This window comes from Vanellus vanellus (genome assembly GCF_965231255.1).
Source record: "Vanellus vanellus genome assembly, chromosome: 15".
Lineage (NCBI taxonomy): Eukaryota > Metazoa > Chordata > Aves > Charadriiformes > Charadriidae > Vanellus > Vanellus vanellus.
The window spans coordinates 9,514,824-9,659,002 of NC_138920.1; the positions used below are offsets into that span (position 1 = coordinate 9,514,824).

The following is a 144,179-nucleotide window of genomic DNA, read 5'->3' on the forward strand; positions in this document are numbered from 1 at the left end:
GCAGCCAGCTAGGCTTTGCGGGGCAAAAAAGCACCATCCACCCCCCTGTGCGCAGCAGTTTGCCCCGAGCTGTACCAGGGTCACTGCCCAGGACTCCCATGGCCACCCCTGCTCAGCCAGATTTTGTAGAAGTAGGGGGACACAGGTGGACACGGCCACCAGCACGCGGCCCTGGGGACACGTCAGGGCGAGGGAAGGCTGCCTTACCGGGGGGCAGGACGAGCATAGCATCGCACTGAAAAGAAAGTCAACCCCGCCCTTTCCCTTAATAAGCCTCCTTACAGCTCAAAGCAAATATTTTTATAAAAGTGGGATTTCACTTCCCATTTGTATTTCTGACCTTTGGTGGAAGCTGACAGTGAACATGGGCAAAGAGAAATGCTCTTTCCCAAACCTGTGGACTTTTCGCAGCCCCGCCGTGGCCCTGGGGAAGCCTGTCCATGTGCCTCCTGCCACCCAGGGCTGCCCGCGGGTGGGGGGATGCCCGCTGCCCCCCCGGCCTCCCAGCTCCTGCTCGGGATAATTATTGGTCATAGAGGGGGTGGATTTTCCTGAGTCACAGGCACACCCGAAGGCCCTGCTCTTCTCCCGGAGGACTTCAAAGGCTTTGCAAACATAAATAGGTGCAGCCCCAGAGTTAAGTCAATAGAGCCTCTTCTGCCGGAGGGACGTGGGGGGCGAGGGTCCCAGCCACCTCAAAAGCACCCAGGGTTGCTGGTGTCTGCCACGCGTGGCCAAGCGATTAAACACAGGCACTTTTCTTCTCCCACATCCAAATCCTGTGCTATTTCTCCCCCTTGGATGCTCTCGCCGCTCCCCCTGCCCCCTCGTCCCTGGGCTGCCAATATTGTCCGGAGAAGCCCCAGCCGGCACTGGGAGCAGGAGGGAAGGGGGAAGCGGCAGGGATTATTCCTGAGCAGGAGGCATTTTGAGGGTGGCTGAGCAGATGCGAGCGTGTTTCCCAGCGGTGACTGGCCGGGGAAGTTCACAGCGTGACTCATGCGCTTTCCCAAGTCCCTGAATCACAGCATTGTGCTGAGAAATCAGAAACGTGCCGTCACCCTCCCGGCACGGCAACATCCCTCCATGGTGCCCGCGCCACGATAGCCTCTTCGGAGCCTCGTAGTTCAGGCCTGAGAGGAGCAATCTGGGGAGAAAAGAAGCAGCTTCTCCTGAAGCAAATGCCTCCTCCGAGGGCCGGGCTCGGTGCTGAGCCACCGCTATGCTTTGGCAGATCAGAGGCCCCAGAGCTCTCAACCAGCTACTTCAAAATGCCTCTCTTTTCCTTGGTATCCTGGGAAGCAAACAACTTGCACAGGAGGGCATGCATACGTGTGCTCCCTCAGCAAACAAGTCAGGAAAAAAAAAAAAAAGAAAACCAAGAGGAGCTTTTTCCCGGCGCCCCTCCGCCAGCACCACACCTCTCCCCGCACGCCGAGTACACAGTTTATTTTCCTTCCCATTAAAGTCTCCCCACCAGCCTGGCTCTGGGAAACTCAATTTATGCTCAGAGCTCTGGGTATATTATTCCTAGCGGGAACAGAGAAGGGCAGTCAGTGCGGAGGCGGCTCAGGCAGCCGAACAAGCCGCTCTTTGGTTTCGCGCCGGCAGCGCCGTGCGGGGACGGGAAGTCCCCGTGCAGACAGAAAGTCTGCAGCACCGCCACGGCGGCCGCCCCGTGCCACCGCGGGGCCGGCCAGGGCTGGGGACGGGGCGACAGCGATGGGAGGGTTGGGAGGGCTGCAGCAGTGCTGGGGCAGAGGGAGGGAAGGGGGTTGCTCCGGAGCTGGAGTCCCGGGTCAGCACGTGGCCCTGGCTGGAGCGATGGGCACCTCCCGCACATCCTGGGGTAACGGCCCCGATGGGTCTTCCATGCCATGGGACAGGCACGCTCACTCCATGGCATGGAGCCGCCTTCTGCCAACCGGGCACAGCGTGCCACAGCTATAAAATTGGGAAGCACAAATGGTGAAGGGAGGAGGGAAAGGCTGTTGGTTTTGTCCCCAAGAGCCAGCTCCAGCCCCTGCCACCCTCAGAGATGCTCCACAGGCTCTGAGCAACCCTGTCCCACGGCCCAGCAAACACCTCGGGGGCACGGAAGATGAGGTTGAACAGGGCAGATCCGCACACGGGGCATTCCCAGTGCTGTGCCAGGTGTTTTCCAGCCGTTTCGCTGTACCTGAGTTGGCTGCACATTGTACCTCCCCCCAGCAGGGCTGGTGCAATGGAGAGAAAAGCCGTGCCTGTGCCTCTGCCGCAGCTTCCCACCGTGTCTCCACCACCTCCTTCTACCAACTCCTCTTCTAGACCCATTTTATGTGACCTCAGACAAGTTGACCCCCCAAATGTCTGGCGTGAGCAGGAGGTGACCTGCCGTCCCCACAGCTGGTTTTTCCCCTGCTTTGCAAGGTTACAATAGCTCCTTGTTCCTCCATACGCCCCGCTCCTCTCCTGTATCACATCCTACACGACTGCTTTGCAGTGACCTCATCTTGCTTTTTTTCCATGCCTCCTGCTGAAACCAAGGCCACGCTGCTGCGTCCCAGCCTCTGCCCCACACCGTCTCCTGGGGGTGCCCGAGGGGATGGGCGTCCCCGAGAGCCGGCCAGCCCCCCTCGCCCCAGCACCCACAGTGTAGCACTGGTGTCCAGGGACCCCCATAACTGGAGCGTGCAACCTGTGAAGGTTTGCAGTCCTGGATAAAGGGCCATCTGTGAAATCCATTTGCGGCTTTTTCCTGGATTTTTAACCCCTTTATCCCCACCTAGCCTCGGTCTGTCCCGTGATGCTGAGTGCTCCCCCCTGGTCCTGCCTTTCCTCTGGGGCATGTGGTGACTCCGTAGGGTGCAGCCCCATGAGGGACGTCCCCAGGCGTGTGTTTGGTATCAGACACCTCTTCTGTTTCACACCCCATAAACGCCTTGGAAAGCCATGCACCGAGGCAGCTCAGCAGCCCTGCACACAGGGCATCTCCTGCTGCGGTGGTTTAGGACAACCTGGCATCTCTGGCTGGGCAGCATTATTTTGGCTTGGCAGCATGGCCCATTTCCAGGATGCAAAGTTTTTTGCTTCTTGGGACCTTTCCTGCGCCCTCCACCCCTCCCAGCTCTTTCATGTGGTGTTCACAGGAGCCTGGCTTGCATGAAGCAGGAGGAAATCACCAAAGGCCTTCCTCCCCCAGGGGCCTGGGACCTTCACACGTGGCCGGGACTGTGGTTAGCCAGAAGAAAACATTTGTGATAGCCAAAGGACTGGTGAGAAACCAAGAGAGCCTTCCACTCCTTGTGGCCGCACTCATGCAGCCCAGGAAGATGGGGAAAGGCAGTGTCCGGAGCGCAGCAGGGCCGGGCTTCTCCTGCCTGATGCCCAAGTCCAGCCCACACACAGGGCTGAGCGCCAGGGACAGGGACAAGCCTCCCCTTGGGTGCCACCAGCCCAATTCCTGCGTGCCCAGAGGAGCCCCCCTCGGTGCCACACACCCCCTGGGGTGCCACACTGCCTGGGGCTGACAGTGCCTCCGGGGGGGCGGCGTTCCTTCAGGGGGAACGCATTACCCAGGGCAGTGGTGGAGTCCCCATCCCTGGAGGTATTTAAGGTTCATGTAGATACAGTGCTTAGGGACATGGTTTAGTGGTGGGCTTGTCAGTGTTAGGTTAATGATTGGACTAGATGATCTTACAGGTCTTTTCCAATCTAGGGGATTCTGTGATTCTGTTTAAGTGCTGCGACCCTTTAGCGGGAGCTCTGGGGCTTGATTGCTCACACCCTGGCACAGGAGCAGCTGAAAGCCATCTGCCTTTTAGCTTCCCACTGAAATAGGACCGTCCTCTGGCTCTGCCCTTGTCAGGCATCACCTGGGGAGGGAAGGTCTTGGCTGCTATAAGGGCAGGCAGGAGCATTACCCCAAGGATCGTACTCCATCTCTGTGGCATGGGCACCTGAAGACAGCAGGAGCTCCTCGGGAGATGCTGCATGAAACCCCCTCCCAACCCCTGTGCTGGTGAGTCACAAACTCTGTAGTGTTGCAGGACATGGGGCTGCCCCCGTGTCATCAGGGGATGCAAACACAGGGTCTCTCCTGCACCCCCCCTGGTTAGGGATGACCCACCAATATCTGCGTCTTCATGTGAACTACACAGATACACTTGAGTGAGCACAAAGGAGGAGCTGTGAGCCGTGGGGTCCACACAGGCACTGGGGGATTTGCCTGTGACCCACCTTTTGCTTTTCAGATGGTGCTTGCCTGGCGCCTGCTCGTGCAGAGGGGAACCGGGGGAGATGTTTTTCTGCGGGCGTAAGCCTTGGAGCGGGGCGGCACATGCCCATGAGAGTCAGCATGAGCTCACGTCTGCCGGCAGCAACGCAGCCTGAAGAACCTTAAGTAGGTGTTGAAAATTAGGAGTTTCTTTCAAGAAGCTCTCAGGGTGGGAGGCACCGTGTGGCTCAAGGGTGATTGATAGCGTGCGGTTAGCTCGCGGCTGGGCATCGCTGCTCCTGGCCATGAACACCCCAGCACATGGGGAGGATGGAGGCTCTGGGGGCCCAGCCAAGCCCTGCTCCCCCTTAACACGCACCGTGGACTGGGCATGTGGCCACCAAAATGCTCCTCTGGCCCTCGCCACCTGAACGTGGGGCTGGGGAGGAGAAGGGAGAGGTGACTTTACAGTGAACCGTGGCTGATGGGGACACACAACTGGCTTCTCCTTGCCGTGTGCCCTGTGGGAGGTGGGCATGCTGCTCAGCCCTGCTCCAGGTGCTCCAGAGCCTGAGAGCTGCCCTAAAACCACTGGATATTGGTCTTCCTCCAGTACCTGTGATGGTGTGTCCTCAGGAGGCTCTATAACAAGCGCTGCCTCTGCTGTTGTGGTTGTTTGGGGTTCGTAGGTGATGTTTAGAAACTAAACCCCTGCCTCATTTCGCAGCTGGTTCCCCAACATGGGGATCGTGTTTGGGGAGCGGGGCTGTGCTGGCTCTGTGCCGGGGGCGGGAGTGGGGCTCCCTGCCCCGACAGCCGGGGCAGCTCCTCCTGCCTTGAAAATAACCTCGGGTTTGCTCTCTTGTTTGATGTCTGCCTTTCCTGCAAATGGGATTGTTCTTGAATTCCTCCCAAGAGGGCCAGGTGAGATCACGGGTGGGCTGTACCTCGTTGTGGGTGCCCAGCTCTCCTGTGGGTGCTGTGAAGCTGTGTGTGCACATGCTGTGGCAGAGCTCAAGGGCCATTCCCGCAGTGTTATCCTGCAACCGCAGCAAACAATTGTTATTTACCCTGATAAAGTTGATAGCCGAGCAAGGGGAAGCATGCCAGCTGCTCTGCAGCCCCTCGGGCAGGCTTTGTGGGTCCCTGTGGCACTGGTGCAGCTGCTCCCCAAGGGTTCCCCCCAAAATATTTAATATGTGAAGCATGATGAGTCCCTGCCTAGGCAATGCTGCCTTGGCAAATGTCTGCCTGAAAGGACAGCCGGGTTTCCCTGCGAGGGGGAGGGTTCAGGTTGGACAGGGGTGTTGTGGTTAACGCCTTGCCTGGGAAGGTGGCAGGGAGCCCCGCCGGCCACGGACCCTCACCCGGGGCTTGAATTGCAGCCAGGTGGGGTGGAAAGCAAAGGGTGAGAAATGCACCATGCAGAGCCCATGTGAGATTTGGTGCCCAGCAGGATCAGACCTTCCCCTGGGTGTTTTCCCACATCCGGCTGCTCCAGGTGCAGCTCCTGCCATGCTGGCGGGGGCCGTGGCTTGCAGGGCGGTGGGATCCCCTGCCCTCGCGGGCTGCTGGGAAGGCGGCGGTGTGCTGGGGGGAGGATGCCAAGGGCGAGTCATTCCCTGCAGCAGGCCAAGCCTCGGGATTTCTGGGCTGTTTTCCATGCGTTGGAGCTGTTGGCTTGTAGCAGGCGAGTGTGGGCTGCTCCCCCAGCCTCGGCGCCTGGCTGCAGCCTGGAGCGCTCGGCAGCCAAGAGCAATCCCCGTCCCTCACTGCGCGCCACCACTAAGCCCCAAAATATGCCGATAACAGCCACTTGTGCAAGACGCCGCTTGCATTAGCCTGCCCAGAGATTAGGAAAGCCCATCCCGAGACCTTGGAGCAGGTGCTCCGGCAGAGCCCGTGGGCAGGACTCCCTGCTCCCCCCAGGCACGCCAGCCCAGGGCTGTGACTCTGAGCCCCTTCCCCTGAGCACAGCGTGTCCCGAGGGGTCCCTGGCTCGGATGGTGAGCGGTGGGGCTGCTCTCTGGTGCTTGACCTCAGAAGTAGCTCATCCCCCCGTTACACCTGTGTATCGGCTTTAAATGGGAGTCTCAAGTGTTACTGAGCATCTCCTTTTGTGTGGTGAGAGGTATGAAGCAAGCGCTGCTACTGGAGCCAGTTGAGAATGTTTTAAAGGAGTGTTGTTGACTGGAAACTAGTAATGAGCTGCAATCAATACAGTGGAACAGGGTTGATTCCAATTAATTTCTCTCCTTGAAAATATACCCCCACTGTTGCAGCTCTGTCAAAAATCTAACTTTTTCCAAGCTCAAATGGTTCCCCACCCCCTCCCCCCCTAAATATAAGCTAATTAAATGCACTTTAAAAGTTCTGTATGTTCAAAATGAAAACAACATATTTCAGAAGTGTCTGCAGGAGGATGGAAGAACTGACTGAAGCTGATCTAATTCAAGGCTTTCTGTTGGGAATGAGCCTTGAAAAATGTGTGGTGTGTGGTTTTTTTGTTTTGTTTTTTTGTTTTTTACCCCACCTTTCGGAGGGGAGACTTCCAAAACCTCGACTGCTCTTCTGTGTTGTCAACTGACCGGGGCACCACAGTGGGTGTTTGCTGTCACCTGTTCTGCTCTGGGGGTGCCGGGCTGTGCAGAGGGGATGCAGCCAGAGACCCATGGGAGACACAGTGGTGGGGGAATAGGGACTGATGCGTTGGACTCGTGTGGTGTCAGTGCCAAAATGTGGCACTTGAGGCCACTTCTGCAGCCCTGGGGTTGGGGCAGCGGCTGCCTGGGGGCAGTGGAGGAGTTGGGGGTGGGTGGTAGGGGGATGTTTGGGTGCCATGGGGCAGCTGGGATGTGCTGGTGCAGAACCCCTGGTCCCCACTGGTGCCGGCGAGGCAGCCCAGGGGCCAGGCCTGGCAGGGGACTTGCCTGGATCCCCTGTTGGGTACGTCCTGCTGACTCATGTGTTACCAGCAGAGATGCCCCGTTGGCGGATGTTGTGAAGGCAAGTCTGGATAAAAGATGATTGTAGGCACAGCCCAGGCTTGATGTTGTTTATTAACAGACTCATTGCAACATCTCCGGCCCTTTCCAGGCTGCTGTAGTACAGCAGAAAGCCCCATGAAACCGGCTCCATTGAACGCAGCAGTACCTGCCCTCCCTCCAGCGCTGGAGAAGCGGAGCTGCCCGGCAGCTCTTCTGCAGCGAGGGGATGTGGCGTGCAGCACCCAGGGACAGGGCTGACCCGGCTGTTCCTGGTGCCACTGCTGTGCCACAGCACAACCAACACTGTATGGCAAAGCTCCTTCCTGCAACTTCGGATTTGTGGTGAACTGAAGCAAAGCCTCCTGTGCCCTGGTGCAGAGCCTGTCCCCCCCCAGCACCCTTTCATGTGGTGACAGCCCCACTGGGGAGCTGGGTGCTCCTGTGCTGACCCCAGCCAGGCTATAGTGCCTGCAGGGACTCCAGTCCCCAGACCAGATGGGTGATACCTGCTTCAACATATGCTTCAGCAGGTCAAAATAAAGCAAACTAGGGGCTTTTCAGGCCTTTCCTGCCCCCCCTTCCCAAATGCATGTATCCGCTAGGTCAGAAGGAAGGCATGGGAACCCAATGCTGTTCCAGGCTGTGCTGAAAGCACAGGTCAAAATGAGCTAATTCCTGTGGGGAAGGGATGGATCTGACCTATGAGGACCCTCCCATCATCGCGAGTCTAGATAAACATCCCAATAAACATGGGCTGATGCAATTAGCACATGCAGGGGGACACCAGCCTGTCTCCCTCCTGCCTGGGGCTGGGGGTGGCAGTGGCGGGGGAGGACGGTGGGGTGCGGGGAGGGCTGGGGGCCTTGGGGACCTCCAGATCACCCTCCCCGCTGGCCTGTTAATATCCAAAGTGGCTGTGATAAGAAGCAGTTGCTGGGGCCGCAGGTGGGAAGGTGTCAAGTCGTACGCACGGAGCTATAAACAGTGCGTGCCCATAAACCAGATCAAAGCAGAAAGAGTTTATTTTCAGAAGGTCTGCTTCCTCCGCAGAGCCCGGAGACAAAGAGCTTTTGGGGGAAGGGGGAGAAGGAGAGGGAAGAAAAAAGTGGGAGAGCTAGAGGAGGGGAAAGGATCTCATCGGCCGTTGCTGACTTTCTGCTGGGTGGATCGCAAACTCCCCAGCGCTGTAAGCAGCTGCCCCGAGGATGCTGAGCGGCCCTTTGCTAGAGCCAACCACAGCAGGGCCAGCGTGCGCAAGCAGCTGGTGCCGAGGGGGACAGTGGTGGCTCCCCGAGCCCTTCCCCCCCCCCCAGCATCCCCGGTGCAGCTGTGCCCCGAGGGGGATGCAGAGCTCTAAACCCCCCCCCGGGGCAGCGCGAGTGGGGTTCCTGCGGGCAGCCAGGACAGGGCTGCTCCCTGCCTGCCCGGAGCACCTGAGCGTGAGCCTGTAAGTCACAAGCCCTTAAGCAAACTATTGTGAAACCCGTGTTGGTTTGCAGAGTCTGTCCCCACCCTCCAGCCCCCAAATCACAGGGCTCAGCTACCGGAGTGCTGCGGGGGGGAAGTGGGCGCCCATGGCTCCCACCTGCCCCTCGGCTGGAGAGCTCATGGTTGCCACAGGCAGGAGGAGGAGGAGGAGGAAATCCAAGAGGGGGGAGGCAGCCGTGGCAGGTTTGTTGGCAGCCAGAGCTCAAGAGGTCAGAGAGCAGATGTTGGGGTTGTAATGAGTGCGTGTTAGCTCAGAGACGCCTGCATCCTGTGCTGCCCGCGCTCCCCTTGCCCACTTATTTAGATAGAAAATTCCCACTCCTTTCCCACTGCCTGTCTGTGAAATGAGCCAGATGAAGCTGTTTGAGATCTCAAACTTGTTCAATTTTAATTCTAGTTGAAGATACCCCTCTGAATCTACCCACGCACTGCCGGAAACGGGTGCCACAGCTGCAGGATCCCACTGTAGCCTGTTTTGGGGAAGAAGGAGCAGCATTGCACAGTGTGATTTTTTTTTTTTTTTTTCTTTTTTTTTTTTTCCCTCTTATTCCTTCTCCTTCCTCATATTGACCCTCTGAGCCTACCAGTGTCAAATCCTGACCACCGTTCTCCAAGGGGAGAGAGCAGGAGCTTCTGGATCTGCCCCAACCCCACCAGCACAACCTTTCCAGTGACACCTTGGTTGCAGAGGGCACCAAACCCCGGCCCCCTCCCAGCAGGCAGGGGTACATCTGCAGGGGAACAGCCCACACCAGGAAATAGGTAACATCTGGCCCCAAATCTCCGGCACCTGCTTCCGTGTGCGCAGCCTGCTGCCGGCCGGCCCCGGTGTGCTGCCACCATGTCCACTCGCTCGCGCCGTGCCTGTGTGGGGCTGTGCCTGCGGCGCTGCAGGGCGACGTGGCCCTCGGTGCTTTTTCTTAACCAGACTTGCAAAGGGGAGGCACAACTCTCTAGAAACGTCACGCTGGGACTGTAACAGCTTTTGCTCTGTTGCAGCACCGCGGGGTCTAATGCACTGGTCCCGCAGCCCCATGGCTCTCCTGCGGTGGGGTCGTGCTGGCCCCTACCCTTCAGGGCTCCCATGGGCCTTAGGTTTGAGCCACAGAAATTAAATGCCTAGTTTTTTTTTTTTTTCAGGGTCGCTTTTCCTGCAGCCTCCAGCAGCTTTTCAAGCTTGTCCTCTTGCTGAAGTAAGAGTACCGGGCTCACTTTCCCCAGGAAGGCGGCAGCACTGGTCCCACACCACCCTGGCAGCACCTGCCGCTGTGTCGGCCGTTACCTTCCCATTCATAACCACGGCGAGGGAAACACATTGCACGGCCTTCAAGGGAAATTTCACTCCGGTTTGCACAAATATTTATCCCACCTGTTTCCTGCCTGGGCCAGCTCCGGGCCCGGAGGACGCGGTGGGTCACAGGCAGCAGGGCAGAGGAAGCAGCGGGGAACCGGCTTCTTCTCACACAAAGACCTTTGGTCTGCAGCGCTGCACCGTTTGCAGCGGCCCCTGTTTCTCTCTGATGCTTTTTCATGAGCATTTGGCTATGGATGTAATATCTGGTGTGGTGTCCCAGCATTTATAGGGGAAGGGCAGGGTGTGGGTGAGGGCATGGAGGGCTGCATTGCTCAGCTGGAGAAGTAGAAGCCACTTACAACTTGTCTTTAGCTTGCTTTCCTTTCATCCATGCTGAAGCGTCTCTGGAGGGAAGCGAACCGGCTAGGAAACCAGCACACGTTCCTGCCAGGGTGTTTCTGATGGCTGTCACCAACCTGGTTTTAAACATCACTGTTCTTTCACCCCTAAGGGACCCTTCTCCAAGCTGGGATGGTCCCACAGCAGCTTGGGCTGGCTCCTCTTCCCCGTCATGCTCCCTGGCTATTGCTGGCATTGCCACCTGAAACACCAGCGGCTCGTCACCACCAGCTCTTCCTTTTGGATGGGACAGAAGGAGAAGCAATTCCCTGGCACCCAGCTGCCCGGGGCGGCACGGGCACCAGCAGCCGGCCGGTGCGCAGCCGCGGTGCCGCATCCACCGCCAGCCGTGGGGGCACCGCCCTGTGCAGGAAATCCCTGGCCCACGGGGCCGGGGTGTCGGGAAGGACGGCCATGCTATTCTTACCCGCGCCCCTCGCCTCCTTCCCGGCTGGCCGCAGGAGACAGGATACGGGCTGGGTGGCTCCGACTCGGCACACGCCGCTACCCATGGCAGCGAAGGCGTGAAGAGCTTGGCCATGGGGTGTCATCTCTATCCCACCCCTAAAATTAGCCCTAACCATCCTGCAGGCAGCCATTCCCAGTGCAGGTGCGGCCCCAGCTCCCTCTGGGGGGCTGCTGCAGCCCCCCCCAGCCTTCCCCCAACATCACTGCGTTTCTCCCCTGTTCCCAGCCAGCCCGTGATTCATGCGCGCAGCTCATCGGGGCCTCCCTGGAAAGCCCCCGAGGAGGAGCTGCAGCTCACAGACACATCCGTGCGGGCGGCACAATCGCCAGCGGCACGCTGGGCCGGCCAGCACCTGCGCTGGGGGCCACCGGCCGCATTGTTCTGCGCCTTCCGGTGCCCACCCCATTGCGCCTCTTCCACCCGCCGAGAAAAGACTCGTTTGCAAAGCGGCCGTGCCAGCCGGAGGCACTGCGCCGGGCGAAACGCTGGCAGGAAGGGTTTGACTCATGCTGGAGTTAATGAAAACAAAACTCTGCAAATAAATAACATTTGCACTGTTTCCTCACCAGAATCGGCTCCTGTTTCCTATGCGGGGTGTCTTCTGCTGTGTGTGCGCCGGTGCTCCTCGTGGTATTTCACCTATGGGGACTGATGCTGCTGCCAGCAAACTGCCTCCGCTTCCCGTTGCCATCTACGGCAGCAGAGCTGCACTAACCAAATCCCTTCCCAAGTTTATCTTTAGCTGAAGGCAAGCGGAGGCAGCAGCAGTGCAGTCCCTGTGCTCAGTTGTTGTGAGCAGCCCCCAGACCCGCAGGTTTCATCCCAAACCTGAACCTCAGCTCGGCTGGAACTTCTGGCGACCTCCAGCCACTCTCAGTGGAAACCTGGATCCTATTTTGGACTCACCTGGGCTGAGTTTTGAGCGAGCACAGGCTGCTCCTTGAGCAAGCATTTTATTTTGTAGTTGGAGGGGAGCACACAGATTTTTACAGCGCGGTTCCCGTCCCTGCCCCACACTGGCCCCAAAGCTGGGGCTGAGCTTTGCTCCGCAGTGGTCAAGCCCAGGCTCTCCCCCTGCCCACGTTGGGCTCTGCCAGCTGAGCCGGGCTCTCTGTCCTTCTCGCAATCCTGTATTTCATTCCTACCGCTAGCTCAGGAGCAGGCAGGGGCTGGGGGCCGCAGAGCAGCCCCACAGGCTGCCCAGGTGCCTGCAGTGGGGCCATCAGCTCGGCTCCCTGAGGGGGATGCTGCTTTTCCCCAGAAATGCATCACAGTGTGGATGGAGAACAGAAACCAATATTAGATGTCAGCTTTTCCCATCCTTTGCCCCAATTTTCCAGATAACTTCCTCACCACTTGAAAAAGGCTAAATGTTAGTTACCGGGACTCGGAAGCCCAAAAACCCTGCTGTGGGATGTGAGAGCTAGGCTGACCCACATGGTGGGTTGCTCTGCACGGAGACTTGCTTTAGATCCCTTTTCTTTTACCCACGTGAGAAATCAAATGACTCAGTGTGTGGTTGCTGCAGCCGCTGCGGGTGATCCACGGTGCAGCAAAATCATCCCTCTCCTCCCAAGCCCCTGCAAAGGATGCCCTTGGCCAGGGCACCTCCAAACCTCTTCCCTGGACCCTGCAGGCTCCCGCAGCCATCGGGGGGAGCAGCAGCCCATCGGCCGGGAGAGCCCCAAGCGTTTCCTGCTGAGGCAGCACATTCCCAGAAGGAGGAAAGGTCGAGCACTGGGGCTGCCCTGGCTTCCTCTCCCTGCTCCCAGGGATGCTGTCGGCTGCCGCGGTTTCCTCCGGTTCCTGCACAGCCTTTGCAAGGTGCAAGCTAAAACGTGGCATCAACGGTGGTCCCACTCACCAGCTCCCCTCACTGGAGAGCTGCCCACCCACCCGTACCAAAGTGGCATCTATTTATTTAGCTCGTGGGTGTCTTGGTTTTATTTGCTTGGCAGAAACACGGTGCTGGGTCAGGCGCAGCTGGAAAGGGTGAGCGCATCGGTGCTGGCCGCTCACCGGCCTGGAGGCGGATGGCTTCCCGGCTTTCCCGGTGACACACAGCTCGGTGGTGACAGAGACGAGTCATTTCCCTTCTCCTCCTGGCTCTGTCCTTAATGAAGCACCACAACAACCATCTTTATTTGACTTTGGCCCCCGGGATGGGGGAAGCAGGGCTAGGGCTGGCCAGCAATGGGGACGGTGGAGGGGATGGTGAAGGGGATGGCAGAGGGGACAAGGTCTCCATTTGGAACCTCAGGGGTGCATCCTCATTCTTGGACTGCAATTCATATAAAATCGAACTTTGTACCATCCAAATGACCATGTCTGTGTATTATATTGCCTTCACAATGTATTTAGCACGCCATTTCATAGAAAATTTGAAGCATAAGTATCTAGCACAGTGCTTAATATAAAAATTGAAGCAAGATTAACCAAGGCAACCATGTGGAAATGAAACTTTGAAACTTATTTAAAAAGTCAGGCACAGACGCCATCGTACCAAAACCCCCTGTCAGCATGAGTCACTTCGCCTCTCTCCCAGGGAAAAAGCACCAAAATGCTTGTGTCCTGGTGAAGCGTTTCACTTCTGACTGCCCAGGCAGGTGGATCCCAGCACCCCAGAAATGCCCCCCAAACCCAGGTGATGCTGACTTAGTTCCAAGGGAGAATAAACCCAGGTCAGTCCCACCGCTTGGCCAAGGTGCATATTGTCCATGGCCAGTAATTGAATCAGCCACAGGTATTTTCCGTGTTTTCAAGTATTTAACTTCCCTGAAGCACAGTTTACTTCCATAATCTATTTGTGTAATAGGTTTCAATCATAATTTCATAAGAGGTTATAGTCTAGTAGGAGGTTGATAATTGCTTGCAGTACCTGCAGTCCGCAGAGGGAGTTGGCAGCGGCAGGGCAGTGCGTGCCGGGCTGCCGAGGGGCAGGGGAGGGGTTATCTATCTGAGGCGCTACCTGCTGTTATCCTCCCTCCTTTCACATGGGTTTATCAGCCAACGGCCCTTCCTTTTACAAACGGGGGGGGTGGGGGTAACTTAATAATCTCGGCAAGCGGAGGGGGCTGATGATGGCAGGGCTGGCGTGCTCCTGTGGCACACGTCCCCGGTGCAGATAAGTGATGGCAGCCTGGAGGCTCTGGGGTGGGGGGCTGGACACCCCTGGGATGAACCCATGGTGGAGGGTGCCATCCCCTCCCCTGGGTAGGGGAAACTGAGGCACACACAGCCACACACCCCAGGCGAGCCGCTCCAGAAACTGGTCTGGGACCAGTTGCCCCCCCTCCAGGGCTTCAGCTCCAGCTTCCCAGGGGAAGAAAAGGACTTATCTGAACTTCTTCAACACTCAGAATATGTTTGCTTTGGCTCTGGGTTAATATGTATCGGTTTACTCATCTGATAGAGAGATCAATGAGCAGAGCTGGCCCCGGACAAAAGACGTGACAGGTCTATTTTTTGCCCGTTTCAAAGCCTTTGGCCCCTGCAGCACTATGGGGCTCCTCTTCGTTATTAGCAGCCAATTAAAGCATCTGAAATTCAGGCTGAAAATTTTTACATGCTTTTGCATCAAAAATCCTGCCCGCAGAAGGAGGGGGGCACAGGAGCTGTGCCTTTCCCGGCATCCCTGCCCAGGCGTGTTGGAGCAGGACGAGCATCGCTGCGGGGCGGGTCAGGGGAGGAGGGAAGGGAGCTGCCACCGTCACCGCCAGGTCCAGGCTGGACCTGGAAGGTGCAGGGAAGCCTTGCTCGAAGCATCCTGCCCAGCTGTGCCCAGTGGCTGTGGTGCCAAGTTCAAGCTCCTGGCTGTCCCTGGCCAGGCTCTCCGCAGCCCAGTCGGCCCCTCCTGCTGCCGTCCCTGTCCCCGTCATCCTCCCCTGATAACGCAGGGAACAATAGCGGCGGCGGCAAAATGAGGGGCAGAGCTTAGTGCGGCCGAGCAGGTAAACCAGAGGAGGAACAAAGACAAACACAGCAAAAAGGGCTCCTCCAGGCCCAAGGTCAGGGCCCTTTCAGGGATTAAGCCCCCTTGTGCAGAGGTGAAGCAAGCGTTTGACAAAGCTGTCGCTATAAATCCCAGCAACCCCATTTGCAAGAAAGGTTTGGGTTCACCCTATGTGTGCAGTGACCCAGCGTCCCCACCAGCTGGTGGCCATGGCTGCACTCACCACCGCTGCCCACCCAGCCGCTCACCCGCCGATGGGGAGCGAGGAGGCAGTGGGGAGCACCCGTCATGCTGGCCCGGCTCACGTGCCGAGGGGCCAAGCATCCCTTTTCCCCACACACCGACAAGTCAGCATCGCCCAGGCTCCGGGCTGCCCCACGCAGCATCACCTCCAGAGTGCTCTTCAGCCTCCCCCCGCCCCTCAGCCCCCACCCAGACACAGTCTGGCTTTTCTTTCTCCCTCTGCTTTCTCTTGGCAGATAGTTCGCTGACGTCTTGTAAACTAAAAGCAGGTTGATTTGAATTTTCCATGGACGGCTCGGAGTCACGGATAATTCATTATTCACACCTCTCTAATTAAACCGCTGCCCAGCAGGCGAGGCAAGGCTGAAACCGGCCAAATGTCCCCTCGCCGGTGCAGGTCAGCGAGGTCCAATGTGGCTTGAATTTTGGCCATGGTGTCACTTACCCTTTGCTACACGGAGGACACAGAGCTGCTTTGATAAGCTATGTCCTGGAGGTGGGAGGTTTGAGAGCAGTGCGGAGGGAAGGGCAGCCCTTTGGGGAGGGTTTTTCCAAATGTGGGGCCCCTCCAGAGCCTTTCTGCTCCTGAGGGAGGGTTGGACACGGCTCCGGTCCTGCAGGAGCAACTTGGAGCCGTGCAGTGCATTCATCTAACTATACGCCCACAGAAGGAGCTCACCGGAGCTCGCAGCCAGCTTGTGGGGGTTCGCACTCGCTGCCTTTGGCGCTGAGGCTCGCTTTCTAATTCCCGCTGAAATCAGACTAACTGATACTATTTCACTTTTTAATTCCAGTTAGCTATAAAAATAGAGGACCGCTGCAGACGGAGAGATTGATGCCTACGGCAGCCAGAGCTGGGGCAGGGAGGGACCAGTGGGCTGCCCCAGCCCAGGGGTGGGTGCCCATCACCCAGACTGGCATGTGGGCTCTGTAGGTGCCGTAGCATGAGCCAAATTGGCACGTTTTGCCACGGCAGCCCTCCCGGTCCCCAGAGCATCCCCCAGAGCCGCCTGTCCGTGAGTGGCTCCGGGCTGGGCGGCAGGGTGGGCAGGGTGGGCAGGGTGGGCAGGGTGCTGGGAGGAGGGCGTGCGTTCCCAGCCCCGCTGATGAGAACTCCAAATGCGGGCGGTGGGCTGCTCTCCGCAGGCAGCTCTCCGCCGCAAAGGCAGCCAGGGCCATTTTAATCATTTCCAGATTTGTGTGGGAGGTCAGGGCCCTGGGGTGCTGCTCCATGTCAGTTTTATAAACACGGCAGTTTTTCCAGATGGTCTCTGGCTCCAGCCTGGCTAGCAGGTTGATTGGGCCAGACCAAAATAACAACAGGTGGAGAACAGGCCATGACTGCCTGACGCTATCTCCTTTTTCCATCTATTCCCCAAATGATTTTTTTTTTTCTTTGCAGAAAACAATTAAGTTTTGCTGGAGCAGGGATGGGTGCAGCCACTGCGCTGTGAGCTGAGGCCCCACACCTTTGCTACATGCGTGAGAGCAGCATCTGCCAGGGCTTGCCAAACCAGGCCAGGGCTGTGGCCAGACTGGTCCCCCTGCTCGCTGCTGGCAGGGCCACCGCCGGGCTCCCAAGCGCTCAGCGTCTCCGTAGCCGGAGGATTTTCCTCCATCCTCTGGAGGGGAGGCTGAGTCAGCAGATCCATTGCACACCGGCAACCTCTTTCACCCACCTCCACTCCCTTTATTCTTCTGAGTTTTACAGCGAGATGCATTTTTTAATCTTTTTCAAGAAGTCCCAAGGACATTTAGTGCCAAACCAGCAGGGCGGCAGTATGCCACCTGTGCCTGCATTTCCAGGGCCAAAAGGGAGCCCAGCATCCCAGGCTGGCCAGGGTCCATGAGGGTCTGCCAGTGTCCAGCCGGAGCTGCTGGATCTGGTGCTTTCCCAACACAGAGCTGGTCCACCAGGACCCCTTAGATCCAGGCCAGCTCCATCCCCTCCAGCCATGGAACCTGGCAGCGCTCCCAGACGGATGCTCAGCGCTCCAGGGCTGAAAAGCCAAACAGCCCAGCTCCCAGCTTTGCCTTCGCACAAGGACACAGCCATGGCTCTGATGCATCCGCAATTCCCAAGGAGCGAACGGAGCGCCAGCGGGAGCACTACTCGGCGGCGCTGGTGTTGGTGCAGCGCTGTCGGTTTGCCCCGGCGGTGGCTGCCCAACCGCAGGCAGCGCTCGCTGCAGCCCGGGCAGAGCTCGCGGCGCGAAGACGTCTCCGAGCTGAACCCAGGAGGGATGGAAAAACCACAGTTGTGTACTGGAGATGAACTGAATTGCTCTCCACATAGAGGGCCCTTTCATATTTCCCACTCGCCTTTGAGTTAACGTCTCTCTGTGGGCCAAATCTTCCCATACAGGAGATGAAGTTTTGGGCAGAGATTATAAACTGATTGTGGGTGTAAATAAAAAAATTGCACATGTAGCACTGCTTCAAGCCAAGCCCAGCACATGCGCCTCCATGCATCTGCTCGTGCTCACTCGCGCAGCGCCGCAAGCGACTCGCCCTGCGCACACCGTCAGTGCTTGCGCATGGGGACCGAGCTGAGGACAAACAGAACAAGGGGGAGAAAGAGAGGGGGTTTCCGAGGCCCCTGCTCAGAGGAAGGTTTCCAAGGACCAAGGGGAGGTGGCCCGCGGTCCCCTCTGTCCCCACGATGCACCCCCCTCTCCCCACCTCCAACGTCCAAAATCCTCGGCGGCATCCCCTCCTTCCTCCGCAGCAGCAATCTGGCATCGTGCATCTTTATTTCCTAAACTCCGGCCAAAGCTTAATTAGCCCAGCCCCGGCACTGTTCGCAGAGCTAACACTGACACCTTTCTTCAGCCTGCCCTGATTCCTTCCATAGGAAACGGCCCACTTTGCTCCCGCACACCAACTCTCAGAGAACTGCACGTCCCCCGCTGCTAATTACACAATCCCAAAGTAAATCTATATAAATTGTTCACTGTGCTGCAATTTAGCATTCAAGTCTGATTTATTTATGTCAGTTAACGGAGAAGGGGCTTCTTCCCGTGACCAACAAAAGGCACTGCAGGCGAAGGGCCCCGGCACCAAACCCAGACGGGCGGCAAAAGCGCGTCTGCCAGGGGATGCGGCTTGTGCACGTGCCAGATTTTTGGCCAGTGTGACCATCACAACGGTGCTCGAGGGGATGGGGGGTCCTCACACCGAAACCAGCAGGCGGGTTCGTTAGCGTGCGCGGCAATGGATGTGCACCCAGAAGAGGTGCGGTGGGTGCAGCCAAACACTCCCAGCGCCCCCCCCCCCCCAGCCCACCTCGCCCGCTCCGGTAAGAAAGCGGGGGGTTAGAAATGCCTAACCCTGCTTCCACCGCCTCCTAAAATGGAAGTCGCGAGTGCTGGGTGGCGGGTCTGGACAGCTTTACTCCGCAGGCAGGTAGGCAGCGAATCTGGAAACCCTCTGCGGTGTGGGAACCAGCGGCAGTGGCGTGGGGGCTCGCCTCCCCCGGCCCTTTGTTTAGGAATCCCATCTCTGCCGTGTCTAAATATGCCCTAATCCTACAAACACTTCCCCTCCAGGAGAAGGAACAGGCCTTTCGCTGATTTTTCTCTGCAGCCCTTTGCGCACACCTGAAACCTCGCGGTAATACGCAATGACTTGGCTCCGGTACGGCGCCTTTTCCCCTTGAACCTTACCGCCCCTTCCATAGCTTGAGAGGGATATCGGCCCCGTTCGCAGGTGGAATAACTGGAGTTGTGGTGCAGCCACGGAGGAAATCTGGTTTCAGCGCTTCTTTCTGAAGCTGATCCGGTGCAAACCTGTTCTGCCCCAGCATATATATTCAAAATGCTTTGACAGGTCAATTTTGTCCGGCTGGCTTTTCTCCCGCTGACACCTCACCTGTCTGTGCCACGCGGGCTGCACGCCGCACCAGCTCTCGCCTGGCCCCCACCGCCCGCAGAACGCGACAAACCCCCCCGCAACAGCAGCAGGACCAGCCCAATACTGATCGCTGCAGCCCAAGAAAGCGTGAGCTATAGCACATGTGTAGGCTTGGTCCATACCTCTGCAGTGTACAGTGTTCACCCCAGATTTCAGGAGCCCGTACCAATTTCTCCTCCTATTGGCACTAACGACTTTCTGAATCCTGACACCCAGAAAGTGCAATGGCAAATACTGTATTTTCAGGCATAAGGGAATTGTTCGTATAACATTGTCAGGTTTCTTCAGAGGATTTGGGAGTTCAATAAATCAAGTAACCAGGCAGGCTACAGCCAACACTACAGGAGTTATATCGGAAGCAACACGCGGTACTCCAGAACAGAGTTGGGTGGAAATTGAATCACTTGGGAAAAAGAAATGGGAGCGGGGGGTGCATTTTTAATAGGGCCATTGGCTAGAAAATGGCCATTGGCTAGAAAATGGCCATGCCGAGCCAGGAGTGGCTCGGGCATCTTCAGCTGCAGCGCTGCTCCCAGTCGGCTGTGGGGACAGGGACTGAGCACCACCGAGTGCCGCAGCACTGCTGTGTCCTGACCCCGAATCGGGCCTGTGTGGTTCATTTTTACGCCTTCAGGAGCACTCACGCCTGTGCCCTGTGCTGTCAGGGACAGGTCATGCTCCAGAAGAGCAACGTCTTTAAGTCGGTAGTTTCTGGACAGTCTCTCACCCTGGCATCCACTTTTTATTATTGCCTACGAAGGCAGTATGTTTCTAAAATTAATGCAGTAAAACTGCACGCAAATGTACTGGGGGATGGAAATGGGCTTGAACACCAGCAGACGCATTTGGAAGTGCCAGGATGGAAAAATGTCTCCGAGCGCCACGTGACGGTCGTGCTGCAGGAGCGCTGGGAGTGCTCCTGCACCCTCGGCCGAGTCCGGAGGGCCTATTATTTCAGCTGCTGAAGAGAACATGTTCACGTACATGCACATGCATTAATGCACACACACACACACACACACGTATAACGTGCGTGTTACTCACCCGATTGCATTAACAACACACGCACGTGCCCACGCTTTTGTACGCGCCCCGACACAAAGAGCGCTGCGTTCGTGTACGTACACGCATGCAAATGTGCAGATGCATATGTGTGCATCTCCCGCGCTCGTTCAGCGCCGAGGGAAGGAAACAAAGGCTGGGATCCCCGCGGATGAAAGGGGAGGCAGAGGAAGGGCAGGAGCAGCCCACACACCGAGCCGCCCGTGGACTGCCCCACCGCCCCGCGTTCCCAGGCTGCTTCCAGAGGCGCGGGCGAGCGTCCCTTATTGCTTGCACCTGGCTGCTATTAAGTATTCAATCAAAAAGGGATCACAAGCCAGATATAACTAATTCGGAGGAACTTTTTTACACAACAAGCCCCTTTCAGTTTGCTTGTTTGGTTTTATATCTAAAGCTAACTCCGGCGGGTTTGAAAATGAGCAGGGCTCTTGGCTGCTGCAGATAGCGGGGGGGACACGCCACGTTTCCAGCAGACGGAGGTGGGAGTTCTCCTTTGGTGTTTTAAAAATAGCACTACAAAGAGAGGCGGGCTGGGATCCTGGCGGTGTTCGGAGGGGGGTGACGCAGCGGGGCCGTGCCTGGGGCTGATGCTGGGGACAGGCCAGGCCCCGCAGAGCCGCAGGGTGTCCCCCAGAGCTGGTCTTCAGGTCCTCTGCGCTTGTCTTCCACTGCGGTGAGGATCGGGGGCTGCCTGGGCCTCCCCAGGATGCCAGAGAAGAGACGTGCCATTGCACAGTGGTGGCCCCGGCAAGGCTTGCCTGTGACCTGCTCTTGGACCCTCCCCAAAATTGCATCCATGTAGAACAGACCATGACATGGGTCTTAGCACCGGGCGCTCACAGCAGAAGCTCTCCCAGCCCTGGGAAAGCAGCTGACGTGCAGGTCCTGTAGCATGCGGCTGGCTGGAAGTACGTGGGCATTGCAGGAGACCGCCAAGTGCTGCCTCGCTGAGCTGTCACAAAGCAGGAGGAATCTCAGAGGCCATCTGGGGACGAGGCTTTGACCCCCCAGCAGTCCTGTGCCAGCCCTGGGTCCCCAGCAAACAACGGCCAGGTTGGCAGAACTGGCCCCAAACGTTTCCCGCCCGATGGCTTTGACCATCTTTCAACAAGCTCAAAAAGTCATCAATCATACGGGACACCTCCTCTATGGCTAAAGAGTCCCATCTTCTTTTTTTTATTAACTATTAAAAAATCCACAATAAAACGTTCCTTTTCTTCCACCTTCACAGAAGCCCAGCAGCAAACGCCGCCGGCTCCTCCACAGCCTCTTCTAAATCCCCATCCTCAGGGCAGCTACTTTTCTGAAATGCAAAAAATGAAGGGAATGACAATAATAATCACATGTGTCCTGTAGCTGCTGCCTTCGAAGCCTCCAGAGGTGCAAGTGCCTTAACCCTTGCATGCCCACCCACCTCCAGCTCTGCTCAGTGCTGGGGACACATTAGGACTGGTGTGTCCCAGTCACCTATCCTGAGATCAGAGTGTGGTCACGCTGCTCTGGATGCAGCAGAGTCATTCCCTCAATTTCATACCATCTACATGCAGTAAATCACCAGTGTCCTCCTCGTTTCCCCCCTCCCAGAAGAGACCAGCATGAGAAACTCACCCAGCGTGTGGGTGTCCGGGGATTTACACAAGCAGCGGGCAGAAACCAAAGGCTTCTCGCAGCTTGGAGGCTTCCCATCCCGCCAGCCCCCAGGAATGCCGTCCAGCGGGCGCTTATAGGGACCATACGCAAGTCATTCCCGAAGGCGCCCCTCCGCACATGGGCATGCTCGGATGTCGGCTGGGATACGCTGGCTTTTAGGGGAAGGCTCCAAGGAGGTTTTAATTTAATGTTGGCGCTTACCCTGGGAAGAATTTCCCAAGTAGGTGGAAATTCACGATCTCCATCAGCACGGGGAGAAAGGAGGAGCGGGGAAGGCATCGCCCTTCCACGCTAACGTTCTTCCTTTTGGGGATGGTTTTGGGTATGTATTCTGCAGACACTGATATTCCTCTTCCCCGGGAATTCTAGCTGGTTTAAACATTTTGCCAGTGTTTGCATGTTATTTACACCGGCTTTTGGGTTCCCATGCTGCCCGGCTCCTGTTGGTAATGGGTCCCGAAGGATCGCAGGGGCTTTTCAGGCTCGGCTCAGGCTCGGGCTCAGCTGTGGGGCAGGAGGGAGCTCTCTGGCCAGCTGGTTTGCTTTCACTCGGGATCGCACTCGTTGCTTGTCTCAGAGGATCCCGACAGCTCATCCTCCCACAGCCGCAGCCTCCTCCGGGAGGGCACAGGCTGTGCCTTGGCTGGAGGCGCCCCCGGGAAGCTCAGCATCACTGTGCCCGGCAGCCGAGGGACCCCCCAGCCCCACCAGCACCCCTCGATCAGTGGCCCTGCGGGAGAACGGGGCTTCCCGGCTCCTCGGGATGATGCCGGCAGCATCCCTCTCGCTGGCCCCAGCCTCCGATGGAGGGAATTAAGGAGCGGATTTGGCTGGGAACAGCCCCCAGGTTGCTCTCACAGGGAAAGGGGGGAAGGCAGATGTCCTAGGAAGGACATTAAAGACCTTGCCCTGGAGAAGCACCACGGCGTTGGGTTATGGCCAACACGCCTAAGCCGCCTCTTCCTCTCTCCTCACCCCTCCGTCTGCGATGTCAGGACTTTTTAAAAGCACCTTTAGTTTAGCAATGCTTTTGCTCAGAACCCCATTACTCAGGCTGAGCTGGCCCCGTTTCCTCGAGGAGCGCTGCATCCCATGTCTGATAAGATAAGCTCCCCAAAGAAAGGTTTTGGGACCCTGACTCACTGGAGAAACTTTTTCTGTGAGGCATTTGTACAGCCTCTAAAACACTTAACTATTTGATGGGCTTATCACTGAAATTCAGACGTTCATCTGTGCTCACTGGAGGACAGCCCCTTATCCAGGAGCAAGGTCATCCCAATCAGGTGTTAAGCGTGGAGACTCGCCCTATCTGCACGCCTCCAGCCTCCGTACATATTCACAGCCCTTTCTCGGTCCTGTCCCCAAACCCCTCCTGCCCAGCCCTCCTGTGGGGACTCTCCCAGTGCCGCTGGAGCCTTGTTCAGCTCGGGCTCTGGATGGAGGGTTAAAGCCCCCCTGGCAGGAGCCCTGTGCCCGCTGCCAGCCCCCAGCCCTCCCCGGGCAGTGCTGGGGGTGTCCGTGCCCAGTGGCCGTGGGCTGCAGCCGGAGCAGCTCCAGGCTGCGATTCCAGATTTCTGGGCAGGATCTGGCCCCACATTATCACTCCTGTTGCTTCTGGCAGCCCGTGTCTGGCTTTGCCGCTGGGCAATAAATCCCCAAAGAGAAGCAGCTATAAGTCTCAATCCAACTGATCGTGGACCCTCCTCCCAGGAGACAGCAGCTCCAGACCCCAAATATTTGCTCTGGTCGGCTCCCCTGAGAAGGCACCAGTGGGTTTCTTTTCCAGGTCTGGTAAGCTCTCACCCCGAAGGATGCCAGCCCTGGGAGCTCTGATTGCATCAGCGGTGTTGCAGACACAGTTGATATGGGGTGTGGGGAGAAATCCTCTTTCATGGGCAATAAACCCACGACGGGTTCGGGAGCGGTTTCTGGGTGTGCTTGGCTCTCGGTGGCTCGATTCGCTGGGTACTGCTAAGACAGAAGGAGCTTCAAGGGCGCTTTCCACCAGCATCCAAAACCAACACCCTGGGCTTCCCCCGGGGGCTGGCCCCAAAGCACCCCCATCCCCGGGGGGGGCTGCCTCGGCACCGGCACCGGCCTCACTGGGGTGACGAGTGCGTAAGGGCTCTGCACACCCAGCTGCGCCTCTGCGGCAGCAGGACCCAGCAGGTTAACGGGCGGCTCTGGAAGCCCCCAACAACTGCAAATGATCAACCCCAGGGGGATTTTTTTCCTCCCCTCAGCTCTGGAGTCAATTGTCAGCCCTGCTTTTAAAGACACCCTTGTCGGCAGCCCGGCTATGCTTTTCTGCTTCGGAGGAATTCCTCTAAAACAATAATAGTGACATTGTTCCTCACTTTGCTGGCGGTTTTATAGGGCTCACGTTGGAGAAAGGTGACCATGGCTGCCTTTTGGCCACATGTGTTTACACAAGGAAATGCATGTGGGTTTTGGGGTGGCGCCTGGAGTCAGCAGCCGCTCTCTGTACTCCTGACCCTTACAGAGCTGCTTTCTTGCTTCTGGGTACGTTTACTGCACTCCAGATGTGAGCTGGCTCCAGCAAGGCTGCGGAGCGCCAGGGATCTGGCATCCCCAGACTCATCAGTCCGTGGGGTAGAATGCCATGGTGGTTGTTTTAAAAGCTGTAATGCGTCTTGGTAACACATCATGATTTATTCAGCCCTTGTTTGACAGGGCGCCTTTATCAAAAGCTGATGCGAAGCCCGGCTGCACCGCGCGCTCAGGCTCGGCGTGGCTGGCTGGCGAGGGGCGCTGGGAGCCGGTCCTTCCCCAGGGATGGGCTTCCCTGCAACGTGTCGGCGTGGGGCTCCCAGCGAGGTGGTTTCCCACTGTGCCACCCACCCCAAGGGGCTGCATTTGGGGACACCCGTGCTGCGGGTGCACCGCCGCGGTGGGGTCGATGGGAGATTTCTCGATTGAGAAAGTGACGGCCCTGTTGCCAGCACCAGGGAGCCACAGGGCTGCAGGACGATGGGGTGGCCTGGGGGGGGGTGACGATCCCACGTGCCGCTGTCTTGCGTGGCAGAACCTGGGCTCACTGCTGGCCTCGCTCTCCAGCACATGAGGCAGTTGCTGAAAGGAGGGGAAAGAAGTGAAAACGGAGTTTGGGGAAAACCAGGGGAAAACTGGCCCAGCGCGTGGGCAGTGGGGGACCCCCGGGGGCGGCAGAGCGGCGGCAAAGCTGGGGACTCCCTGCCCACCTGCGGTTCCCATCGCCCCACCAGCTGCCCTTTGCTAAAACCCACGCTTTGATTCATTTTTCTGCCCTTTAACCAAATAAACCACAAAACACGGTTACAGGGGAAAAGGGGAGGGAGGGGAACGCTTTGCAACCTGAAAGCGGCTTGCTGCTGGCCCCGGCAGGCAGCGGAGAGGAGCCCGAAGGGAGCAAACCCTGCCACGGGGCCGGGACGTGGCCAGGAGAGCGGCACGGTGGCTGGCGGGCACCCGGCAAGGTTTGGGGTGAGCAGCCCAGGACGGGGCAGCTGCCCCCGGCACGGCAGGGCTCCCCCAGCCCACATCCCTGCTCCAGCCCCAGCCTGCTCCCACCCTGCCTCCAAGGTGCCGTTCTCATGGGCACGGACGGACGCGGGACACTTTAGCCCCGGATTAGGAATGAGCCTTTGGTTTAGAGATATTTATTTGCTTTTTATCATAATGGAAAAAAAATGAAATGGCAGATAGAAGAGGAAGGAAAAAAAAAACCCCAATCTGGGTCAGGATCTCACACTGGCTAGTTCACTTCACAGTTTAAGTAAATAGTTCTCATCCCAAAACCCTTCGGGGTCATATAAATGTGCCTCTTCGCATGGAAGAGACTATTTTGATAGTAGCTGGGTGCCTGATGAATTTGCAACTTTCCCAAACTGTCGGTGTCTAGAATGTGACTTGGTTTTTCACAGCGAGATATAAAATCCTATCAATTAATCTAACTTTTATTGCACCTCTGGGGCATGAACGTGATGTTATTTAAACAAATGGTTCCCATTACCTTCAATTATTTTATAAATGTTTTTCAGTGATTTATAGGCTTCTATTAAATGGACAATATACTTCTGTGCTCCTCGAGGGGGTAAACAGTAATCTAAGGGCTCGAGATTGCTGATCTTTTTTTTCTTTTCCTCCTTCCTTTTCCACATGCGTAAGAGGCTGCCGTTTAATTAATGGGGAGGTGGGGAAGAGCCCGGCCAGACGCCCTGCTGACGGCTGCCTTCACCGAAGCCCCGTCCCCCCGCGGCGAGGCGGCAGCTCCCCGCACTGGCATCCCATTTGCAGCGCACCCCGAGGGTGCTGCCCCCCGCGGGTACCCGCCTGGGCCCCCATCCGCCTTCCCTGGGAAGTCTCCTGCCTTCCCCCTCCGAAAACCCTCGCGCTGTGACAGGCCTAAGCAGGGGGATGGTTATCCCTCGGGTTTTTTCCAGCGTCTTTGCCCACCAGCCGCGCTCGCGCTGACTGGAGCAGCGTGCGAAAGCGATGCAGCCGGCTCCCTCGGGGCTGGGCGTCTGCCCGGGGCTGCGGGGATTGTTCTGCAACGCAGGAGCAATGCAGCGCTGCTTCTGCTCAGGAAGGGACAGAGGGATTGATATTTTGCTCCTCTTATATATGATTGAAGGAATTTCTCCTGCCCGGGGTACGTCCCCATCCGATGGAGAAAGCTCCCGGGCAGCCGCTCTGCGATGCCTCACGCTTCGGGGACACAGGGCGCTGCCGTCAGCAGCCACGACACCCCTGTTCCCTTCCGCAGCCTGTGGGGAGCAGCAGCCCTGCGCCCCAACAAGGCCAACCCCCCTCTCCCTCCCCGGCGGGCACGGGGAAGGGACAACAGCTCCTTTTTTGCAAACCCAGGCCCTTCTCCCAGCGTTTTCATTTCAGGGGAGGCCAGGGAGGGTCAGAGCAGCAGGACGAGCCAGCGATGGGGACGGCGCAGAGACCGCTTATCTCGGTGGGGGTCACGCCAGGACGTGGTTTCTGGAGCAGTGACCCCGGCTGCCACCCCGGCGCAGGACCCCATCCATCTCCCTGCCACAGCGCTCCCCTGCTAACCCTCAGCGCCACACGCTGACAGACAGGACGGCAATTAAGTCCTCGCTGAACTAATTCACTTGAGCCTGTCTACATTTCAAACAGCTTTGGAGATAGGCTCTGTTTACAGAGCCTGCCGCCGTTTATTATTTTTCAGGGGGTGTTGCATGGAGTGGGGAGGGGAGATGTCATTTGGGGAAGATAAATAGGGCAGAAGACCCCGTAAAGACAAAGGGCTGAGCGTGGCCCCGCTTGGCCTTGGGACAGGGCGGCTCTCTGCAGAGGGAGCAAGGAGAAGATTTCCCGGCTCCCAGTTCCAGCTGAGGACATGCAAAACTCGGTGCATGCACCCAGGGGCTGCTCCCCGCCGTACCCCAGGCCGTTGCCTGGGACACCCCAGTGCCAGCGGAGGCAGGAACCGCTCCAGCGCTGGGGTACTTGGGTGGGCTCCGTTTCCAAGGCAGGGGACAGTGTGGTGTGACTGCAGCTCCGCTCTACGCGCACCCCCGGGGGGGACGCCAGGGAGGCGGGAGGGCAGAAGCAGGGAAAACCCCTACAGGACATCTGCCAAGTTCAGGGAAAGGGGCCTTTCCTGCAAGGGCAGGTTTGGGGAGCCCTGCAAGGGCACTGCTGAGGAGGTTTCACCCCCCGGCGTCTCTTTGCAGAGCAGTCACTGGGAGGAGGAGATCTGGGCAGGCCTGTGCCCTGCGGGTATGGGGACGGTGCAGCACCAGGAGTGGGCAAGGAAGCCCTGACTTGCCCCTTCATGGGCAGAGAAACCACGGCACGTGTCCTACAGACACGGGAGAGGGAGAAGGGACAAGCTGCTGGCGCTGCGGCCAGCGGGAGGTGCCCGCCCAACCCCCCCCAGTGCTCCCAGCATGACCCTCAGCCCCGAGACGCGGGTACCACACGTGTGGAGCCCCTCCACTGCCCCGCGCGCCCTGCTGCCCTCTGCCACCCCCGCAAAGCCCGGCCGGGGCTCCCACCGGCCACGGGGGGCTGCCCCCTCCCCAGGGGTTGCGTTACCATCCTCTGGTTCTCCAAAACCAAACTCTTGTTTTTCCCGAAAGGCAGATATGTGCCTCCGACCCAGGGTAGCATTTTTCCAGCAGCCGGCCCCGGATTTCTGCCTCGAACGCCAGGCGCGAGGAGCCTGCCTCTGCTGCCGGCAGACCCGCCGGATTATTGTTCTTGGCAAACGACGACTCCCTCGAAGTTGTTAAACCATTGAAAATAGCTAATAAGGTTTTACTTAATTAAGCGGCGTGAGGCCTCACAATGCCGATCGTCACTTTTTCCCTTCGCCTCGCACCGCTGCAGCATCCCAGATGGGAATTACCCGGCCCCTGCTTGGGACAGGGCGTGCGCCGAGGAGGGCTGCGCAGGCACAGATAAATAATAGTAATAAAAAAATATCTTTACCTACCCCCTTGTCTTTCCTTTGCTTAAATCAGGCCATGTCTGGAAGACAAAAACACTGCTTGGAAGTCAGGGTCTGGAGCGATACAAAGGGGAGTCTTGTCTAAAAAGACTGGCCGGGAGTCAAAGCGGTGAAGCGATCGCTGTCCGGGGCTGTTTGCACAGCAGCGACTCCGAAATCGTATTTCACTGCAGCAGCAGAGAGTCTTCATCGGGTTTCTCCAGATTTCGGCTCGGGTCTATTTCTTGCTGCAAGGTTATTAAAACCACTTGAACCTGAAACAGTCTCATTGTGTCCACACGTTTGCTATTTATTATTATAAACAAGGGTGTCAGGGCCATTAAAAATAAATCAAAACGGGTAAAAAATGAGCAAGAAATACAAGGAAATGGAATGATTGAAAACACCCATCCCAGCACCCAGGGCCGACAATTCCCGCTCGCAGGAATGCTTTCTGTGCTAGAGAGAGGGAACATAACTTCTCATTTTTCTTTTCAACCAAACTGCATCCTTTTCCCGGCCGGGGATGCCGAGCTGCAGGGAGTGGAAAGAGGAACGGATCCAACTCCCAGCCCCAGATCCGACTGCGCCTGGACTCCGACCGGGATTAGTGCCGGCACACCATCGCTCCCTCCAAGGGATGCGAGTATGGCGTCTCACAGGCACATCACCCGCTGCAAACCAGTTGGCCACCGAGCAAAAGCCAGCGCATTTTGTGTGCCCACGAGGGCCTTAGAAAACCCCGCCAGCTCACGAGAGCCGGGCGAGCGGTTTCTGCGGTGGGGGTTTGGCCGAGCAAGAAATGTTGGGTGAAAGCACCAGCAGAAGCCCACTGTCACCCTGCAAAGGGTTATTGGGAGAGCACCCCCACGCCCCCCTGGCAGAGCGGCCCCGGGAGCAGGTCCCGAGGCGCTGCTTTGCTTCTCCTGCCGGCGGGAGGCATGGCCGGGACGCACAGGGGGGTTGGCACAGGGTGCAGCATCACAGAGGATGCGCGGGGAGTGATGTTAAAGAACAAGGGCCCAAAAACTCGTGGTTACGAATGAACGGTGGGAGCGGCAGACGTGAACCGTGGTCTGCTGGGCGGCAGCAGGCACACCCGGGGGTTAAATGGTTGGGAACGGGCTGCTTCATTACACCACGCTGTTCAGAGCATCTCAGTTACTCGACATTCTTCAAAACCTTTAAAAAACAAACAGAATTGCATTCTGCTCTCCTTCACACCAGGAAACATAAAAAATATAGGCGCTATTGCACACAAATGCTAAAAAACTGTGCCTGTGGAATTCAAAGTTAGAATCGTTCCCAAAAGTGAGACCTCTCGGCTCCTACAGGGGAAGACGCAAAGTGCGAGTTACAGTGAAGCATCAGGTGAGTCCGGGCTCGCCTGCACACGGGGGAGGGCAACTTCTCCCCTGCTGCCAGACGGGGTGGGCTGCCCAGAGCACCCCTTCGCTCCGTTGCCCCGTGCCGCCCCTCGCACCCCCCCTCCCCTTGGTGTCCCCGCAGCAGAGCCTGTCTGGGGGCTGGAGGGGGGTCCCCCTCCACCTGCACTGCACCTTCTCTGAGCAGGAGCTCCCACGTGGCTAAAAAGCCGCCCGTCAGCCCATCGCCCGGCTCTTCCCGCTTGTCACGGCAAGTTATTGGCGAGAGCATCGAGGGGCTGGAGGGCAGAGGCACCACTCAGTGGGGTTAGGGACACCCCAAAGCAGAGTCCCCCCATTAGTAACGGCGGGGGCTGATGAGACGGGTCTCACTCCGGTGCTTTGCCCATGGTGGGACAGCCGAGACTGTCAGGCAAAAACCGGCACGAGCTGGGGCACATTATCTCAGCGCTGCTGCTTCTACCAGCTGATCTGATAATCTCATTAAAAACATCGCTTGACGAGTTCTCCCTTCCACACACCCAGGGCACATGCAACTGTCATAGTTGCACTGCATCAACCCAGTGGAGACGTGCAGCAAAGCAATCCCCCAAACCGTGCTCCGCAGGGGATGCAGTGAGGTGTGCGCCAGCGGCGGGGGCACCCCAGCCGGGCGCGGGGGCGAGCGGTGCCCAGGCGGCCCCCACGGCCCCGCTGCTGCACCGCAGCGCAGAGCGGCATCATGTCGTGAACGCCGAACAAACTCACAGACAGACAGAAGGACGCAGGCACACGGACATACACTCCTTGGCCAAGCGAGGCGGAGGCGTAGAACAACCTCCTTGGGCACAAATGCCCCCTGTCCCCTCTGCCCATCCCTCAGCTGAGTGTCCGCACCGTCCTCGTGCCTCCGGCCCCGCGATGCTGCCCGGCGCCGGGCTGCAGCGTCCCACGTCTAACACGCGGCACCGAGGGAGCCGGCTGGTGCGCAGGGCACCGGCACCGCGTGAACAGGGAGGGGGGAAAACCAACACAAAAAAGCCGCGGGTAGAGACAGCACTCTCTCTCGTCTTAGATTCTCACTTACGAGCAGCGCGATGGTGGATCGTACAATAAAAACCACACGTGGGGCTTATCAGAGTCACTCCAGCCCCAAACCTGAAAAATTGTAGGTTATAATAGCACATTTCTGCCTTACAAAATTTCGTTGGTTGTAAACAGAGATAACTGATCTAAACCACAGCATGCGAACTGATCAGACACCACCCTACTCTGGAGAAGCTCGTTTAAAAGTCTTATTTCCCAACTTTTTTACTATTATTATTACAGGTAATTATGCACCCCAGGTAGCAATGCCACGAGGCTGTCAGGTGGATGGGTTCAAGCTGCAGAGCCCACACAGGCTGTGCCAAAACCCCACAAGCTGGCAAGGAGAGGCAGGACCACGGCTCCCGGAGCAGCCGATGGGAACACCGCCCTCCCGAGGGGAACGCAATTCCTTAATTAAGAGCCCTTTTCCCCACTGCTCTGCAGCGACAGCAGCAGCAGAGGGAGGATTTTGACAAGCGAGAAGCAGAGGCTGCCCTGGCCTTTGCAGGGTCAGATTTTTTTGGCTTTCAACAGATTAAATTATGGCCCACAACTTCAGGAGCCCAATACAGCAAACATCTCCCATGGTGGTATTTTTGGATTTTTCTACCACAGCTATAAGCAAGCTGTGTTTTGGGGGTCCGTTATTTCTGCGAGCGTTTGGCCAGGCGGACTGTGCCCCGTGAAGCTGCCAGGTGCTGGGTGAAGGCGCCGTACGCGAACCCTTCCACCCTAAGCGCCAGCATTATTTCTGTTAAATCCCCCCTTTTCGCCCATGCCCTGAACACCCCTGGCCTTCAAACCTTGCGTAAGAAAAAGCCTCTCTACAAGAGGAGCTCCCCCATTGCCTCTCGCCCCGAGCAGCTCCGGCAGCGATCCCAGGTAACAGGCAATTGGGAGCAGGGTCTGTCAGGGGAACCGGAGTCCCCACGACACGGACCAGCACATCGCCCTCCCCACGCACACCCTCCTGGCGCCACTGCGGCAGCGGCTCACGCCGACAGGGAACACTGTCAGACCCGGGGCGTCTTCTCAGGCCGTGACAGAGAAGCTCCCAGGGCAGGAGAGGGAGGTCAGCTGCTGCGCTGGCTGCAGGCGCCAGCCCCGAGGTGCGAACTCATCCCCCGGGACGCAGCCCCCCGTACACTCACGTCTGTGGAACAGCATCCGCCTCTGAAAATGAAGATCCCTCACCTGCAGTGGGACCTAGCTGTGGCGTAAAACGCTAGTCCGTTTAGGGCTACAGCAGGCCAGGTCTTGGAGAACCGGAGCATTAAAACCCAATGAAAGTGATGGAGAGTGTTAGAGCGGCCTCGTTTCACGCCAGTGGGAGACCAGAGAGGGTCATTTCCCATCGCTCACGTTAGAACACCGAAGCTCACGGGTGGCATTAGGAATATTTCAGGAAAAGAACCACGCATTAAAAACTCATTCTGTTTTTTTTTAATACATGTAATAATTCAAAACATGGCTCTACATGCTGGATTTAATAAAATCCTCCACTTCTGGCAGGCCTGCACAAGCCAAAACCAAGCTTAAAATGAGTGGACAGTGACCCTTCAGAAGAAGGGACGCTGGAAGCGTTTCTGTTGTACTTGTGGGGCGAGGGAGGGGAAGGGACACAGGACCCGGGACTGTGTTTTGCTGGGAAGCATGACGACATGCAGGGAAGGAAGGGAACACTCGCAGCCTTCTGGCCTAAATTATCTGCTAACACAAATAATCAAATTCCAGGGACCACACTGCTCTGGCGCCACTAAAACAAGGGGGAGGCCCGGCCCCAGCGCTGCACGAGCAGGTGGCAGCCCGCGTCTGACCCGCTCAGGATATTCAAGTGCGATATACGAAATACTGATGCTCTCTAAGGAAGCCAGCATCGCTCGCAGTATCGTGGGAAGTTTTTAATGGCTCGCTCAAGGCAAGGCCTCTAAAATGTTTATATTAATACTTACATGTTGGATAGCCACTCACTTGGTCTCAGCTGGAAACCAGTCCAAGCAGCTGAGAAACATCTGGCCGCTAACCTTGGACAACATCTAATCTGGTAGCCCAGGGATTTAAGAGGTCTCTTCGGAGGGACAGAAGTTTGGCAGATACCTTACCGAGATCTCTGTTCTGCTGCGGTTGTTTCTGCAGCCCCGCTCACCGCTCCGGGATGACACACACAGCCGGTGTACATCCCGATCCCGTTTACACAGCATCCGAGTCTCAGTGATTACAAAACGCTGTAATTAAGTATTACTCCTAATTTCCAGGAATCCTCCTGAAGGCGGGTGACTGTGTGTGCTCCCCCTGCCCCGAGGGGAGAAAGCAGCTGTTTGCCAGCTCACAAACCCACTCCTCTCTCCGCTGCCCTGCCCCGCACTGCGTGCGCAGGATCAGTGCCGCCAGCCCTCCAGCCTCCTGCCGCCCCCTCTTCCCTCTGCCTGCACTTATTACCAACAAATAAGCACATACCTGCCCCACAAAGCCTCCACCACGAGGCAAACACAAATTCTGTTCTCTGTAGATCTGGAGACCATTATCAGGCCAATTACGAACACGTGGTTTTAAAGCAGCTCTATAAAAAGAGCGAGTAGAAGGGAAAACGGACTCATCCTTTCTGATGAAGACGGCTCAAAAGTTTGCTTCTCTTTTCTTTCCAAAACTCCTGCTTCTTTTTATTCCAAAAGAAACTTCAGCTTTGGCTATCCTGAAACATTCTTTGGTGAGTGGAGAGCTAATGAAATAATACAACATAAAAGAATAAATGTTGAGCAACGGAGAGGGGAAAGGGACTTTTAGCCAGACCATTTAACATTTATTCTCCCCTTCTATTACCCGTCAAGGTACCGCAGGGCTTTCTAGACGTGTTAGGGCACAGCCACCAACAACCTGGCTCGAGAGGCAGAAAATTAGGACAGGACCCACATTTCTGAAAACCCTTTGTAGGCTTTATTTAAAAGGAGATAAGGATGAAAAAGGCGACAAGATGCTTGACAGATATAAAACGATGAGAATCTAGCTTATCTCCTTATCTTCCACAGCGTCTTCTGCTCTTTGCTTTTTTGTTACAACAAACGTGGAAGACATCGGGGGAAAATGTAAAGGCACAAGCACCAAGGACGTAGCACCAAGAAGGGAGGGCTAGGATGCTCAAGATGCTCAAGAAAGGCTGGAAAAGTCTCTTTCCTAGCAGAGGCTGAGCGTGCTGGCTCTGGTCCAACAAAGCACTTAAGCATGCGCCTAACTTAAATTTGACTTCACTGAGCCTCTTCACAGGCTTAAAAGTTAAGCACATTCTCCAGCAATCTGCTACAGCAAGACCAGAGAAAACGAGAAGCTAGTAAGGGACCTGCATCTTAGTCAACAGCAAGGTTAGCATGCCTTTGGAAAGCCCCCTCGCCAAAGACTAATGCAATACGGCCATTTCCACCGACTTAGGAAAACTCAAAGCCATCAGAAAATGCTTCTTAAATATGAAATAATATGTAAAAAAAAATAAAATATTAAGAATATCACTATCAAATTCTCTTCACTTTCTTTCAGCTCAAGGTAGGTAGAGCTTGAAGCAGACACATATATACACAGGTCTGTGCAGAACTGGAAGCCCCTTGTTTCAGTGCAAGTCGGTGCCAGCTTGAAAAAAACATTGACTTTGCTGCGCTGTTTCTTGATGTAGGAAACACTGTCCTGTAGGTAAAGCACTGACCTCAAACGCCTAACGGCCAACTCCCACAAACAGCAAGGTAAGCCACAAACAGCTCCTGCAACTCCGGCAAGACACTAGAGAGGCTGTACCCGGCAAAGGAGCAAGAGCGTGGCCCGCTGCCTATCTCTGCTGGGTTTGCTTCCCTCGGTAAAACTGGCGTAACTTAACACTGCTCCTCTACATGGCATTGGCCTGGCAGTGCCGCAGGGCGCTCCAGCGCCCCGGCTCTGAAGCAGCGCTAACGTAACGCGTTCGGAGCGGCCCGTCCCTCGTCAGGCTGTTTGCCCGAGGCCGACGGGCACGGTCGCTCTCACCGGCTGCTGCTCCTGCTCCGCGTCCCCGTAGGGCCCTCGGGCGAACCACAGACAGCCCTGGTGCCTCACACAGCGGCTGATGACACTTGCTGGCTTAAGAATTATTACTCTAATGACAGTGGAAGAAATTTAAACTTTAAATCCAAAGCACTGCAAGAAGCTGAAAGAGTACAGAAAAGGCATATTTAAGCATATACTCCCTATATACACACACAGAGCTTAATTACAACAAAGCAAGAAGCAAACAGTTAGTCTTTATTAACAATTAAAATCTCGCTGCAGTGCTGGGTTTCTCCCTCGCAAGTTAATGCCTGTAGAGTGAGAAAGTCACGATAAACAGGCTTTTAAAATTGAAATCGATTCAGGATAAATATTAAAAGTGGTTCCCACAAGAGGACTCAACATTGACGCTGAGCAGCATCTGCACCTTACTCAGAGGCGCGCGTTGCAAAGCCTGCTAGCTCCATCTACCGTCTTCCTCCTGAGGGCCGAGTCAGCGGCTCGCTCCGCACGCCCTGAAACCAGCGGCAGGTGAGGGGTTTTACGGGAATTGTCCAGCCGGTTTGGTACAAGGATGGCCCGCAGACCCTCCGCAGGAACCAGCGAGGGGCGGCCCCACGGCGAGCTCCTGCTCAAACCAGCCGCCTCCCTGAGCGCTGCTTCAGCCACCGCCAGCAGCGCCCGCTCCAAGGAACAGCAATATGGCCAATACACTTCTTTTATTTATTATCCCTTCATATCTTTCTCTTTAGAGACACTGGTTCAGGTCGTAAACTGAAGGTCAGCAGGGATCCACTAAACACTTTGCCTTTACACTGCCAGAGGTAGGATAAATCAGGCAGGACAGTTTCGTTTCCCCACCTCACTTCTGAGGCATAAACAAGGAACCAGGCTGCGGCATGACTGGTCTCTTCCACTACGTGGTCTGTATGTCGCATCACCGACAAAGCTACAACACGCAGACTGAATGGCAGCTGACTCTTACGGCATTATTTTTCCGTACTGCTCCTACTTGGCCGCGAGTGGAACAGCAGCGCATTGGGGCCCTGACGTGTTCAAAGAGCGCAACTCCGCTGTGAGAAAATTTACAGTGAACCCTTTTATTTTTTTAAAGCACCACCCAACTTCATATGGCAAATGTTGTTAACACATGGCTCTTGCCAGCAGAGCTCCTGGCGCAGCACGGCCCGTGTCGGGGTGGAATGCTCTAACCTGTACAACTTGCAAAGCAAAACAGATAATTTCAAGGTTTTAAAACCGTAACTTGAAGGATGAAGCTTGGGGGAGGCCCCAAACATGCACCAACCATATCCTCCTGAACAGGGCAAGGGCACTCTTACAACAGCTCTAAAAATCAGAGATAATCAAGCAGCCCGCTATAATTATCAGGCATTGTTCTGATTCCCATTTAACATCTTTAGATACCAAACTATTTTAAATAGACACACACACACACGATGCTGACAAAGTATTAGTCGCATTGTCTTCACAGATACCCTCCGAGCTACCGAAGGATTGAGAAGTATTCCAGGCTAGAAGCCAGCAGCAAGTTTCACAATATTTCACAAAAGGTCATTCCCTTTTTCATTGCTAACCCAGGAAGAACCTTGTTTCACCACAACGCTGAAGTGAATGCACAACGGGTACCTTCCGGCAATCCTCTGGAGACACTTTACGCTTGGAAAAGGCCAAAATTTCACTGCCCCATTTTTATCCAGATTTGAAGAGAAGGTCAGCTTTTTACACTTCACTATTTGAGGGAAAACAGGTAAAATTTCACGTTGTGAAGTTCCCCTTGAACTTGACAGACAGTGTAACATGCAACTGCGCGGGGATTTGATTTCCTCAGGACTACAGCACATAAAGGTCACTGCCATGACAGAGCACCTTCAGACAGCACATGGATCTAGAAATTCATTTCCTTAGCATCACGTAACGTTACCAACTGCCAAGTCTATGTGAGTCTGAGGTTTAAACTAAACCTAAAGATTCTCCTTGGCACAGCAGCAGCAGCTGGATAAAGACAATTGCCTTTTGCCACCAGTTTACATACTGTTAGCTAAATGTGATCTGTAGGAAGATACTTCCAACAAATCAAGAATTCCATAAGGGATCAAAATTCTAAACATAAATACAATTAAAGCCTTCTAATATTAATGCACACTTTTTATTATATTAAAATCAGGCAATGGTCTGATACAATAAAAAGGCTGCTTATGGAATACTGTTATGTTAAACTTTAATTACAGAGGATGTTAAATCCTTACAACTAATATTTTCCTCCAAAGAGTTAATGGAAACATCAATTGTTCATTGACTTGACAGCTGCTGCTTTAAAATGTGTTTATTTTTACTTTTTTCTTTTTTTCTTTTTTTTTTTTCCTCTTTTTTTTTTTTACACAAACACTGAATTTGTCATAAAACTTAGGACACACTAGGTTGGTTGTACGTAAGCTTGCATCCACATTTCAGCAGTTAGTGGTCCAAAACAGTAAACCAGAAAAGGCAGTGATTTGCCAGGACGCAAAGCCAATTACGGTCCTTAATCTGCTGTATGCACCACTTCCCCAAAATCTTCACTGAAGGGATTTCTCTCCCAAGACTTACAGAATTCTAATAAAATCTACTACACCGATTTGATTTGTCTATAGTCATCACGTCTTACAAGGGCCAAACCTAAGTGCAACATTTCATTCGTTAACATTCTTGGGTCAATCCAAAGCACCAAAATACAACTATTAGAGCGGGAGTGTGTGTTCAGAATCTCTACATGCAGAGTTTCCCCATTAAAGTTTGGCAGCAGAAGATTTCGGCAATCCTGGTAAATTACTGCTCTTTTCACCATGTCAAAAGCCTATCTAATAACATCAGCCGTGGCCAGCTTGGCGGTGTGGCAGCAGTGCCGGAGGGACAGGGAAAATCCAAGTTTGCGAGCAGAATAGATACTCTTGTTTCTCAGGCTGGTGAAGACTAAATTTGTTGCAAACCCAAAATGATAAGCAGGAGGGAAAAAGTCAAGTTATTGCCCCAACACTTACCCCTGCTGGCCAGGGGTGAGAAGAGTCACAAAGAGGGGCAAAAAGAAAGCAGCACCCCCACTAAAAAGAGGGGAAGAGGAAAGAGATTAAAAGAACCCTGAATCCCTCACCCAAAGCCCATGCCACAGGTGAGGGGGACCAGGAAGAGAAATACAATCTATGCCTTGGCCAAAGGGAAGAAGGAAAGCTTGCCCCAGATTATCAGGGCATTTAAAAAAAATAATAAAAAACCAAAAACGACCACAGTCACATTCAGCCTTTACTAGAGATAGCACAAAGGGAGGGATGACCGAGGTTAGCACACATCCCCATTAGTAGTCCATAAAGCCCAGTGTAGTACTGGAAGCGAAAACCTTTGTGTCTACTCTAATAAATAGCCCTGAGCTTCGACTCTATTGCAAAAGACAGAAAAAGAAAAAAAAATAACAACCCAGGCCAGACACACAGCAAGGTGATTGTGGGATGTATGCTTTCACAGTTAAGTTAGATGTGCCACACTGGTCTTGACAGTAATAAATTTAAATAGACTTTTCCTGATACCAGAAGTTCAGCTATGTGGACAGTGGTTACACGACAGGATTATTTGTTATAGCACAACTTATATTTCAAATGAAAAAAAATTAGTATCATTTACAGTATCTCAAGAAAAACTTCCTTTGAATGGGAACTTCCTTTCCAGTATTTTGAGGTCTACAAGATGCATCTAGAAAATTTACTACTGTGGAAAATGAAGACAGCTTAAATTGAATAAGGGGGGGCATGGTTTTTTGTTTTTGTTTTTTTTTTTTTTTAATTAATTGCTGTAACATTGTCCTTCAGGTGGCTGAGGAAGTTTCATATTTTCTTTAGACATCATTAGACGCCGAAGCTCTTGCAGAACAACTTTGATACTATAAGAATTCTGCCATTTTGCTAGGACTGATATGGCTCTGGGGTCCACCTAAAATAGACAAAAACACCATTCCTGTCAGAATCGAGACATTTGATACACTTAACTCCCCCCCCCACACCCTCCAACTAAAGATCCTATAAGGAACCTGAGCGGGAGAAACCAAAGAAAGCAAAAGCAAGCAAGTGGTTTCCTAAAAGCATAATAAATCCCCACACGGTGCAACTATTTGCGAGTTGTGGAAGGGCAGGAAAAGTAAATTCCACATTTTGATTTCAGAACATACTTGGCTCGCATACTTCCCTTCTACCCCCTTTCCTTCTACTCAAGAAAAATGGCACCAGCCAGCAATAAGTAGTTAAGCAAGTTGCAAGTATAAACACAGCGTTAATTTGAAGCTGCACATGAAAACCACATTAAAATGAATAAAAACTAAAAACTTACCACTCCATTAGAACTATTTACTCCATTCATATTAATTTTTGTTACAAATCTTACAAATGGAGGTGCTTCTGGATACTTAGGCCCACATTCTATTTTAAGGCTGTATATTCTGTTTTCATAAATTGTCTGAGGGGAAAAGAAAAGGAGGAACAATTACACCAGGAAGTTCAGTAAACATTTCGTTAAAACAGTGGTTACTTTAGGGATGTGCAAACTACTAAACATAAGGGCAGCCACTTACATACTATGCTGGCTACATCTGTTTTGGGTTCATTTTATAATATGCAGAGTATCAAATGTTACCTCTTCAGGGTAATAAATTCTATTGGTCTTTTAAGCGTCACATTTTCATACAAGGAATGAAACGGGCATTGCTTCCCATTCACCAACTGAAAAGATTTTTTTGAATCATCATATAGCTCAGATACCTACTTTTCAACCAATCCTTATAAAGCAGCTTTGTTTTTATCAGTTTACTAATCAGACACACTACCTGGAAACTGAAGCCACAGCTTTAGCTTAGGCAACTATCTAAAGTCGGCCTGTCCTAGAACTGCACTTGAAAAATATTCTTCGGTCATAAACCAATGTGCCAGTTCTCAGAAAAGGGAACGCTCCAAGATTCAACACATTGTAAAGTACATTCTGATCCCAAACAGCATTATCACTTTGTCTCCACAGCAGTAACACTGTTGTACTTAACAGCTAATAGACAGAAATCCCGGATCATCGATTTTTAACTAACCACTCAACGCGTATAGAATAGAGACAAATGTAACAAGGCTTCTTCAATATTTAAAATTAATGAAAAGAAACAACAGTTAATGTTATTCTGCATCCTGAGAATAACTATTTTTGACGTGCTGATCTGGTGCAGCCTGGCACAGAGCTCTAGCTGAGCTGGGCAACGCAGGCAGCCAGCAGACGCATACAAGAGGGACAGGATCATCAGGGGGAAGTTCAGACAGGCAATCTCTCCAGATTTAGAGCTTCTGACACAATTTCCTGCACCTTCAACATTGCAATGAACATTAAACTCACAAGGCAGTGACTATGAGCAAAAATCCAGCAAACGTGTGAGCGCAGAAACACAGAAGCAGAAGGCAGCTCCCGCTCACCTGTGGCAGCAGAGCACCACGGCTCCAGCAGGATCTTCGGAACAGTTGCCCAACATACAAAAACTTCTCCATCTAGAACTCCACACAATCCCTTTCAAGGGCCTGTTATGCCCCTGAACATCTTAATATTTCTCTTAATATTACTGAGCGCTTTGATGCAAACAACTACCAAAAATATAAGAACTCGCTTCCGGATGCAGCGGCTTCTCATCTGTGCAAATGCAGCGGCTTTAAACCAGCCTGCAGCCACCCACAGCAGGACCAGCGCCCGGCCAGCACTGGCTGGCAGTGGTACCTCGCGATCACTCCTCCAGCACCTCGGCCAGGCAGCCTTTTGGATGTCCAGCCAGAGCGGTGACAAACTGAATGCTGTCACAAAGTTTGGGGAAGAAAAGTCATCTGCCAGCTCTGCTCGGACTGCCTGGGTCTCCTGACCGAGTCCCTGCGCATGCCTTGTGCACAGAACAATAACAGCTCACAGGTTTGTGCGGATTTTTAGGGTCTTTGCAAATAACCGCACCACATTAAGACTAGTGAATGGACAGCCTCGACCGTGCACATGTCTCTAGCCAATGTAACTTATGTGCAGATAAAGCTGACGTTTTGACAGTGCCACTGTTTTTAAATAGCTTGTATAAACAAGATGAATCACTGGCTGTGAAACCATCCGCACAAAGTCTGGGAAGGAGAAGCACACTTCCATGTATGGTAGCAGGGACATGCAGAGCAGCAGCACGCATCTAACTCTACGCCATGGTTCATTTTTCCCTCCGGGATACCCAATGAAAGGTTCTTCCACCTGCTACAAGCATGACTGCTTTCTACCCAGAAGGAAACAGGATTTTAATTTTTTTTTTTTTCCAGAGCCAGTACTCCCACATCCTATTAAGAAAAAAATGGTAATAAAATAACTGAGTATGAACAGTGCTAAAAGCAGGACAGCCACTTAGCAAACAAGAATGACAGAAAGTTCCCAAAATCTCTCTCAATACAGCCTGTTGCTTTCAAGCAATAAGCTCAAAAAAACTCAAGACACTTTTGGAAAAAATCTATATTCATAAGTGTGTCAGAAAGACAAAAGAGGCACAGCTGAATCACCTTCCGTGATGGCCCTCTAGGCTTGATTAGCAGAATGACATCAACTACAAATTTCTATCACTGCTGACAAGTCAGCATATGCCTGTTTGCACATTTCGGTTTCTATTTAATTTCCTAAATTAGATTTCAAGGTTGCTTAAATATTCCATAAAGCGTATGCACACAGTAAGCTTTCTTCACAGTCTTAATACAGGCTCATTAACGCTCTCCTAATGTTCTAAAATCAAATGCTGTTCTAGAAAATTATTTGGGCATACCATAAACAAATGAAATGATCACAAATGGGAGATCTTAACAATGGCAGACAAAAAGTAAACAACACTTCTGGATGAGACAGAAAATACTGCATGTGTAATGCCATTATAATATAAATTCTTGTACAACCTCATCCTGCGTCAGAAAAGGCAACTGACAGAACGGAAACACACAGGGCAGTGGCAAGATTAAAGGTCTGAAAAGGTTTCCATATAGTAGATGGAGAAACTGGAATTACTGAGAAGGAATTACTGAGGCCAGACACAGAAGATAACATCTACTAATGCAGGATGGGGAATCAGTTACTTGCACTTCATGGTAAGGATAATAAGGCAACAGAACAGTGATACACGGTGAAACCGGAGACAATGGACAAGTTTTGGTTTTGGAATTCATGCATACATACAATGTACAATGAAGTTCACTACCAGAGAGTAGAGACCCACAGTTTAGTAGGGTCTGGGGATGAGAGGGGGAAAGAGAGAACACAACGATACTACCACAAAGACTAGTAGCATCGGAAGAAGCAACTTTGGGAGAGAACATTCAGAAAAGAAACTGAACTCGTTAAAATTTGAGTTTCTTGAGTTAGCTGAAACTCTACAAGAGAAAGTCAGTACTGCTGCAATAAAAACAAACCCATAAACTCAACAAGAAACAGCAGAAAGACTAGCAGTACTGAACAAAACATCCACGTTTTACCTACATTAGCTCCATATGTAATCTCACTAGCCGAAGGATTTTAAACCTTGCTGTATTCAAGAGTACAGGATACTAGCATCCTGGAATCTCAAAAGTTATGTCTTAATGAATCTGTAAATATAAAGCAGACATTTAACAGAACTAACCAGATAAAGGCACTAAATTCCAAATCATAAGCAAACAGACATATAGATACATGAAATGCATTACTATATGGAACTTGAACCTTCAACATAAATCACTGGGCTGAAGTGTTTTTTCACTTGTTTTTGTTGTTTTCTACTTCATTGGTTAGATTAAGAGAAGAAAAGGGGGGTGAAAAAGAAATTAACAGTACTATTTTAATATTTAAGTGGTTACTTACTCTTGGAGGCCCAATAATCATTCCTGTCCATCTTGTAAGTGTCATATCTTCATCATCTTCAAGGCCCCAGCTAACTGTTCCATCACCTACTCCTTTCTGACCTTCTTCAAGTTCTTCCAACAGACGAAAATTACGAGGAACTTTTACTCCTGAAAATAATCAGAAAAATATTTTGAGTTGAGCAATCTAGTAAAGAAATAAAGCTAAATTTCACTGATACTTTTGGTCATTCTACAGAATATATTTTGGGTAAAAACCACAAAAATACCACTATTTTTTGAATTACAATATTTCAACGCTATGAAGAAGATATCCCCATATTTAGCTTAGATTTATGAAGCAAAACCAAGGTACTCACCATTAAACATGCTAGAAGGCTGACAGGCCAGATATCAGGGCGGGCAGTAAAATGAAAGGAAATCTCTGTCCATTCAGAGATACACAGGGTATTATGGAGCTCTAATTAGCACTTGTCTATATGATTTATAGTATAAAAATTTAGAAGCTTCTACAAAATGACACCATGAAAGGCTTGATATCACTCAACTTACTCAGAGCTTTTAAAAATACCATTCAAAGCATATAAAACTCTTTCATAACATTAGTAGGTTAATCTGAAGTTAATTTAAGTGGGCTTTGTCAGCAGCAATAGCATCCTTTGTACTTATGACCTCTACCACCAAGGAATTTCAGCACTTCTTAATTGCTGGCACATTTATCCTCAAAACACACAGCAAAATAGCAAAATTTTCTTAGCCCCATTACATTAATGGAAAACACCGGCATAGACAGCTTAAGTGACACATCCAAGGTCACACACTAAGTCCATGGTGAAGGTAGATCTTGAACCCAGGCCACAGGGGACTTAATTACTCATTCTTCTTCAAGGTATCCCTACCTCAGCCACCACAAAATGTAAATGCACTCTAGCTCACCGCCTCTCCTTCAAGGTACCTGTATGAAGCATGTCTCTCTCCCACAGCAACAAAATTATTGCCAGGATATATTTAGCAAAGTTATTTTCATCTGACATACAAAAAGGATGGATTTGCAGTTTGGAGGGGTTTTCCCCCCAGTAGTACAAAGTTAATTATCCACCAGCACGTAATAACAGAAAATCATAATTAATCCCCTTCTTCACTGTCACTTATTTATTATAGCAGAAAGGGAATGGGAAATCAGTCTTTCAGTGCATGAAGTGAACTTCTCGGTCAGAAGGCAGCGCTTCCGGAATGCCCGGGGCACCGCACATGGAGGACATCCGGAAGGGACTGAGTAGAGGCTTGGAAAACCATCTCTGTAGCTGCTTGAAAATGTGGAAAATAAAGAGGATCTAAGGCTTTGTGAAATGTAGCAGTGCTTAAAATTTATTAACTCCGGGTAACTCTACAATCCCTCTTAAATATATTAATCACCTAAAGAACCTAAACGTCAGTGATGATTTCGCTGAGGAATCAGTTGCCCAAATTCCATTCACTACAAAGCAAGCATAAAAGAAACCAAAAAAGCAAATTACTAAAGGAATTGGTTTGTTGGCCAGTTTGGTACACACTTAACATAATCACACTCAAGAATATTCTGGGGAAACAGGATTCAGGAACACAGCTGTAGCAGCAGCATGAAGAGAAACCCAGGATCAGAAAGGGGCATCAGAAGACGCCAGACCTGCGCTGGCTATACCAGACCACACGCACAGGGGCTGCTGCGCGCGACTCAACTGCAGCTCCATGGCAAATCTACATCTTTACCTCCCAGCGAGACTGCACTGTTACCATGGCTGCTGAGTAATACAAATCTTTGGCTGCGAAAGGAAATGAGTCAGTTGGGACTGGTGAAGCCATCACCATAAGATTAACCAAGCCCCAAACCCTCCGTGGTTAACAGGACCTCCTGGGGACCGCTGTCACTTCCCCTGCACAAAACACTCCAGTGTTTCCCCTCCTGGTAAGTCTTACAAGTAAGCGGTACGCATCTGGTGTACCTCGGGCATATGATGGTTCAAGTATGCAGTTCATACCTGAATCGCGACAGATTAACCACATCATTTTTAATTACATTCCCAGTGCTCTCCATGCTGTCAATTAGGGGAGGCAGAGAAGAGAGCAGTCTAGCTCCAACACAGGGCATAAGAGAGCTGGTGGACAAGAGAAACAGATGAAGTACAAGTTGAAGGACAAGGTGCCACCTTTACTTATACACACTACCAATTTCACAATTTTTGCTGCAGCGGATGCAGGGGAGAGCTGGTGATGGGGAATGACTCATGGCTGTGCGACGCCTGAAGCTGCCGTCTGGGCTTCAACCCTGCCTGCTGGCGCCCGGGGAAAGAAGCAACCAGGGAAGAAGGACAAACAAAAGACAAACAAAAGGTCCTTCTGGAGGGTGAACTCCACCCTTCGGTCTGACACAGCAGCTCTTTGACAACGCAGGTGACGCTGCAAAGGAAACCATCGGTGGCTATTATTAGAAACCCAACCTGAGCCTCTCCCTGCTCACAGAAGCAGCGGAAGATTTGCCTCGAACATGTCGTGTTGCCAAAAAATACCCTCTCTTCTGGACCACGACATCACTATGCTTAACAAGTATCATCTCAGTCTCTGTACTCTGGTACTTGATAATGCCACTTCATGTTTATCAGTGGTGTAAAGATAAGTTACTGGTATTTACTTAGACCAAAACAAGTAACGTAGGAGGAATCAGATTTATGGTAAGCAGACACAGGCCACACACTAAAGAAGGAAACCAGAAATATTGCCTGTCTACCCTTCCTCTGAGCATCATGCACCCTGTTCACCAAGTGAGGCAGGAATCCTGTGTGAAGAAAACTATGTGATCACATAATTAAAAATTACATCATCACATACATATTTGACCAAGGCTGAAAGGCAGCCTTAGCTCTGACATCTGCTAACCAGAGCTGGGCTTGGCTTTGCAACCTTACAGGAAGAGAGTATTTCTGAGCTCTCCTAAGATACAGCTGCTCTGATTCAGCATGAATCAGAGCCATAAGAGAATCACACAGGATTTTAGAGTTCTCTGACAAGTCTGAGATCTACAGAGAGCTAGTTACTCATATCGTGCACTGGCTCCTATCACATGGAAAAAGTTAACATAAAAGATTAATTCCATAGCATCCGCTCACTTATGAGGACTACAGGAGCATCAGTGGCAAAGGGAGGTGGGAAAAGTGAAGTACATATATTTGAGTTTTTACGCACTTCACAGAAAATAAAACAATTGTGGGAGATGGTGGTCACTTCACAACAGATCTCCCTGTCCAACACCATTGTTGCCTTCCAAAAATGTTTTATCCCTGTGCTAAAGCTCAGAGGTGTCAACACGGAAGACCAGCACCTCAGCCACTACCCAATACAAGTTCAGAGTCACATCAAAGATGGTAATTCAGCTCCCTCCCTGACACGATCTCAGGAGATTCAACAGGAAGAAAACCACACATATACATATACAAGACTATGGCCATATGATCATCGATGCTTTTAAATCATTTCTAAATAACCTGCCCTTAAGCAAAGCAGAACAAAAGACCAGATTCACCCTTCTGGTCAGCCTGGAAAGATGCACGAAGCCATTAAGCCAACCCTTTCTCCTCTTCATTTGCAATGGCCTGGAGCACTCATGGTCAGCTACCACATGCTGCTGGGACCCAACCTCAGAAACCACACGAGCTTTATCACTTGTGGTCATACGCAAGCATATCATCATCATGTTTTGCTGTCCACCAAGATTCCTAGAAAGTGATCTGGTCTGTTCTAGGCATACAAGCCATTTGCCAAGTAACTTCCATGGCTAAACCATGGCCGATTCAGAGCTGGGAGATGTCCTGTGCCAGCTGACATGACCGTGAGTCAACTGCATGTCATCCTCACAGCCCCCAATAAATACCTTGCATAATCTTTCTAGTGTAGACTTTCAAGGCAGTAACCAAACCAACCTGTTTTTCTAAGAGTCCTTCATTTAACACAAGAAAACCTAAATAAAGTATGAGGCAATTAAAAAGCAATCAGGTTGCTGAAAGTACTCGCAGTTATGCATTTTTATTTAGCCTTTGCTATGGCTCAGGAAGACTCCCAAACAGCAGCTTCGTTTGATAGAAAAATACAGTAATACCTACATAATTGTTCACTTGCAGCTTGCCTGACCGCACAGAAATACTCCCAGAAATGGAACTGAAAAAACATTTCAGAGCAGAAGGAGGTATTTACTACTAATCACAACAGCAAACCTATGAAAGGTAAATTATAGCTGTACTGACAAGGTAACATCTCCAATGACACAGGTTTGCACAGTTTTCAGTAAACATGCATTTGTGAAGTCTCAACCCTGGCCACTAGTTCACCAGTCACAAAAAGTTCATGAAATATTTTATGGCAAACTAGAGAACAAAACTAAACTACAGACTGAGTTTTCCAGAAAGTCAGGATGTATCCTTTACAGAGTTTAAAGTCACAGTTAAGAAGCTACTAGGTTTTGGTTGACATCCTCTTCAGCCTTCAAACAGAATCAGGACCTTCTGTTTTCCTTGTCAAAAATTCCACCTGACACCAGCGCTGCCAGGTGGACTGGTACTGATGAGCCTTCGCTACCACGGCACCTCACAACCCGGCTGTTTTCTAAGCGACGAGACTGGCAGACAGCAGGCTGAAAGGAAGACAAAGGGAGTTTGACAGTGTCTGGTCAGAATCTCGCTAAGGAAAGTTCTGCACTAGGAAAGAATTATTCCCGGAAGACAGTTAAATGCCAACTTGGGCTTTTAAAGACCTTAAAGCACTCTCAGATTTACTTCCTATAACAGCACCACAAAAGATAGACAAATACAGAACTGAATGTGTCTTATGACAGTTTTAAGAATGATCTTACCAATCTGAGACTTTTCGCATCTGAAATTTATGTTCATGTGAAGTATATAGTATTTTTTTTAACTTGTTAAAAACTTTCTGATAGACTATACTTTTTAATCTTTTAATTTTCCCCAGTTACATAGTGGGAACAATTCCAAATTCAGAAACCTTATCAAGCTGAAAACAGCACAGTGAAACCAGTGAAATAAGGTTACCAAGAGGTAACGGGCACAGACCTGAACATATGAAGTTCCATCTCAAGATGAGGAGGAACTTCTTTACTTTGAGGGTGGCAGAGCACTGGCACAGGCTGCCCAGACAGGTGGTGGAGTCTCCCACTCTGGAGACATTCAAAACCCGCCTGGGCGCCGTCCTGTGCAACTGCTGTAGGTGCCCCTGCTCTGGCGGGGGGGTGAGCTCCAGAGGTCCCTTCCAACCCTGACCATTCTGTGATTCTGTGACAATATCCCTTTGAGAGTAGATCCTCTTCTTGAATCTTTTTCATCAGTGTCAGTAGAACAAAATACATACCTCTCACAAAAACTTTAAGAATGGATTTCTCTTTCCTTTTTAAAGTGAAATCAAATTACAAGCATTTCTCTTCAGGATTAAAGCATAAACATACCACACAGGACACCTCAGCAAAGCACACAAAACACACTTCACTCGTTAGGGGCTCTAAAAAGAGGAACCATCTTTTTGCTGAAGGTTTCCTGACTTCTTCACCGATAACAGGCAACTTATCAAACTGGTCTTTCAGGCCAATTTTAACTCTGCTTTCTGCACTAGTTCCTGATTTACAGAAACTCAACTGAACTCTAACAGCTTTAAACACCCCTGTTGCTTAAATATGTTAAAGCCCCTTCTGTTGCTTGTTTTTGTGTATTTGATGTTTAGCCTTAATTACATCTTTTCCAATACATTTCTCATCTCTCTGCAGAGATTGCAACTATTGAAAATTTGATATCTTACCCTTGCAGCACTGCAACTGTAAAAAAAAAAAATAATCATCCTTTGTCACAATGGTTTCAGAAGTGATAGAATATTTAAAACTTAATAAAAGGCTTTCAGCAACTGTCACAAGAACTTTTAGGAGACGGGAACTTTAGATTTCTTTCATTGTCTTCATAGCGATGATTTCCACTCTGATAATGCAGACAGATACTGAGATATTTTGTAGATCCAAAATAACTTCCTGAGCACTTGAACCAACCTGAAGTGGTTTCTGTTGTGTGTAAGCTAGAGCGCTGGTTCTTTCAATACTTTAAGCACATTACTTGGAAAGAGATCACTTTAAAACATTTTTCTGAGGCAGACTGGCAGTATCATTGAGGTCTGAAGCCAAATAAAGCTTTCCAGCAGCAGAAGAGTTAAAATCGCAGCTGATAAAATAGCTTGTATAGCAGCTGCAAAGCAAAACATTACCAGCTCAGCTAGAAGTTACTCTTGAAAATAAGTCACCCAGAACTAGTGTCCTGGACAAAATCTTTACACTAAGTCTCACCAGGGAAAACCACACTGTTTCCTCTTTGCATTGTGAAAAGAAACAGTTGTTACTGACCGAGAGCTGAGCGCTCTCCTCCAGCTGCCTCTTCTACCCACAAAGTATCGCTAGGTTTTCTTAAATTCACACCACCCACCAAATGTGAATGCACAAGTAGGTTCACTGATTTTAAGATAAGGTTTGAAGAGCAAGACGCCACACTGACAGACTGAGGCAAAGTTACCTGTTCCGTACGGGACTGCAGTTTAAGACCAGAGCTGACAAGCAGAGGCGGGGAGCGGCAGAGGCAGGATGCACGCCGCCCCGGACTTTGCTTCTGGGCCAGGCCCAGGTCAGACTTCGGAGGAAACTGAACAAACTAATCAGTAGGTGGAAACAGAGTAGTTTCATCTTGACTTGCAATAGTTAAAAAACACCCTTATAAGCTGAAAATCCTAGCCTTCAAACACTTCACAAAATTTGTCAGTGTTACATCTTCTGTGATTCTTACCTACTTACAATATTTAATACCCTAATGAATCACTGTAAGTTCTCAGCCAGAATGGCATTTTTCAAATATATTATGTAATTTATATCATTATACATGAAAAGATTCAACTGAGTATCTTCTTGTAAGAGTTTTGAACTATTTACCTTTTTCTTTAATCTACTGCATCCTTCCATTAAAATACACAAAGCAGCTCAGCAATCTTTAAACACCTGCTATTTTGTGTGCTTTTATAGTCCACCTTATTTCAGAAGACATAATTTATCTTCCCAGTTTCTCTTCAATTACTTTTTCCCTACCCTTGAGTATTTTACTTACAGACTTAGAAAGTACTTGGTGGCTGGCATTATTTATTTTGAGATAACTATTGTATGCAGTGCACTCCAAAGGAGACATCACGGTCCATTTGCAAAGGCAGGGTACACCTTCTATACCCTTCAACACACAGTTTCCTCCGCGTTGTAATGTCTCATTTGCTTTTCACAGGCATAACTTTGAGTTTACCGTGATCTTATGGGTGCCACAACAATTACAAATATACGCTTCTAATATACTGTACTAAACCCGATCTATCCTATTCTCTCTGTTAGCAATATTAAGCCACATATATCAGTACTATCATGCCCATTCACCTAATGAATTGTCCTTCTGGAGTTCTTCACATTCCTCTGACTTTGAATAGCTTAAATCTGAGCAAATCATTTTACTGCTCAGTTCTTCAGGCTGTTGGTAAATGCAGTATCTACCACAGCCCTGCAACAGACCCCCTACACCTACGAGAGAAAAGCAGGTTAAATAAGGTTGTTAAACTTTTCCCAGGAAGAAAGTCAGAAAAACAGGATTCCATAGGCCAACATAGTCAGGTTTTGACCCATTATAATATTGGAATCTGCAGGACAGCGACATGGAGCAAGCTCCTGTAACCTAACTGCAACACAAACTCCACGCAGCCCAACTTTCCTGTGGGGCCATGGAGTACGTGAGCCTCTGAACAACCCTTGATGTCTCAGCTACATCACCTCTGGCACCTGAGCCAGCTGAGCGTACCTGTGTGACATTTCAGTCTGAAGGATGGACTGACATGCACTTACAGTTTGGGTGTTTGTAGTCTCCTATGAAGAGCCATATTAGAGTCACGCCTTTCATTTTATTCATACATTAATTGAGTGTGTGGGAAACCCACATTATCAGCAACATCAACTTCTCCTCTATGTAAGTGATACTGGTGGACCTTGCATCATAACATTTCTTCCAGGTAAGGGCCTCCCCCCCCGCCCGCCGTTATTTATTTCTACCTGTTCATTAGATACAAACATAAGGCTTACCTGTCTAAATCGCAGAATCAGCCCTATGACTTTTGTAAGTTACAGGGACACTTGCTACCATTTCCTCCACTGGGTCAGTAGCTGCTTTTAAACAAAGACCGAGTATTTTTCATCCTCAAGATCTGTTTAAGTGCCTTTGCTGAACAACTATAAACTTAAGATATCAAACATATTTGAGTGTTTTATAAACAAATATGAATAAATTGAGATTCCATGAACCAAGAATTAGCAAAACCTGTTTTACCTATGAGTAAAGATACTACTAAGTCCAAAGCAATCAGCACTGGAGAACAAGAAGGTGTCACTTCCGAGCTCCATCTGTACATGCTAGGCAATGCCTTCAGTGCAGTGTAAATGAAACACAAACTGCATTGCAGTGCCACCACCACTATCAGTAACTGGACACTATGTTGCTCTCTTTATCAGAAGAGGACAATCTCCATCCTTTACTAACGCAACAAGAAAACACAGACCACTGCTGGTAGGACAGCCTATGATTTACAGCTGGACAAAGCTCTAAGGCTCCCATCAATGTAAGTTACTGGTCTGTACCTGAAGGTTCTCCCAAACAGAATTCAGGGTTTACTGCAAAAGTTCAGTGTTACTGCAATACATGTTTATAAGCAACACACCGATTTTCTTTTTTTGTTTTCCCCAGAAGCAGTTAAGCATGCAGGATCTTGTAAGTAGCTGAAGTGCAGTGCTTGTCAGATGCCCACATTGTAGACACAAGAAACTGAAGCCCCTACTCGTATCTACCTGGCTGCATATCACTTCAAGCTTCCAGCGCTGAAGACACGAGACAGCTTTCAGAAATCCATGAAATAATAGGAAGCAATCCAACAGACACAATGTGGCTAGCAGATGATGGTTAACGACAGCTTATCACAAAGACTGTTCGCTACAAAAGGAAAGCTGTGCAGTAGGACTAGCTTTAGACTTTGTCACTGCAGTCCAAGTCCCTTTCCACACATACTCCTCCATGACCACCCAGACAATTAATTCATGAAGCTGCACTGGCTTAAAAAGAAAAATATTTGCCTTGTTCCTCCAGCCAAATACAAAATGGAAAGTCAGCAGCTTGAAAGGATTATTAAGAAAGTATGGTAGCCAGAATAATGTGACATAAGATGGGGAAGAAGGCTCCACTATGTTTTTTGTGTATTTTAATCAGGTGTTCCAACACCTCACAATCATGTATGTTCAAAGACAGATCTGCAAAACGTAATTCTCAGGACAGCATCCAGTGCATTTTAAATGTGGTCTTATAAACTCGATTATTATGAATTACCAGCATTGTGACGGTTAGTCTTAAAAGTTGAAAGTGGGCATCGATAACAGACCTATCCACAAAAAAAGAATTCAAAAATATTTTTGTTGTATTTTCAAGAGCAGTCTTCTGGTGATCTCATATTTAAACTTCAAAGGAAGCAATTTGAAAACAAATATTGCAGTCCCTACATAGACTTATGAAAACAGGAAAATGAAACTGGCTAAATAGAAGTGAAACTAATTTATTCAATCTGTCGAAGTTCATTACAGGATGTCAGCAGAAAAAAAACACCTTCAAAATCTAGCTGCAGTATTTTTGTTTAATGTATAATGACAAACGCAAAGCAGGCGAGGAGCAATTTTAAAGGAAAAAAATATACCAATTTCTTGAAGCATACACGTCCTGACAAGGAAGTTACATCCTTCTGATGTAACAGGAAGATGTGATTAGTGAAAAAGATTTTTAAAGCAGCTAATTTCACTCAAGTCGCTCTAGTCATGGCTCAGTGAATACGAAGACCAGAGAACCGAGGGTCAGCTCCAATCACACAGAACTCGCCAAAGAGGAGCACGTTAGGAAAAACGCCTGCACGGCGGCTCTGGGCCTCTCCAGCGGCTGCCAGCGGCCGGGCCGCCCTCGCCCCAGGCCCGTGCCTCACGACCGAGCAAAGGGCTGCGGGCCCGGCCGGGCCCAGACAGAGGGTCCCGGCCCCGGCAGCCCGGCCCAGCTCCACCTGGCCAGAGCCTCTCCCCGCCGCCCGCCCGCAGAGGGCCGCGGCAGGCCTCCTGCAGGGCCCGGCCGGGCCCCGCATCCCACTCCCGGCCCCGCACCGGACTCGCCCCGCCGGGGCCGCTCCCACCGCCAGGCCTCGGCAGCCCCCGGGGAGGCGCCGGCCGCGCCCGCCGGGGAACCGCAGCGAAGCGGCCGGGCCCCGGACCCCCCTCCGGGCCGCGCCCCTCGGGCCGGCCCTGCCGCCGCCGCCACCCCCTCCCCCGCCCTCGCCCCCTCCGCCCGGCGCCTCCCGGCCTAGCGCCCGCCGCCGCCGCCGCTCCGGCCCCGACACACCCAGCCGGGCCTCCCGGTCGCCGGCAGCCCGCCGTGCCGCCGCCCGCGGGGGCCGTGGGTGCCCCGCGGCGAGGAGCGGCCCCCCCCAGCCCGCGGCCCCGCCGGCCCGCCGCCCGCTCACCCGCACCCGTGGTGGCCGCCATCTTGCGCCGCTGCCGCTGGAGCCCCGCCCCCTCTCTCCACGTCACCGCAACGCGGGAAGTGCGGCTCTGAGGGCGCAGCGCGGGCGGGCGCGCTAAGGGGAAGCGGCAGGGAGAGCTCTGTGGTGCACGCAGGGCGCCTCCGGAGCTCCGTCGCGCGGGCGGGCGCACCGGGAGGGGCAGAGCCGCGGGGGCGGTCGGACGGGTCCCCCGGCGAGGGGACGAGCCCCTCGACCGAGACAGCCGCGGGTCCGCCCCTGCCCCGCTCCGGCAGGCAGCCCTGGGGAAAGCAACCCCAGCGAGCTCCCCGGGGGGCTCTGAAACACCAGCGTGCTCTCAAGCATTTAACAGCCCATAAAACTCAAATGCAATTAATATGAATAATCGGCGAAGTACGTTCATTACGGCCAGAACACGAGCAGCATTAGCTCTCCTACTGCTTTACAGTCACAGTCGCTTTCACCTGACGCCGGTTATGCCTTTGCATCCCCAAGGCCTCCTGCGATGCTCCAGCGGGGGCTAAGGGGGCTCAGGCCGGTGGGGTACAGAGGGGGACCGCACAGCAGCGGGACACAGACGGGGACACGGGCTGAGGGGTCGGGGACACCCCCGCTCTGCAGCAGAGGGCATGAAGCACTTCCACACATTGCTCCGTGTGTTTCAGGAGGTTGCTGCAGGCCCATACGCGGCAATGAAAAATATTTTCAGGCTTAAACCAGCTGATAGGAATCCAGAAAAGACATAGGAACATCAGGAACATCTACAATGCTGTGTTTTAATCAACAGCGCATCTTCCCTTATCTCTCTCCAGTTAATACAGTAATAAGAAAGAAAAAAAAAAAAAAAAAAAGGAGGGAAATGAATTCTGGTTTGTCTTGCAACACATATTCTAAAAACTGTGCCCCAAGACATCATATGAAAATTTACAGAAAGAATTACAAAGCAAAATGTTTTGGACACCCATTGCATTTTAAGCTCTTTACTCAGTTACGTCAGCTTTTAGCAGCAAACAGCACTAGTTCTATCTTCTATTCTTTGAAGCTACTTTAAAATAGCAATGTTGTTCTTAATGGTTGGCTTTTATTTCATTTAACTTTAACAGCGCGTTGCAGACAGGCTGAGCGCGGGGAGAGCTGAAGGCACCAGCGAAGCAGCTAGGTGGCACAAGAGCTCAGCAAACTGGCGCTGATGGCGATGCTGGGAGCGCACCGGGATAACCACGGTTGGCATCAAGCAGCCAGAGCCCCTCTCGCTCCACTCCCGCTTCACACTGGCAGGAGAACCAGTAGCTTTGGGGGGCAAGGTGGGTGACAAGCTTAACCCCCTACCGACCTTCCACTTTTCAGGCCTGCTGCTAGTTACGTTCCAGGAGGACGACAGACAGACAGACACTGCACCTGAGCCAAAATCTCCTCGTCTAGACCCATCTCAGAGGCAAGGCTGCGGGTGCTGGCCCTACTGCCCTGTGCAAACAGCTGTGGGCCAAACCAGCTTCTCAATTTTTCGTTTTTTTTTTTTTTTTTTTTTTTTTTTTTTTTTTGGTTGGTTTGGTTTTTTGGTTTGTTTTTCTTTTTTAAATAGTGCAGAACAAAAACGTGGCAGACAGACACACTTCTGTGGATGCACTTGAGGTCTGTAGGCTGGCTTAAGGAGTAAGCCCTTTCCTCATGCGGTGGGACCACCTCCCGTCTGTTGCAGCCACCGCACTCTGAGCGGGGTTCCTCCTTGTTTGCCCCCAGCAGAGGGGTCGAGGCTGCAGGCGAGCAGAGAGAACACAGATAACTCGATCCAGCAGCGAAACAAAACAAAATTGGAGAAGTTGAGAGACACAAAAGCTGAGCAGTTTGAAATGCGTCCATTGGAACTTCAAAGCAAACACCAAACTTAAGCCCATTAGGCTGTCCTGAGGACTGGTTTAAGAAAAGGCCAAGCAGGATTTTAAGGCACTTTGCAGTCATTTTCCACAGTCTACCACAGTGCAATGCTTCCCCTTGCAGACAAGTCCCCAACAGCTCTGCTCGTAGGACCTCTGCAATGCCACAGACACACGTAAAGAATTGGATCTGCCCCTGCGAGGCCCTCGCGCGACCACGAGTAGCCGGCTCGCTGGAGAGCAACTACACACTTGGCAGAAGTTGAAGGCCTGAAAGACCTTCTCCTGAAGGTCCAGGGAGCAGGAGACTGACCACATCTTTCTGTGGGGGTGAGAGACTGAAATCAAATAGCTTTTAAAAGCATTGAGTTAAAATCAAATGCAGGCCATCTCCGTGGAGTTTAAAAGGAGTACCTTATTCTGCTTTAGCTCTAATCTGTTCCTAATCAACTTAAGACAAATTTATCTTAAGCCAGATTTACATCTGTTAAGAAGGATCCATATAGCCTTTTGCTCCAGAATTGCCATATTGATTTTACGGAAGCATCTGCTTCCACATGGGTGGAACAGTTTCCAGTAACCAACCCAAGAACAAGCCAATTCATACAGGTATTCATTGACCCTCCTCCAGGGAGTAGGAAGCTTTATGATACACCTCAACTGACAACAGGGAGGGAAAGATGAAGGATTACAAACCCAACCCTTGCTCACAGGCTGTGCCCCTCCACATCACCTTATGAACAGTGACACGAACACGGGATGCCGGGAGATGCCAGCCGCGTTGGACACCTCGAGTCATTCTGAGCGAGAGCTGCCTCAGGAGTCCAGCACAACATCAGCATGTAAAACTGCATCCAGAGATTAACCGCTGTCCCAGATTCACGTAATTAATCAAGATTAACAGATAGATAGCCCCAGCAGCCACCGGTATTAGTAGCTCAGATTTGTTTCCATTAAGACTATAGATCAAGTGGCCAAGAAAGGTTTGCGCAACAGCAATTGCCTTTAACAGCACTCTTTAAGTACAAATTCTAATAATTTATGTGTTTCAAATCCATTTGTTACATACCCGACACCAGTGCTTCACTTGGCATTTAAATTTGCAGTAAGAGACGAGCTCTCAAGGATGTAGTGCTTAAGGCTGGTTTACACAGGAGTCCTGAGCATCCACCCAGTTCTGTACTGGGCTTTTGACGCTGGTTTACTTCACGCAGACTGGGATCCAAGGTGAGGGAAAGGGGAAGAAAGGGATGAAGGCAAGAAGGACAGATAACCAAGGACTACAAATATGTTGAAATATGGATTATGGGAGTCTCAAGGTAGAAGGAGGCGTGAATCTAAACTTTTCTCAAGATTACAGAAATAACTACTGCAGTTCTTCGTACTCACGGCAACAGACGTTGTTTCCTAAGCCTTCCTACACCTCAAACTGCAGCACGCTCACACTGGATGGGGACAAGAGGAAGGAGAAGCATTCTGTGCTCTGGACACATGGTAGTTTGCATCCTTACCAGCAGTCAGCATATATTCAGTTCAACACTCGTCACACCTGTCATGCCAAAGAAATGTAAAATAAGTTTCAGCTACAAATAGCAAATATTAACAGATCTAACTGCACTGATTCACAGCAATAATCACCATGTTGACTTCCACAATAGCAGAAATTACCTTTCTTCCCACCTAACTTTATAGTCACATCTATTTCTTAACATAAAGCTGACCAGTCAGTGCCTGGAAATTAAAACAAGTAGAGATAAAACTACTTCCAGGAACAACATCGAGCCAACAGGTTTGACCCAGAATCACTCCTCTTCAACACACAGATCTGGGACAAGCAGGCAATAATTAACAAAGAACCTGCCAGCTTGCAACAATCTTCCCTAACCAAGCCTGCAACCTCCTGGCTGCTTCCCCCAGTGCTCTGTGTAATTATACGTGGTGTGATCTTACTGCCTTCTTTGCCAAGGCTTTTGATGGCATGAGTGGGAGAAAAAGGGGCAAACCTGCTCTTTTCACCAAAAATAGTATGAAATCACACACCCATCTTCCACAATAACAGCATTAAATAAGTATTCCTCCCTCTTCCTCCAATTTCAACTAAATACATTTTGAGACTCCTACTATAGTGGAAGTATTCTTTACTGTCACAGCTACACAGAGACCTGACATTGACTGTGACAACTGGAATAGGCCATAGTTTCATGTAATAGTATAAAGTTCTCCAAGGGTCTGAAACATTTAAACACATTAAATATTTCATAACCAAGGTACCAACTGTGATTTTCATCTGCAGAACGCAGCTCAGACATCTCTGCATTCAGCAGTTTTCACCGGAGGAGAGCTGCCAAGTGCCAACTGTTTCAGAAGTTGTGGTCCATCATATCCAAAGAAGTTGAGAACAAGGTCAGTCTAAACCTATGACTCAAAACCACCTTACCATGGTCTTCAGGAGAAGACAGTTAGGATTCAACACAATTTACAAGTAGGGAAGGGAAAATAGTCTTAGATTTGACCATCAGTAAGCTTCCATTTAGGAAAGAATTAAACAAGATCCAAATCACATTGACTTGATAAAGTGCCTGTTGGATGTTCTTAGGGAAACTTCACTCCTCCCAGGCGAGCAGAGTTACTCCTTAGCATCCAAAGCAGAACTACTTGCACTTCTTGAAAGGTGTTGAAGTCTGGCATAATATAGCATCAAGCTGAAACTGTAACAATTGATCACTTCAACCTAAACAAAGGCTTAAGAGGCTGCAACGTGTTTCAGGTGGTTGGAATATCATGAATCATTTTGCAGCCAGTGATCAAGTTCTTGGACTAAGTGCTGATAATGCATGAAGGAAGAACAGCAACAAGACTTAACAAACGTGATTAGTATTATCCAACTGCTTTGTTATAAATATATTATATACATTCAAACATCACATTAAAATATTATTCCATTACACCAGAAGAGATTAAGGCTTTATATTATTTACAGAAACAAGCAAGCACCTTAAAAAAAAAAAAGAACAAAACACCAGTCATTGACATTTCCCTTCTAACATTACAAGTTTGATACCTTGAGCTCTTGAATACAGCTATTTGCAATGTGCCCAGTGCTAGAACTATTTTAAACATTTATTGTCAGGGTAGGAAACACTTAATAGAAGACTCATCAGTGAGCACTCCACATGAACAAACGCGAGCATGCGTTGTACTGGGTGCCCTCCCTCTCCTCAGAGCCTTGTTAAACTGAAGGCTTATGCAGAAACGGTTTGCTCAATTCCACATACAGAGTAGAACAATTTTATATTAAGGGAAGCTGAAGACACTTGAGGATTCATGGCCCACCGGTGGAGCGGGATTCTCGAAGTCTGTTCCATATTACATCAGTTAGATTTAACATGATAGCAAAGATAGATCTGTAAATTTATCAATCACTAGGTGCATTGAACAGTCATGATTTTATAGGTTTCCATTACTCTGACACACTGTTTTCATGCAGTGCATTTGCACTCAAACATGAAGTGACAAACTGTTGTCACCATTCTCCCTATAGGTCTTAGGCAACAAGCTATTTTTGAAGTGTTAAATAATGTTGATACAACACATGTTTACTACGCCACCATGTACCAATGGAGTGACTGTCCTGCCTTCTTGCTTGCCTGATAGCCTTCTGAGATACAGTGATGAAGTATTTTCTAAGATGTAAGCAGACATGGCTAAACAAAAAGGTGCTCAGTAAGAGTAATCATCTTCATTTCAAGTATTGTTTTAAGAATTAGTTCTTTTCATTACAGTCTGTGTTAGCACTTTTTAGTTTGTGCTTTAGAGTCTGTTATTTCTTTGCAGGTCTTGAATTTGGCTTATGGCTTTTTCTTTTTTTTTTTTTTTTTTTTTAAAAAAAAAAAAAACAACATTGGCAACAAGTTAAGGATTGCAGAAGGCTGGCAAAAGTTATTTAATTTTCTGAGCCCATTTCATGTCATCTGCTCTTGGCTTCTCTCCAGTGACTCCTTGGATTATGTTCTCCAAACACCTCCAGAATCTTATCTTCTCTAATGGATAGTTCAGCCAACCTAGGTGATTGCAAAGGAAAAAAATGATTAGTTTGTCATCCAAAGTTCAATGTCTTGCAATGTTTATTTAATAACATTCTTTAAATTAATCACAAGGTAAATACAAGGGGAATTCAGAGATGAACTACTCTATGGCCATCGCAAAGCTATCAGAAGAGGGACCATCATGTTGAATGACTTGTGTTCGAAGCAAGACGTGTCTTAGTAGCACCTCAGATTTAGTACTGAAATTTAAGCAAACAAACAAAACCACCAACCCAACAATTTCAGCTATTTTCCCCATCACAACAGCCAGCTTGGCTTTTCTTTGTGTTTCTCATTCATAGAATGGTTAGAGTTGGAAGAGACCTTAAAGATCATCTAGTTCCAACGCCTACCTAGTTCATTAGGTAGTACAGCAAGAAAGTAAATACACACAACATGGCTTCGAACTTCAAATACATTATCAACGCCACAATTTCTAGAAAAAAAAATAAAAAAAATAAAAATCAAGATTTCTATTTGGTACCTAAACACCGCTAACTAAGGTTTGGCAAGCTCAACAAAGTTTTTTCTTAAATAAAGCCTCAAGTTTACATAGTTCCAACACCAGTTTTCATTTGTAAGGTACTTAAATGTATTATGCTCTCCCTCGGCAAAATTAAAGTTTGCATACCTGATTGCTAATGAAGCCTGTGATGGGGAAATCTTGTACCAACTATGCTGCATTTAACAGTAGCTGACGTTGGACACTTCCTACATTAAAAGGGCAGCACCGCCAGCAGCACACTGCCAAAGCTGTGAAACTTGGCCAGCAGGGTACTTCTGCATCCAAGTAATCAGAAAGGCTGTAACAGGTTGATATGGGACAGGCTTTTACCATTTTATGTAAAAATGGCAGTAAGCGCCATCATGTTCTGCATGCAACAGGAGTTTAATGCATCTTTCCTAGCCTACAGATACAGGGTATTTCGAATGCCTTGCAGAATTGTTGCACTGTACATTGTTAGGCTGGAACTCATACAAGCTTAAGAGGCCTCACCCTGAATTCAGACGGACTTTGTGTCTCACTTTTAGGATATTAATTAGTACATTAACTTGATTTTCTGTTACTATATTTTGATGCCAAGCTAACTACATATAATTAACAGGAGAGTGCACGAAGGGGCCATTTCACAGGGTTTTATTACAATGTTTTATATAGTAACCTTAAGCTTCTGTCTTATTAAACATCGTAAAACTAAGAAAATCAAAAGAAATTAGCACCGGGAAACGTTATTTCCCTGCAGAAGTTTTCCTGTAACCAGGAAGAGATGGATGTACACAGAGTAATGTTAGTTATCCCACACTTACAGTACTGATCTGTAAGCACACATATTATATTTCACTCCATGTACCTTTCTGGAAAAGGGAAAAAAGCATAAGAAAAGAAAACCAAAGGAGAGGCAGGAATGAAGAAGTTGTTACCACAACAGGAACAGTGAGCTAGCAGCAGCGGTTCACGTTAGAGGAAAGAGCTAAAATGCAGAGTAGCACGAGCAAGACTGGAACAGGGGAAAGCTGCTGCAGAGCCAGCTCTGCCGGGTGCGAGTACCATCCCCACAGCCGTGACAGTCGGCAGAAGGAAAACAACTGTCCTTGCTGGTAATGTCTTAGACTACGGGTACAGCCATTATGGGACAGAAACACTAAAACGCAGAGAACGTTCAGGATATTCACTGCTGAAGAATATCATACTTCTGGAGAGCTAGAATGTTCCTAATCAGACACAACTACAGGTTTAACAATTTATTGAGACAGACGCTGTTTTCAGCCGCCTTCTGCAGTTGGCCATGACCTTTCCTAGCTCTCCTGCGATCCTGCAGTTCCACTCAACTCACCGTATACTGACACCCTTTAGGAAGTCAGCCCATGCAATTCTCATTAACACAGCCATCACCCCTCAAGGAATGGACGACCCCTTCCTGGTGTCTAAAAACAGCAGTCAGTGCAAAAGCTTTAATAGTGGGAGTGCCAGAAAGCTCTGTTATCCGATACCTTCCCTGGCAATGATACAGTGGCAGACCTTTACATACACAGGTCAGCTCTGAAACCAAGAGCTTTTTGGCATTGGCTATCTACTTTTAAGTCACTAACAAAGGCATTACAATAACTAATCCTATTCTACCCAGAAAAGGCCCCTTTTAAACAGTGCAATGATTGCATATTTCTGTCCTCCTCCTCACTTCTACCCTAGAAGAAAAAGAATTAGGGCTGCAGAAACACTTTGCTCCACTGGAAAATCCAAGTATACAATCTATCATGCTGTGTTATGTCAGACTAGTACGGTATGAACACTTACAGAAAGCATGGAGTGAACAGAAGCACACATTCTTTTTTTAACGAGAAAAAAAAAAAAAAGCAACTAGCCCAAGATTGCTAACAATGGTCGTGCTTAAACTTTCAGGACACAGTAGGACTGAAAAAAGCTCTTAGGGTGGCAAGATTTTTGCTCTCATCTGTCAAGTCAGGCTTATTAATTGTACTGTGTTTTTACATGGCATTCTGGTCATAAGAACTAGATTTGTGTCTTGGCAGAGATTTCAAAACCAATATAAACTGTCTGTCAGAGCCAATGACAGAATGAAGCAGCAGAGTGGTTTATTTCCAGCTGTCTAATTAACTTGATAACTTATTCAGGATTGTGCAACACTGATGATTGTGTATACCCACCTGTACAGTGGGCCTAAAATTGAATATAGATACAAGAGGAACCTAAAGCCAGTTTTCTGCAAGCCTGTCCACTCTCCTGCCCCAAAACAGAATGAATGTATGCTGAAAATCTAGAAGCCTTGCTTTAGAAATGAGCATTCAAGGTAAGTTGCACTTGCAGATTATATGCTCTTTTGAAGGAATAGCAGCTTTAAAACTTTAATGAAAAAAATCAATTACTAGCACAAGATTACCAGGAAATCATGCAATCGGATCTCAGTACCACTGACTACCCTGTCAGGCTGAAAGTTATCTTTTAATCAATGACAGATCTTCCCCCCACATTTTCTATGCAACAAAGTCAACTATAGTTTTGCCATGAACTTGTGCAGCTAAGAGCACAGTTAACTTCACTGTGACATTTTCTAGTTATTTAATAGGCTGTCACTAAATTACATCTTGCCAGGCGAATTGCACTAGACTACCAAAGAGAGCTTGCAGTATGAACCAGATGGCAGTACCAGTTGTAATGCAGAAGTACGTCTCGTGTGGAGACACATGATGGATCCTGTGATGCTTCCGTGGCAGGATAACATGCCAGTCCTGTAGAAATATGACCCAGCGTGGAAGACCAAAGTACGTGTGAGACCACTTGTGAATCTGGTTCGTCATGGTTATGAAGATGATAAGGGCAAAGACATAACACTCCCAAGGACATGTTTCGTATAATGCCTCTGCAAAACAAGATGTGTATCTTTAAATACCATTTAGGAAAAGGTAGATTTCTACTAGGAAAATGATGTCTTGCCCACAGAGCTGCCTGGTGCTGCGGGAACTAACGAAGGCCTCAACGAAGCTGCTTTGGCCAAAGTGTCATGAGAACCAGCAAGCCATAAGCAATTCCAGAACGTCACAAGACAGGCTGGTAAGTGCCAATGCCTGTCAACTCACCATAAACAGGAAGATAAACTCTGAGTTTATCATCCATAAAATTAATCCTTTAATTCTTGCACTTCTAGTTTGCAAATAAAGTACATCTACACAGATATGAAACATTTTATACACTTTAGAACAATGAGTTTCCCTATATGCACACAGTTTGATCCCTCTTATGAAAAGAGTATTTACTGTAACTTCTAATGCTTCCTTGCAAGACTCTTCAGTCACAGATTCTCTGTTGAGCTGGAGAATCTAGCTGTCCCACCTTCTGGTCGCCCCACCTTCAAGGAAAAAGAAGCTTCCCTCCCTCCTCCCAAGAGCATCACGCTTCCAACACCTATTACTTGTCATCTCGCATTCATTGATTTCTCCTAGCTTCACACAGACAGAGGTTCTTTAAATATGAACAAAAATGCTAAATCCACATAAGTCAGAAGTAACAGCTTACCCGGGGAAAAAGAAACAAATTTGTATGCCATGTTTGCCAACGGGACTAGCGTCATAAAGCAGTTGTCTCCATTGGTCTCTATAAAATCATGTCTGGTAATTGCTGTGGGGTCAATATGATGTTCTCTAAAAGGTCTGATGAAAGCCTGAAAAAAGAAATTGATAAGTATAATGGCTTAGTAACAATTTTGGAAAGAAAAACATAAAAACCCAAAAAACATTGCATGCATTCAAATTTGATGACTGAGTTTTAAGAAAGTTCCACAGTACAAAGCATGTAAGCAGGACTCAAGCTTTTGTGACAACACTTCAGATAATTTGATTTACATTTGCAAAGCAACTCAGTGCCCAAACTCAAATGCAGTTTTTGATTACTTTTCAATTTTTTTATTCTTAGTTTTCACTTAGGACCTTCAGTCTCTAGGTCCCAAAACCAAAGCATCAGCATCCTAACTTCACAGACAACACAAGCCTGTGGAAATCACAAATACAAGTCACTTGCTAAGCAGCATAAAAAAAAAAAAAAAAAGGAAAATTCAGCCTAATATTTTGCATTGACAGCATTAACAGACTAAACGCAAGTTAAATTACATAGACAAACCAATGTAAGTCAAACAGACTACACCAAAGTCTCCTCTAGGAGAAGAAATCACATTGGAATACACAATTCCAGAGGAGACAGAGGAAATCTGATAGGTAATATTGGGACAGTAAAACAAGAAAACTTATTTGCCTTTAACACATACATCACGTACAGCCTATGCAAAGGTGTTCTTATCAGTCTTGTTTATTTGGTGTGTAGTTTCCTGCAGTGCCTGCCCCCCCCTTTTTTTTTTTTTTAACTATGGTCCACAGATACAGGGTTTCAAGGACTACTAAGTTTATTCAAGGTGAACAAAAATAAGCCTAAACCCAAGTGTCTTAATTCTGCTGGTTTAGTTCATGTAATTCTGGATAATTACAAGGAATATCCAATATACTTTTCTTTTTTTTTAAATAGAGATCCTTCTAATATTGCACTGTGAAGAATAAGCAACAGTAGCTATGAAGAAGTTTATTTTAAAAACAGATTACCACTGATTATGGAAGTCAGTAAACCTTCCACTAAGCATCTGGCATTTGTAGCAACAGATTTATAATACATCTCAAATCTAAATCTTCAGTCATCACCATTCTAATACTACTACATTTACAACAGGGGCCAGTAGCACAGAGAACTGGAAAGATTTCTTAGTGCAGCCTCTTCATGTTTTACAACACAGCTTTTAGACAGCTTAGCTACAGGAACAATTCTCCACATCTGTGTATATTGGCTTTTTGGAAGATCTGCAAAAGTCTAGCCAGGTTTCTACGCTCGTCACAGGCCATTCCCACAGTACCTTGGGAAGGTCTGTGAACACCGGTATTGCAAAACAGCGTGCAAACCTTTAAAAAGTGATAAAATGGAACAGTGTCACCTTGCACATGACACCTAGGCCAAGTGTAAACATGGCACTTCACCAGCAATAATATACCGTGCCATTTAGCGGAGGAGGGTTCTGGGGGCGGGGGAGGTGGTTACATTGGCTGCAGGAAAGGTACAGCCTATATACACTGCCCAACACAGCTGGGAATACTGGAAGTGTTTCAGAAACTATTTCATAATTGTTTCAAGCTTAAGGATAAGAATCTCAAACCTTTCCAACTATGGGTAGCTCCACGGATCCCCAGGTGTCTGCTCCCCAGTGAAATAGTCCTGATAGAAAGTCAGCCGTAATAACTCCTGCAACTTGAACGAGGAGAGAGACAGTTAGATATACACAAGAATTTTTACTGACATTTTATACTTGTTTTGCAAGGTTACTTGTTTAACTACCTCTAACTTAGATATTTACAACCACATGAGATCTACCCAATCTGAATAAACAAAGCCAGGCAACTAGGAGTAAGGGGTTAACAAGACACCATTTAGATGGTTACAATCTTCATTAAATCTATGGATTTTGTGTTTAATCCATCTTCTACAGAAGAGCTTGACAAATCTTCACAATTGCTGGTATGGAAAATACTAAGAAGTTAGAACTGAGTCACTTAGATCTGCGTACTCTTTTCTTCAGTAGCGTTTAAGAGATTACTTGGCTATGAAATAGCTGTTAAAGCCATCCCAACAGATAATACTGTATCTGCAGACCCTTCCTCTTCTCCCTTGGTACCTTATGCCTGTAAACAAGCAGCACTGAACTCCAATGACTGCAGATAAGCACTAATTATTGTGCCCAGGAGTGGCTTGTTAATAATATTTACAAAATAAGATTGGAACATCAAACAACTTTAAGACTATGGCACCTGCAAAGCTATAGGCAAGGCCCCAGAAACCACCCTAATGATTCCCTGTAAGGGACGCTGTACACTTGTATTTGCATACAAAGTTAGATACACCCCTAACAGAGGTTCTTGTTGCAACAAGTGAAAAGATTTTTCTAGCTGCCAACCACAATAACTTTAAAACTGAGGCCAAGTAAAGGTGATTTTCAGTTCTTGCACGTAAAGTCCTATTTCTGCCATCATGTTCTGGATAATCTGCCTATCCAATTTCCTGGGTCATCCTGACACGTAAAAGTAAGGACACAAGAGATGCTATTTGATCAGAACAGCTGTATATTTTCCAGTTAGTCATAGATCTCTGAGCTGGTGTTTAACAGACATCTATCTTTCTTCTCCTGCAGAAGCTGTCCTGCTCCCAGGTTCCCAATGCCTTTAGCAATGAAGTCTCCAGCACAGTTGGAGATGCTCTCCTGCATGAGCTCTACTGCCAGGTTCTTCATGCTTTTGAGGAAGAAAATTCACAGAAGACTGCAGAAGTTCCCTTGTTTTTAAAGGGAAGCTGGGGGAATACAGCATAGCAACATGGATATAGCAACACAGCAAAGAATGAGACACTGACACGGGACGTCTACACTTGGGAGATTTAGGACAGTCAGATCCTGCCCTTTAAAGAACAGAAATCAAGAGGTACCAGTTTGAGCCCGCACATCTTGCTCTGAGCAGGTTTCAAGAGAGATTAACCAGGTCTGGATGGAGTCTAAATTTGCTGAAGGGTGAACCAGAATGAGAACTTTTTCACTGCTGTGCCATCCCTTCAGGTTAATATAAATATCAAAGATCTTTCTGTTCAGTGATTCTGAGACTGACCACCCGGTGAACGAGTACACAAGCGTGCTTGGTGATTCTCTGCAGAGCCAGCGTTCAAGCTCTGAAAGAGGAGGCAGCACACACTCCTTACCTGCAGGTCGGGTTAAAAGAATTCGGCAGAAGCACACGCAGATTTCAAAATCGCTACTGCATACTGGGCAAATACCATATACCCAGGAACTGAGTTTTATCTCAGTGCAAATCCCTCAATTATATACAAAGTTCATGCCAATTAAAGCACTATATACTGACCTCACAGTCTATCGTTAATGAGCCACAGCAACAGAAATACAAAGATTACATGTTCAAAATGTATGTTTCAAAGCAACTCACTTAGCAATTCCCCACTCTCATTTGGTGCTCAGAGTACAAGGCACAGTCACTTACTATTGGCATGTCTGGCAGCTCTCAGAGAAGGCTGTGAGTCCACAGAAACCACAGAAGTAGTCCCAGGGCCAGGTCAGAGTGGCCAGAACACAGTTCTTTAATTATCCCCACTGATATTTACAAAAACTGGGTTGTTTACGGAAGTCACTCATTGTAACACAGTCTTTGCACCAGAAACAGCAGAGAGTTGCAAAACCAGAGGTGATGGAGGAAATTTCTGGTTTGCCTTGCCTGCCTCGCCAGCTCTTCTTCAGGTGTCTGCGAAGCCAGGAGAATTCCTGGCTTTCTCCTCCACTAGCCAGCATTCGTTTCTCTATGTGTCTGAAGACTTTCTTCAGGCACAGCTTCTCATTTACAGTATCGAGGGGGTCTGTGACGGGCAGGTACCCCTCTGCCTGCTCAGATGTTAGGCAAGACAATTCCAACTCACTTGTAATCCAACCCAAAAGTTGAAATTGCCAGTATACTGGTTCATCTTGCTTTGACTCCAAGGCATCCTCTTACTCCTCCCTCTCTCACAGAAACTCAAAGCGATCCGAGATATGCCAGGAAACAAAACAATGGATGTGCATCTTTCCCTGCAAATCACGCAACTTTTATTTACCCTGGTCACGATCTGGACTTTGCCTGATTTGCTACTCCAATCAGGATGCTCAGGTCAGCTGCCTTGAGAGTCCAGTTTAATGAAGTTCTTGTAACATTAGCAGGATTGCTAAAGAGCAGCTATTTTTTAGAAGATGAAAGAGGACTGGGTTGTGCTGTTACTATTGATCAAATGCTCTTCAACTCCAGGGCACAGTGGTTACCTACAGCACATTTCAGATATACTGCTCCTCGTGGTTACCTTTTGCTTAGCTGATCCCTCACCTCTGCAGTCCTTCCCCTTGCCTTTCATTTTCAAAAAGGGAGAAGAAACAACATCATGATTACGGTGGCACCTACTACTCCAGAAGGCTTTCTTTTCGTATTATAAATCAATCCCCACTGCTGAATCTGTTACGTAGTTGGCCCAAACTCTGATATACAGCAGGAGATACTTTATCCTTTATGTATCACCTTATTGTACTGAAGACAGCCTATTTTTAATAAGCAGTAAATTCTGTACACTTGTTTTTGTTTCAGACCGCGCACATAAGCTACAGCGAGACAGGGTGGAGCACAATGGCTTTTAGATCTGCACCCAGCAGCTGAAAGAGCAAAACAGCCTTGATTCAGGAGGAAGATATCCAAACAACACTTCACTTTGCAACAACTAAAATACCATTCTTGCTGAGGTAATCACCCTATTAACCCACATCGCCTCTAGCACACCGCATTATCAGAGCTTGAAAGAACAGCGGGAAGAACAACAAAAATAGAGGCAAAACACTGACAGTTCAATAGATATTTCACATGTTACTTTGATGTCAGCTGGTGGAAAGCTAAGAGGAAAGAATGAAGGACGCCTGAAGCAGTGCATTATACTAAGGCAATCTGAAAAAAAACTAACCACCAGAAACTGTATTTCAGCCGTATTACAGAAGTGCTTACTCACTCTTCAGCAGTTGTGTATGATGAGTTGTAATAAGAGAACTGTACCAAGGGTTATATATGACCAGCATCGTAACGCTTGGTTTGCATCCTGTCTCCAGACTCAGAAGGCACAGACGGCAATGAACTGAGCTCTATAGTCTCATACACCCAGCACTGTCTTTAGTTAAAATGGAAAAACCAAGACCGCTGCTTCTCTAAGGTGGTATAAGATTTTGATGCTCTGTCATCAGGATTCACAGCCCTGAACATGAATTAAGAGTTAATCAAAGTCAGAAAAAGCAGGATACCCACAGCATAGATATATGTGAACTGCAAACAGTGAAGCATTAGAAGCAAGATCAGTAAAATGTTAGAGAAATACTGTTTTATACCCATTAGTTTTACTCCAGCCTGCTGAGCGGTGGGATGGAGGATCAGCCCGTCTATGGCTCATAACTGGGGAGGAAGTGAGTACTCGGAAAACACAGGAGGAGAGTAGGAAGCCACAGTAGTTAAGAAGTGAGCTGCAGAACTTGCTCAAAACACCAGAATTTCTTTGTTTTGGAAGCAGACTGCTGAACCAGGAGAAAAGAAAAAGGCCTAGCATACAGGGAGACCAAAGGTGAACTTTAACCAGTAGCAACTGTTTTAAAATAAGCGAGCACACGAGTGACACACACATTTGCTAGAATGGCTGGTCTTTTCCAGCCACCCCGTACTTGTGATCCTCTACACTGGCACGTCCACAGGCACAGCAGCACCCTGGGACACTGCTGAGGAAGCGAGTGCCTCTCGCCTGCATCAGGGGATGTGCCACAGCACAACTGCTGGCACTCAGACAGCCAAGTCACCCGCCGGGCAGTGGGTGGCAGGGCTGGAATCGCAACAGCCCCAAACATATAATCAACATAAGATGGCTTTGCTCCCTTCAGAAACCAGATAATATGTAAGGGTTTGTGTCGCAGGAAAGCCCCCACTCCCCCTCTTCCTTGTTTAAATATCAAATTGAGAGATTACAACTTGCAACCCTAACGAAGGGCTTCTCATCTGAGCAAGTCCTATACCACTTTGCGAGCCCTAGCTGCTGCCAGGTGCCAGTGGAAGGAGCTGAATGAGAGAGGGACATCTGAAGTTCAAGGTGTTCCAGAGATAAAACCATTTTGCTCATTTTTGCAAAAAAAAGTACTTCACTGAAATTCCACAGAGCCTGGCTTTGCATATATAGAAGTCTCAAATTATAACCCAGAAGCCTTACAGTAGAGTATAAAGTTTCATATTTACTGTAAAAATCCAGTTAGAGTCTCTGGAAAGGGAAAAAAACCAGCATAAGATGTTGTTAAATAACTTGATGCAATTGTGTAACAGCATTGAGAGGTACAGTCATTTTTAATCAGTGACTATGCGAGCTAGTTCAATGTTAAAGCACTAAAGAGTCGAGGGAGTGGCTAATTCCACAACAGAAAATTTTTTATTTTCTAAAAATCAATATGCCAAAGTAACAGTTGTTTGTTACTTAGATGCCTATAAAAATAAAATGCCTTCATCATCTGCATTCCACATTCGGTGGCTTTCAGTACAGAGAAGGTAGAGGTTTGATGCTGTGGCATATTATGAGGCTAAGAAAGTAATCCCTGAACATTTCAACAAGTACAAAGTGTAGCAGCTTAAAAGCTAAAAAGAAGAGTTTATCATTTTGGCTATTTAAAGCTGAGAAACATTCAGTCAGAACTGGACCTAACAGTGCAAGTAAGCAGAGAACACGGCTGAACTATGAAATAAAAGAAGGGCTGGGATATCATAGGTATTATTATTATAGATAATAGTTATATTGCATTGTAACTGGGTTTTCAAATAAGCCATGTCTATAACACATGCATTCCGTAGATGGGAAAAGTCTGTCCTAAGTCACACAAGCTTATTTTGCAAGACTGCCATGCTACTCATATAGCGGACCTCTCTTCTCCTTCCCTGTACACTCCAGTTACTCACCGTTATGGGAAAGCCGTATAATCCACCACCTCCCAGCAATGCCGCCCGAGAACATGGCACACACCTAACTGCTGCAGACCTGAGCACCAGCCCCAGGGCAGAAGCCCCAGGACAGCTTGCGACACTGCCAGAAGCTACCAGGAAAAGGAGATCCCCAGGAATCAGGGTACCCTCTCTCCTGGAGTTCAACAGCAGCAGATCTCGAAGCAAATATTCACCTACCAGAAGCATGACCTGGCTAAGAATCACAACCCAATAAACTTAACGATAGAAACACCCAAATTTTATTTTCATGTCTTTAATCTTAGTCTATTAGCACAAAGCAAGCTATGCCTATTATTTCACCAGCTGATAGAGTGCTCGCAAAGCACCCGCCACATTTAAATGACAAAATGCTGACAGCTTTACCTAGGTCTCTAGTTCTTAAACAAAAAGTACCATTGTGTACTTCTTTTCCCCGAAAATGCATTTACTAGAAAAAGCAATTAAGCCATCCCAGAAGAAAGAGATTAAAAGATCAGAGAACAATGGATAATAAATGAAGACCAAGTTTTCCCTCACTAAAAAAAATTAAAAATCCAATAATTTCATTTGTATGACTAACCAAACTAATTCTCCAGTTCCATCCATTTAAAACACCCCCAGGAATCCGGCAGGGTAAGCTCAGCTCCTGGGAGCGCCGGGCAGTTTTGTGCATGCAGGTGGGCACCCAGAGGAGCCCTAAAACCTGGCGCAGGACGTAAGCAGCCACAACGCTGGTTTTGTCCCAGGCCTGCACCCTCTGACCAAAGCACGTCACTGTCACCATTCACTACAACCCACTTCTTCATTAGGGCAACAGTAGGCGCGTTGGTGTTTTGATATGCACGAGGCACTATTCTGAGTGAATCCGGGCCACCGAGACCTCTGCTTCTGAAATCCTCCAGCCAAAGTCCCCTGCAGCTTTAAGAGAGAGCCCCTGAGCTTTCTTTACACACAGAGCTTTCTTTGTCCCAGTTGTCACTGCTGACTTAAAGAGCAATAGCACGTCCCCTGGGCACAGGAGCTGTTCGGGACCAGCTTCCCTCCTCACCATGCAGGCTCAGGCAGGGACGGTCACCTCTCCCCCATCTGGGTCCAGCCTCCATCCGCCTTGCCGGAGATGAGCTGCTGGCATGCTTGAGGAGTTCATCCCCTATCCAAGCTACGTGAAGAACAGATAACCAGCGTCAACACCCCCTGCCCGAGTGCAAACCAGCCATTGTACTCCATAATTCCGCTGTCAAGACCCACAGCCTCCAGGGTCCTTCGGCCCTGGGAAGGTCTGGCGCTCCCAAGTTAGCAAACATATCCCCCTACTGCAAAATGGTCGACAGAAGATGTAACACACATTGTGTTAGCGCAATGCAATTGTGTTTGTGCAATACAAAGTGCAACAAAGTATAGCATCAAAGTTCTGCCTATTTAATCACAACTTGTGGAGTCTCCATTTTTACAAGATGATACAGTTTCGGATGGAAAACACAAGGTTACCTACAGCTACGAAGTAACTGGTACTTACTTCAGGTGGGGTGAGATAGCAGGTGACAAAGATTTGGCTTATTTGGACCAACACTGAAGTAAAGGACAATTTTCCTTTGTTAACTGAGGTTTCCCTGGTGTAACTTCAAGGGCTTTTTAAATCAAAATTTCAAGCGGAAACTCATTTTCATTTTAATGTAATATAAAGTGAAGCGAGGCTGTTACAGTTCTGTCTCTTGCTGTAAAGCAGCAGGACTTTGAAGCGGCGCGTCCCCGTGCGCAGCAGTCCATTTCATAACGCGGTGATGGTCTCTGGAGTGGTTTTACTCCGACGTGTGCCAAAGCTTTCAGCCGTGTAACACACCCATCGCTCGGCTCTGCAGTGCGGCTAACCAAGCGCAGCTCTGCAGAGCTATTCAGGCTTGAAACAAAAAGGTTTCGGGTCTTGATCAGAACAAGTTTCTGTTCTGAAAGTAGGGTAAGCGATTTCTTTCTGCGTGCTCCCTCTGGCTAACCCACATCATCTGCAACAACGAAACACGTACCTCACAGGGGCTTAAAAAAATTAGTTCCCCATCTCTCAAGTCAGCAATGATTAATTGTATCTTGTGTTGTGTCACAAGATGTTTCTAAAGATATCTGTGTTACATGGGGCAGTTCTTATGAATATAAACAGGTTATACCACAAGCTTAACTACATTTTTAAAGACTGCAATAAACAGTATCTATTAAGAACAAACGTGGCTGCACAGAAAAGTCAAATGTCAGAAACACGTCAACCAATTTGGAAAAAAGGTTTTAAAACCCTACAAAAAGACAAAAGAAGAGAGGGAAAAATGAAAACCAGAATCCACGGTACCAAACTTTTTATGTAGATGCTATTAATATATGCTATATATACAGCTCATGTATATTGAATAATATGTTGGACACCACAAACTCACCTGAAGGCGTAAGATCAGGCTCAAAAGCTCTTACATGTTTTGGTGAGGCGTTTCTGCTTATCACACAAGCAATACCTGTGCCAGCCCTGTCCCTGCCACTACTGAGCTTCTGTTACAGCGGCGGAGGCTGTCCCGCTCCTGCCGCACTGCCAGGACAGCGTCCCGCTGCAGTGGGGCCGTTCAGCTCCAGCTGAAAAAGTGGGGGTATGAAACCTCCATCACCCCCAGCCTGCCTAACCAAGGCTGCCCCGAGTTAACCACGTGCATGCAAATAAAACACCAAATTCAAATCTACGTAATTGTCAGCTTGCACGAAAATTTTCATAACTCCTCAGCAGCTGAAGATATTCAGAATAGGGCATGACTGGATTTAACACAGAAACAACAAAATAAATCCACCCTCTGCCCACTCTCTTTTTTCCGTTTCTGTTAGTTTTGTGTTTGGTTTTAGGTTTTCTGTTTGGACGTAGGGGTTTTTTTTGGCCTGGAGGGGAACGTTGATTTTTTTTTTTTTTTTTGACAGTGGGGAGGGGAAAACAGCCTGGAAGACAAGAGACTCACATGCCTCTTCCTCTCCAGCAGGATCATTTCAGTCAGCAGAAAACCACCCAGTTCAAAAGCTATTCTAAACCAGCGCCATAAAGTTCTTGCCTCACAGTTCTGCCCTCACCCCACAGCGCGAGTGCCCACAGGTGATTCAGCGCAGCGAATGACAGTGTGCCACGTGAGCTCATTTCTGAGCAGACTGCCGGCTCACATCACACAAGGAAGTGCTTTCAGACTGCCAGTAAGAGGAGGATCAGACCTTTCTTGTCCTAAAAATTTCTAGATTAAGATATTTACAGTATTACCTATGTTACAATCATGTGTGCTGTTAAAAGGCATGAAAAATGAAGATATAACACAGCCTTTAACTATAGATCTAGGGTTTAGGCTAGGTGAAATGATGCAGAAAGTTCAAACTACTCCCTATTTCTTAAAAGAAAATATATATTTATAAAGAGTACACAGGGGGTCCCAACAAGGCATCTTAATGTACAGGTCTGTGCCACGGATCCAGCCCACCGGATCACTGATCACTTCCAGATTTCCAAAGACCTAATACAAACTCGATCTAGAGCTATGTCTTTATTAGCAGAATGTTTATTTTGTGACCTCAACTCAAAGGTCAATATTCCAATCTAAGCTTCAGGAAAGCTCTCAATGGGAACACATCTGACAGTGTGACTCAGTATTCCCTATCTTACCCATTGTATTGCATGCAGTATTTAGGAATCAGGACATTTATGGAAATGAGTTTCACAAAACTTAATAAAACCTAATCATCACTTTGAATTATAGACATCATTCACACTTAAGCTGGAGAAATAATGTATTGAAGGAAGAGAGCAAAACAAGATAGCATGCAGCACTTATTATTTTATTGCACTCATTTTTCTACACACTATCAGTTATTTCCACACTACTTTATTTACACAGAATCCAGATTTTGCTACTTTAATCATTCACTACTACTTAAATAATATTATCAGTGAATTGGCTGCTTTATCAGTTAGACTGGTAACCAGGATATCAGAGAACTCAAGCTTTTATCAATATTAACTTTGAGATGAAAGCCAGTTGCAAACAGATTGCTCTACAGGTTAACCATCATTACTGATTCTCTCGTCTACATCCATCCTCATCATTATGGAGCAGTTCTCATGCCATGTTCTTCCCTATCCCTCCCAACACCTCCACCTCACCAGCTGAGACTGAAGGCAAGACTTAATTAGGCCAAGTGAACTGGTATGATTCATGGTGGGAGGACACTGCTCTCCCTTAGCCCCAACACAAAGCCAATAACCTTTAAACAGACATCAGGAATTGCCGCTTCCCAGCTTTGGCAAGAATTCATAGCATCTATCATATACCACTGTTTGAATCTGCTGTTGTGGGGTTTGGGGTTTTTTGGAGGGGTTTTGTGGTTTTGGGTTTTTTTGTTTGTTTGTTTGTTTTTTAATCATTAGCAATACACAACAGTGATTATGAACAAGTACCATTCTGTTCTAAAACACACAATACCTCACACAGTTTACAGAAAAGTTACTTTTGTTATAAAGCACAGAAGCCAAACACCTGTAGCTAGCTTGTATGGTGTCCTAATGAATGACACCATTTGTTCTCCTTTCAGTTAACAAGGGAATTCATATAAAAATATGTAAATGTTTATATACACCCAACACGAGGAGTTAATATTGCATTCAATATGCATTGCAAGTACACTAGAAGACTAGTGAAATTCTTAGTTACTATTCTCTTCCCTCCCTTGTCTCATATTAGAAGTTTACCAGAAAGATATGAAAGGTACGCATTGCAGAGCTGACTCTTCTGATTTCTAAATGTAATTCTCTTTCCTTCTCCCACATGTACATGACCATACAGCCACCAGTAATCTTTGGCCCAGATAATGCCAACAGGCTGAGTCGGCCACAGATGACTCCCTGCTTCAGCTCAGCCTGATCCACTGCCCTCTCTTCTGCTTCTTCTCAAGGTTTCTGTGCAACAGCATTTCAGTACTGTTCTAATAACACTAAGCTCCTGTTAACGCTGGTACTTTTGCTCCAAGTGTTAAGCAACATGTTGTTGTACGTTAAGTTGTACACAGGTTTAGGCTTTGAATGATGTAATGAATGTTGAGGAATCTTTTCACACCCAGCTTCTCTTGAGACACGTTTTTCCGTTAGCTAATTCCATGCAATTCCTGATTCTATCAGTAAAGCTGTACAGCGTCAAACTAGAATCCTTTATTAGTTCTCCCTCTCCTTCACTGAAAAGGTGAAATCACGAACTCACACTGCATCTAGACCAGCTAGCTCTGTACTGCCAAGAACCAGCCAACTTAAACACCTCTACACATCTAAGGCAAAGATACGAGACTGAGCTTGTTTGCACAAGCTTCCAATCAAACCAAGTAATAAGAGAACAAGAGTTTATTACCACAAGAAAGCTACAACTCTTCTTATATTGCTGGAAAAAAGTCATCATTCAGGATAAAGGCCAAATTTCACAGCCTGACATAAAAGTATAATACTCCAAAATACTCATTTTTAGTTATCAGTCCCCAGAAATCTAGCTAGTTTGATGCCTGCAACACCTTTTCTAAGATTTTTCTTGGGCTTCTGCTTTCTGAAATGTTCTTGTAAATATTTTCATCAATCCACGTATTTTGTTTCCAACTCTGACAGTCCTGACAGATATTTTCCCCTCTTGATAGTCCTTACATTTGCAATGACTACATAAGAACACCGAACTTAAACAGCTGCATTAAAAACTTCACCTTTGAGATACTGAGAAGCCACTGAAATGAAAGACAGAAAGCAGTTACAATTTTTGCAGATGGTCTCAGTTTCAGAGGCACCACTGCACACGTGCAAATGTCCCTCTCCCTTTCCAAAAGTGAGTCAAGCCTAAAAGATCAGACATTTATTTCAGCATTACAACAGAGAGTCTTTCCTTGTTCATGCCAGTGAACAGTTCCTACTTACATATCCCAACAATAACAGAGGGCGTGTGTTCCAGTCGCAAGTAGAAGAGAAGATTGTAGAAATTGAAACAGATCAGAGAGAAGCATAAGATGACAGAGATCCATTCTTGTAGTCTCTTTCCTGTTGGAAAAAGAGGAAAAAAGCATGTTTTACTTTTATCTGAGAGGACATTTTGAAGTCTGAAATAATACAGACAGACTATTCTACTGCCTGGATGACTCACTCCATTTGTCTGACAGGGAACTGAAACAGAAACTTACTTATCCATGGGAGGTGTGCATATTTTGTTAAATGACATTCCTCTTCCCCGAGCCACTACAAACCCCTTCCCTCTGCCCTTGTCCAAATAACAGGGACAAATCAGACACTATCTCACATTGTCCTAGTTTCCTTTTCCCTGCGGTTGCTGGCATAACGCTCCTCTGCATCACATCTTTTTTCAAATTTGCATTTCATTCAATATTCAGCGTGGCTGAATCTGGGAACAAATTTCTGGCCTCAGATGCCCCATAGTTAAGTCATCTGTAATATTTAAAATCTCAGAGCTTGTACATAAAGCTGTTGTACTAACAGGAAAAAGCATCATCCTGTATTTTGGTGGCCCTAGAATTGCTCTCCTAACATTGCAAGCGTACTTGTTAAGCTTCCTTACTGAACTCTGCAGTCTTGTCTCTGCCTTCCCGCTCCCAGGGAGAAGGCTACGGCCTCTCAGCCATTCTGAGGAGATATGAGACAGAACAAGCAAAGAGAAAGAACTGTGCAAATTCTCTTTTGTACCTTGCCGTACTACTTCGTACCTCTACAGAAAACTCATCTATTGCCTATAAAAAGAGAACAGACAGATCAGAGTGTGGTAACACCTTGAATATTCAGATTAGCAGCAGAAAGTCTGCCCACTAATCACTGCGAGATCCTCACAAGGCACTGATGTTGAGAGCGAGGGAATGCTGAATGCAGGATCTGTATGGATTAAAGCATCAGGAACAGACCTCTAATGCCTAAATCAAAAAAGGAGATCTGAGCTGCCACCTTGGCCCAGAAGGGCCCTGGCTGTAGCCAGCTCTTAACATGCTCAGGACCAAACAGATCAGTCTCACCTATTTTAGGGGCCAGGCAGCACAGCTGGCTCTTGCCTGTGGCTTCCCAGGTCACACATTTCTTTCCAGCATGACAACACAGTCTTGCCTTGTTCACGCCAGTGAACAGTTCCTGCTTACACATCCCAACAATAACAGCAGGCGTGTGTTCCGGTCACAGTCCCTTCCCCACTCCCTTCTGCAGCCTCATACACTTCACACCACCCGAGTTTGAAGCAATGCAACGTGCAGGGGAACAATCAGTAACGACCGCACGCGAGGTGCACATCCTCCCACAGCAGCAGAGGCATACTCCCATGCCTGGCACGCGTTCAGGAGAAGAGCTTCTTTCCTACTAATCCTCTATGTTGACCTACCGTCTGGTCGAATTTCTCCTCCTAAATGCTCAACCAAGTCCTTCTCAACTATACCATTCAATGAAAAGGAAACTAGAAACATCAAAGGAGGATCAGTATTATCTCCAATGTGCCTACAACGCAATATTTTAAAGAAGTGTGAACAAAGACTTTTACAGTTCAAAGTTTTGTTCTAGAAATGCCATGAGTACATAAATTAACATCTTCTGCAGTAGCAGAGAAGAAAATCGTAAAATTAAATTAAGACACAAGAACAAGCATATTTCAAGACAGCATCAGGTCACAATGTGGGAGATTCTATAAAGAGATCCCTGGAGTAATGAAAGTAAGAGTTAATTAACACTCGCTTCCTGCATAAGAAAACCACACCCTGAATAGAGGGCCTAAGTGGGTAAATCCTCACGGAACAATTAGCAGACTGCGGGAAACACTAGGCTCCTTACTAGGAAGTCCCATGAGTTCAACCTATGCAACCAGCGCTGTACTCTGAACACTGATATCTCTGGACAGCCGTCTTGGAATCCCTGAGTCCAGAAATGCAGCCCCAGCTCTGGACAGACCAGGAAATCAATCGAAGTCAGCGGAGTCAGCACCAATAACTTGTGTTTAAAGAGCACTCAAACTTAAAAAGTATGTTCCACATGAAGGAAAAAAGTGCCAAAGCCCCACAGTATACTCTTAAAGAAACCATGGAAATACTCCAGGATCATATTCACTCTATGTAATTATATGTAATCCCTGTTCTTAAGAATTCAGTAGCTCAGTATCACATGCTTCCACCCTAACACATATTCTGACGTTGTTCACGTAAGTTTTTTATGTAATGACAGAAAAAAAATTGCATATCTAAATATATTATCACAGGTGACTGCTGATAAATATCACTATATCTATACTACTTTACAGACTTCCCAGGACCTTCTGTCTACAGCTAAAGATAAGGGTAGCACGTGATTTGTGAAGGAAAATCCTTTCCTTATGAGCAAGAGCACAGTGCAATAGTAAAGTTATTGACTGCTTTTCTGTAAAGCACAGGAATCAGTCACTGCCTGGATCAGAACCGCCTGTCTCAACCAGCTGAAAGGCATCGCACACCACCTTCTCTCAAGGCAAGGAAGAGGTGACCAATACAAGCTGAAACGGGCAGACTTGCCCTGAACAGTCCAGAAAACTGACAAATTAATGAATACCTTTGTTTTCGTATCATTACTTGGCTCTGTGCAAGCAAGAACACCTGCTTTACCAGTAATTGCCTTGAATGTGCAAGCTAAGCTGTTCAGCTGACCTGCTGGAAACCGCAAGATGCTGAAAACACATCTTCCCTTTCTTAACCCTTCACCTGCAAATGAATTCCTTGGGAATGGCAAGAATACCTAGCATTGCTCACACTGTGAGCCAAAAACAAACGACATGTTTTATTACAAGGAGTTTACAGTTATTTCCACAGCATAAACGAATAGCTGGTCACTTTATTGAGCTCTGACAAACAGCAGGCTTAAGGAAGACAAGACCAAAACAAAAATCCAAACATCCCTCTGCCACTTTCTGAGGTGCCAGGACTGGGCATCTCAGAGTAGCTCATTGAATAAATACTCTGAAGCAAGAGCTTCTGTTGTTACCTTGCTTAGAACCAAATTTGTACACCTGGATTTGGATGGGAAGGTTAACTTTTTGTGTGATTGTTATTAAAGGGAAGAGGATTCTGGGCAGGTTCCAGTTTGAAAACCTCCACCCCAGCAGCCATAGCATGGGCCCACAGTTGAGACACCAACTCCAGCCCCATACTGGCACTTTTTCATAAGCTGACCATGTAATCCTATAACGCCTCCCTTAACCTCTCAAAACTGTGCTTTAAAAGCAGTGTGCCACAGACACTCATCAAACCTCAGTTTTTTGTCGAGAAGCGCCAAACGCACAGCAGGACCGGAGCCCGGCACGGCTGGACGGCCGCACAGCGCACACAGCCAGCGGAAGCCATTGGCGTGACAAACCACCCCCGAGACACCGGGAGCCCGCACAAGGGCCCTCCACGGCAGCAGGAACGCAGCGACCCGCCCAAGCCACGGTCTCAGACCGGCTTTAACCAGCCACGTTCGGCCCTGCCCCGGCCGAGGCGAGGGCGGGCGGCAGACGGACGCGGGGCCGACAGCGTGCGGCACCCCCCCGCCGGCAGCCCCGGGGCCGCCTCGCCCGGCGCCCGGCAGGGCCCGGCCCCGACAGGGCCCGGCCCGGCGCCCTTCACTCCTCCGGAGCTCCCTGAAACCGCGCCGGGAGGGGCCGCGCTGCCTCAGGGCGGCCGCTGCGGGGGGGGGAGGGGGGAAGAGACGAGGGGAGCAGGGCCCTGAGGGGAGCCGGCCACCCCCTGAGGTGAATCACCCGCCCGCCTGACCCCGCCGCCCTCACCTGGAGAGTAGAGCTCTGCCAGCTCGCGGGCCCCGGCGTGCTGCGCGCCCCACCGCCGGCTGCCGCCCTCGGGCTCTTCCGCGGCCTCCGCCTGCGGCGCCACCGCCTCCGCCCGGCGCGGGACGTTCTCGGCGCCGCCGCTCGACATGGCCCGGCCCCGCGGCTCCTCCTCCTCGAGGCCGGCGGGCGGCGGCGAGAGGCGCCCAGGCCCCGGCGAGGCGCCCGGCGCCAGCGCTGCGGCCCGCGGCAGCATCGGGAAATGGGGCCGCGCCGCGGCGCTGCGGCGGTGGAGGGGGGGGGCGGAGGGGGGGGGGGCGGGCGCGACTGGCCACACCCCTGGCACCGCCTCTCGCCGCGCTGCCGCCGGGCCAATGAGCAGCGCCGCCCGGCGTGGCGCAGCCAATGGCATGGCGGCAGGGTCGGCGGCGCATCCGGAGGCGCCGAAGCGGGCGGCGGCGCTGGTAGGGCGCGGGGCGGGCGCGGCGCCCTCCGCTGCCGGTGCCGGTACCGGTACCGGTACCGCGGGGTGGGCGGGTCCCGACAGCGTGTCCCCACCCCCCACCCCGCACCGCCCCCTCCAGCCGTGCCTCGCGCGCCCCCTGGCGGCGGTGCCGCCGGCCCCGCTGCGTGTGCCGGGAGTGCGGGCAGCCGTCAGGCGAAAGGCGCTAACGGGGCTGTGGATCCCCCCGCGCTTACTGGGATCCGCCAGGCCCGTGCCCGTGGCCATAAAATCACCTTGGGTCCCTCTGTTCGGTGATCCGGCCCCTGTTCCTCAAGCGGCGGGGTTAAAGCCGCTCGCGAGGCGCTCGCTGGTCCCAAATACAGACATTTCTGCATGGAAAAAAAAGACAGGAAAAAAAAAAAAAAAAGCCCCTGGCAGTAACTAAGCACTACATCATGTCCATAAAAATAATTTCTGCAACAGATTTATTTGAATATAAAATAAAATAGCACTAAAATAAGAAGTGTTTCAAATAATTAAATAGATTCCACTTAACGGTAGAAACGGATCCATTTACAGAGGGTGACATACTAAAGCAGATGTCTGTTTAATCCGGAGGTTTTAGCGAATAAAATGCTTCTCCGTGTCCCCACAGGAAGGCCAAAGCGCCAGCACAGCCCAAGCCCTGGGCACCGCCTGGGCCCTGCCGCTGTACCCACCCCGATGGCCGCGCATCCCACCTACCCGGGGGGTAAATGCTGGCCCTGCTCCCACAGGATGCAACACAGGGACTGCCTTCCCCCAGAGAGCTGCAAGGGAAATCCCAGTTGTGCCAAACCACCCAGGAATTTCCCCAAACTTGACCAAGCTGACAGTCAAGGACTGCTCCTCAGTTGTCACTTCATGGTGCCCTGAAATCACTGCGTTTCTGAAGCAGGCGAAAAGGCACGTGTGCCTCCCAGAGGCTGCCCTGCTGTTTGGAGGATCACAAATTAATTAATAATTAGCTGGAATCATGTCTCAAATTAGTGGTTCTTAATGAAAAAATGGCTCAGGAATTCCATGAATCCTGGACTCAAGAGTTATGTGCGTATATATACGTGTATTTCAAAAGTTCTGGAAAATATAAATGATAATGATTTGCTGCTGACACAGAAGGTGGTATTTATCTGAGGGGAGATTTTTCTGTTTTCTGTGAACTGGGTAATGAGCCAATTAAAAGGCATTAGCTTGGGGTGCCTCAATTTGTTGGACCAGGCTGTGTTTAGGCTGAGTGATGGCATCAAGGGATGCCGTGTTCATCAGGCATCTGTGAAGTTAGGCTGCTCTGATGCCAAGGGTTTTGCTAAGGTCCCCTTAGGGTCACAGTGACCCCGATTATGCCAGTACAGCAGTGGTGTCCATGCGGATGAATCAATGTCTGTTGAGTAGGACATGGCACCTTCAAATGTGTTTCGAGATATGTGACCATATGTCCCCATTATGAATGTGTAGATATAAAGGGTCTTAATTGAGGTACCATTCTTAGGAGTGTTTCCCAAGGGACTGTCAACATCTGTTAGTCATCTTGTTTTGTCAAAGCAAAAGGGCTGTCAGCATGAAAAAAGCAGCAAATTGCTAACAAGGTTTGGCTTTGGACGGGTTATAAAATTCTCTTGTAAAATGGTTATTAGTTTTACCAAGGTATCAGCTGGAATAAAGCTGCATCTTTCTGTAATAACACCAGTGTAGCTGCCTAAGACAAAAAAGGAAAAAGGTGCTTTGAAGCCCCTTCTAATATCACCTCAGTGCAACGAGACAGAAGACCATCAAGGAGAGTGTTTGGTCCTTTGGTCCTTTCCTAGAGACAAACCAGTGCTTGGGACACATCTGAAGAGCGTTCCTTTTTCTATCATTATCTGGGGGAGGAGGGAGAAACCGTAAGTCAGTTCATAGACTCTGGTGAAACTCCAAGAGCTGATACAGCCACGGTACCACCGCATCCCAAGGGAGGGTGGGGCCGTGAGGATTTAGCATTGTGTGAGAGCGACGGCTTTGAGAAACACCACCTTGAAAGTGAAGTGATGCATCAGGCAACCTACTGGTGACCTGGTACGGACAAAGGTGGGACAAGGCTGCTGAGACTGACAGAATGATAATGCTGCCCACTAACTTTCCAGAAGTTTTCCATAGTTGTCTGACATTTCCTCGGTAATCGTAGTCCCCTACTTTGATGAATTTGTTGCAGATCACATAGCAATGTTTTTTTCTAGCATATCCAAGCTTTTGAAAGCTCCTTCAAGGGAATAGGAATCCTGTCCTTCCTGGATACCCTGCCAAGTGTCAGAAGTTCCCAGTAACAGAACTGGGATATTAAGAGGGTAATTCTGCAGGAAAATCTCAGTGCTATTTGGAGAAGATGAGGGCCACACTGTACTATGAGAGGCCCAATCACCCTAACGAGGCCTTTGAAAGAGCTACATCCCCGGCCAGTTTATTGAGGGGTAGCAGACAGCCAGGCCCCTGACGTGTTAGTGACAGGCCCCCGCTGTCCTCGGCCACCCCGGGCTGAGCCTCCCGCCCGGCCCCGCCGGCCCCGGGCAGGCAGCGGGACGGACGGCTCCCTCCGGCGCCGAGAGCTCCCGCGGCCGCCGCTGCACGGGAGGGGAGGGGGTCACCGCTCCCAGGTCGGGAACACAACGGCGCGACGCGCCTTCGCCGGGGGGGGGGGCCGGCCCCGCCGCAGCCCCACCGCGCGCCGCTAGGTGGCGCTCTAAGTCCGGTGACGGCGGCGCTGCCCCGTTGGGGCGGGGCCGGGGCGGGGCCGGGGCGGGGGCGGGGCGGGGCGGGGCTCCGCAGTCCCGCAGAGCGCGACGTGCCCGAATCCCCGAGCCTTCGGCCACTACCGAGCTTCGCCTCCGGCAGAGCCGGCTCGGGAACGGAGGACCGGGCACGGGGAAGCGGCACCCACGGGAAAACCTTCCAGGTTTCCAGCTGCCCCGCCCGCTCGCCGGTCAGTTCCTACAGCCACCACCCAAACGACCGGGCTTCGTACGGTCCCCGTGAAACTCATTACCTGACCCTTTACCAGCCCCCTGCTCCCAGCCGCTGCAGCCCCAGCGGAGTGTTCCAGAGCAGCGGGGACAGAAGGCAGCCCGGGCCTCCCCAGTGGCGTTAAATGGGGACAGTGATTTCAGCTGGCACAGCCCCGGCTACTGCTCCACCCCGCGAACTCACACCAGTCGGACACCGCCAGTTGTCTGCACGCTTCCCCTTACGCCCCTGCACCGGAGAGCTGCCCACCAGGGTTGGCTCACCAGCGCAGAGTGGCCTCCAGACTCATTTCTCTCGCCTGCTCCCCTCACTTACGCAATTCTGGTCTCTTCCCAAGCTACGAGGCACGAAGGGAGCAGAAACTGGCTGCAGCTCCCTTGCTGGACTCTCTCTGGCATGGGAAACTGTCAGTGGGTGGGAGAGCTGGAATAGCCACTCCTACGGCTCCCATCCAAAGCCATAAATGCAAAGATAGGGAGATGACAGGGACCAAGAAGCGAGGTATGCGGAGGACGGTACAGTGTGGCTATCCCCACCTGGTACCCAGTCCACCAAGGCCAGCTGCCAGATGACACAGACCAGCCCAGGGGCTGTTCTTAGGTGCCAGTACTTGCAACCAACAAGTCCTAACTGATTGCCTGGCAGCCCCACTTTCCCTGTGGTGCTCAACACAAGATGAGGGCAGATGAAAATAAAGTGTTTGTACAGTCTAGGACACAGACCTTTCATACTTTTAGTGAAGAAAAATCTTTTAATTCTTCACTTAAGCCCACTCTCCTGCCACCCTCTCTAAGGCTTCCCTCAGTTTATGTTGCCCCTGGCAATACGCACCATGGAATTCCAGATACCTGGCCTACAGCATCACAACTTGTGAATAGATCTCCCCTTTTAGACATTTCCTAAATGTCTAAATGAATTACCTAGTCCTGTTACCAGGGACTTACGACACTTGGCAGGGTATCCGGGAAGGATAGGATTCATGTTCCCTTGCTGGATCTTTCTAAAGCTTGGACACTCTAGAAAAAAAACATTAATATGTGATCTGTAAGAAATTCATCAAAGTAGGAGACTACGGTTACCGAGGAAATGCCAGACAACTATGGAGAACTTCTGGAAAGTTAGTGGACAGTAAGTTCTCTGACTTTTTTTTTTTTAATACAAGGAAACAGGCTACTCATAAAATAGAAAGTCCTCTTACTGTCCCTGATCAGAAAGGCAGCCCACCTCTGGCCAGACAAATGGCTTCTGCGTGGACTGTCTCTGCAACACAGGACCGGAGGCTGGACCTTCTGCTTTGTCACTGTTCCCTTCCACGGGCGTTTGTGTGCATTCTGGCTCTCCCTCCTTTTCTTTCTTTTGCTGAGCCCTGGAGTGGGTGCTCTGACCTCCAATTTGCTCTGGAAAATTTCAGTCTGGTAGGGAAAGGTATTTCGCTCATGTTGTCCCACCGGCTGGAGGTAGCAGTGCCAATCTCCAGGTGTCGTCTCTGCAGCACTCGGTAGGGCAAAGAGCAACATGGAGATAAAGCGGGGATTGAGCAACCCAGCACTGCAAAGGCCAAGCATGCTAGGTCAGAGGTGAGCAGAAAAATCAGCAGAAGACCAACAAATACCGAGCATCACCATGTCACATGGGAACAAGGGGTGAGGGAGCCCTTAGGGAGGGGGAGGACTCTGGTCTGTAACAAAAGAACCAAAGGAGGCCAGGAGACACGGCCTGCAACCGCCTGGGGAGCTCCCTGCCACTGGGGACTGCAAGGCAGAGCATCACAGCTGCGGTTTCAGAAGAGAGGGAAGCGTGTGGGAATCGTTTTTTATGTTAAAATGAGGCAAAGTCTCGAGCCTGGTCTATGAGCTGGGGGGAGACGGAAGGAGAGCCAACCTCTCTCCGAGTTGAGACACTGTCCCTGTCTGACATTTCATAAGTGCTGGGTTTTTTTAACAGAAGGAGGGCAAGTGCAAAGCAATAGATTGAAACCTGGCCTCTGCCAGGTACAACTTATGAGCTGTTGTTGGCGTAAGGTGTGCGGCTGTATAAAGAGGGACCTGGGGCTAGGAAGAAGAAAAAACAGAGCACACAACATGCTCAGAAATAAATTTAAATTTTACTTCTCTATTTTGCAGCCTTTATTGCAACATTGCTCCACTTAAGTCAATCTTTCAGGCAAGGTCCCCTCCTACCCCCCAGAGACCTTCCCACACCACCTCTGTGCACTCTCCCAGCCTGCCCGCTTGCATGGATACTGCTCTGCTCTGGAACCCCCTGAATTCTCCTCTTCAGCTCACCTCCAACATACTACCTCCAACAAGTACTTGCATCTTGTTCGTTGATGCAACTTCTTTCCTCTTCGCCCCTCTTCTGCCCCTCTATGTTGTTCTAGACTGCAGGTCTGTGGGTGAGCAGCTGTGTTCACACAGGGCTTAGCGCGATGCAGCTCTGATCTTACTGATCTGCCAAGAGCTACTGCAGAGCAAGTAATACATGAGACAAGTCAGCAGCAAGACACATCAGAAATTACAGACAGCCTTTTTCTAGAGTATGATCTTCAGTCCACAGACCTTCTTACATACACTTTAGTGTTTGAGCTGTCACCATTAAACTAACAGCATCTCCCCAAAGCTGGTGTCCTTCAAGGGACATCTGCTGTAGACCTGGAGCACATGAACTGGAGAGCTTGCAAGAAATCCTGGAAAATAAGACAATTTCTAGGAAGAAAATGCCTCTGCAATGCTTTATTGTAGGTCTGAGCCTGGAGCTGGAAAGTTGTGGCTTCTACAGTACAAAAGGGAAACTGGAGAGAATTTAATGACAGAAATGAGCAGTGAGGATGAGATTCTTCCCTCCACCCTTTCACAGATCTGGTACCGTTCTCTTACCCTCCCAGTATCTATACTGTTTCACACATGAATGTAGAGGAATCTGGATTCTATTGCCTGGGATTTTTTTTTTCTGCTCAAAAATGTTGATGTTCATACTAAGTAATTTGTGAGTTATGCTATCTCCTTCCTCGGCTAACTAGTTCTGAAAAAAAAAGAAATAAAATCACTAGAAACCAGGTACTTTTCACAGAAGTGCTGCCTTTCTGCTGAAAATTGCTTTGTCGGGAGACGTGCTGCGGAAGGGCTGCTGCCCTCAGGTTTTTCAGAGTGAGACGAGTGCCCAGATCCCTTCACCAGGAATGTCTGCATCTCTTTTCCTATCTAAAGCATCTCTCTGAGGAGGTTTTCCAGGACGATTATTAGCAGCCTCTGCACATCTGTCCGGGCCAAGCCATAGCACTTGCAAGCACAGAGCTTGTGCCCAGACCTCTACCCAGTCCTCTGTGGTGCGAGCCTCGCTCTGCACCTGCTCCCATTTCAAAAACCCCATTTCTGGCCATGCATTTGTTATGACTAGTGCTGAAACAATTTAAAAGAGACCAGAGTTAGCTCAAAACCTGCTTGCCGAATGCAAGCCGGGTTTTGGATAAGTGGTTAGTCCCGCCAACAAGATTCCCATGAGAAGGTGAGAACGGACGTCGGCTCCTTAAGAGTGGATGTTGGGATTTGAGGTGAGCTGGAGGAAGTTTAAAGAGATCCAGGTAGAGCAGGGAGGTGAGGGGGGAGAAGGGAAGGAGGGGACAAGCTGGGCATCCAACCTCAATTACCACCCTGGCTGACGTGTGATCCCGGTGACTACAAGATTACTCAGCACTGGCCTGGAAAGGAGGTGTGGGCCACACCATCCCTGATATAATCTGTTTCACATGACAGTTGCACAGATGTTTTATTTTGTTAGGGAAGATTGGCCTGGGCAGAGTACAACTTTCTGCTGTAGAGCGGCAGAGAACAGGGCAGAAATTTGAAGAGGGAAAATTTAGATCTCCAAAAATATCTTGAAAAATTGCCCAGGAAATTTACCAACTGGTTTTAGCGTTCAATTGCAGCCAACGGCTATGGCAAGCTGGATACCTGTCAGGGTAATGCCAAGAAAGACCAACCGTGCATTTCAGCAAGCCACCACAGCAGGAGACCTGCTTGTGGGTCGCTGAGATGTTTTGGAGGTAGGAAGCACGTGAGACCGATTTTCAAGAGTTCAGTTGCAAGGGCCAGTTAGGGCAGCCGCTGGATGTAACTGCCAGATCAGAATGCAGGATAAAGACGCAGAATGAGGGAGTAAATAGCCAGAAGAACAAGCCCCGGCTCACTGCAACTTGCCAGTATTTGCACCCAATACAGATGTTTGTATTTATGAAGGTATGGGCTCCAACTACAGCCTCCAGACCCAGCTCTCTGGCCAGGCCCAGCTCCAATTTAATCTCTCGTGCATTCACCAAAGATTAACTTGGTAGATAAAGATGGAACTAGAAATATTTGAAGTCTGAAAACCTGTTAGGGTACTTTTGTTATGGAAAGAAAAAATCCTTTTAAAACATGAAAAGAAAAAGCAAACGAAAATAAGAAAGAAAAAGTCCAATGATCCACCAACTGATTCTTGAATTCTTCCTCTTTTCAAAGTTCTGAGGTTTGAACATTATGAACAGTTGACTGTTTGAATCGTATAATGCAATACCTGTTCCTCTGGCTTAACGTTACAATATTTCCCACACCGCAGGATTGCTTCACATTATTCTAAGAGGCAGTGTCATTTTCCCTGCAGTGCTAGGTCTTCTTTACTGAGGTGAAGGACACTCCTACTTCCTTTAATTATATGTTTTGTTTTAAATTAATGTCCTTTATTCTGGGGATGAATCACTAGCTTGTAGACAGGTAAATGTGGGAGTAAGAGAGTGAAAATATAAGTTTGATTCCCAAGGTGGGTGTCTTTAATTAAAATGGACATCAAGATTCAGTCTTCCTTCCCAAACTTACCCCACGATACTAAAAACATTTGGATTCCATGTTTCTATGCACGTATCTCACTTTCCTTCTGAATCACGCTACATATGGTCCCCTTTGGTTTCAGCGCACAGATTCCCTATCGCTTGTGTACCCTGACAGTTGCACCATATCATGTAAAGTAAACACACCAAGGCAAACTTTAAGGCCATCATCCCTGCATGAAGAGACAGGGAGGGAAGATCTGGGTTTGCTGGGCTCTCTGGCTGCTTGCAGCCGTGAGAAGGAAGCCCAGAGCAGCGCCGTGCCCTGCTCCAACTCCGCTCACCTCTCCACTCCCCGCTGTAGAGTGGCTCTGTGCACGTCCGTACGGACAGTTCTGCCTGCCAGTGGGATTTACTTAGTGAAACACTGGATGGAGAATAACGGGATCTGTCTTCTATTTGCAGCTTTTCCCCTGCTTTGGCAAAAGGACTTGGAAAAATCCTTCCTGCCTTGATTTCCCCAAGGGCAAAACGGTGCCCAGGCGGGATCTGCGCCCACCTCCATGCAGCATGCAGCACCGTCAGCCCCGAGCACCAAGCCCCACTCTCAGGTGCCAAAGACGGAGCCCACGCTGGCACGGAGCAGCCTCCGGGCACACGCGTGTCCCACGGTCCCTCCGGGGCTGAGCGGTGCCCGCCGCCGTCCCTCACCGCGGCCGGCCCCGATCCTCCCCGCACCTGTGGGGCCCTGCAGCCTTCCCTTCTCTCTCCCTCCCTCCCTCCCTCCCTCCCCAGCAAAGCCCCGGGTTTTATTGCGGGCGGCTCGGCGGGGCACCGCACCGGCACACCCGCCCCGGGTGCCTCCTCCGGGGCCGGGGCCAGCAGTTACCGAGCGTGCAGCGTGGCAGGCGGCCAGGCGGTGACGCGCCTGTTGCTATGGGATCCACCGCCCCTATAAATAACTGAGGAAAGGAACTTTCCTAAGTCAGAGACTTTAGGACACGGGACCCAGAACCAGATGGTCCGGAGGAGAGGCGCCAGCTCCCGCCGCAGCAGCCGGAGCGGTGAAGCCCCGCCGCGCCGCAGGACCTGATCCAGCAGCCCAGGTGGGCAGCGCAGCCGGGGGCCGTGCCCAGCGCCAGAGACTGAGGCAGGGTCTGGAGCCCCCCCACCCCGACGGCGGCAGCTCGATCCTCTGCCGGGGGGGCCCCCCCTGCGTCGTTTTCTCCTCCCCGCATCCCCCTTTGCTTTCATGCAACGCCTGGTGGCCTGGGACGCAGCATGCCTCCCCATCCAGCCGCCCGCCTTTAAATCCATGGAAGTGGCTAATTTCTATTACGAGGCGGACTGTCTGGCTGCTCTCAACAAGCTGCACCCGCGGGCGGCCGGGGGCCGCTCCATGACCGAGCTCACCGTAGGGGACCACGAGAGAGCCATCGACTTCAGCCCCTACCTGGACCCCTTAGCATCCCAGCAGCCGGCGCAGCCGCCTCCTCCCGCAGCAGCAGCAGGGGGCAACTTTGAGCCTCCCTGCAGCAGCGGCGGCGGCCAAGATTTCCTTTCCGATCTCTTCGCCGAGGACTATAAAGGCAGCGGCGGGAGCAAGAAGCCCGACTACACCTACATCAGCCTCGCCCGGCACAGCCACCCCTGCGCCAGCCAGAGCCACAAGCCGGGGGGCCTGCCGGGCTGCTTCCCGCCCCAGATCGTGGAAACCAAAGTGGAGCCGGTCTTCGAGACCCTGGACTCTTGCAAAGGGCCCCGTAAGGAAGAGGGGGGGGCCGGGCCGGGACCGGGGGGCATGTCCTCACCCTACGGCAGCACCGTGCGCTCCTACCTGGGTTACCAGTCGGTGCCGAGCGGCAGCAGCGGGAACCTGTCCACCTCGTCCTCCTCTAGCCCCCCCGGCACCCCCAACCCCTCCGAGTCCTCCAAGTCCGCCGCCGGCGGCGGGGGCTACTCCGCCGCCCCGGCGGGCAAGAACAAGCCCAAGAAGTGCGTGGACAAGCACAGCGACGAGTACAAGCTCCGCCGGGAGAGGAACAACATCGCGGTGCGCAAGAGCCGCGACAAAGCGAAAATGCGCAACCTGGAGACGCAGCACAAAGTCTTGGAACTCACGGCCGAGAACGAGCGGCTGCAGAAGAAGGTGGAGCAGCTCTCCCGGGAGCTGAGCACCCTCAGGAACTTGTTCAAACAGCTGCCCGAGCCCCTGCTCGCCTCCTCGCCTCGCTGCTGACCTCCGGCGGGGCGAGCGGAGCCGCCGGCTCCTCGCCCTGCTCTGCACCCCACCTCGGGCCGGGGCGAGGGGAGAGCCCAGGAGGGGTGGGGGTGGGGGGCGGGTTGGTTGGTTGGGTTGGTTTTGTTTTTAATTTTTTTTTTTTTTCGGTCTTTATTTACGTGTTGGCGGAAGGTCCCGCCGCGGCGCGGGGACCTCAGCGGGGGCCGGGGGCTGTCGGTGGCCGGCGCGGCGGGGCTCCGGCCCCGGGCGGGCTCTGCAGGCTGCTGGGCGCTGGGGTTATTTAAAAGAGCGAGAGGAGAGCAAGGGCAAAGTGATGCAATCCTTTAAGCATGGCTGGGAATGCTGTGTACATGATGCAATCTCGTGTAACTGTCAGTCATGAATTGAGTAATCTGTTAAAGATGTTCCTACAGTTTTTTTTATTATAAAGAATAATCTATTTCTATAAGAAAATACATATGTATATTTTGGGATCTATGCATTCTTGCTACATTTGAAGCATTAATGAACAATTTTAATAAACTTTATGACTAGGTTAAAAAAAGTAGCTTGTTTTATTTTGAAGGCATGCTTAAAGTTAGACTAAAAGCAGGGCTGAAATTCTAGCTGAATCTGGCTCAACGCTGTGATCAGGGATTAGGATTTTTGTTGGTCCTGTGGCTTTCTCTGTGACTCAGAGAAAGGGAAAAAATACCCCAAACCCAAAAAACAAAAACCCCAAGAGAGACCCAGCAAAGAGCAGAGCTGGAAGCTTTAGCCAGTTCTTGTTGCCTCATTTTATTTCCTCTAATCACTTGCTTTTGCTGCCGCTTGGGTGTTGTTTGGGGGGGAGGTGTTTGTGTTGGGTTTTTTTTTGCACTTCTTGCTGTTCTGAACGTGTACAGCGAGATGTGCTATCCAAACCATGACCAATCTTTGGCGAAGTAACACCAAGTCTGAAGTGGGAGAGAGGAAGAAAAAGTAAGAGAGAGGAAGCCTGAAACGAGGTTTTGGCTGGGGTGGTTTGTTTTTTTTTTTTTTTTTTCTTTACAGAGTTTCTATTCTCTAACTTATGATTCAGCATTTCTTATGTTTGTAGTTTACAGGAATAAACATGAGAAAGTAGCATTTCTGTTGGATATGCGTAATTTCGGTCTTGCTCAGGAAGCTTTCATGAAACCTGGCCAGGTGAGAGGAATATGAACAACTCACTTATCTTTCCTCTTGAGACATTTTTCTAAAAACTGTAGATAGAGTTTCTCTGATGAGAGGTGTTTGTTTCCGTATGCATGTGTGTTTGCTGGGGGCAAGCAACAGATAAGTGGGGGGGTGGCAGAGGAGGAGGAAGTTTGTAGCAGGCCATAGCTTTGGTTTAGAGAGAACTAAGGCTCTGCTTGCCAATGGAATAAGCCAGCCTTGCCAGGGCCCCCAGGTTGTGTTGTTGCCCCCGCTGTATGCTGCTCTATTGAGGTCTGTAAGAAGTTAACAGTCTTAAGCTGGTTACATGGAGGGAGTTGGGCAGATGATCGGGTCTTACTCAGCATTTTCCATTTTCCTATTAGGCCAAATTTAAGTGTTAAGTTTTTAGATCCAGATTCCCCATGCCCCAGAAAAGAAACTCCTTAATTGTCTTTGCTCTGTTGGACAGTTGAAAACAGAAGAGGTTTTCTGTATAAAGACAGTGGACTTGAACTTGCTGCTATACATTCCAATACAAACAGCAGTGGATTGCAGAAGAACAAATCTTCAGTTTGTTGCTTATTTCTAGTGTTTCTTAAAGAAAAAAAGCATGTTTTCTCCTGAATGAACCGTTCTGCTTTTTTTGACACTTGCGATCATAGCCTCCTGCGGGTGAATCTCCCAGAGCTCTTACTGAAATTTGTGACACACTCCCTGCTCCCCTAATCCCTCCATAGCTCCTGCTCGGAGCTCTGCAGTAGTAAGCAGTGGAGTGTTAGTCCTGATACAGATTTCCCTCATTTGCTTTTTAATTTGTACAGTGCAGTTAAGTTGTTTTTATGAGACCCTAAGAATAGATTTTCTTGGGTGAGCTAGCTCCTGCACCAGCATGACTCAAGTTCTTGCAGGCAAGATAGACGTTAGATCTTGTCTTGACTGTCCCTCGTGACGATGATTACTCCAGCCTCCTGTGGCTGTTTATTCTACTATTCTTCTAGTTACGAAATGTATCCACATAGTTAGATCCTATTTTCTTGTTGTGCTGTAGGCCATGTAATGTTACCCAAACTTAAAGCAGTGTTCCCAGTCAGAACTGAGTGCTGCTGAGGGTGGAATTGCTGGAGGACTGAAGATGTCCTCAGATACATTTCTTTCTTTCTTTCTTTCTTTCTTTCTTTCTTTCTTTCTTTCTTTCTTTCTTTCTTTCTTTCTTTCTTTCTTTCTTTCTTTCTTTCTTTCTTTCTTTCTTTCTTTCTTTCTTTCTTTCTTTCTCTCTTAATGACAAAGCTTCCAACAAAAGTTCAGTTTGTGGGGGCTGGAAGGCAGGGTAGATTGAAAGATAAGATGTACTAAAGGTATTTATATTTGTTTAAATAATAGTCCAGTTTTGGAGATAGAGCTCTATCAGGCATGAATGACCTAATCCCCATCCTTAAACTTTGCCTGCCACAGTTCAGAAGAGCCAAGGAGGTGTCACTGCAATTTAAAGAATGATGTTTAAATTACTCCTGTATTCCAATGTATTTCTTAATTAGGATTACAGAGTTCTCGTTCAGGAGGAAACTTGTGCAGCAACGAGTTTTTGTCAGAAAGATGCAGTTACAGACAGGAAAACTGACTACATAGATGCACCAATTTTACACTAGTCACAGAAGCAATCCGTGAAAGAGTCAGAAAGAGAATTCCCGAATCCTTCATTCTTAACCTTGTACTACCCACATAACTTACATTTTAGGAGCTCTGCAGTGCTATTAATGCATGGAGGCCATGAAATACCCTGCTTTATACACAACTATATGAAAAAGCCCCTGTAATTAAAACACTTCCTAGAAAAAAATAGTCTGAAAAAAATAGTTTGGAAATGAATCTGAGAAAACTCTAAGCACTAAAGTAGACAAAAGATTCTAAATACCTTTTCTAATCACAGGGGGAGAACTGGAAAATCCCCATCCAAACAATGGCTCAGCTCCAAATATTGATACTGTTTCCCATTACAAATAAGATTCTGTTGACTGAAAGCAGTACGTGGTACAGCTCGGTTGTCTTCTGACAGGGTCTCTTGAGCTTCTTTTCCTAAAGCAACTCAGTACAGCTTGTGGTAAGACTTTGCAGTCTATATGCAGGCAAACCACGCAGAGAAGTTAAGGCTCTCACTCTAGTAGTCTGTTTTGAATTTTATGCAAGTTTATAAACAGTATTTTGTTTGGGTTGGGTTTTTTTTTTTCCCTTTCAAATTATTTATTACACTGACCTATTCATAGAGGTCTTTCTCATTACTACTAAAATAACAGTTTCTTCCTATGTAGAAATAAGTAAGATCAAATCCCTAGCACTGGCATCCCCCTTCCAAAGTGTCTAGCACTGTTTTATCATTTGCTAGGTGTTTGAATTCAGTTCTGCTTACGTTCTGCCAAAGGAATCATATGTATAATTTTAAAACAAAATATTTTAAAATAGAATTATAATTTTGTTAGCAGTTCTTCTATCTATTAATAGAAATTGTTACTCTCTGCTTATCTGCCCAAAGCATGTATAGCCCCGTGCAGCTCTGACACTGTGTGGTGTTGCTTTCACACTTTTCCCACTGCCTTCCGTTACTGACTCTTGGAAGATGCAGGAAAATTTCCACTTGTTTCTATACTAATAGTTTCTCCTCTACCAAATAAAATCACCCAAATTGCACACATGCACCAAAGGGTTATTGGGCGGGAGACTTGATCATATTTGATAACAGTATGATCTTTTCCTCATTGAAATTCTGCAATAGCCTTCAGATATTGAAACTGCAACCTGAAAAAAGCTTTGTGTGCAATGTTTATCTTTACAATTTCGTTGCTAGAACAGCTGTCATTGATGTGGATGTGTATAAAAATATGAAGTTACTTTCATACTAGCTAGTTTTCAAGCAATGTTTCATTAGCTGCGACAAGAATAAAAGTCAATGCAACTCAGTATCTGCTTTAATAAAGAGAAAATAATGTATATGAGGCCAAATTACATATCTTCTTTTGTTATTTATAGTGATATAGCTCAAGATACAATAAGCATTGTCTTGCATTTTCCTGTCATTCATACTGACACAAAGGGAGTCTAAAGCACCACCAAACTGGAACGGCAGGGTTCTGCATTCAGTTTGTACTGGATAGAGATGATTATACGGTGGATAGGGGGTAATGGTGAATTTGGTTCTAACTCTTTGCTACCAACTGCTAATGCAAAAATATTTTTATTACTACTCTCCTGAGTGTTAACCTTTTTTGAGTTTAAATGCTTAACAGTCAGAATTTTAGGGCAAACCTTACACACTAATGTGAAGTGTGAAGAAAAATGTAAACTTATGCATGTATGTCAAAAGGGTCCTAATACATTAATCAGGAAATCCAAACAAAACTAGGAACATAGTTAACTACTCCCAAGGAAACAATTCAGTTCAAATTCTGAATATGTCTTTTAATCAATCAATAAAGTAAAAATAAAACCGTGTGGCCAAAACTGCACATGAAATATGCAAGGGAATTAGTTTTCTGTTGAGAGACACTCACTGAACAGATAAGTGAAATCATTAAAAGAATGAAGTTCTGTTTAACTGTTTGGTGGGACCCAAAACAGTCTTGAGAGTTTAATCTTTGCAACATAAAGCTAAACCTTGGTGGAAACTCTACACTTGGATAATATCCTAAGGTTTTCCGAGGTTCCTGAGTCTTTCACGTGAACTGAGGCTGTTTTGCGCCAGCCTGGGCAGAGAAGCAGCACAATCTATGGTGAGTACGTAAAGACCTAAAAAGATTAGATACAGCCTTGGGTTGACATCAGGATCATGTGAAATTTATGGTGCGGTGTTAGCCTGATGCAAAACTACGTGAAATTTCAAGAGAGTTTCTCTTTGAGATGATCCTGGAAGCCGCAGTGTGGCCACCTGGGGCACCATCCCTGGGGTTTGATGCCAGCACACCAGTCCTCAGAGCCACAGTCAGGCAGAGCTCTCAAGTTCGGCATAGCCATAATTCTGATTTCTCAGTTTGATCTATTGGAGACTCTATTGGAAACCAAAATGCCTTTCACCATCATTTCCCCACCTGCTAAATTGTTCTCATGTTTTCTTTGAATAAAAGGTTTTCCTCCCCTCCTAGAAATGTTGGTGGATAGATCTGCCTGGATGTGAAAAACAATAGGGCTGGAATTCAAAATGAGGATAAATGGGTTAATAGCTGCTGAAGCTAATTAATTTGCATTTACAATAGGGACACATTTAGTTCCAAACCTTTCGAGGAGTTGTCACAATTTCACAGAGGAGCACCAAATTTAACCCTCATTTATTTTGAATTTTTCATTAATTTATATATTTACTATTAAAATTATTCATATAATAAAAATAAATTCCATTAATATTTTCTAGCTAATTAAAAGCCAAGGAAGACTTTGATCTATACCCAGTTTTCTCCTTGTCTTGTCCTATCTGCTCTTGCCTCTGGGATTCCTGAATCACATATTTCATAGCTGTCAAGGCACTTTCTCAGAGTTCAGGGTATTTAAATCGGGGGTTTTAGTTAGGTTTCATAATTTCATACAATTTGCAGAATAAATCCTCTACGAACTCACAGTATAGAAATGTCAGTCAGCAGACCTGGTTGTGATGGGCTCGAACGCAGACACTTCTGTACATCATGCCATTCAGAGTAAAAAACTGAATTTTTGATAGAGGCTGCAAGATGCTATGGTCCCTATCCCCATACAAACAAAGTACAATGGCTTGTTTGTTTTCTATAAATGCCTTGGGTTTGCTAGTATATTGCAACAGCAGTTCATTAAGACCGTGGTAAGCAGCTCATTGATGTCTAGAAATTAAAGTAACAGTAATCACAGTCTCCTTCAAACAATGCAAAAATCCCTCTAACACCTCATCTGCTGTATTCCCCTCCTTCGTTAGGCCACCTGGGATCTGGGGCCACAAAACTGTTGTGATATATTTTCTATAAGCGAATGGAGGAGCTTTGGGTTTAGAAATGAATGTCATGGTGACACGATGGGAAAATATTTCTGTGCAACATGATGAAACAATTACTTGGCTGAAGTAATTCAGGAAGGGAATCACAAGAACCAGAGAAAGTGCCCGGAGCCGGTTTGAGAAGCAGAAGGAGAGCAGCAGTGGCTCCCTAGCAGAAACATTGTTTTGCTAATTTCCCAGCCTCTGCCATCCAGACAATAACTCAGGGGTGGATGTTTCTGACAGTGATTTGCCACACTTCTCTGAGCTTAGGTGTCTTATTTGAAACAGTGAAATAGAGATTCTGTCTCTATTGTTATTTGAAATACCAAAGGCCAGAAAATGAACCTAGAATGTAATTTATAAGATACTTCAGTGTGTCTAACACTTAAATGTGGAAGGAGCAGAATAAAACCTGTGGGATAACTTGGCACAAGGTGAGTAGAATTACAAAAAAAGGAGTAATTATCAAGGACTTAGGTTGCTTAAAGGAATGCAAGCTGGACTACAGCCACTTACACTTAACTTCAGCACACAAGCCAGCTTTTGTGCCAGATCTGTGAAGAAAGATAACTTCCGAGCAGCACTGCTTTCTTGCTGCTGAGTTATTGATGACCACTCATGGTGGCAGAAAATATTTTTGTGCTTGAAGTTAAGAACAGTGCTGATGGTTGGGTTGAGTCCGCAAATCTGAAGGAGCAGAAGAGAAGGCTGAAGGCTTTTATTTGTGACTTTAGCTATCGGGTGCCCAGTATCCTTAAACACTTTCAAAGCAAATTACATAGCTGCAGAGTTAATGAGTGCAGAACACTGACAGAAATTAAGGTGAAGGGATAAATACTGAGCTTTGAAACAAAAAAGACAGTTTCTGGTCCTCGCTCTTTCAGCAGTTTATCATATATCTCCAGATTATCAGTTAGCCCCTAAACGTAATACCAGCTGTATGCACATATGTGCATCTCTAGTTATAAGTGCAATTGTCATAGCTGCAGGTATATTTGCCTATTATATTTAGATCCTGATCTTACTTATGTGCTTCATTTTATACTCGTAGCTGTAGTGATTTCAGCGGAACTATTATTACTTGCATGAGTAATGATAAATGCATAGATCTGTATTTACATGGATCTATTTACATGCATCTGTATATACATGGATCTGAGATCACAGTGTGTCTGGGAAAACTTTTGTGACTTGCTCAGTTTTACAGCACGTGCCCTAGCAAATTTTGAGCACTTTCATTTCACGTGTTTTCAAATTCAAGAGATCTACCAATGCACACGGGCTGATTCATCTGTTTCTTCTTGTACAAAAAAGAGATGACAGTGGCTTCAGCATTTTTGCATTTCCCGGGTAAAAAAAAAAACCAACACAACGAAACATCTGACAAGTGGGATACTGCCTATGCTTCAACAGCTATCGTTGGGTCCAATTCAACAAAGTACCTGAGTGTATGTTCTACCTGAGCAGAAGCAAAACAATGCTGAACACAAGCTTTAAATTTTCGGATGTGCCAAGTGCTCTGCTGAAACACATCCTTCCAGAGCCTCAGCCGCAGCTGCCTGGCCTCTGGATTACTGCTGTGATGCAGCTGTGGCACCAGCAGAAATCCTGGGAAAGAAAACACTATAGAAAATCTGTATGTCCAGAAGGATGGTGAATGAGATGCACTCAAACAGGCCAAAAGGAATCCTGATTTCCTCCTACTGTACTGAAGGAGCCCGTCCAGTTTGTATGCTGGCCAGGTCTGGAAAGCCACTGTTTCAGCACATGGTGTTAGCACCTGGCTGCTGATCAAAGGATTCTTAAGCAATAACCCGCTCCACATCAGCAAGAGCTGCTGCCAAGAACCGTGGACTTCTATGGGCTGGAAGACAACTGATAAAGCAGATGCTGAGAAAAGCAATGATGCCTGCATTGGGCAATCTGAGTGCTACTAATGGCTACTGGAAAATGTTATTTTTATTTGAGTTCTATAATTGCATAAGCCTGATTCGCTAAAGGTTCACATTGACATGTCATTTGTACAGGGCTTGCCTTTTTTTCTCAAAACATTTTATTTAGATGAACAGATGCTCCCACTTTACAGGGGAAAACCACTACTCCTCAGTAGTTCTTCTTCTGTCAATAACAAATATGGTTCAATTGCACCTTTCTCCAGAATTAGCTCCTGTGGATTTTGGCTTGTGGAGGATGGGGCACTCAGGATAGGTGGGAATGATGCACTCACACCTCTTGTACTACAGTCCTGTGCCCGCTGGCAGGGGATACAGTTCTTGAGCGAGGCTGACACATTGGAAAGGGTTTGGCAAAAAGGACAAGGCAGCAGATCTCCATGTGGTGAAGAGGCCTGAAAAGAAGGAAGTGATACCAAACAGTACATGGTTCTGGGAAGGCTATTGCAAGCAGTGGCAATGATGGGAACCATTTCCAACAGACAGGCTAGGGGCAATGAACTATTTTCCCACTGACCTCATAGTAACATGAAGTGAAAATTCTACTGTAGTGTTTTCTGCCAAGTCCTTAAAGGCAAAACCTTAGCAAATGGCTCCTGCTTTTGCATTAATTCACAAGCAGGTGCTCCTCTGCACGAGCCCTGCAAGAGCTTTATTACCAGAGGTACACTAACTATTAAACAACCATAAGCTTAACCTGGTATTTACTGCAGGACTGTGCCTTTTTATTGCGCAGAGGGAGGGAACTCCCTTCTCAGCCCTCCAGGTGGTCGCTTCAGGGCAGGGTTGAGGCACATTGGCGAGAAGGGGTGGGGTTGGGTGGGAGAAGCTTTCATTGCTGCCCTACCTGTTCTGGGCATAAATTGAAATGATCAGTCTCTAAATCCTGCCAATTAGGCATGCTTTACTGGCATTGGTGTCAGTTTACTATGATAGGTAAAACTAAAATGTTTCTCTCTTTTTTTTTTTTTTTTTTTTAAAAAAAAAAGAGGTAAAATAACACATTTAACTCCCAGAGCAGGGGTAGCAGGGGGCAGCAGTGCACTCTGTAGGGTACCTCACCTAGCCCAGACAGGCAGGAGCAGGGCAGCATTCTGAAATGCAGAACATAGAACGGCTCAGGGACAAATACCTTAGCACGTCTGTGCACCCTCTTCCAGCAGTGACTGTCTGTTATGGAGCCCGTGGAGTAGGGCTGGAGGATGCAGTCTGCAGTCCCCTGCAGCACCCTCTCCTCTGCAATTAAGTCCACTTTAACATTCAAGGCAGCATTAGATGGGGAGAAAAAAATAGTGGTAATCCTTGCCTAGGCTCCACCTGCCAACAAAGCTCCACCTACTTGGGAGAGCAAATTGAAATGCTTTTCACAAGACTATGAAACTGCTAATCAAGGTAGTATCTGTGCTCTCAAGTTAGTACCTTTGTAATCTTCTGATCAACAGATTCCTATAATGAAGAGGGCAATGTGGACCTCTCAGGTCTATTACTTCTTGGTTTCTGCACACTGAGGCAGACATTGTTGTATGTTTTGCACACTGCTCTCACTCTGAGGGTTATCTTGGTTACTATAAAGGCCAGAAATGATAGGGCTGGTTTTCTTCCTCAAAGAAAAGTTATCTTTGCAGCATGTGCTTCTGCCTGTGAAAATATGGGCATGCTGTGCTGCCATGCTGCCATGAAGCATGAGGCTTCATCCTTATCTGCATTCAAAGAAGAGAGATGTCCCAACAGCCCCATATTCCTTTCTTATGAACCATTCTCACCACTTAAACATTTAGCCTCTGCTGGTCCAAAATAAGCATGTCTGATACCAGCTTTTCAGACCTTTGCAACCCTCACTTGCTTCAAAACAGGCTTTATCCTGAGAAGAGTTTGTCGTGGGCACTTGGGTATGTGGAAGGTTTATTTAGGAAGTGAAGAGGACATGGGAAAAGTAACTATCCATGTCAAAAACATTTCATTCTTTGTAAAGCTCACCTATAAGGAACGCAGCCTTTTACTGGCCTATGTCCTGAGAACTCTGACTGACTCAGCCTCCTGCATCCACAGCTTGTCAAGATCCATAGTTGCTTATAATCAAATCACTATTGTGTACAAATCTAGGGCAGAAAAGCCCATTTATTATAAGATGCTTTACAAAGCAGTACTAGGTTCTTCCTTCCACTACCTACCACTTGCCTTGAGGGGAGAAGGGAGGTGATTGTGACCTCCAAGTAAACACCTCTCTCAGCTAATTTGTGCTGTCCTCCAGCCTCCCCCACGGATTAAACATTAGCTAGGGATCTCAGGATCCCTGTGGCTTTGACCACATTACAGAGCTGAGCCAGCTGGTGAGATGTGTCATGGTGCAGGAGGGCCCTGCACTGGTCCTGTGCTAAATGTTAAGCCCAGATGGTCACTTTTCAGCCTCTGCTGCAGAGACTCTGCCCTGCATTAAGTAGGTAGGAGTGATGACCTAGCGATTCTGGAGTAAGGAAAGCGAAGTCCTGTATCTGGCACAGCTGCAAACTTGTTTCGGGATCTCAGACATGGTACTTCACCTTTCTTTGCTTCAGTTCTTTTACCTGCAGGATACTTCCTGGATTTGGGAGAAGAGAGGAGGGTGTCTCAGGTATTTTTTGTTTAAAGAACTGTGAAATATGATATAAGAGACCTTGACAATACCATATATTATTTAAAGTTTATATTAAAAGCTAAATATATTAATTAATTCAGCAGGGAAAGTTTTCTGGTGAAATGATTGGAAGCACAACTGTCCCTCACTCCAAACACTTCCCAGGCAGTAATGTGACCACGCAGAGTTTGGCTCATTATATATGTAAAATAGGCAGATGCTATTAGAAAGTAATTTTTTTTCACCCAGTGAGTAGAGAAGCCTATCCCTCATGACGAAATGCTCTGCAGGGGCCATATTTTTAGTATGTCTCATACTTCTCAAGGTAATTGAAATCACCCTCAAAGTTGGATACTATCTTTCCTTTTCTCCCCTGGAATCGGAGCTCTGTGTTCACAGAATTTCACTGAGTCCTCAGCATTTTCCTTTCAATTTCCCTTCCCTTTGGCAGTATGTAAGTCCTGATGTTGGTGGGTATCATCGCACTTTTATTAAGTTTGTAATAACATGCTGCTCAGGGACAGCAGGTCATGATAATAAACTGTCCATGTAATTAGGCCTGACTCGTCAATCAACATGGAAAAGGACTGAATGGAATTCATAAAAGCACTTTTAAGAGGTTGACGGAAATGTTTAATGAAAATATGAATTATCAGTGTTTTGTATTGTTAAGTATTTTGCAGAGCAGAAAAATAATTAGCACCGGAGAGAACACACTCTTCTAGAATGCCCATGTGTGGCCCATTATATCCCATTTTGCCTTCTGAGTCATTCCTTCACAGCCACTGATTCTGTGTGAACAGGAGCGGTCACAATGGGATCAGGTTTAGTGACTTACTCGGTGAATAAGCAGCCATAGAGGGAAATTTCCCCTTGAGCAGTGGCTGGGGTACCACTGGCAAAAGTTAGTGGAATAACTTTTCTGTGAAAAAAAGTTCACATTTTTGCATATTATTATTATAACTTTTTTACTTTTCACTTTAGGAATTTTATTATTTTAGATGAAACTCTAAAAACGTGTCTCCAGTAAGCTATATAAACCAGCAGTCTGTATGTACCCCAGACTGATGGTCTGAGAGATCTGGCATTTACGCTCGGGGCCCTCCTACACAGGAGAGATTGCCCCCGTGAAGAGAACGCACATTTCCAAGATTTAGGTGAAACAGAAATAGCAAAATAGTTCCTGCAGTGCTCAAGCCCTGAAACTGCACAAGCAAGTTACCACGGCCAAATCCAGCTCTGTCCAAGTCTAGGTGAAAGGTCATCCACGAATTAGGAAGCAAACTATTGAGTTACCAGCATTGCAGCAACTGAATAAACTCTCACCACCTTATTGACTAAGACAGTGGGATATCACCCCTAGCTATTGGCAACTGGCCTCTCATCATTAACCTTCATTAAGGTGGTCATCTCCAAACCAAACAAACGCACAGTTCAGTTACTAATACAAAAGACATCAATTACATTTATACAAGAGTATTGCAAAATATTAAATAATAAAAGCTGCTACCAACCAACAGCAGGAAGATTCATCGCCCTACAACATTCATTTCTCAAACAGACAAAGCCTGGCTATTTTGGGGAAATTACACCTTGACCGGTGACAACGTTTAACTCTGTGCATTCGATGTGGGGGAGATGGGTACTGCTGGCATGCTCTGTCTATCCAAAACTGACAGCAAGGCTAAGGTCGGCACTTAACTGCATGAATCACCAACTACTGAAATTTAAAAGCTTGCATATGCAAATCAATAATTAAGCATATTAGCATAGTCAGTTACCCAAACTGTAATCTTAATCGTATCTCCAAGTTGGGCATACAATCACACACCCATTTTGCAGATTTGCATTTGTGAGCATGGTTTCCCGAGAGCTAGGTCCAGAAACTAGTCTAATAATCAATTTTTCCTCATGTAGTTCCAGGAAGGAAAGAGTGAAATTATGCTGAGTGGCTTCCTCTCCTGAAAAGCAATGTGGAATTGTACAAAATCAGGAACTGCTGTCAACAGCTAAATGACAACTGAGAGGGGTAGATGGTGAGTTATACATGCTTCATTTAATCTAATGCCCATCTTTGTGACTCCTTCGAATCAAATAATGTGGATTTCCCTCTATTAGCAAATATTCAGACATGGGAAAAGACTATGTGCCAGATTTTGACTTTATTTACATTGAATTACCGGAGATTAGAATCTGAAACTAGAAACTTTCTTTATACAGTTACAAATAGCTATATTATGCAGTTTTAAGGGGTTAAGAAAAGGAGGAAATCATAACCACAGAAGTCATAAAGGCAACTTATCCCAAGCCAAATAGTTTTGTTTCTAACGCAGGGCTTTAATTATAACATGTCATATAATGATGACATAGTGCTATAATAGGCAAATATAATGCATTAATCTGATATTATATTTTGGCTTTAACAATAGGTGCAGCGAACCAGCCTTAGTGGATAACTCATTCAGAACCTATCTGCACACTCCACCTAGATACTTATCTGCCTCTTTAATTAAGTGGAGGGAAACTTCTTGAGGCCATACCCATAAAGCCAGTCTCTGATGATAGCAAAGTTACTGGAAGCCTTTGGTAATCGTTTACACCCACGTATTGTGGTTAGCTTCCAACTTTGGCTCTTTCCTTCTCGCTTTGGAACCACCTATTTATCCCCTAGTGTAAATCCCCTGCTGTTTTTGTACCAAAGGGGGTACAAAAGACCTCTGGGGGTTTATTTGAGCAACATGTCAGCATACTGTCATTGGCCTCCTCAGGACTGAACCAGGCTTACTACTTGCAGTGGTGAAAAAAAGAGCTTTAGCAGCTTTTTCACTTACCAGTATACTGCTTGAAACAGTAGCAACATACTGCATCCGTGAACACAGTATGGCCAGAGCCACCTTTCCATAATGCAAGTTCCCCAGGTTGTCCTTGGCATGCGCTCGTGGCAACCAGAGACACTACAGCAACCGACTTCAGTGGAAGCTGGATGGGGCCTCGTGGGATAAAATAATCTTTCCTGATTTTGTGGGTCCTATGTAACTTTGGGTATATTGAAAAACACCCTTTTTTGCTTCTTCAAACACAAAGAGTTTGTAGGATTTGCACACTAAGCTAAAAATAAAATTTTAGCTATGTATTAGTTTGGAGAAGGTGGTTGCCTGAGTTGCAGTGCTTGCTCTCTACTAGGAGTTTTTGAGAGAAAGGTCCTGCTCCGAGGCAGTAATATACAGAAATCATAAATACCAAGCATGTAAACAGCACCTGAAGAAAGCACAGGGACAGCAGTCTCGAGGCCATGAGAGAGAACTCTCTGAGGTGACCATAGCGTACAACAAGTACTACAGTCCCTGTAGCAGCATAGAGGCAGCTGACATGAGGTTCCCATACTTCCGTATTAGCTAAGCAAGACACACAGGATGAGCACAACCAAAATGGCTCCAGCAGCTTACCACCTCCTTTTCCTTTTTCTCTCCTTCTGCCGCTCACTTCTGTACTCTCCTCCGATCTTTTCCAGTTTGAAAGGCTCTGCTAATGACCTTTGAACAGATCATGTTGAGAATGTCACTGCAGAGCTTCTTAATCTTATGGTGGCGCCTAGATAATATGGTGATGGGTACTGAAATGCTGAAAAACAGACAGACAGATAGCTAGATAAGATTAGATATATAAGTAATTTAGTCAGTCATCATACAGAGCAGCTGACATAAGTTCATTCGTAAAGCCAGCTGCTAAAATTGCTTTAGAAGTCCTTACATTTTAATTCTGTTGAAAGACAGACCTTTGATCTGAATTGTTTTGGTGGCATGAACATTATTTGAATGGAACCTCACCTGACCAGGTAATACCAGACCGGTCATTCCTGGCATACTATTGTCATAGGAGAACAGTGTACATGCAAATCCATACCTACCGATAGCTCAAGGGCAGACAGATAACTGAGCATCACAGAACAGATATAGACTGAAAGCATGAGCACCGCTTTTGCTGATATGCAGAATGAATCATGGCTAATAAAAGGCTCAAACAACCATATATATGACTAAATGTCAAAACACCAAAACACTTTTGAATTAAGCATGATCAGAAAATAGAAGGAGAAAAATTAATAGATAAGTGTTATTGCTTCTCTTTTTCATTAATATTTATTACTTTACACTGGGCGGAAATGGAGAAGGAAAAATAAAACAGACCTGTCAGATTCGCTATTGTTTACAGACAGTTTTATATTCCAGCTCTCAGGTACTAGCAAAACACTGGGATGTTTGTACCGCACTCATTGCAGGGAAAATTATTTACATTCACATGTTATGTTTTTTTTAATTCAGCATTAAAAAAAAATTCAAAGACACTTCCTAGGGCAGTTTATTTTTGAAGTGGGTTATTTGTTTTCACTCTAAATCCAAGGCCACAGTAGTATTCCCAACTATGGAAGGGGTAAGAGAGTTAAGATGAAAGTGTAGAGTTCATTAGCCCATGTGTTTCTCTGAGTGGCATTCACCCCAGTGCAGACACTTTGAACCACTAAGTCCCACTAAAGCAGAAACTGCTAAGCGCATGGATGAACCACAGATAAATGGTTGCATGTCTTAATTAGTGATGGCTGAAGCTCTCAGAAGATTCTGTGGTTGAATTAGAATAAGCATTCAAAAAGTTCAAATGTTAATCCAAGCCTCTTTCGTTTATAATGATGGAAGTCACTCTCTAGAGCTGGCTTACTCATTCTGTTTTCAATATATCCTGACTGAAGCTGGGTTTGAACCGCTGAACAAACAGCAGCTGTCACGAAAAGTATCTCCCTCCTTCATACCCACTCAAAATCAGTAATTGCAGGTGTGCAGAAAAATCAACAGACTGAACAGCAATCTCCAGACAGCACTTGCCACAGTTTTGTGTCCTTCTGTAACACTTTACTTTTGCATATACTCGGCTCTAAGGCTTGAAGGCTTGGATTAATCTTACTAAACTGTTAGAACCCCCATTTCCTTAACGTTTGGGAAACTCAACCTCTTTTTGAAGGTACCTGCCTCCTGCCAGTGACTACAGTAAAGGAACTACACTCCTAATTTCAGCGTCTCATTTATTTGCCTGTACTTTAGAAGGATCAAGGTCCAGCTGTCTTGTGAAATCCCTGACATTATGGTATCTCCCTGACCAGTAACCTGTCCCCCGTAGCTAGTCCATTATGGGATATTTCAAGTCAGCTTTTCTGCACATTGGTTTATTGTAATGGACTGTAACACAGGAAACTTGATTCTCTAAACAGAAGTGTTCAAATACAATATACCTAGAGCCTGATTCCCCACTGTCTTGTGACTGTGCAGTCAAATACATGGACTCACAGCAACTCCACAGAGTGTGTAAAATGCTGTCTAGCACACCTGGAAGTAAGTGCCAGGCTTTCGGTCTGCATAACTTAAAAGCAGTGGAGGATGAGGCCAGCAGTTAGAACAATTGTACTTATATGCCTAACATCTCACATCCAAATATTGGGCTTGTTATGCATCTATTTGACATCTGCAAAGAGTTGTCTGGCTTGTGCATAAATCGTGCGCACCTCATGAAGTTCAAGAAGGACAAGTGTAAAGTCCTGCAGGCGGGTCAGGGCAATCCTAGGCACAAATACAGTCTGGGTGGAGAATGGATTGAGAGCAGCCCTGAGGAGAAGGACTTGGCGTGTTGGTTGATGAGAAGCTCAACATGAGCCGGCAATATGCGCTCGCAGGCCAGAAAGCCAACCACATCCTGGGCTGCATCAAAAGCAGTGGGGCCAGCAGGTTGAGGGAGGTGATTCTGCCCCTCTACTCCGCTCTTGTGAGACCCTACCTGGAATATTGTGTCCAGCTCTGGCGCCCTCAACATAAGAAGGACATGAACCAGGACATAATCAGAGGGCTGGAGCTCCTCTCCTATGAAGACAGGCTGGGAGAGTTGGGGTTGTTCAGCCTGGAGAAGTGAAGGTTCCGGGGAGATCTTACAGCAGCCTTCCAGTATCTGAAGGGGACCTACAGGAAAGACGGGGAGGGACTCTTTATCAGGGAGTGTAGTGATAGGATGAGGGGGAATGGCTTCAAACTTGAAGAGCGGAGATTTAGGATAGAGACCAGGAAAAAAAAAATCACTATGAGGGCGGTGAGGCACCGGAACAAATTGCCCAGGGAAGCTGTGGCTGCCCCATCCCTGGAGGTGTTCAAGGCCAGGCAGGATGGGGCTGTGAGCAACCTGGTCTAGTGGGAGGTCTCCCTGCCCATGGCAGGGGGGTTGGAACAAGATGATCTTTAAGGTCCCTTCCAACCCAATTCTATGATTCTATGAGAAATGGAGTAGGCATGTATTTCCCTTGCACACGACATGCCAAATATGTGCAAATCAAGCACAAAAGCATGCCATCATTTGAGACAACCATTTAAAAATAGGTATCTAAAAGTATTACATAATAAAGTGCTAAGGAACATCGTTTTAATTTTCAAAATTGCCAAGCAGCAAGCAGCTCTTTTTTTTTTTTTTGAGAATCAGACCACTCACACATTTCCGTTTAGGTTTTGGAACATGTTTTTATATACCTATTCTTTGAGGAACATTGGCCAAATCGCTAGCTGTCAGATGAAGTCTTTATCAGGAAATCTGTAATTGAATATTTCAGGCCAAGATGCATCGAAAACAAAACTGGGCAGAAACTTACACTGGAAGCAGTAAAAAGGATTAAAGAACCTAGTTCCATTAAAAAAACAGTTCAGGAAAAGGGACAGAAATATACTTTTGTGAACTCGAAATGTGTACTTTTGTTTTTGCAGTGATAACAGCAGTCATTCTTACAGCATTGTGCACTTTCAAAGCTTTGAATGAGTAACTGTAGCTAATGAATAATAATACCTTTAAATAAAATCTTAATTGCAAAACAAAGGAATAATAAAGAAAAGTTAATTTTTTTTAATTTTATTCAAAGCTTAGAAAAGTTTAGGCTGGAGTTTTGGGTGAAGGTTTGGTTGCTGCCTTTTCCCCTTTTATCTGAACCAGCTCACTCAGACCTAATCTTCACCATCTAAACCACATGATTAACACACAAAATAACTTTGGAGCAAGCCAGGTCCAAGCAGGAAGCTGCAAGTACTATCATGTCTTCACAATATTAGCCAGCAAAATAACTGTGGTTTCTTCAGGTTTTTTTTGGTTTGGGTTTTTTTTTTTTTTTTTGATTCTCTACATTTATGTTTTCCTTGAAAGGGGCTTGTGCTTTTGTTTCTTCTTTGTGTTGGAAACTTTCAGATTTACAATCTCACTCCCAAAGGAAATGCCTATTCTCCTAGACAATCCCCACAACACCGGGGCGGGCCTGGACCCTTATACAAAATGGCTAAGGACGTCTCTTACTCTGCTCATGTTTATCAGTCAAAACCAAATCGTCCAGCCAGCTAGCACCTCTCCCAGCTGGTCAAGTTTAAAAGAAAGTAGCTATGACTGTAACACAAGGGGACTGGTCCTGCTGGTGTGTATTAGGCTTGTTCAGAATATTCCATCTGAATTGGCTGTCCTGAGACAATAGACGCTCTTTTACTTCATTCAGGATCCCAGTGGGGTTTAGGTGGGAACTATGTACTAAGCTGCTTGGATCACAGCAGTTCTGGGCATGCCTAGACATAAAGTTGCTGGTACTGGAAGAAATGTTATCCTGAGCAGGGAGGAACCTACTGAGTTGTAGGTGTTTAAGTCCTCTTTTGCATCTGGCCCTAACTTGCAAGAAAGGAAGAGCCAAATGCTCAAAGGCAGCTTCCATTTTATGGCTTTAAATTATGCAAAAAAAATATGGACTTGATAATTTTGCACCTGCATTTGTATTGGAGGTGAGGAAGAGCCTCAGCCAGGCAGGGAGAGGCTCCAATTCTCTGCCCTTTATCTGCTCTGTGAATTCAGAAGGGAAGAGAGGCTTCATGCCAGCAGAAATCATAGTCCCCATGTGTGTCATACACTCCTATGCAAAGCTCCGTGGTTGGTACACTGGGTGTTTGTTGGGCAATGGCACGGAGAAGGCTGGTTTCCTTGGAACATTTTCTGCTCATTGTACTGTTCCTTCCCAGCATTTCACAAACCACCACAAAGACGACAACAAAAAGGGGGAAAAAACCCTTCTTAAAATGAATTGTGTGTCTCTTCCCTCACTATCCCAACAGCCTTGGCAACTTCATAGGAGCCAGGCAGAGCTGGTTTCTGCTGGATGTTACTCTTTGCACAATTTTATGATAATTTTGGGGAGTTTGCATGATCAAATGGTGAAGGCACAACGAGGGAAGTCACGACTTAGCCTTCATTCCTGGTTCTGCCACCAAGATCCTGTTTGTATTGGGTTGACATATATAAATTCTTTTGGTTATCCCATTGGCATTAATCTTGTTTTATGTATTTGCTACTTCTGCTATTTCTAGGGCTATCTGAGGCTCAAATCAAAACAATAGCAAAATGTCCCAATTTATGTGCAAAAAAAATTTATAAACTGAAGACCTCTCCATTCTGATTCAAAGCCTATTAAAGACAATGCAAAGACATCTGTTGACTCCAGTATACTTTAGATTACAGTGCAAACACTTGATCAGACGGAAAAAGAGAATGAAGGCTGCTAGAACTCAAGGAAGGGATGGGAGAACTATGACATTTATTAATGGGAAGTAAAAACAGCCCCAAGGGATGCTGGAAGCGAGACTTTTGCCAAGGCTTGGCTAGAATACACAAGTTTAGGGACCCAGCTTTTGCAGCTTCTTGGCTCATCCTAGGAAGAAAGCAGCTTCCCGTCTTAACTTCTTAATATGAGTTCTACATTTGTAATTTGCAGTAGCTTTCATACCTGAAAGAACAGCTCAGTTCTGTTTTCACGGCAAAATTCCCAGTGATTTCATTGTGAGCACAGCACAGCTCACATCCTCTTATTCTCTGCTGTTGGGTCTTTTTCACACTGTGAGGGTTGACTGGTCCTCTCCCCACTCATGCTCATTCTTGGTCTCTGACACAGGTAACAGTTGTTAATTCCATCTCAAGATAATATTTGTTTCTGTAGCAACCAAAACAGAAAAAGAGGAAATTGATTCAAACACTGTCTTCTGCATCCACTCAAGACATCTCCTGCTTATAATGACAATGTGTTTTCTCCTTGATTTTCATCATAAGCCTTACAGTCAACTTCAGCTGTTCTCAGATGGGGCTTATGGAGGAGAATGGGGCAGCTGGACAGTCCTAGCTGCCATACTTGCAGAAGTAGTCTGTAAATGTAGCACGTGATCATCCCAAAGCACAAATAAAAAAAGGAAGAAAAGAATGAAGGAAAAATGTATTACTGTTTTTAAAAATAAAATCTCATGATTTCACTCTGTAGCACTCCTATTTCGGTATTGTGATTTTCTAAACAGTACTAACTTTGTGGTCCTTCTTTAAGTACCTACTTCCCTGGGGTTGGTAGCTACAACTGACCTCTCTGCCTTTCAAAATCCTCTTTTAAATTAACAGAGTGGTCCCAAACAAGTGGTGTGCTACACAAAAAAAAAAAAGGAAAGTTTATCTAAGAACAGATTTTTCCTAAGTTATTTCAAAGTCTTTATCAAAATAAAAACTACAAAGATGTATAATCATGATCCCCTAATAACCATGTCATCTCTAGTCCACCAGCTATCTTGGTGTAAAATGAGGGAGCTTGAAGAATATAATTGATTCACTAGCAGCATTGACAAAAAAGATGTTTTGGTTCATAAGGAAACGGTTTGATTCAAATATTTAATTTTGCTTTAAGCGTTCCTAAAAATATAATTAAGCACTAAACCAAAATGGAAACTCTGAATCCCAAAGCTAAAATCTTTCACTTAGAAAATGCTAAAATCGCATAATTTGTTTGGAATTTCAGGGTGATATAACTAAAGCAGTCAGTTGAAACTGGTTCTAGTTCATAAAGCATTTCAGTTTTCCTAGATTTGAACATTTTGGATAAGATTATCCGACGATAAATAATGGGAGGGCAGTACTGTGAAGAAATAACGTGCTGTCAGAATCACAATTTCAATATTACCGAATACAGGTCTATAATGGCAGTTTACTGGACTATTTTATCAATGATATTTACAGACCTATCAGCTGAAAGGCAGAGTGGGTACAGTAAGGAGTAAGTCATGGTTTGCTTTTAGTATATGGCAAAGTTACATCTCAACAAATCTGTAAGCTCCGCTCAACAGGTAAATGCCATGCATGTTTGCGACGCCACAGAAATAAAAGTATAATAACAATGGTTCTTTTCCCTCAAGATTTTTTTTAGGCCTGTTCTCAAAATGAATCCTAGGCAGGTAATTTATTGTTTATTCACATGACATTTAAGCAGCATATTTAATACAGTTGCAGTTCATACTTTAAATTCAAACATAACATCAATCCAACAATTTTTGGCAAATAAAAGGCAGCAATGGAGTGTCAAGAATTCAGGGAGACTCCAATCTAATTTAAATGGTGTTGCTCTCAAAAGCTGGCAGCAAGGAGTGCATCTTTTAAAAATGTTTCTATTAGAAGCTGATGTTTATGATCACTCTCAGCTTGGCAAGAAAAACACTCTTCTAAACATTTACATTTCACATTCTTTAGGACAGTTGAAAAATGTTGGCTTGCAGTTTCCACACTGCAGAGAGGTTGTGAGGAATTTTATAGTAGAACATTAATAGCCATGTACTTTTCTTGTTCTTTGATTTACTGTGTGGTAGTTTTTATACTAGTTGTGTTCTTCACATTGTCTGTCCTAATTTGAGTTTCACTCAAACAACATGAGCCTAGGTTTATTTTTCTAGCTAATAAAAACAAAGTCCATTTATTAATAATACTTTGTACTAATGTTATAGACACCATTTGGAGACTTTCCTATTTGAATATATTCACTACACACTGTTGCAAAACTCCCCAGCAGAGTCAGAAAAAGAGCATTTTTTTTCAAGAGATGCAGTCTGTGAAGGAGGGGCTGTTGCTCTTCTGTTTGTCCAAACAATGTGGCCGTGTTCTGTTTTGCCTATGACTCTGATCACAATGTACAGACATCGGCAACAATAATAATAATAATAATAATATAATGTAGAACTCCTGGCAGTCCCTTTGACTCAAAGGTAACTACTTCCATGAGTAGCTGCCACGTCTAAATAAGACATTTGTGTTCTGGCTGTTGTGTGTCACACATCACGGGCCCCAGTGCACAACTCTGGTGAGCTCTCACAAATACTGCCATTAAAGCCAGCTGGACTAGCTACTTGTACCTGCCTACTCGCTCCCTTGCACACAGATTTCCCAATCTGACCCAGCCTAATAGCATTCAGGAAAAAAAAAAAAAAAAAAAAAAAAGGATCGGCTTTATTCTTCACCAGCATCACTGTTTTCAAAGCCATGTTTTGAAAGTACCATTAAGTTGTAGATTAGAGGTGCATACATGTATTCAATGTGCTTCCCATTCCACAAATCACTCTGGGATATGTACAAATCTTACTGACATAGTTAAATGAACTGCTGAATTAGGACGGATGCATGGGATACGATGAAATCCTAAACATGGCCAGAAGGTAACTGAAAGTTGATGGTACCTAGGAACTACAGGACTGAATAAATAGAAGAACGTATCCACGCAAATTATTTTCTGTATGCAAATTTTCTCACTGCAGTGTTGCAATCAGTGGGAGTCCCCAGACTGGACTGCTCCTGTGGGTAGGCTCACTCATGGTCTGAGGATCTGCAGAATCAGGCTTGGTGGTATGTGCTGGATGCCTGTGCACTATCATTTTAATTCAGTTTGCTAAGGTGTGTACAATCTCTGCTAAGGTACACGTAAGCCACAATCACAGTGGCATCGAGTCAGCTGCTTCAGGTCTGGGCCATTTTGCTGTCAGTTGAAGATGTGAGGCCGACAGAATTGGTTTGTTCTACGGCAGTTGCATCAAGAATAAAATTTACTGTATGCCTTGCATAAAGAGAACTCAGAGCAAGGCAATTTTACAAATTGTGAGTACAAATTGTAGGTATGAAGTCTTAATTGCTCTTCATAATTAGGCAACAGTACAAACAAATTGTACACATATAATGCCCTTCATCAGAGGAATTCAGGTAACTTAGAAAGTTTATTAAAGTCTCATCAAAACATGATGTTGTTACAGTATTATACGGAGACCCCCTGAAGCAGCCATAAGCTACTTTGTCTGGGCCAAGGCAAAGAGCCTGGGCCTTATGGCTACTGGCCCTGTGAGGTCAGGAGTGCACTAGGCTCTGGCAGCGCCCTGTGCTCTGAGTTAGCCGAGGGCTTATGTTGTTCAGGGAATTGCTTTTATTCTCTAGGATAAAAGCTGGGTCTTGCTGGCTTATATCAAACTTGTTTGGGAATATTTGCAAACTCATGGAAACAAAAGACTTGTCTCTTGACAGAACGTTTTAGTGTAATTCTGTGCAAGAACACTCTCTCATTCCAGAATAAAAATGACCACACAAAGACTGACTCAAAACTAACTCCCTGCCAGCCTTCAGAAACTGAAAGTCCCATTTTAAAGTCGAAGGCATTTAAAAAAACCCCATGTTTTATTTAGCTTGTTGTTTCCAGTGTGTACATCCCCCTGCGCAAGCACACAAAACCCAAATAAAGTCAGGGGAATCTTGAGGTACTCAGCGACAGGTGCCTCACTTCAAGACAAGCACCCAAAACCAAGTAAGGTCAATTGAACCTCGAGGTGCTCAATCACTCATTTCAAGGTAGACATTAAAAATGAAGTATCTTTGAAGGGTTGTGAAAATTTTAGCCTAAGTGACTGGACAGAGGATGAAGCTGAGGAATTCCTGTTCTCATAGACAAATCCCCTCAGAGCAACTTGTTCCCAATAACTCATTTATATTCACACAGACTGGCATATACAGGTCTCTATAGGAAACCGGTAACACATCACAAATCACAACTTAATAGATTCTGTGTATAACCAATGTCTTGAATGTCTTTCACTAATAGGTCTTTATAAAGAAATAAAGGCAGCAGCTCAGGGTGGGTGGGAAGCAGTAGCCAGCAGGCTGGCTAAAGGGAAGGGAGAAATAATAAGGTACCTAGTTCCCAGGAAGGGCCAGCAGGTGTATTTACAGAGGTCACACACCTTTTGGTCAATTAGGTCTAAACCCAGAGGAACCACTGGTAAAATATCCATTGCTGCTGGCTTTGGTAAAAGCCAATTAGAGAAGCACTTATGTTATAAAACCTAATTTCTAGGGAATAAAAGTGTGGACAACTTCAAAGAGTGGCCCAGAGAAGGATGGAGCATGGTGTATGTTCAGGACTGGGAATAATGCATCCCAGTGCCTAAGCGTGTGGATATTTTGGGGGATTCTAGGGAGGATAGCCTACAACACTGGCCTCTGGTTGTAAAATTTAAGCCATAATTGAAATAATTTTTACTTGTTTATTTTACATTTCACTTGCTTACTTCCTCCCAGTCTAGTATCTAAATGTTCAATTTGAATCGTTTCTAAACACTTGCTTTACTACGAGGTTTGTGTGATGTTGGGGGTAAGGTAAATTAAAACAAAGCTATGGTGTTACCATTCAATGGAGATCATAGATTAAGTCAAAGAAGCACGTGTGGGTACCCCTGAGAACCTGTACCTCAGCACAGCTTCATGAGGCTCTGCAAGTGGGAGTTTTTTCTGCCAGGCTGCACAGAACCAGTGCAGGAGCTGGGACTGCCAAGTGCCAAGTTTGCAAAGGCGGTCTTTTCAGTAGACACAAACAGAACCCTTTCTGAGTCACAGAGAGACTCCCCATTGCTTCTCTAAGCCATGGTGCTGTACAACGAGTAGACCAAAGTCATAGCATGGGTTAGTGACAAAGCTGAAAAGAATCCAGATTGCCAGCTCCCTGTCCTAAATACCACATATAGTCCTGCCTTCTCCTCTAGGATAAAAGCAGAAGGAAAAATATTCTAAAAGCTTTCAAGAAGCAGTGTGGATTTTGCTCTTAAAAGGAGGAAACATTATCAAAGGATCAGAAAATTCCACAAAGTAACACAACAGTTACTATTGCAAAACTCTGGGGTTCTCTTCTGTGGTATAGAGTTATTCAGCAGCTCAGATTCATAGCAGTATTTCTTCGTCCTCCACAGTCATAAATTCTTTTTCCTGTTATGGACAAGTTCAGTAAGCTCAACTCTTTTGGCTTCAGTGTGAGCCAGACCTTGCTTAAAATGTAACATTTTTATTGTCATTTCCATAGAACATTTATGCTGTGTTTATCAGGTTAATTTCTTTTTTCATTAGAAGTTAATCGCAATGCCATTAGCACTGCTTTAATGTAATGAGAATCACACTCTGTAGGGCACATGCTATGACTGTCTCAAAAATCTCTCCCTGTGGATATTTTGTCTCTGTGAAATAGTCTGGTTCCAACTATTCATCTTTGCCAAGAAGAACAATGTTACCAATTATTCCTACAGTGGAAAATAAATCAGAACAATTATTTGTTTTCTTGCAGTTGGTGGTACATATCCTTCATCAGTAGAAATTTAGCTATGAAGTAGAAAAAATTCCTTTCACCTTCCCAGCCTCTTCAGTTTGTGCAGGATTCATGGTATGCCTCTGCATCAGATGAGTTATTTTACCTGGGAGGTAGGAATTGTTCCAAGTTCATACCTGCTCAAGATGTAATTCAGTTTTAAGAAGGAGACTGGCATAATGCCTATCTACAAAAAAATCTCCAGCATTATTATGTAGAGCATAGAAGAGCTAACAGTGACCCAGTAAAAGAAACCAAGAATTGGAAGGTGGTTTTGCAGTAAGAAAAGATCTGTCATTAGTGAAAAGAATGAGGTGAAATTACTGAAAGCATTTTTGATCATGCAATGAAGGAAATGTAGAACAAAACTCCAGGGCACAGAGGGATCTGGGAGTACTACCTTGGGGAGAAGGTACTACAGATACTTCTTCAGATAAGGGCATATCAAAATTCAGTGCCTGAGCTCAGAAACCCAAACATTCATATTAAAAATACAATCAGTTCATGTTCATGTATTGGGACATGAGTAGCTTTAGGACTTGGCTCTCATATTCTGCTTAAACATGCAATTCATAAGAATAATTCAGATGTGCCATTACCTTGAAGGTACCAGAAATAAGAGCAGAGGCATGCTCAGGTTATACAAACAGTTACCCTTCTGTGCAAACAGTTGTGAAAATCCTGTCCTAAAGATATTTTGCTTTTATTTTGGCTTTGCACGTGAGCTGCTGAGGTGTTGTCCGAGGTGCTGAGTCCTGCTCAGGTCATTGTGAAGCTGAAGGAAGCTGCAGGTGCTCCATGTCACCGAAAATCACGTCACTGACTTAATCATCAACAAAGTCTTATTACCAAGACTTGCAGCTGGTATGCAATGAAATCTGAGATAGCAGTTACAGTACTAAGCAACTAGTAGTACCAGTTTTTCTAGAAAATTAATAAATGCAAATGTTAACTGTTCTAAATTCACTTAATAAACAAGTCACCTGGAAAGATCTGTGGTTTTCATTAATACAGAGAATATAAATAGAAAAGGAAATGGAAGGCCTGATACTTGGTGTCCAATAAACCCCATAATGTGGCCAAGCTTTTGCAGGGCTCTCTGGGTATGCAATGAGATAATTAGCAAAATGTCATTGTAGTCTTTCAAACACTATAAAGTACATTTAAATGCTTTCTTAGTGTGCAGCCCATTAGTTACTAATGAAGCAACTGCAGCTGATAGGCTGGATCCTGCACTAAACAAGGGAGAGCAAAGAAGATAAACAATGCTAAACTGCACGGCGGGCATAGGAGGCTAAGTTCCAAGGACGCAGTTCTGTTCTCAGCTAGTGAAAGAGACTGGCAAGGGATGAATACTGCCAAGTGCCTCATTAACACAGAGGCAGTGAGTCTTGATACATGTCCAGTGTCCATTCACACCCAATGGTTCTGAGGCTAAGTGAGCAGAGGAACTTGAGATTCATCCCCATTCAGAGTAAGAAACTGTGCTGCACTGAGTCTTGATATTTCCATTTTTTGCCTTATCCCCAGTACAATAGCTTGCTGTCCTGCAATAGGCAGACCAAACCCCAAGCAAAAGTTTTCTGTGACTGCTGAATGCTGAAAAAAATACACTCCTCCTAGTCATGGCTCTAGCAGACAAATGTGGATTCTCCTGGAAATCTGCCCAGATCTAAATGTGAGTGTAGAAATGGCTGTTATTGCCTGCACTCTGTGTTTGTGTTCAAACTCTCCCTTGCCTGCATTTTCTAGATTTTTCCTATTGAAACTAGTGTGAGATTATAAATTTAAAGATTTATCAAATAATTAGGTATCACAATGATAATGAATTATGGATTGAAAACAAGTCTCATAGGCTGAGAAAGTTTGAAAAATCATGCACTTGCCTCCAAAGGAAAAAGGCAAAAGAAAAAGGACATGTAAGGAGAATAAAACTACTGTACCGCAGGTATAATGTCTTAGCAAAACTAACTCCAGGGTAGATTGCATTCTGAATCTGGACCATGAATAAGATCTTCCTAGCTTCTGCAGTGGCCTAGACATGTGTCACCTTCTACATTCCTCACCAGTCCCTCAGGAAGCAGCTGTAATGTGCAACCGCAGTTCCCCAGCCATGAAACTATCACGTGCTACCTGCTAAGCCTGGCAGAGTCCAAGCGATGACACTGCTTTGCACTGCTATGTGGAATGCAGTAAAAATTACACAGCTGACCTCTATAAAAATTAATCGAGTGGCCCTGCTCGAAGGATCCTGCATCTTCCTGGAGTTATGCATTGGAAAGGACTCTCTGAGTCATCCCCCTAATTTGCATATCCCTTTGCATCTTGGCATTAACAGTCAAGAGCCATTGGAGCCAGCTAGAAAAGCCTCATGTTTGTGCTCTCCCATGCAAATATCTCTTCTCCCTATATATTAGTTACTGTGTGTGGGTTTTCTCTCTCACTCTCTCTTGCCATATGTGTGGGAGTTGATGGCATCAACTTTATGAAATCTCAACACATGCCAAGAACAGCTGGAGAAGTTGAAACAAGTTCTGGGTGAGGTGAGTTTCATGGGCAGGGACTGAAATTAGCAAAGGTACCGTGGCTGCTTGCCATCCTGGGAGTCTCACATGGAGCATGCGGGCTTTGCTTGCTCCAGGAGCAGATTCCTGATGTAAAAAAGGATTTGATTGGATTTAGATAATGACGATGGCAGAGATAACTGAATTAGAAGAATCTGTTCACCAGGACAGACCATCTCTGCACCTCTTCCATGACTGGTTCATTATGTAAATATAAAAATTTCATCATGAGTCTGAGGTAATTGATATCCTTTCCAGCATGTAGCACTCTTCATCTTCAAAATGCTTTACTAACATTAATAATTAATCACCACAACACTCTGGGAAGGTTATCATCTTAATCAATGGGTAAACTGAGGCACAAAGATTTAAAGCATCACAATCTGCCAGTGGCAGTACTCTTGTGTTCCAGCCTGGTGCTCAGTGAGTTACAGTGTGTGGCCAAACTACCTGATATGCTTTATGATAAGAAGGAACAAACCAAGAGGGCATTCCAGGATGAGTGAAATAAAACTCCCTCCAGCCTGCACGCAGAGCAGAACCTGTTAATCACTGACTGCTCCTTACAGGTCTCTGTGTTCCCAAATCCAGGACTCCTGTTCTCCCCTTGGAACGTCTACACCTTTCTGTTGATCTTTCTGCACGTTCCCTTCAGCAGTCCAACAGTACTCATGACATGATAAATACTCTCTGGCCTCAGCCTTAGCTACGACTCAGGTATTTACATCTTATTTTCTTGATAATTTTAGAATATAAAGAACCAATGATATGTCTGATCAATTTTAGTGTCATAAATAATTTAATAACTAGCATTTGCTTTTGAAGCACTTTACACACTATCTCGGAAGAATTTCCAGTTTTTGCCCCAGTCTCGTATACGGGAACATTTGAGTCTGGTTCAAAGTTTGGTCTGAAGTTGTTAATTTCCTATAATCAAGTCTTGTTTAGGCTAGTAAATGCAGCATTTACCTTATAAGTTTCTGCCATTAGTTCCACCTGGGCATTTCCACTAGGTCATACATTATTGCTGAGGGTAATTGTGAAAGAAGTGACCTCCCCGCCCAACTTAGAAAATGAAACTTCAGCGCAGAAGAATACAGAAACATGCACAGTATCTCTGAAAGAAAAGTTTGCTTGTCTTGAGGCTTCACAAGAGGGATCTGTCAAATGTGGCAAGCTGTCATTAAAAACAATTAACCTAATCAAAAATCCCTTTTCTCTTATTTCTACTTAGTCAGGTGAACATTAAATACTATAGTTTCAAGGGGCACAGAGAAGAGGAGGAAATCAGCATCTATGTTTTCATTCAAACATGAGTATGAAGGAGCAAGTACAGATTCGCCTCCGTACACCTAAAGTATGCATGCAATTAGTATGACTGCACAGGGAGTCATGAGACTTGTATACATGACTGGCTACTTGCATGTCATTTGGGCGGTTGTCTTAATAGTGACAATGCTTGTGCATGCAACCCTAGCATTAACACATACGGAAACACACATTTTTCTGGCAAAGTGGATTTGTGAGAGCTGCTGTTCTCCTAACCCTATGCTCCCCAAGACTTCCGGTACTTGTTAGGACAATACTTCTCATTGAACGTGCAATTTTTCATACTTGTTTGGTTTAGAGTAAACTGGTTGCTTGTGATGTCTTAGCTCCTAGCATCACCACCATGAGTACAAGTACAATTGTACTCAGCACTCCCAAACCTCTTTTGTGTTTTCCAAAGGTGGAGGAGGCAAAGAAAAACCCTAGTTCCTTTGAGGTGGGAGCTCACCCAAAGAGGGAGGAGAGGGAAGCTGACCTCCTGTGCATTTCTGATCATATTTATTTTTAAAGGCATTTAGCCATAAGTCTCAGCCTATGGCTCTGCTTCCTGCAGGCACACCCTGCTTGTGGCTGTGAAGGTACTCACTAAGCACTAGTAACACCCAGCATTTATATAGGGCTTTTCATCTTCAAAGCACTTCCCGAACATCGTTTAATTAATGAATCCTCACAGCCCTCTGTGAGGTATGCACAGTTATTACCCCCACATTTTACAAGTGAGGAAAACTGAGGCAGCGATTAGATGAGGCAACACTGTGGGAATTGGGATTAGAGCTCAGGAGAACTCAGGAGTGCCTGGACCCCTGTCCCACGCAATGATTGCCAGGGTGTCTCGTTGGGAAATGCACGTGGTGCTTCAGTTCAGCACAGTATCTTAAACATGATCAGTGCTGACCCTTTGGTGCAGCTGCAATATTTTCTTCTTCCAGGTCCACATACGGTTTCTGTGTGGAGATCTGGAAAAATGTTCTTTTTCATCTTTCAGTATCAGTTCCAGATCCTGCTGTCACCCAGAGAGGAGATCCAAAGACTGAGGTTCCGAGGACGGCTTCTGTTACCTATAGCACTACCTTACACGTTCAGTTTTAGTGCCTTCACAGTGTTTTTAAAATGACATAGAAGGAGGACTTTCACCCAGAGATCTCAGAGTGCCCTGTGGACAAAGGACAGTGTTGCAATCCCAAATCACAGTATGGCTCTATGCAGACTGTCAGGCCCACTCAGGCTTGGCCTCGGCTGAAGATCTGATGATTCACGACCCTCAGCCCACATTCATGAAAGTTCAGTGAGTTTCACTCACATCCTCCTCAGTAACTGCGGGTTCCTCCCTCGAGAAGCCTCAGGGTATCCCAGTTCCCAGCTGACATGTGGAGGACAGGAGCAGACTTCCTGGTCGCAATGGTAGCCAGTAGGGTGAGAGAGGGCACCAATGATGGGGGTTAAACCTGGATGGTTCAACCTCGTCAAACTTGAACATCCGAGAGAACCTGCAGGGCTTGGTTCCTTTCCAGCCCTCTGGGGCTCTCACAGACCTAATTATTATTGTTGTTGTTGTTATTACAACAAAACATTCATATACTGCCATAAAATACAAACTAGATAATACATGTTCCTTGCCTGAAGAGCTCAGGCTTTAAACAGGCTGGACATTCTGAACTGGATCCCTCAGGAGAGAGAGGGAAGGCGCAGCCCTTTTACAGCAATTTCCCCTCTTGATTTCTTTCAAGTGCGGCTGGACACTGTGAAGGGATATGGGACGTGGCAATAAGCAGTTGACTGGGCAGCATCAGAGATACGGCATGCTCCTCCAGCTGTGCCTCAGCTCGTGTTCTGCTACGCACAGCAGCTGTGGGAGAAAGATTTGTGGCTGGCAGTCACACTCATAAGGCAGGGGACTGCAGGGAATGGGATTTCATTGTGGGTGCGCTTCTCAAATCAGCTGCAGCTCAAAGCTGGTACCTACCACTCGGAAAACAATGTCCAGCCCGCTGTTCCTGGTGGGGTAGCAGCTCCCAGCTCCTGCCGAGTTCTCACAGGCACAATGAGGAAATTAGTGTCAATCAGTTGATCTGTGATGCTGCCTCTGTCTGAGCCAGACGGTGTGGTACCACCTGCAGAAATGCAGCAGGAGCTGCTCCATCCTGCTCCTGTACAAGACAACCATCCCCCAGGCGTTGTTTCAAATGCACCGTTTGACTAAACCACGGTGGTGGAATTGTAACGCTCAGAAGAAAACAGGAGCATGGTAGTGCATAGCGTGCTGACACTTTTGCACAGCTGACTGCTGGGAAGCACTGGGGACTCTGTGATTCATAAATGCTCTTCTAGCTGAGACTGATGCCTTCTTTCACTTGTGCGGTCCCTTCTGTTTCCCAGTCTAATCTGAAATGCTATGAGATACTAAGCCAAGGGAGAAGTGGAAAATGTTGCAATTCCTAAGCTGCACTTTGAAATGAAATACTGATACTTGTAATTAATAGTAATCTCTAATGAAAAAAAAAATAAAAATCCCTACTTATTCCTATATAGACAATTCAGGTAGTACTAGGGCGTCAGGCAGGCTTATTCAGCCTCTGGACAGACTCACCCACAAGGCCTAGCAACAACACGCCCTGTGTACACCTAGCACCATTTGGAACAACTACACCAAAACAAAACAAAGACAAGGAGCACTTTAGGTCCTTTGTGTGTCTAAGCACAAGAGAGGGATCTCTGGCCAGATTTACCAACTAAAGGCTCTGAGCTAGAAACTGTCCCTGCATTTATATTTATAACTCATAAAACAAACCAAAACAAAACCCCAACAAAATACAGCTACAATGAAGGAAACATTTCTCAGAAGTGCTGCTGTTTTCATTCCCTCTAGTGCTCTATGTTCCAATGTTCTAATGTTCTCTGACCATTTGGTCACAAAGACATTGAGCAGACACTGCTGAGGTTTTTGAATGCTTAATCTGACCTATCCTAGACCTGGCACAAGCCCAAGAAAATACTAAGAATAGGGGCACACCTAATATATTATTAAGGGATATAATGCTGATGTTCTGATTATTATTGAACTCTCCAAAGCACTTCTCATCACAGAACCTACAAGGCAGTGGGGAAACCTCACTGGACACCCGGCGTGAAGGTTGACATCACCCACTGCCCACCCCTAAACCACTGCTGCTACTTTTTCCCATTCCTTCTCCACAGGCTCTTTGGCTAGACCCCAGCCAGGCTCTACTCCAGCCCTTGGGGATTTTGTTCATACACACAGATATGTTGATGACTCAAGCCTTAATTTTTCCCCAATTGATCTGCCTCTTTATGGCCTGTCCCTCCCAGCCAGCCATATTCTCTCCAATGGCTCACTGGCTACATCAGCTGAACTCCCTGCCTTTTTCCCCATGCCCTCCTTTCTCTACCCCTGCCAACATGCTGTGTCCATTTTTTGACTGTCAACAAAGCCCTTTTTCTTAACTGCCTCTTTGTAGCACAGCCCCAACAGATATTTACTGTTAATCATAACAACACTTTCTGTGCAGTGGACATCTGTTTACAGCCCTGACGCACGCTGTGTTGCTTTTCAAGAGAACAGCAAAGCATTTCTTTTTTTTCTCATCTGCAGAAGGTGATCCAGACAAAATGGCTAATTTCTAAGCTAGCTCCTTGTGGCTTATGCTTCCTGCCAGAGCAATAGTTGTCAATCAAGCAGAGCTTAATCTTAACTCAGGCATTAACTTGAACACAATTAATTCTTGGCAGCAGACATAGAATGCTACGAGCCCCATCTCTCCTGATGGTGATAAGGCTGACTGTCAGGACAGGCTTTGCATTCATTTCTTGACTTTAGTAAGAGTTTGATCAAGCCCATACAGACTAATAAAACAAATTACATTGTTGGCATTAACAAGTGCAACTCTAAAAGAGTCAGTTGATTTCTGTCTCACTATGCCAACCAGGACCTTGCCTCAACTTACAGAGGTGGCAGGGATTTTCCTATTAGTCTTCAGGATAACAATTCAAAGACAACTGGGTGAGAATAAAAAGCACAAATTTGAGGCATATGGCTTAACCCTAAGGGAAGGTGTTTGACAGGCTGCAGCGTTAACATTACCCCTGTGGCCAGACATATGCCAGATGGTCACAGATGTGACTTGCTGCCATCTGGGTCAGCGTGATCTCGCCCTGCCTTCCCCTGCCTTATTTCTGTTGCCTCACTGCACTTTCCACATGGCATTTTCAGTCTTGTTTTATCTCACTCCACTTATGGAGCTGACTTGTGTGGCTCAAATTAAACCTTGTTAACTTTGCTGGGATTCATAGTGATTCAGGCTATGAGATGAGATGGCCCAGGACAGACCATCACCAGTTCAAGTCCAATCCAGGTTATCTGCCAGCTGGGCCATCTGTCTTGCACCACTTGCAAGCCTGCCACTTGCTGTCACACTCCCTGTCCTTCATTTTTCTGGCTATCTATTTTTCTGTTGTTACTCTTATCAAGAGAACTTAACCAACCTGGCATACCAGCTTGATGTACTTAGCAGATTGCGGTGTGACTCAGTACAGAACTCTTCCTATGTTTTCACATATAAACACAATCAGTGGACAAGAAGGCAGTGAAAAGAGTACGCGATGCATCATGGAGATTGCAAAACCTTAAGGAGTCAACAGATTGGAAGGTCCCTCACAAAACAGGTCCCCATTTCCCACTGAACTGCCCTATTTCTTTTTTGATTTGAACAATCTTAAGTTCACAAAGCATCTGAGATTCATTAGGTTACACACAGGAATACCCACATGATTAAAACTCCAACAAAGGTGTATTCTATTAGCAATATTCTGGCAGCCATCCTGAAGGGTCTTTAGGAGTCACCCATTCACAAAGCCATGCATTTGATGACCAGTGTGAATTACACCATTAATTAAGCTGGGGCAAATATTTTGAAAGTGATCTATAGGCAAAAACACATTCATATTAACCATCCAATGAGGAGTATTATACACAGATACATCTAACTCAGGGGATGAAATGGCAAAAACTACCCAGGTGCTAAAACTATGATATTTAAGATTGACTGTTATATTTCACCAGAATTATAACTTCTAGTAGAATTCTTGCTCAAAAGGCCATCTCTTCCCATGGAAAACCAGGAAGAATTTTGCTCTGCCTTATGATGAACAGAATCTTTACCTAAAATTTCATTTGATTTATCCTGCAAACGTGCCTTGAGTTTGCACTGTTTTATAATGCCTTTATGGATACTCTGGGAGCTCAAGTGGTTGGTGCATTGTATACTGCATTGTGTAACTTGTTACCTACTTATAGTTTGAATATCATTACAAATATGCTTTTCAAGTGATTGAAAAAATAACAACATTCATAGAGTTTTACTGACCAAAAAGCTTTAGAATGTACATGGAGAAAAATGTCTTGTTATGATTTTACTGCAAATAGTCTTGATGACATTTATTCTAAACAGCTCTGTCTTGCTAAGATTCATATGGATAAAAACCTCACATTCACTTTCCCAGTTAATTTTTACAAGGTCCAAATGCAGCATACACTTGCAATGAAACTGTCAAGTGCTTGGCTTATAGTAAATAAAATTCTGCAAGTAGCAGTATGACTATTTCAGACAGTTACTTCACTTCTGCTCATACAACTGAAGTAAAAATTAACTTATGAAAAAGCTGTTAGGACTAGTCATTTTTTTCTTTGCCAAAGCTATGCAGGATTGGCCTCAAAAGTTAACTTGCATGTAACATTCCAAATATATGCAAATAAGTAGTTTACCTTATTCAAGAAAATAATTCATTTATGAACACTTACGTGATCATAAAGATGTTTGGAAGACAGTTAATCCTCAAAAACAGTTTCTATATCTAACATATATATTATTTCAATGTATGAACTAGATGTGTGTAATACATCATATTAAATATCTCCTCTGATTAAAGAAATACCAAAGGATATCCTATACTTATTTCATTTAAAAATATCCTCTGTGTCTCTCATAAAGATCAGTCTCTAAGAGTTACTTCCATAGTTCCTCCATGCTGAAGTAGTATCACAAAATAACTTTCTATACTCAAACACGTGTTAACACTTGCTTGATTGAACACACCGAAACTGTCCTTTGTCTGCAAAGGACAGTACTCTCAAGGGAATACTAGCTCTCTTCCCTCTTCTGTGTGATCCCATGACCCGAGGTCAGGCATGCAAAGGACTGCCCAGAGTTTTAAGATGAAGAATTTAGTTTGGGGTGGTTGCATCCCAGGTCTCAGTGGAATGGGTTGAGTCCAATCCCACACCACAAGATGACGGGGGCGAGCTCCGCATTGTACTGTGTGACAGGCACAGGCCTTGGGCACAGTGCTGCAGACAGGGAGAATCACACGCTTCTTACCCTGCACAGTGCCACAGGCTTTCTCCAGCTCCCCGTATCTGGTATGTGGGACCACAGAGTTGAAGAGACCCTGAAGTGCTGGGTTTTGTGGTCCAGTCCAAGAGTGTGGAAAAAACTCCCCGGGAACTAAGAATCCTCACAATTCTCACTATGTTCCATTCTCTTCCACTTTGATGTTGCTGTCTCTTACATGAATGTTGTTATGTATTGCATGTATATTAAAAACAAATAAACATGAAACAGGACACTCTGCTGTACACAGTTTTCCATGTTAAAAGGGAATGAGAACAAAACCCTGAAATACATTACTTATGCAAGTAACTCTCCAACAGCTAGGGTACATCCATTAGTTCAACTAGAAACTAGGAGAGATAAGTATGTCATATTTTCTGTTTTGCAAGCATTATCTCCAGCAAACCAAGTGCCAGGAACACACATACAGCTTAACAGACTAAATTTTTCATAGGTCTACTACCCTTCCACCGACAGAGTAATGTTTAAATGCAGTATTCCAATATTATAGGATGTATGTCCAAGAATGTATTCTAAACTAGCGTCTATAATGGGTTCTGTAAAGGGCTTGACATGGCCAGTGGCAATTGTCTCCCTGAACTGAGCTCAAGGTGAAAAGTGCTGTGACAACTGTACTTGAACTTTTATCTGTTGAGGAACAAGCCCCACTGTATTATCACAGATCTTTCACTGCCTCCTTAAGAAGTGAATTGTGGAGTAGCATGAGGAACTAGGGTGTTGAGATCTCATGCACTGTATTTGCACCTGGGAATCACTAGGTCTATGTTCAAAAACAGCTAATGCAGCAGAGCAATCCAATGTGGTCTTACTTTTACTACTGAATTGCTCTGAGATCTTGTTCATCTTTCAGTATCTCATTTGGTCCTTCTATAGCTTGGGGAATAACACTTATCTGCTCCACTGAGGCACTGAGGTCTGTAACAATAACTATGAACTGTTTGATAAGAGATGCTAGTGAAAGACAAAGGTGTACTATTGCAAAATTTTGTGGGTTGGCAACTTAGCTAGTGGCACAGTATTGCATCCAGAGCCCATTTGGCTCCTCACAATGAAATGAGAGTGGGGGGAGAGGAAATCAGGTCAGAGTTTTTGGCAGACCTATTCAAGGTAAGCATAATCCAGCTGATTCATTACGTGCTGCAATCCTTGCTGGCAAAGCCTCTGAAGTAAAGTAGCCTCCAGCCCTATTGCAACTCAACCTCTGTGTGTGGGTGTTGATGCTGCACATTAGGGAAGGGCGTCACTGGTGCATAAACTTAAGGGGGTGAGGGCTGGATACAGGACGCAAAGGACTTCACATAAGCGTGCAATATCAGCCTAAGGTTCTCTGCTGAGCAGCCTGCTCTAGAAATGTTGCTCCTACATCCTACAAGACAAGGAATAAACCTTTGAGAAGACCCTTCTGATGACTAACACAATCTGTTTCATGAATCATTGGCATTGGGATGTCCCTGTGGCACAATCAGAGCTCTGGTTATTATACTCATTGATGATAAAACAAGTAAATCTTAATGAGTTGTGGGAAAGGAGACAATAGGGCCCTCTGCCAGGTCTCGTTTACCTTGACAACACGCCTACAGCCCCAGCACAAAGATCACTATTGTTTATCCTCGGTATTTGTGAAGGGGCCAGACAGTTGTTCTCATTTCACTCAATCTGATGGTACTCTCTTTATCTCTGTTTTAGCATTTCTGAGGTACCTATCACGGTGGTATCTAAGCATCTCAGCTTTAGTCCAAGGTTAAATTTATGGTAAATAAACCACTTGGACAGTCTTTGAAGGTGAGAAACTGATATATAGTTAAATAGTGGTAAATTATTCAATTTACATAGTGCCTCTTCTTTGACTAAAAGGACAAGCGAGGGCTTTGTTGTTCATATTGTAAACAAATCCTCTGTGTATGAATCAGACACTAAGTAACTGGGTCTGTTACCTCACTAACACAGCTAAGCCAATCTACCATGCCAGTAACACATGCCCAGCAAGAACTCAGCTTCTGTCCCAGCTGGACTGTATTTACACTAGTGACTTTTGTCAGCCCAGCTGTTTTGGTCAGGGTTACAACTCATCACACTCCTGACCAGAAGAGCTACAGCAGTAGGATTATATAAAAAAGAAAACAGATATGAGAAAAATGGACCTATTCTACCTGGCAACCTGTCCCCTGTGGGTACTCACTGTCAGAGCTGCTGACCTCACTGCAGCTCCTGCCCTTCTGCTGCTGGCTATTCTCACAAAGCCAAAACCCAGTTGTGAATGGACCAGGAAAGCTTTCACCTGGTGCATGCTTTATCTACAGCTTTGTCACCTACAGCTGCTTTGGAACTTTCAATGCAAAGGATTTTTGAACAGAAGAAAGGTATCTCTATCAGGCTACATTTCTGTACATATTTTTTAGGGAACTGTTTGTTAAGAAAGGCTTTCCAGATCCCAGCTGGATTAGAAGAGCAGCCCCTGAGTTGTCACCATTGCAGAAGCCAGACACCTGCTAGGGGTAGGGTTGCCCCTAGCACCTCCTTATCCCAAATGGCTGCCAGAATCGCCAGGCTACTACTTGTACTGGCATGGGTGCCTTCTTCAGGTTTTGTGCAGAAAGCATGAAAAGATGTGAGTTTTAACTCAGTGTGAACACAGGAACATTCTCGAATTTTTGAGAAGCTTGTCAGGATGGCAAAACACTTCCCATTCAGATCTGGAGATAAGGGCAGATTTCAAGCAAGAAACAAAAGACAGACTCTGACATTTAGATCTCAGAGTGAGTTCCTTGGGACAGCAACAAGATAAATATATCTTCCTACTTGTGGTATAACTAAATCAGATCAGTTGCTGATTTATAATGCTGAACTGGGAGAACATAAAAAATAGTGTCTTTTTTTCCTCTCCATATTGCCAGCCACAGGGAACTGCAGCTAAGTTAGGGATTGACTACTGTTTGCCTCTTTTAGACGACTTTTTCTGTTCTCACATGTTCTCACCCTGTTGGTTTCTTTTGCTACTGTCAGCTGGAGTGCTGCTCTGTGACTCACCGTGCAGAAAGACATACGACAAACCTTTCCCTTAGGATAGAGACAGTGTCACCTCCACAACACACCTGCATCTACTGGTTTCACACCCTGAGTCTCCTGTTCACACTGCCCCCCTACAGGGACTTGATGCAAGTTTTTCATGTGATGTTTCTGCTGTTCTGATGTATAGAGACAACTGACAAGCAGGGGAGAATGACGAAGTAAGGCATATACAGTAAGACCACACCAATAACCATACAGCAAAGGTCTCAGTAGGGCATATAGAATTGTGCTTTGGTAGGGAAAGTTGCATAATCAACCAGATGCTCTTCCATCACATGGGAATGGTCTAACATGGGATGGGAGCTATAGCCCTGCAATTTCCTTCCCCTTTCTGTTAAGTCCATCACTGGGCCAGACTGCTTAAGATCACTTCACAAATGGGAGCACTCTCTTCCCACCATATCCTTGTGTAAAAAATCATCTCAATCATGTTCTTTTCACATATTGAAAACAATTATTTACTGATAGACAATGCTGAAGAAGTAAGAGCTTAACAAAAGGTCTGGGTAAAAGGAACAAGGCTAACATGGATGCAAATGCCTATTGCCTCTACTTGCTCACTTCTCACAGAAGCAATACCCTGAATTCTCTTTTCACTTGCATTGAAGTAAATTAAGCAGCTCAGATAAAATGACATAGCAGCAAAGCTTTTATAAGTGACGGGAGAATCAGATCCATTGTATAAGCCAGAAAAATAACTTTAATGCTCTCCCACAGAGCAAAATTACTTTCTGGGTCTCGTCTAGCTCCCTTCAGCCACAGGCAGCACACAGTTTAACCCATAGCAAGCTTCCAGCCCTCTAAAATTTTTGTTACTCACTCGTTACTTACACAGGATTACCTTTGAAATCAGTCACCAAAAGTCAATGAGTTCTACCTTAGTAAGACATGAGTAGTTAATAATAAAGGTGCTTCCCCACCTCATCTCCTCCAATACGCTGAAGGGATAGAAGCAATTTCTACAGGAATTCCCCCCCCAGGTTACTGATTTGCTACAGATCTTCAGTTTGACCTACAGGGTGAAGAAAAGCTGCAGCTTCATCCATAACCCAGTCCACTTTCTGCAAGCCTGTGTCAGATAGACTTAATAAATAGTTTTGTGGACATTCATTGTCACACAGCATTTTTTACCTTCTGGAAGAAAAGTAGCACAAATTTAAATATTTTGAGGACCTCGTTCAGTTTTCCAAGAAGCTGCTGAGCCCTTGAAAAAATCCAGCCATTAGCATCCCAGAAAGAGCTGCAAAGCACTGGCCATTTTGACACTCAACTCCAAAAGCTGGAGAATGAGAAGAAGGCTGATTAGGAAGTATGGTCTCTAAGTGCAAGTATTGAACATTGGAAATCTGAATTTTGTCTGTTTTGAAATTTGGACTCTCAGTACTTAACTACACCTGTCAGCTGGGCAAGAGCCACAGAGCTTTAGCAACAATAAGGCTTTTCTGGCCAAAGTAAAAAAATGTCCTGACTAAGCCAGAGTAAAAGACCAGCAAAGAACATGAGGACTCTGAAAAACACTATGAGCTAGTGAAACCATGCAAACAGCTTAAATAATACTCCCAGAGCATATAGCAAGGTCAGAACAGACCTGAGTAATTTCTGCTAATGGAGGACGTGGTCTTCAGCAGGGAACTCAAATCATATCGGAGGTAATTGGGTCATTTAGAGTGGGATGCTGTTTGCTCCATAGGGACAGATGAGCACATCATGAAGTTCAAAACTCATCACTGCTTTCCAGGGAACAGGTCAACACCTGAACAGGCAACAGGGACAGAATTCAATTCTCACTTCTGAGGGAAGCTAATTATAGCAGCATATCCTACAGAAATGTTAGCTTGTTGTGCCCACAGACCGAGACTTCATTCCTGAAGTCTTCTCACACCAAATAAATTCACCAAACTACGTAAAAATCCCGAGCTGAGCACTTGCCAATTTGTGCATGCAGCTGTAGATATGTAGTGTGTAATTGCATTTGCCATCAGGGTAATTGTGCATACAAAATTGTGCAATAAGTATTTTGTACACATGGTCACGCTTTTAACTTTTTTTTTTTTCAAGAATCAGGCACTGTTTTAACAAATACTCAGGTAAAATAGTTAAAATTATTAGACATTATTTTGACTTGCTTGAATTATAAAGTCACAAGTGAAGCACAATATGTGCACTTAAACGACACAAGTGGCACAGTATACTTGAAGAAAATAAAGCACAATACAGACAGATTCAGCAGATCAAATGAAGTTCAATGATTAATTTCTCAAACAGAAGAATGCCCAGCTCCAATAAGAAATTGCAAGACTGGACGGGGATATCATTACATGGCAAACCTGGACTCTCAACATATGTTCCATAATGTGATGCTATGAGCTAAACAGTGTAATTGTGTAAACTCTGTTACCCGCACTGGCCCTAGATAATACCACTGCTAAAAGCAAACATCATCAGGAAACAATATACCACAGCACTGCATCTGTGAACAGAAGCTAACACTGAGCACCCACAACAAGGCAGTGTCATCACACAAGAGCAACCAACGCCATGAAATGCAACACTGCTGAGCACAGCACCTATTAGATGTGGCCAGGACATAATAACTGGATACTGCAGTACACAGCATAGTGCAGATAATAATCAGTGTTATTTAATAAATACACTTACATCTATACACACACACAGAGTATTGTCTGAAGGGAAGAACAGTTTTGCTAGGCACAGAGAAGTGTTTTTCTTTGAAAATTACATGTTGTAATATAAGATCCTTAGAGATGTTAAAACAACCAGATATACCTAAAAGGGGAAATGTCAACAATAACAAGAGGGGGAAATAAATTTAAGCATCTCAGTTAGGCAACCAGTTCTATCACTAAGATGGGCTAGGTGAATTACAGGCCTGTTTAAAACATAACTTCAAATATCCCTATAAACCCCTTTCAGCGCTCAGTCACTGTAACTGCTATGACCAATGAGTCTGAGATCTTTCCATATACGCATCCTATTTGTCACAGATGAGATTAAGAGGCACTCTAGCCAAATGTCTGTTTGTCCAACGCTAGGGACCTCACAGTTGCTTTCAGCTCTTGGGCTGCTACTGGACCTCTATATTTAAGCCAATATAATTTAATAAACTGATCATAAGTGATGCAGAAAAGATACAGCCTTATCTTAACACCTGAGGTATAACTGTATCCAAAGGCCATGTTGCATTTAGAGCAGATTAAAGAATCCCAGTGCGGGTGGAATCAAAACTGACACCTTTCAGTTTTGCAAAAAGTTTGATGTAAATGCAGGTAAGGTTTCAATAAAGTAAGTCTGGCAAAAACTCACTGTTGCATTAGAGAACTGTAGTTATCCTCCTCCAATCAGTAGCTCAGATTTGCATAAGGTTTTCACTTGGCATTATTATTTTGCTACTGGTCTGCAGAAAATGAGATGGCATTCCCTGTTATGGAAAAGCTCCTCCCACAGATGGGCAAGCACCTATATACATGCAGGAAGCACATATATACACAACCAGCTTCTTGCATATTCACATGTATAACACACAACTTCCACCAAACACTGACTTACAAAGTCACACACAAATGTACAGATACACCCGTATTTATTCAGAGTGTATGCACACAAACATATGCATCACACATGTTTATGCATGCACCTGTATAAACAAACACACTTGCATGCAAGCTTAGACATGCAGCATTCTCAGAAATGCACACGGGTACTCACATATATGTGCTTACATGGATACGGGTACACACCCATGACTTGCTCAAGGCAGCACCATCAGGCTATGGCAGAGCCACACACAGAAAAAAAGATTACAAGGCCAGGAATTGTCCCCTGCAGCTGAAATGACAGGGCCTGTCCTGCGGTCCTTCCCCTCAGAGAGGGTGGATATCTGTGTGCAGGCAGTCCCGCTCCCTTAGACACATATGTGAGCACAGGCTTGAGCCCACACAAACACACAATCTCACTTAGCCCATTATGCACTTTTCAGTGGTGTGAACATGTACATGCCCTGCCACCACTCCTCCCTTCTCCTAATCCTTTATTTGCACACAGCTCTTTATATCAATCTGTTTCATTTTCCAAATAATGCATATTCACTTGGTTACAGCTGGGACACTGGGCTTTCTTGAGTCAGTCTTTCTAACCACCCTGGCAAAGCCAGTCCTGTCTTGTTTGTTTGTTTTTGCAGTGACTGAGTGTGTAAGGAATACGGAGGGTGTAGGCGGCTCTACATGTCCCTTCACCTCTTGTGGGTTTTGGCGCATTCCTTTCATAAATAGTCTCTCTCAAATGCAGGGGACAGGATGCTTTGTTTATATAACCACTGCTTTTTGCTGAGGCTCAGACCATCCCAACACATCTCTCTCCAGGAGGCTGCTTTGAGGAGGCCCGCGTTTCTAAGTTACCTGTGACATGGGCTCTGGGTAACAGCACATCTTGGAGAGCTTCTGGAGAAGGACCTAACCTCAGAGCTAATGTCAGAAAGACCTACTTTAAGCCGAGGTGTGATAGTTTAGCACCTAATTTTCTCCAACTTTCTTTTCACCTCAGATGGCCCTGAGTCTCAGGGGATGCTTTAGGAAACAGAAGCTTCCCAGGACTAGCTCTAACTCTGCTGATTCTCAAGACCAGCAGATTCTTTCTGTGAAACCATGCTGCTCTGACCGGTGGGAGTCTATCCAAGCTGTAAGGAGCAAGAAGTAAGAATAAGGAAGGATGTGTTACACACAGAACACTGTGTTAGTTAAAAAGGCTTTATCTACACAAATAAGTTGAAATGCTTCAGCTAACCCCTGCAACGATGTCGCTTTTCCTCTTCTTTTCTTTTCAACCTCCAAGACACGGATATAATCCTACCCTTACTCTGAAAGAGCCGGTTCCGATACCATTAGCTGTATGGGTTATTTTAGTATAACCATTTTACTTTGCATTTTCACACCCATACAACTAAAGACTACATAAAGACTACATAAAGACTCATATCCAAACCTATAAACATCGCTGAATTAGAGCAGGCACTCTGCAAGCACCAGGTCTAAATTAACTTGCCATGGTAAGTTACACTCATAAAAGCACCTTTACACAAGTGTAATAACAGTTATCCTTGTTTTAGCTGTATCACTTCTAAGTTAAAGTGATACAAATAATCCCTTCTTAAATTCCTTTCCTCCCTCTTCATGTCTTCTAGGTGTTCCTTTAGCTAAAGTAGTGGGCTGAACTAGCAGAAACTATCACAGTAAATGGGAAGAGCAAGGTGCCAGAGCAAGGTGCCACCCTGCTGTGTCACTCACAGCAGGTAGTTCTCATATGCTCTTGTTAGAGGCTATATGCTATAAAAAGCATATATTGGTATTGTGCACACACAATCATAACACAGCATTTGCTAGCATTCAATAATTTATCATGAATGTTTCATAATACTGAGTGGGAAGAAAAAAACTGAAATAGTTCTAGGGATTTTTCTAGTACCACATTGCTAGGAAGATCTGTTTCCCATAGCTAAATTATAGACACAAAACAACCACTAACTTAACCACTTGAAGGGAAGTGAGTACACAGCTAGCCAGGCCAAGGAGATGACACCAGTAGCACAGGTTGAATGTTGCCTGTCAAATACAGCAAAAGACAACAAGACAATTTTCATAGGTCTCAGTGATTGCAAAACCTAAGTCTATCCAGCATAGACTCAGGGTATTTCTGCAAACAGCCTGTGGAGGTTTTGATTTAAAAAAAAAAAAAAAAAGAGAGAGAGAAATGGGAAAACAATTATGCCGTTAAAGAAACAGTAAGACAAAACAAAAGGCCAAAATTCAAGAAAGACACATATATTTAAAGCTAAAAGTTAACCTTTTTACTCCAATAAACTTTGCTTTAACATCTGTTCTGGGATTATATACATCACACACCCCTAGAATGCCTATACTCTTGTTCCTGCAGAGCTTATAGAACTTCTCAAAGGCGCATCATATTCATTTGCAGTCAGAAACAAGGAGACTGAAAAAAGTCAGTGTGATTTGTTCAAAGTTCATTCAGACATCAGTGATCAAGAACACAGGAATACCTAAATCCCCTGTGTCAGATCCGTTCACAACATATGGAACAGCAGTGAGTTTGCAGGATAAATCATCTTTATTTGCTGCATCTTCTAAGATACACACATTTCATTTTTATTCCTCAACTCAGCAACAAGTTGGAATTCCATTCATGATCTAATACAGTCAAGCTTTCAATCACAGTACCTTGGCTTGTATCTGCTATACCAAAGATTCCCAGATGGTCTGCTAACCAGATAATATGAGGACTGCTTAAAGTCCATTATCACATGAGTTTGGCTCATAGACTTCATCTAAAAATGAAAAACAGCAATTCTCTGTGTACACAATTCTTCTTCACTGAGAACAGCAGACAAACTAAGAAGTGATTTCCGCTGTGTACTCATACTTTGACTGTGATACTGGCAGAGTTGAAATCAGCGGCACCACAATGATGTAGAGTGCAGCATCTTGTAACCTCTGCACCAGACCTATCTTTAATGTTTAAGATATCTCCTTCTAAAACAGATATCAACAGCATATTTTACTGAAATAACTACTTGCTTGCAAAGAGCATACTAAGAAGTCTCTCAGACAGAATAAAATAAAATAAAATAAAATAAAATAAAATAAAACAAAACAAAACCAGCCTTTCCAAGTAGAAGAGAGACAGGTGGGTTAAAGTCCTTCAGAGTGTGTGATTGCTGCTTTCACAATAACAGATTTTCCTAGTGAAGTCTGCTGACCCCCTAGACCAGTTAAGGAAATTTTCCCAATAGTTACTTTTCCTGAATAAAAAATTCCTAGATCTTTATACACATAAGACCTATTCCCACTTCCTTTACTCAAACCTTAAGTCCAGCAGGATTATGTGCATGACCCAACTGAGTCACATTTGGCCTTGGCCTCTTTTGTTATCAGGATGTTCCCTACCAGTTCCAAGAAAAGGGTCCCAGACCCAGGAATTAGTTAATTCCATAATCTATGAAAGAAAATGCTAAGAAACTGTTTGACTCTAAATTCTCATTCTCAATCTTCCCACTTTGATTGCTGCTCACTCTCCTTGTAAATGGATTGTTGACATGCACCCATGTGCACTTTCATGAACATGTTTAATCTGCAAGCCTCACTTATATTCCAGCTAACCATACCTGTATACTCTCTAAATCGTATACTTAGTGCAATAACACAATCCGATTAAAACCAGTAATTGGATTGCAGAGGTTTTAGGCAACCCTGGGGTCAGTGGGAAGGGATGACAGGATTGTTGTGCCATCTGTTTCACCTGGTCAAAGTCGCCTTGGCGTGTATTCTGTTATTCTTATTGCACCTCTTTCTGGAGGGCAGGAGAGGGAGATTATCTACTCTTTGAGCTTTCCTTTTTGCCAGCGCTGCATATGACATAAGGGCCTTGTTTCAACTGTTGTAGCTGGCATTCAGTCTCTGGTGAGCACAACCTCAACTGAAAAGAAGCACCAGAGGTAGTCCGAACCTTTTCTAATCAAAGTGGTTCTATAGCATCTTCCAGGTGCCAAGAGCAGTCTACCGTAATTACAAACATTAACAATTACCTTTATCTCTTTTTTTTTCATAAGAGCTTTTAGCTAAGTCTTATATCCCCACACAACTGTAATAGCTGAACACTTCAGGAACTGACTTGCACTCCAAAAAAGTGTCTTTTACAATAAGTGAAACCACTTTCTTCCATATCTGCAAAGTACAGGTACATGGTTTAAGGCAAAACCCTACGTCCATCCTTCTTTCTGTGCTCATACTACTCTTGTCACATCTCTGATACAGTGACAAACATGTCAATGAGTACAAAACAGAGGAGCTATGACCACAAGAAAAAGGCTGATTTGCACAGTGAGATATTTTGATTACTAAGCAGCTTTAAAAATCTGCTTTAACTTTGGATTCTTTGAGTCCCAACTGGTTATTTGTACTGTTATCCCCTGCCTTTATTCTTTGACCTTCTGACATACAGTTACTGCAGTTTGTTGCATGTGTCTCCAAGCAGAAAGCAGATTGGATAGAGATTAGATAACATAGTGGTGTATGGGTTGGGTACTTCTCTTTTTCTTACCAGTTTCCTGTTGATAGAATCACACTGATAAGGAATTTAGTTGGTAGGTGAAGTATGAAACTGCAAAAGGCTGCCTTTTAAAAGATGTGTTCCAACCGGGATGTAGATGCAGCCAAAAGATAGTTTGGTGCATAGCTGTGCTCTGGTGCCCATCAACCTGGATATTACACAGGAGCAATGAAGAGTTAAGGGGGATCAATGCGAGCGCGCAGCACAAGGTTAAGTGTTTTCAAACCTGTTTATGAACATGGTTAGAGAAATACTGCAGAAACAGAGGAAGCTATTTGAGATATTACTTCACTGTGGCTACATCTTACCACTTTGTTTCTGAAAGGTATTGCTCCACAGTGCTTTAAGGGAAGATGAGTTAGCAGAACAGCGTGCATTTGTCTCATCTGCTTCAGTACAAAGTCATCCAGGCTGCCTCCAACTCTCACAAACAGCTTAAGGTAAAGGAGCCGACTTTGCTCATGTGATGTGCAGCCATGCCACAATCAGTCCTGCCAGCTGAGTTCCAGATGCATGAGCTTTGGCAGCAATGTGGGTACAAACAGCCTGTGGGCAGTGATGTTTTACTTTTCCACAGTTCTATCTGCTGTGATCATGCACAGATCCAAGGCCTCCAAGGCCCATAATGCTAACATGAGACCCTAGTGAGAGCTGGGTTGGAATAAACCTTGGAACAAATCAGCTGATCACCTACACTTCAGTTTGGAGGCTTTTTACTTTAAATGTCTGGATCTACTGGGTGGAAGCGCTACTGGCTCTACAGGGTCTGAAGGCCCATCTTTATCTTCCTCTACCTGCAAGAAAAATGAAGAACTAGCCGATGCCTTTGCCGTTAGCGGTTTGTTGGCATCACAGCATTTTTCAGTTGTAACGATGGAGGCTGTGGTTTCACATTCAGTGGCACAGGCAACCCCCGCCCTCCACACTCACCATGCTGCTGGTACAGCTGTTTGTGCAGCTGCGCAGTCGACCAGAACAGCTGAAAAATTCCTTTCAGCTGACAGTTCAGTTTACCCCATAACCATGGAAAAAGGTGTGCTGATTTAAAACAGGGGCAGTGCAAGAAATGGGACAACTAGCTGCGGAGAGAGAAGTGGTCACTGAAAAAACTGACATGAATTCACAGCCTGAGAACCAGAGGTTGTCCTGGAAGATCTTGATAGGAAAGTTCAGCAAAGAAAGGGTCGGTCTACACATGCAGCTTCCTCTAAGGCAGAAGGGAGTCGCAGATATGAATTGGGGGCTGTGCAAGCAGCAGTACAATGTAAAGCGGGTTTTCTTTGATTAGCCATGGCCTCTAATCTCTGCTGTGGCCCCCTGCAGTGAATTCCAGAGTTCAACAGCCCCCACTGGACTTTCCTGTTAAGGCTCCAATCATTAAAAGTATTTGTTTAGTAAGGGCTAAAGCACTCAGGTCCCTGTGCCTGAGAGCTCTGTGAGGTTAAATGTTGCCAACCTTTTGAATGCAAGCCATATTCCACAGGGTCTCCATGATTCACTGATAGAGCTATATGGAAATTGTATCTCTAGGCTTCACCCTTCGCCCCAGCTCATTTCAGTAGCTAATGAAATTGCTTGGACAAACTGAGCTAGCATGGCCCCAAACACAATTCTGAGCATGTGGCAAAGCCTCTGCCAGAGTTTGCACGCTCAGTGGAGATGTCACAAGGTGGCTCACCCAAAAAGGGACCTTCAGCTGTCTGAAAGCTGATGAGCTTCTTGGCAATGTAGCGTGCAGTTCTGTTGACCAAAACAGGTGTAACAAAGACAGAAAAAAGCCCTGACCTACCAGGCTCTCCATCAGATAATTTTCTCAAATTTAAAATTTCACATGTCTTAAATCAAGGATTTACACTGCCCTAGGACTAGGTTTGTTTATCTCAACATTTTTTACTGATGATGATTTATTCCACACAAACCAGCAAACATGAATATTGCGAGTCTGACCCACATCAGCTTTGACTCAACTCTGTTGCTTAGGGCAGAAGGTGTTCAAAGATGGGAAGGATCAGTTCCCAGAGTGATCTAGGATTCAATTTATCTGTAACTTCCAAAAGGATGAATATTTCTCAGAGAACACTCCTAGTTACACCCTAAAGAATATTCCTCAACTGGCCTCATTTCAATTTCCAAAGTTACTTCAGTGAAATCGCCATGAATTAGAGAACAAATTCACATTCCTGAAAAAAAATTCATACTTTGAATTGAAGCTGAACACGATACAGGGCAGCTGGAGAGTCTGCATACCTGCCCTCCAGGGGAAATGGCTGCCTGACCCTCGGAGGAGACAACAGGTGGGAACCAGCAACGAAGCCTCCAGAGCTCAGAGCCCTCAGGGAGTCCTGGTCTCATGCAGAGGGGTCAGTGTTAAAGACTACTAAAGAGCCCAAGCCTGGCAGGCTGCCCAGGAGCCAGAGATCCTGAAGATGCCAGCAGGTTACGGGAGATCCATTAGTCTGGAAGACCTAGCTTGAAATAGTCCAGCGATGGGCTGCATAGACCTATAGCAGTCACCCTTGTTAGACCTCCAGAAGAGGACAGGTGACAGCCCAGAGATTTGAAGATCTACAGAGATGGGTTTCTGGCTTTCAGCTCTCCATCTGTCTGTCAGCAGGCTCCCTAGGAGCTGGGTGGGTGAGCTGGAAGGAAATCAAGCAGGTTTTCAAACCTGCCTGGCAGGCAGTGAAAATCCTACCTGGTTTCTGTCAATTTTGCAGAAAATATCATACTCCCCCGAGCATCCAAGCTGAGATCAGCAGGAAATGCTTTTCCTTTCCTGTGAATATTTTTGAGATTTCAAAAACTTTCCCTGGTGCCTATTTGGAAAAAAAATTGATGATTTTCACAAACTGAAAATTGAGAAAAAAAAAAAGGGGGGGATGGGGGGATGGGTCAATTAAAAATTTTGTTTCAAAAGTATTTTCTTATTTATTTTTTTCCAAGACAAAACATTCACTGAAACCAAGTCTGTACCTCCGAATACTTCCATTTTAAAAATCTGATATATTCAGATGAATACGATGTCCTGTTAAATAACAATTGTACTCTTATTTTGAATGTCTGTCTGCATCATTTAGCTATAACTGAGCATACAGAAAGTTGTAAAAACTGGGGGTTTCGTTCTTAAGCCTATTTGTACCAGTGTTTATGTACAATGTCTATGAGATTTCCAAGTAAACAACCTTGAAAGCCGAGACCTCACAGAAGTACCAGACCCTGTAGAACATTTTGCTGGCACTTAGACTTAACTTGCCTATAACAAGCAATCCCTTACTAAGAATTTCACACTGGGTATTCCCTTGAAAAACAGCTAAGAATAATCCACTGAAGGTCTCTTTCACCCCAGTGAAGTAGGAAGGATTTGTTAATCACAACCAGTTTCTTCCTTCTGTCACTTTGCCAGGTACGTAAAGAGAGGCTGCTCAATTCCAAATTCACGCTGCAACACAGATGAACCTTCCAGTCTCCAGCCAAAATCCTCCTGCCTGGCTCCCCTGGCTTCCAGATAAGGCAGGGGCCTGGTATTGGAAAGTGCTTACTATGAAACATGCCTTACCGGAGTTAACAGCAATTTGTCGCTCCTGAAAAATCAGGTCAGAAACAGAAATCTTTTATTGGATTTAAACACAAATCCAGGTGGTTACATTTAGACAGGCAGACTCCAGAGAATGTGATATTAAAAGACGGCAATGTGGCCTCATGGGGAGACATGATCAACCTCCACTTCAAGCATGTATTCGATGAGGGATATTACCGAAGAAATCTCATGCTTTTGACCAAGACCAACTTTTTTACTTCCTCTCCAGCTCAGCTCTGTGAAAGATTTGAGTACAAGTTAACTTTTACCTCCAAAAAATATGTCTTTGACCTTTACAAACAAAACAAGAAAACAAACCACAGAGTCACAGGCCACTCTTAAACAATGCTTGGGTTTGATCCAGTCATTGCTTTCTGTTTGAAAAGGAACAGTAATCTCTGCAAATGCACAAACTAGTCATGTGTGTAAATATGGAGGAGCAGGCAGAGCCCTGCCATCAAAACCACCACCTAGCCCAGATATCAGAGAGCATCTTAGGTCTATTACTTGTGATGGTCACCTGCAAAAAACAATCAAGCAGTTAATTGTTTTTCTAAAGGACAAAACCGAGGGTCATGATGTGGTACCCAAAGAGGTGCTATCTGCTCTTCCTGCTCTCATAATTCTTCTGGTTTCTATCTGGTAACAATTTGGTGTGAGAACCATCTGAGAAAGAGAGCACCACAGAGCTGGTTGTTTCATTTGGGACCTGAAAAAGAATGACTGCTGATGTGCGGACAGAACTGGACTCTTCTATTGTATATTTTAGGGTGGTTTTTTTTTGCTTTAAGCACTTAGGAAAAGAGAGAAGGAATTATCTTCCAGAGGGCAATTCACTAAAAAAGAAATTTACTTCTCTCCATATGGGGAACCTAAACTTTGGTTCCCAATCTGGGCACATAAATTTGGGCAGTTTCACATGACCGCCTCTCCTCTAGTCATCCTCTGCTGATTTTTGTACAGTTTCTATTTATAGTTTTCTGGACGCAATGGACATTTTATTTGACCTTCTGCATAACACAAGGCCATGGAATTTCACCCAGTTTTCACTGTAATAAGCTCTTCTTGACAACGACGTGGTGGCTGCTGCGTAACATTAACAGAAACATGTTTAGAAATGCACAGCTAAAGTCCCCTGTACCTGAGAAAGAATGGGCTGTACAGAAGCAAGAAATGCCCACAGGTAGTGTTTAAGATGATCGAGGCAGACACAGCTTAAAGAGCCATTACGCAGTCCTGTCCAACACCCTTGGGAGTGGACACTGAGCTGTGGTCATAGTAATCCTAACACGGGTTGTCGTGGGGAACCATGAAAAGATTCTCTCAGTCAGCAGGAGTATGCATATAGCCCTGGGAGCGGCACACTGAACCCACTATCCAGACCAGGATAACTGTCTGTACAAACAAAAAACAAGGAAGCCTTCCAGAACAAGTGGGGCCCCAGGCATACAGAACACCTGGTGGTTTGGCATACCACTAGAGAGCCTAGATAAACAGTTCTAAAAGTATTCTGGGACCAGGGAGAGGATTCCTGGAATCTCATGTGGCATTTAGAATGGAACTTGTGCCATAAGTTTGTGTCTTGGGAGATAAAAGTCCCACTTTCAGAGGGGGAGATGGACACACTTTTCTTTTCATAGCGAGAACAGCAGGCTGTGAACCTAACGGCTGGTCTGTTTTACCTACCATTTTAAGTCACAAAAACCCCAAACATCCAAAACCCAAAATTAATAAGACCAAGCCAAAGTAATTTGTAGCCTATTTTATGGTTCTTTTATGATTACCATTACTGTCAAACTTTTACAGTGTAGTAGTGGTGGCAAACAGATCTGAAAACTCACTGTGCAAACTAGTTACTGTGCAAATATGGATACAGTTAGGATATCTTTGGAGTCATATTCACTGATACATACATGAACTGAAAAAAAACACCAGCTCAAAATTACCTCCTGAAACTTTCTTTCAAGATGCACATTAATGTCAGTGGACTTTCCAGGACTTGTGATGCAATCTGGTATTGGAGAGTGGTTGGATTTTGAAGTGGTCAGCTGTTCAAAGGGGACAAAGTGCTCATCCATCGGCAAACAAAATAAGTAAGGCAAAAGCTAAGGCCAGCCTTAGACCATCCATGCCATCTACCAGCTCACAGGGCTGAGCTGATTTCACCACAGTGGAACTTTGCCAGGCTAAAACAAAGAAACCACAGAACTTATGGGCAGCCACTGCAAGGAGGCAGGGGCTGTTCAAGAGGTGTTGAGTATATACACCCTCTCCCCAGATCGCAGGCTAAGTGCTCCCAGAATGCCCGTGTGTTTGAACTGCACAGTGCAAATGAAAGTGCAGGGAAATGAGTTACAAGAAATCAGCACGTTGTGAACAAAACAAGAAAGCAAAAGGGTAGAGCAGCTGATAAATGCCTCAAGTGCAAGGGGTGGATTCATACAAACAAGACCAAATCTAAGGATTTTCAAAGAGAAGGAAAAAGGAGGAAAAGGAAAAGAGAGTTAAGTCCCAGTTAATATCCTTGCTGTATTTAAACTAGACTTTATATACTGGAGAGGGCTGAAGAAAAGACCTAAGAAGACCTTCCTTGACCAACTCAGAAAAATTTTACCTCTTCCTAAGATCTCAAAATTCAGTAATATTCCAGACAGAATGTATTTCCTTTATAATAAATATTACCTAATGATTCTCATGTGAGACTGAACTCTGTTTTCTATTCCCAGCAGCAAGCGATACCAGACAAATAACTGATCTGAACTGTGCCTCAGTTTCTCTTTCCACAAAATGGGGGAATATCACCTTTTATAAAGCACTTACAGCTGTTTGGATGAGGCACAAGTTAAGCGTGTAAGTTTAAAACACAGTTACTTATATTAAATAATTCATTAAGCCAGCCTGTATGTTGCTATTTTCTCCCCATCCCGAGCTCATAGAGGAACATTCTGAACAAACGTCCTCTTGAATAATCAATAACCAAGTTACACGTAAAGTCTGTATTTCACAAAACATCATTCAGCTTACTGCTAGTGGGGGATGGAAAGCAGTTTGTTGGGAAAGAACATGTTGGAGGACAAATTTTCTCTCCTCTGCACAAAGTTCAGGTTTCCCTGAATTTTGTAGCTGAGAAAGAGGCCAGTCATGTCCCATCGAGGCTACAGAGAAGATGCTCATCCAAACCTAGATGGTGAGCACAGACGAATAAAACCTCTTTATACGTGTTTTACTAACACAGGGACCTGCCCACTGTCTTAGAACGTGGAAGGAATTTAGAAACCACAGAACATATTCATCAAAAGGAAGGTAAGCAGCAAAGCCACTGTTTT

The 144,179-nt window shown here is 46.7% G+C and overlaps 3 protein-coding genes across 5 annotated transcripts; 1 reads left to right on the forward strand and 2 right to left on the reverse strand.

Moving 5' to 3' along the window:
- Window positions 1-35,712: 35,712 nt before the first annotated feature.
- LOC309678138 (ubiquitin-conjugating enzyme E2 variant 1) lies at window positions 35,713-56,418 on the reverse strand. 3 transcript variants are annotated; one of them, XM_082491089.1, is made up of 4 exons: window positions 56,399-56,418; window positions 42,484-42,632; window positions 38,947-39,072; window positions 35,713-38,553 (listed from the first exon to the last, which is right to left on the reverse strand). In XM_082491089.1, the coding sequence occupies exons 2-4, from the start codon at window positions 42,526-42,528 to the stop codon at window positions 38,407-38,409; spliced, it is 318 nt and encodes a 105-aa protein (XP_082347215.1). In that variant the 5' UTR covers window positions 42,529-42,632; window positions 56,399-56,418; the 3' UTR covers window positions 35,713-38,406. The 3 variants fall into 3 exon arrangements, with proteins under 3 accessions (XP_082347215.1, XP_082347214.1, XP_082347213.1); XM_082491088.1 differs by lacking the exon at window positions 56,399-56,418 and adding an exon at window positions 53,124-53,159; XM_082491087.1 differs by lacking the exon at window positions 56,399-56,418 and adding an exon at window positions 53,118-53,158.
- Window positions 56,419-57,863: 1,445 nt separating this feature from the next.
- Window positions 57,864-80,265, reverse strand: LOC309678003 (plasmanylethanolamine desaturase 1-like; the record flags this gene model as incomplete). The annotated part of the gene is made up of 6 exons (XM_082490915.1): window positions 57,864-59,070; window positions 62,262-62,474; window positions 63,128-63,272; window positions 64,803-64,894; window positions 76,157-76,276; window positions 80,013-80,265. 6 exons carry the CDS (start codon window positions 80,263-80,265, stop codon window positions 58,949-58,951), a joined length of 945 nt encoding a protein of 314 aa, XP_082347041.1. The 3' UTR covers window positions 57,864-58,948.
- A 9,001-nt stretch (window positions 80,266-89,266) lies between these two features.
- On the forward strand, window positions 89,267-91,074 carry CEBPB (CCAAT enhancer binding protein beta). Its single transcript, XM_082491052.1, has one exon. It carries the CDS (start codon window positions 89,541-89,543, stop codon window positions 90,525-90,527), a length of 987 nt encoding a protein of 328 aa, XP_082347178.1. The 5' UTR covers window positions 89,267-89,540; the 3' UTR covers window positions 90,528-91,074.
- The last annotated feature ends 53,105 nt before the right edge of the window (window positions 91,075-144,179 follow it).

What these genes read in the sequence shown, in the direction of transcription:
- LOC309678138 (XM_082491087.1), bottom strand. Translation starts at nt 53,139, where the DNA reads ATGGCGGCCACCACGGGTGCGG. An exon ending in TGATTATTGGGCCTCCAAGA is followed by an intron (nt 39,073 to 42,483) that starts GTAAGTAACCAC and finishes TTTTCCCCTCAG; the next exon opens with ACAATTTATGAAAACAGAAT. An exon ending in TAAATAGTTCTAATGGAGTG is followed by an intron (nt 38,554 to 38,946) that starts GTAAGTTTTTAG and finishes TGTCTATTTTAG; the next exon opens with GTGGACCCCAGAGCCATATC.
- CEBPB (XM_082491052.1), top strand. Translation starts at nt 89,541, where the DNA reads ATGCAACGCCTGGTGGCCTGGGACGCAGCATGCCTCCCCATCCAGCCG.